At 42.7% G+C, this 144,179-nt stretch overlaps 2 protein-coding genes across 5 annotated transcripts in view; one reads left to right on the top strand and one right to left on the bottom strand.

Moving 5' to 3' along the window:
• The window catches only part of LOC140205275 (glutamine-dependent NAD(+) synthetase-like), a 79,380-nt gene extending 15,358 nt beyond the window's left edge, over nt 1–64,022 (bottom strand). The window contains exons 1-14 of one of the 2 annotated variants that reach the window (XM_072272765.1): nt 63,820–64,022; nt 57,284–57,344; nt 55,522–55,638; nt 53,062–53,115; nt 48,801–48,890; nt 44,539–44,590; nt 42,333–42,421; nt 18,886–19,003; nt 18,002–18,133; nt 17,542–17,619; nt 12,310–12,428; nt 9,979–10,027; nt 3,401–3,503; nt 359–527 (exon numbers count right to left, since the gene is read on the bottom strand). In XM_072272765.1, the coding sequence (XP_072128866.1) occupies nt 359–527; nt 3,401–3,503; nt 9,979–10,027; nt 12,310–12,428; nt 17,542–17,619; nt 18,002–18,133; nt 18,886–19,003; nt 42,333–42,421; nt 44,539–44,590; nt 48,801–48,890; nt 53,062–53,115; nt 55,522–55,638; nt 57,284–57,344; nt 63,820–63,907 (1,319 nt within the window). In that variant the 5' untranslated portion in view covers nt 63,908–64,022. The remainder of the gene's footprint in view (nt 1–358; nt 528–3,400; nt 3,504–9,978; nt 10,028–12,309; nt 12,429–17,541; nt 17,620–18,001; nt 18,134–18,885; nt 19,004–42,332; nt 42,422–44,538; nt 44,591–48,800; nt 48,891–53,061; nt 53,116–55,521; nt 55,639–57,283; nt 57,345–63,819) is intronic. The other variant, XM_072272766.1, reaches the window with a different exon arrangement.
• Nucleotides 64,023–72,724: 8,702 nt separating this feature from the next.
• Nucleotides 72,725–126,701, top strand: dhcr7 (7-dehydrocholesterol reductase). 3 transcript variants are annotated; one of them, XM_072272762.1, is made up of 8 exons: nt 72,725–72,813; nt 90,875–90,986; nt 104,210–104,432; nt 113,888–113,978; nt 119,972–120,185; nt 120,907–121,111; nt 121,214–121,345; nt 123,109–126,701. In XM_072272762.1, the coding sequence occupies exons 2-8, from the start codon at nt 90,880–90,882 to the stop codon at nt 123,571–123,573; spliced, it is 1,437 nt and encodes a 478-aa protein (XP_072128863.1). In that variant the 5' UTR covers nt 72,725–72,813; nt 90,875–90,879; the 3' UTR covers nt 123,574–126,701. The 3 variants fall into 3 exon arrangements, with proteins under 3 accessions (XP_072128863.1, XP_072128865.1, XP_072128864.1); XM_072272763.1 differs by having other exon boundaries at nt 72,796–72,862; XM_072272764.1 differs by lacking the exon at nt 90,875–90,986 and having other exon boundaries at nt 72,752–72,813.
• Nucleotides 126,702–144,179: the final 17,478 nt, after the last annotated feature.

The following is a 144,179-nucleotide window of genomic DNA, read 5'->3' as shown; positions in this document are numbered from 1 at the left end:
TATGTGTGGGTGGGTGTATGATAGGCTTAAGAAATGCAGATAAATGTTCCTACTATATCAAGTAGAACAGAATGTCAAGCTGAAAGACAGAACTTTGCTTTTGAAATGAAAATACTGAAAAATCACAGGTAAGAAAGTTCCTTGAAAGATAATGAAAAATGTTTATACAAATTAAAATTAATCAATGTTTTGTCTTCAAAACAGGTTCTGCACTGCAAGCACTATTGAGTGAACTCAACAAACCTTAAAAACACGAGCTCATTAGTTTCCAGTGTTATAAATCATTGTTCAAGGTTCAGAACATTGGACAAGTGAATGAACCAATTCTGCACAGTCAGTGTTTCCACTCATGCCTCACCTGCCTATTTGCTCAGCTACCTCTTTGGCCCGGTTACAGGTACCTTGAGACGAGTTCTCGCTGGCCATGTAGCAAGTGGTGAAGATGTGTCGACAGAATTCCCGCGGGTCTTTGGGTGTGTAATTAGGATCATTGACAATCCTCCGGGCATCTTCCAGCACCTGCTGATCTGAATGGACATTACAGTAATTTTCAGAGCTAATTCACAGGTTATGACTTCTATAGGTGTGTGGCAGAGAGTATATTGATTGACTGCATCACAGCCTGGTATGGAAACACCAACATCTTTGAATGGAAAATCCTACAAAGAGTAGTGTATTCAGCCCAGTACCACATGGGTAAAGCCCTCTCGACCATCGAGCCCCTCTACGTGAAACAATGTCGTAGGAAAGCAGCATCCATCATCAGAGATCCCCACCTCACAGGTCATAGTCCCTTCTCACTGCTGCCATCAGGTAGATAGTACAAGTTCCTCAGGACTCGCACCACCAGGTTATTACCCCTCAACCATCAGGCTCTTGAATAAAGTGGGATAACTACACAACTTCACTTACCCATCATTGAAATGTTCGCATAACCAATGATCTCGCTTTCAAGGACTCTTCATCTCATTATCTCATGTTGTCTATTTATTAATATTTGTATTTGCAGTTTGTCGTCTTCTGCACTCTACTGATCTTTCATTGATCTTGTTGTAGTTACTATTCTATAGATTTGCTGAGCATGTCCAAAGAAAATGAATCTCAGGGTTGTATATGGTGACATACGTACCTTGATAGTCCACAATAAGCAGTATTTTGATCTAAAACCTGGTGAAAGTTGTTAAATTGCTTACTCTAAATATTTCCACTTAAAAGCAAAATTGTTGTGTTGCTGATCGTTAATCATCTTGGACTAATAATCTAAACGTGACAGTTCAAAGCACACCATGTCAGAAGAGGAATTTACATTTAACAAATTAATTTAGAATATCCAGCGTGTACCCTGAGTAGTGGTACTAGTTTCAATTGGTATGGGTTTCAATGGGAACACTTAATGTCAGAGAAATGTATACAACATACATCCTGAAATTCTTTTTCTTCGCAAACATCCACAGAAACAGAGGAATGCCCCAAATAATGAATGACAGTTAAATGTTACAACCCCAAAGCCACCCCCAACTTCCCCTCCCATTCACAAGCAGTAGCAAAGTAATGACCCTCTCCCCCATCAGCAAAAAGCATCAGCACACTCCACCGAGCACTGAGCATGCAGCAAAGCATCATAGTGGCTATGAAGATAAGCATCTTCATAAAAATCCAAGTTGTTCTGCAAATCAAAATGGCTGACCGTGTTTCTATAATGTGGGTGATGTTGAAATGCTGAGAAGCCTTTCATTTCAAAGACATTAGCCTTTCCGGCAACATCCCACCATTTGTGATTGTTTTTTCCTTTTAATATTTTAAAATAAACTTTGAATACCACAGGAAGCCAGGCAGTAGAGACAAATAACTTATTGGTTACAACTCCAATGAGTTCACCTCACACATTAACCCCAGCAACAGGGCTCTATCACAGCCTGCCAGTACTAGTCAGCACATAGATGGTTTATTTATTTGTTTAAAGATACAGTGCAGAACAGGACCTTCAGCCTAACGAGCCACACTGCCTAGCAACCCAACTATTTAACACCAACCTAATCACAAGACAATTTACAATGACCAATTAACCTACTAACCAGTCTGTCTTTGGACTGTGGGAGGAAACCGGAGCACCTGGAGGAAACCTACGCAAGGGGAGAACATACAAACTCCTTACAGAGGGCACCGGAATTGAACTCTGAACTCCAGAACACCCCGGGCTGTAATAGCGTCATGCTAATGGCTACACTACCCACTGAGATTTGGGACACAAACACAAGAAAATCTGCAGATGCTGGAGGTCCAAAGCAACACACACAAAATACTGGAGGAACTCAGCAGGCCAGGCAGCATCTATGGAAAAGAGTAAATAGTCGGCTTTTCGGGCCTTGAGCCTTCCTCAGGACTGAAGAAGGGTCTTGGCCCAAAACGTCGAAAGTTTACTCTTTTCCTTTAACGCTGTCTGGCCTGCTGAGTTCCTCCAGCGTTTTGTGTATGTTGCTCTGAGATTTGGGGAATGGTTGGAACAACTCAATTCCTTTCCCTCTGTGAGGAGAATGAACTTGGCTACCCATCCAGAGTCCGGTGGGACCTAATGAAATACGTCAGGTTCGTGTCAACTTGGTGGATAAACTGATTAAACATTTTGCATTGGTTAGGGCCAGGTCACCCCAAATGATCAATGCATAGTGTTTTGATATCAAGCCAGCCAAATGCCTTTTGTAGATTAATTATTCATGACAGTGGCACATCAGATGTCGCCACAAACCTGAATCCTGGGGCTCAAGACTCAGGTCTATATTGATGGTGGTTGGGGTTTGGTTTTAATTCAACACCTGAGTAGATCTCTAAATATAGGGAACCATGAGAATTTACTCAGTATCACTACCAAGTTAGTTGCAATTTGGTATGAAATACAAGCTACCCCAATGCAAAACAGAAAAACATTCCATAATGTAACACGAGCTGGCCAGTGGCGTATGCACCACATTTCAAGGCGAGTGGTCCCGGGTTCAAATCCGGCCGGCTCCTTGCACGCTTTCCATCTGTGCTGTGTTGAGTGTCGAGCTAGCAACTCAGCCTCATAAAAAACAAACAAAATGCTAAAGAAACTGCAAGGTTGCGGGCCCGCTGTGCCACCAGGAACAACAGCAATAATGCAACGCTGCTGTTATCAACCACTGGTTGTTACTAAGTAAGGATCCAAGGGTCAAAGTCTTTGCACACTTGAACCCAAATAGACCACGTTTTGGGTAAGAAAATCAGATTGAATGGGAGAGTTGGGTTCACACACAGCATCAGCTGCAACATTACTGAATGACGGGGAAGATTTGACAACAGTATGGACAACCCCTACCTCTATCACAAAAGACAGGGGACTGGGAGTGTAAATGAGACAAAATGGATCCGCACAGTTACTTACTTCCATTTGACACAGCAGAGCACACTTGACAACACATGGAATAGACAATGCAGGCTGAGGCCGAACTATCAATGCCCCCACTGAGAGGGAGAAAAAAACCAGCCTGTGGACACAGAAAGAACAGGATGAAATGGCAGGAAATGACAAGCAAGGAGCCTGCTAAACCCAGAACATCTCCTACATAGATCCTTCCTGCCGGTTCACCAGTGCAGGGACAGGTACACAGTGGGGAGTATCCTGACTGGCTGTATCATGCCTGTTATGGAAACACCAGTGGCCAAAGGTCTACAAAAAGGGGTGGATTAAGTCCAGTTCATCACGGATAAAGCCCTCCCCACCATCGAGCACATCTACAAGGAGCACTGCCGCAAGAAAGCAGCATTCATCTTCAAGGACCATGCCATCCGGACCATCCTCGCTTCTCGCTGCTGCTATTGGGAAGGAGGTACCAGGGGCCCTAGGTCCCACTTCATCAGGTTCAGGAAGTTATAACCCCTCAACCATCAGGCTCCTGAACTGACACGGATAACTTCATTCAGCTATACACTGAACTTCCAATGACTTTACAACTTATGTTGTCTATTATTTATGTTTTTTTTTTGTATTTGCACAGTTTGTCTTCTTTTGCACATTGGAGGCCACGGACTGACATGTCGGAATGGGAATGGGAAGTCAAACTGAAATGGGTGGCCACCGGGAAACCTGGTCTTTCATGGGGGACCAAGCAAAGGTGCTCGCCAAAGCTATTCATTAACAAAAAAGTGTAAGGAAATGCACCCACAATCAATGTATCTGTGACAATCTAGGATCTTCCTCAGATGCTGCCCCACCACCACCACACCGCTTCTCATTTCTAGCACACCCTGTTTCTATTTCATATTTCCAGCATCTGCAGCTTTCAATGAGGAAATCTAAACGAAGTGGCCACTTTATTCGGTACACCTGCTCATTAATGCAATTATCTAATCAGCCAATCATGTGTCAACAATTCAATACATAAAAAAACATGCAGACATGGTCAAGAGATTCAGCTGTTGTCCAGACCAAACATCAGAATGGGGAAGAAATGTGATCTGAGTGACTTTGATTGTGGAATGATTGTTGGTGCCTGATGGGATGGTTTGAGAATCTCACAGACTGCTGGTCTCCTGGGATTTTCATGTACAACAATCTCTAGAGTTACAGAGAATGGTGCAAAAAAAACCAAAAAACATACAGTGAGTGGCAGTTCTGTGAGTGAAAACACCTTGTTGATTAGAGAGGTCAGAGGAGAATGGCCAGACTGGTTCAAGCCGACAGGAAGGCGAATGTAACTCAAGTAATCACTGGTTGAGAGTGCTGTCACAACAACATTGCACTCAACATCAGTACGACCAAAGAGTTGACTGTGGAAATGGAGGTCGAGGGAACACATGCCAGTCCTCATCAAAGGTTCAGCAGTGGAAAGGATAAGCAGTTTCAAGTTCCTGGGTGTCAACATCTCTGAAGATCTTTCCTGGGCCCAACACATCGATGCAATTACAAAGAAGGCACCACAGCGGGTATATTTCATTAGGAGTTTGGGGAGACTAAGCGTGTCATCAAAGTTTCTCACAAATTTCTACAAATGTACTATGGAGAGCATTCTAACTGGTTGTATCACCGTCTGGTATAGAGCGGCTTCTGCATAGAATCGGAAAAAGCTGCAGAAAGTTGTAACTCAGCCAGATCCATCATGGGTGCTCGCCTCCCCAGCATCCAGGACACCTCAAAAATGCAGCACCCATCATTAAGGACCCCCGTAATCTGGGACGTGCCCAAGGTGGTGGTACAGGGGCCTGAAGACACACACTCAGCAGATTCTTCCCCTCTGACTAGACCATGAACCCACATACATTACCTTACTATTTTTTGCTCTTTTTTGTACTACTTATCGAATTTACTGTTATATATATTTCTTATTGTAATTTATATTTTTAAGGTTATGCATTGCCATGCACTGCTGCAAAGCAACAAGTATGACGTTACATGCCAGTGATATTAAACCTGATTCTGAACCACACTTTACAACAGTGGTGTGCAGAAGAGCATGTCTGATCACACGTCGAACCTTGAAGTTGCAGCAGGAGACCACAAACATACACTCAGTGACCACTTTACTGTACCTAATAAAGTGGCCACTGAGCGTAGAGGGGTATTTTCCCACAAAGATCCTCTCAGAGAAGCTTCATAAAGTGTACGATACCCATAAACTAACATTTGAAAATCACAGGGTGCAATTAAACACACACAACACGTCCAAACACAGGGCACCAAGGAATGAAATCACATCAGCTCACACACCCAGTCCTTCTGTCCTGACGGAAAAAACAGGAACACACTCCCAGTGGAGGATCAAAATTCAAGATTCAAATTTATTTATCACATGTACAGTACTGTGCAAAAATCTTAGGCACATATATTATATATACAGTTTGTGTGTGTATATATAGTTAGGGTGCCTAAGACTTATGCATAGTTCTATACTGTATATTATGTCTTACCAGTTACCAAATAACACTTAATACTACTGAACTAATATAGAGCTCAGAGTTATAGAGAAGTCCAGCACAGAAACAGCCCCTTCAGCCCATTTAGTCTATGCTGAAACCATTTAAATTGCCTACTCCCATCGACCTGCACTGAGACCATACCCCTACCATCAATGTACCTATTGAAACTTCTCTTAAACATTGAAATCAAGCTCGCATGCACAACTTATGCTGAGAGCTCATTCTACACTCTCACAACCCTCTAAGTGAGGAAGTTTCCCCTCATGTTCCCCTTAAACTTTTCACCTTCCACCCTTAACCCATGACCTCTGGTTGAAGTCCCACCCTACCTCAATGGAAAAAGCCCACTTGCATTTACCCTATCTCTACCCCTCAGAATTTAGCAAACCTCTATCAAATCTCCCCTCAATCTTCTACATTCCAAGCAATAACGTCTTAACCTATTCAATCTTTCCTTATAACTCAGGCCCTCCAGACCCAGCAACATTCTTCTAAATGTTCTCTGTTCTCTGTCAACCTTGTTTACATCTTTCCTGTAGACTGGTGACCAAGACTGCACCCGGCTACTCCAATACTCCAAATTAGGCCTCACCATCATCTTATGCAACTTCAACAAAATATCCATCACCTGTACTCAATACTTTGATTTATGAAGGCCAATGTGGCAAAGGCTCTCTTTATGACCCTATCGACCTGTGATGCCACTTCCAACAAATTATGGACCCATATTTCCAGATACTACATTCCTCAGTGTCCTAGCATTAACTGTGTAAGACCTACCCAAATTGGTCCTACTGAAATGCAAAACCTCACACTTGTCTGCATTAAGTTTCAGATTCAAGATTCAAATTGACTTATCACGTGTACAGTACTGTGCAAAAGTCTTACGCACCCTAGCTACAGTATATAGATGTATCCAAGATATCTGCACAATACTGCATATCGAAACATCCAGTGAAATGTATCATTTGCGTATCAAGCAACCAGCAAATGTTGTCAATGGAGTATGCCCACAGAGGTTGGAAAGTGCTGATCCACTCCTGAAAACCTCTAACATATCAACCAAAACCTAAACACTTTCACAGATGCTCCATAATAAGAGGCAACATGTTCAACTGCACTCTTTGTGAACGGTCAGAGTGGAAAATATTGAAAGTGGTACTGGAATTGTCATCACAGCTCTGGACTCCACACTCTCAATTCTTCAGGACAGGGCTATCAATGGCTGTCACATTAGTATGCTCTGTCTAAAAAATATGGAAATGTTTGCACATTAACAGGGCATGTGGCGAGTAAGGGCGAAACAATTGCTTCTCACTATTCCCACAGTTATCAAACATGTTAGGAATATGCTTGTATGTTTAAATGTGTGCATTTGTTCCGCACCCTCTAAAAAGAGTTAAGTTAGTTAAAGTTAAAGTCTGTCTCGAGCATTATAGGCTCAACTGGCCGGTGCTTATGCCGGTTTCTGTGGTGTGGACCCCCCCCCCCAAGAATGGACACCAGTCTATCGCGAGGTCCTCGGCTAGGCTCGGACTCACAACCTTCAGATCACTAGTCCAACACCTTAACCACTTGGCCACGTGCCACCCTCTAAAAAGAGCCTAATGTAAATTTACGCTCTCCATTTCCGAAGCTGTTTTAATTGCAAACAGATTTTTATGCTAAAAACTTCCTAGCCTATAGTAAAGAATAAATGCATCCTGAACATCAGAAAACATAGAAAGCCTACAGCACAATACAGGCCCTTCAGCCCACAATGCTGTGCCAAACGTGTACTTACTTTAGAAATTACCTAGGGTTACCCATAGCCCTCTATTTTTCTAAGCTCCATGTACCTATCCAGGAGTCTCTTTAAAGACACTATCATATTCGCCTCCACCACCGTCACCGGCAGCCCATTCCACGCACTTACCACTCTCTGCATAAAAAAACTTACCCCTGACATCTTCCTCTGTACCTACGTCCAAGCACCTTAAAACTGTGCCCTCTCGTGTTAGCCATTTCAGCCCTAGGAAAAAACCTCTGACTATCCACATGATCGATGCCTCTCATCATCTTATACACCTCTATCAGGTCACCTCTCATCCTCTGCCACTCCAAAGAGAAAAGGCCGAGTTCACTCAACCTATTCTCATAAGGCATGCTCCCCAATCCAGGCAACATCCTTGTAAATCTCCTCTGCACTTCATCTTCATCTTTTCCCTCTAGATCATCCCTCGGGGTCAGAGATGACTTGCTTCTGCTCCAGTTCTGTGTGGAGGTAATGGACGACACTAACGTGGGAAAAGGAATGCTTCCACAAAAGGGGCAGGATATACATGAAGGGCCGAATGGCTAGATTATTTGGAAGGTGATCATCATCTCATGGTATTTTTTGTGGGCCAGTGTGTGATCCAAACATGTGGAACTATCAGGAAGTTATCACATTGCTCGATGTGGAAACTTGCTGTGCACAGATGCATCACTGGTTCGCATTACAACAGTAATCGGGCAGCATATCGGTGCAGCAGGGAGTGCCAGTAGCTCTCGGGTGGGTTTAATTGTGACTTCTGCTGCAGTCTATGTGGAGTCTGCACATTTTTCCTGTCACCACACAAGTCTTCCTTGAATGCTCTGTTTCCTCCCAAACCCCAAAGGCACGCTGGCTAGTCGGTCAACTGGTTACTCCTCATGCTCTTGGGTATGGAATTAGGGGTGGACAAGTGAGAGAGAATCGATCAGGATCAGAATCAGGTTTAATATCACCCACGTGTGTTGTGAAATTTGTTATGTGGCAGCAGTACATTACAATAATAACTGTAAATTATGCTGTGTGTATATATATTTCGGCACAGAGTAATTAGTGTAAAAAGAACAAAAAAAGTAGTGAGGTAATGTCCATGGGTTCAATGTCCATTCAGAAATCTGACGGCAGAGGAGAAGAAGCTACTTCTCAATTGCTGAGTGCACACCTTCAGGATCCTGTATCTTTCTCCTGATGGTAGCAATGAGAAGAGGTATGTCTGGGGTGATGGGCTGAATGGCCTAATTCAATGGGCTCATTCCGCTCCTACGTCTTTTGGTCTTGTAATGGAGGGTGCTAGGTCCTTGTTTAGTCAGGGCGTCAAAGGTTACAGGGGGAAGGTAGGAGTATGGGCCTGAGAGGGATAATAAATCAGACAAGATGCGATGGTGCAGCAGACTCGACGGGCCGAACGGCCTAATTCTGCTCCTGTGTCTTATCAGAACAAGTGAATGAGCAATGGGCTTGGTGGGATTAGAGCCAACATAAATTTGATGGGCCAGTAGCCTCATCAATACGAAAATATGAAAAATGATGGGAAACAAAACGATCAGTTGTCATTAAAGCGGACATGTAACTAAAGGATTTAAACTTCTTCAGGGTAGGCGTCCCTGGAAGAGATTTTGCAGTGTAGCAGCCCAATCACAAACAAGAGAAAACCTGAAGATGCTGGAAATCCAAGCAAGTGCAACACACTTGCTTGGATTTCCAGCATCTGCAGACTTTCTCTTGTTTGTGATGTAAGTAAAAGACCTCTTTAAGAGGTTGCATAGGAATATTTAAAAATCCAACTGGTAGCTAAATTTTAAAATTGCCATGCAAGAGAATTAAATCTAATTTCCGTGGTTCCATCTTTGGCAGCAATACCTCACACACACTTGAACCTAAACTCCTCTGAAACACACACACTGAAATAACCTCTCAAAGTAACTCAAAGAGTTAACTCTCCCTCTCCCTCACACAAGGAAGTGGCCAGAGTCAGCCGTACCAATGACCACCAGCACAGTACGGTCACTCAAATGGGGGATAAGTGCCAAATCACGGCATAATCCAATTTATCATGTTTTTGTTATAGGATGCTACAACGAATCCCAAGTTACCACTCTTCAATACATAATGTGACCCTTTCACCAAATCCCTCCTCAATTTACAGCGAGATTAAGTGAATTGTTCATTGCCAAGTCTCCTACAGTTAAACCAATTTGGCTGAAAATGCCTCCGTTCATACCTGACACCTTACCTTAGTTCTGACGTTGACTTACCTGTGAGCTACGTCGGAGATAATCCCACAGCCAACAGGCAGGTCCAAGGCTAAAGAGAACAGGAATAAATGTCAAAGAACAATAGATCACGTGTTTCTTCTTCACAAATAAAAGAATAGATGGACACAGGGGTGGGCCATTTATATCTTAAGCCCGCTCTGCTATTCAGCAAAATCTCTGCAGATGTTTTCAATCACTGCCACTTTTCAATACTAACCCCGTAATTATTGAATGATTATAGCGTGAATAAAGGTTATTTGGCTCATCATATGCGCATTGGCTCTATATGGGCACAATCAAGCTAGCTTCTCTCCTCTCAGCTCTTCAAGTTCTTTCCTTACAGGTATTCATCAACTCCCTCAGGAATGCTACTATTGAGCAGTGAACATGCCAGCACTCCCAACACTGACAAGGCATTCTACTTCCCAGGCACTGTGTAAAATGGAAAAGCACTTTCCTTCTATCGTCACACAGAGGAGATTCTGCAAATGCTGGATATTCAGAGTAGCACCCACAAAATGCTGTAGAAGCTCAGCAGGTCAGGCAGAGTCTATGGAAAGAAAGTCAATATTTCGGGCCAAGACCCTTCATCAGGACTTGTAGTACCAATCCTGTTGAGATCCTCCAGCACTGTGTGTGTGTGTGTTTCCTTATGTCAGGTTCGATTCTGAGTAAATAGAGATGCAAAAGATCCATTTAAGATCTCCCCCATCTCTTTTGGCTCCAGGTATAGATTTTCACTCTGATCTTCCAGAGGTCCAATTTTGTTGCTTGCTATCCTTTTGTTCTTAAAATACCTGTAGAAGCCCTTGTGATTCTCCTTCACCTTGTCTGCTAGAGCAACCTCATATTTTCTTCTGGCCCTCCTGATTTCCTTCCTCAGTGCTCTCTTCCATTTCTTACACTCCTCAAGTACCTCATTTGCTCCCTCCTGCCTATACCTACTATGTAACTCCTCCTTTTACTTAACCAGCGCCTCAATATCTCTCAAAAACCAAGGTTCCCTAAACCTGTTATCCTTCCCTTTTTTTTTTCCCTGCCAGGAACACAGAAACTTTGTACTCTCAAAATTTCACTTTTGAAGGCATCCCACTTACCAAGTACACCTTTGCCAAAAAGCAACCTGTCCCAATCCACACTTGCCAGATCCTTTCTGATACCATCAAAATTGGCCTTTCTTCAATTTAGGATCTCAACCCAAGGACTGGTTCAGTCTTTGGACCGTGGGAGGAAACTGGAGCACCCAGAGGAAACCCACACGGGGTGAACATACAAACTCTTACAGGCAGCATCAGGAAATTAACCCGGATCACCTGTATCGTAAAGTGTCATCCTTACCACTATGCTACCCTGCTGCCCTGGTTGGGAGGCAATAGGTTCATCTGCAATTTTGACAACTTGCCAATGTTTGTGAATTTTTAATCTCTTGAAGTCTGGTAAAGGCAGCAGTCAGAATGGAAATACAATATCTTTAATTATGCAAAAGAGTTTATTGAATAGTAGTTCTGCTTTGAAACTTTGAGCCTTTATGAATTGGGAGTGTAGAAGGGGATGTGGTAAATGGCAAGACAGGTTTGAGAGGCTTCCTCCTTTGCCCATGAATTCTGGACAATGTTCTGCATATTACAATTCAAGAAAAGAACTAAATCCTCTCTCATTTCATATCTTGGTTGGGCCCTGTGTTTATACAAAGCCTGTGCAAGATTAGTTATTGCATGCTCCAGAGTCTAAGATGTAGACATAAATTTTAAAAAAAATTATTGCCGCTTTCACAAATTCCACATCTCTTTATGGAATCAAAGAATCCAACAATCAGATTACTGCACTTACCGTATCTCAAAGATTCAAGATTCAAAGTATATTTACTGTCAAAGTATGCATGCAGTATACAACCCCGAGACTCATCCTCCCACAGACAGCTAAAGAACAAAGACAACTATCAAAAAATATCAACTCCCCCCTTCCCCATGTACAAAAATAAATCACACAAATGGCAAAAAAACCCACAAAAATGAAAGAGTCCAGGCATATTCATCATTGCTCAGCCCAATCCAATCTAGCGCAGCGTCACCCACTATCTGCGGGCTGCATGATCTCCAAGGTGTCCAACTACCACCCTACCCCAATGCTTTCTCTCCACAGTCCACAAGACATAAGAGAAGAATTCAGCCAAATGAGCCTGCTTCACCATTCCAGCATGGCTGATTTCTTATCCCTCTCAACCCACAGCTGTGACATGAGTGTTTCTTTTAAGGAAAATACTAGCTGTACAAGTTATCATAGTTTCAAATGTCACCTCTGTAAAGCCAAAATTGGAAAGCTGCCACACACCTGATTTCTTCCTCAGGAGTATGGTATCGGATCTGAATTGGCTGAACTGAGGGCAGGTAGACATCATCAGCCGAAGTCAGTGTGAAGCTGACATTCACTCGAGGATACACTTCATTTGCCTGTTTGGAATATAATTCGCGGGATTGGTAAATTCTGAGATTCAGAAAAATTTACAAATGAAGACACAAGCAGGGTGGCTACCAGTAAAATGAAACAAAACTCCCACAAGAAGAGCGAGTGATGAGAATTCCCCATTTAACACGCTCAAGAATCAAGCACATTAATTTCAACAAAACTGTGTACCAGTTGACAAATTCACATGGCTGACATCAACAGGGGAGACACCCGTCCTGGACCGAATGCTCCCCGATCCAAAGTTTTCAGTTTGCTTTTATTACTTATCTCGAGCAGCAGCTGCGAAAGGAGAGACTGAACAACCAAAAGACCCAACTTCTTAGCCTTGTCCACATTGCAGCAGAATATGTGGATCCCAGATCGGCCTCCGCAGCCACCTGAGGATCCATCAACAGACAACCCTTGGGAGAACATCGTACCTGACTCTAGTGATCGCACCATCTCTCCTATTTCTTACCTAATTTTACCTTCACTATCTTTACCCCACATGCACTGTGTATACATGAGTGAGGTAAGCCTTTTGTCGTGTCAAGCTTCAGAACGGCAGCACAGTACAGTTCCTGGGTTCAATTCCTGCCGCTGTCTGGAAGAAGTTTGACCATTCTCCCCGTGACCTCTGGGCACTCCGGTTTTCTTCCCCAGTCCAAAGACATACCAGTTGGTAGATTAACTGGTCATTGCGAATTGTCCTGTGATTAGGCTGGGGTTAAATCGGGGGTCGAGGGGCGGAGTGTCCCAAAAGGCCGGAAGGGCCTCCTCCGCGCTGTATCTAAATAAGTGAATAAGTAAACCTATGTTCTGCACCAGCTGTTTACAGTTCTGCTTTTACCATACATGTACAATGGCACACTTCTATCCTGGAGTCTTACGAAGCTGTTGCTAAGCCAGTCCTCCAGGCACGGGTTTACTAGAGCTCACCCAGACCTACAGTTTGTGGCTTGGGTGGCTGAGCCTCTTACAGACTTTCACTGCCTGGAACCAACCCTGTAGGAGTCCCCTTTATCACACATACACAGCCCTCACCCCATCTCTCTCTCTGCTGTGCTACAGAGCCAAGAATTCACTAGTCCTTTCTATCAATTTACTATTTCCTATTTCCCACTACAAGCCAACAATCAGCTGGCAAACCAATCCAGTCTGTTTTATATAGTTATCTTGATCCAACATCACCTACCATGGAGTCCTGTTAATCACATATATAATGTTAATTATAAAAAACAGCATTGAATACCAGGATGGAGGTCCATCCTCCGTTGCTTAAGCTAAATTCACAATTCAAACACAGATACTCATCCAAGGCCATTTCTGGAATTCAGTTTCATTATCCAATGAAATACAAGTGTCCCCCGCTTTTCGAACGCTCGCTTTACAAAACCTCACTGTTACGAAAGACCTACATTAGTACCCTGTTTTCGCTAACAGAAGGTGTTTTCACTGTTATGAAAAAAGCAGTGCGCAAAAAAAATCAGCGCGTGATAAAAGGCAGCACGTGCCCCGAGCAGCCGCTCTCCCCCGGATTCGGAACTGCATTCCAGCCAGCATTGCTTAAACACGTGTCTGTGAGCAGCCGTTAGCAAGATGAGTTCTATGGTATCGGAAAAGCCTGAAAGAGCTCGTAAGGGTGTTACACTTAGCGTAAAACTAGACATAATTAAGCATTTTGATCATGGTGAACGAAGTAAGGACTAAGTGAGTTTGGCTTGTGGAAGTTGATGAAGATGATGTTGAAGAGGTTTTGGCATCGCATGACCAAGAACTGATAGATGAAGAGCTGATGCAATTGGAAGAGGAAAGGATAACAATCGAAACCGAATGAGTAATGATAAAGTACGACTTTAATTTTGAAAGGGTACGCCGGTTTAGGGGATATTTGCAGGATGGTTTGAGTGCTTACAAAGAACTGTATGATAGAAAAATGTGTGAGGCTCAGCAGTCAAGCAAGCCTTCCACATCAGCCACAGCAGACGACCAACCTCGACCTTCGACATCGAGGCTGGCAGTCATAGGAGAAGATGAGCTGCCTGCTCTAATGGAAACAGACGACGAGATGACACCCCAGTGTCCCACCACCCCAACACCCAGGCCACGGACAGATACTGATTCGCCTTCCGGAGGGTGGGGGCCACTGTACCACCCAAACTCAGATGACTCAGTCTAAGACACCACCATGAGTGTGCTCTGCGCTTCCCCAATTCCGGTAAGTGATACTACACTGTACATACGTTATTTCTACTTTATATCGGCTGTGTATTTTTACGTGTTATTTGGTATGATTTGGCAGCTTCATAGCTTAAAGGTTACCGGAAAGCGCTTGCGCCATGTTTTTGCTGACGGCACTTGCGTGAGATTTTCGCTACGGAGAACAGTTCAGGCAATGATTGTGGAAAAGTATTTCTACTTTATATAGGCTGTGTATTTATCATATCATTCCTGCTTTTACTATATGTTACTATTATTTTAGGTTTTATGTGTTATTTGGCATGATTTGGTAGGTTGTTTTTGGGTCTGCGAACGCTCACGAAATTTTCCCATATAAATAAGTGGTAATTGCTTCTTCGCTTTACGACATTCCGGCTTACGAACCGTTTCATAGGAATGCTGTACCTTCGGATGGCGGGGGAAACCTGTATCAGAAATGGATCTCAGAATTCATACAAACACCTCTTTACATTTTCAGTTCAATATCCACCTTGTTTCACTCTTCCCAAAAAAATGTGTTTAGCAAGTTAAATGGTAAAGAGAGAAGATTAAAAAAAAGGCAAATTAGCAAGAAATATAAAGATAATCATAATAAATAATGGGCGTAAATGGAGAACTGGCTAACTGTCAGGAAGGACAGAAGTCATACTTAGGTATGATCAACACCGATAACGAGAACTGAGAATGACCGTCCTAATTCAAACTACTGGTAATTCAACGTCTTTAAGAGATCAGATCAGTTTGCCTTGATGATAAAGGCTGATAGAGAAATCAGCAGAAGAGAAGGAGGGTGGGAGGACAGGAGGGAGGGGGCGATGGGGAGAGGGGAGATGTGGGGGGAGGGGGGAGATGCAGAGGGGGCAAGGGGGAGCTGCGGAGGGAGGGGGCGAGCGGGAGCTGCGGAGGGAGGGGGCGAGCGGGAGCTGCGGAGGGAGGGGGCGAGGGGGAGATGCGGAGGGAGGGGGCGAGGGGAAATGCGGAGGGAGGGGGCGAGGAGTAGCTGTGGAGGGAGGGGGAGGGGTCGAGGGGGAGCTGCAGAGGGAGGGGACGAGGGGAGATGCGGAGGGAGGGGGCGAGGGGAGATGCGGAGGGAGGGGGCGAGGGGAGATGCGGAGGGAGGGGCGAGGGGAGATGCGGAGGGAGGGGGCGAGGGGAGATGCGGAGGGAGGGGGCGAGGGGAGATGCGGAGGGAGGGGGCGAGGGGGAGCTGCGGAGGGAGGGGGCGAGGGGGAGCTGCGGAGGGAGGGGGCGAGGGGGAGATGCAAAAGGAGGGGGTGAGGGGGAGGGATACAAGAACAGACCCTTCAGCCCACTGAGTCTGCACTTACCTATCTGTTTCTGCTAATCCTATGTTAATCCAATGATTTATATAATACCTTCATATTCTCATTTTTTTCTTGCATAATCTACCACCCACCTATACATGTGGTGCAACTTTCAATGGCAAATTAACCTAGCAAACTGCAGAACTTCGACATGTGGGAGAAAACTGGCAAACCCAGACAAACTCCATGTGGTCACATGGAAAACGAGCAAACTCAACAAACAGAGAGGATTGAACCCAGATATCTGGAACCATGAGGCAGTAGCTCTATTAACCTATCAACATCTCTTGTAAACTTTTATACTCTCCTCTCAGCCAGTTTTTACATCATCTTTTGTGGCGTTTGCAAATGTGGCTTCTTCTTTAGTTCATACCTCCAAGTCCACAAATGTTGTAATCATTTGTGATTCCAGCACTAATCCAGATGGTCACTGGCTGCTGAATGGAAATTGATTTCCTGGTCCCTACTCGATGCTTCCTGCCAGTCAGTTAGTCCCCTATTTTTGCCAATTATTTATTTATTATTTATTTTTCTATTACTTGCTAATTTGCCTTTGTATTTATTTTCTGTCTTTACCATTACTTCATTTTCCTTTGCTCGATTCTGAATTCACCTGCCTTCAACTAACCTTTGCTTTCTTTTCAGATTAAAAGCTGGTCTTCCAAGTCACAAAAAAAGGATTCTGAATTCAATTTCCAAGACCATGAGGTTCTTGAGAGTTTGTGAGGCACCTTGTCAAGTGCTTCTGGAAGTCCAAATATAATTAATTCCCTTATATCCACATTTGTTGAGACCTTAAAAGAACTCCAATAAATTTGTCTGAAATGGTTTTCCTCTTATGAAGTTAAAGACTTCACTTGATTATGACTTTGCAAGTGTTCTTACATTTTTTCCACATCAAATCTTACCTAATTGGGCTATAGTTGCCAGCCTTTTGTCGCCTTCCCTTTTAAAATAGGTATATCGCATTGGCACCTTCCCTATTTCTCATGTATTTGTCTAGAATTTAAGGATGTTTGTAAGATTGTTATTAATTCATCCACAAATAATCACTTTGCTTAGGCTCTGAGGACACCAGCTGTCCAGGCCAGGGAACTTATCATCCTTCAGCTGCATTATCTTGGCTAATCATATTTCTGAAGTGATACTTGTGCAATTTAATTTCTCCCCAGTGTTATTCAATAATAATGGGATTTTCATGCTATCTTCTACTGTAAAGACTGGAAAATATCTGTTGACTCCTCCACAATTTTCTTGTTCCCTGTAGCTCTTTCCCCAGCCTCATTCTCTCAGAGGCATTTGAAGGTCTTTGTTTTGTGGCTGCCTGTAAGGAGACAATTTTCAAGGATGTATATAGTAATCATAACTTTGATAATTAATGTACTTTGAACTTTTTAAACTTTGCTGTGTACAGGATCTTGTAGCAGCCAAAATGACCTCAGCATTTTATTCAATCCAAATGTAGCCACAGTCATTGACCCTAATGTGTATTGGGGCATCCTGAGACAAGGGAGCCTGCTAAAAGGAAACAGTTTTAAAACAATTCAACACAGAGGTAATCTCATTTACAAACCATTTTAAATTTTTGGCTGCTCTTGTCTATGCGGTAGGTTCTTACATCTTCCAAGTCCTGAGTGGTTGTTAGAACTTCCTAAAGAGAGAACAAAAACAAAATTCCGGAGAAAGATCCATAAGAAACAGGAGCAGAATTAGGTCATTTGACCCATTGAGTCTGCTCCACCATCACAGCATGGTTGATTTATTCTCCCCAACTCAATCCCATTCTCTTGCTTTCTCCCTGTAACCTTTTACTCCCTTAATAATCAAGAATCTATCAACCTCAGTACCTAATGACTTAGCCCCTACAGCCATTCTGCAGATTCACCACGCTCTGGCCAAAGAAATTCCTCCTCATCGAGATGGGTGGACTCCAACTGATGTCTAATTCTGCAGAAACTAACTTTGTACTTTTTGACCATTCAGAGAAGGTGGTAGAGTCAGCCCCAGAAGTCTCTACATTATTCATAGCTTACCACATCATCCAATGAAAACTGTGATCCTTGAGCCACTATATGCCCATTTACACCAATCATAGCACAGCCATCGTAATACAGGCGATCACCATCACAGCCCTTCTGGTTAGCCAGGAGATATATTCCACCATTCTGAAGGGATGGAAGAGGAAAATTAGTCAAACATGGCCTCCTCTACTGTCACTATGAGGACACCCTCAGACTGGAGAAGCAACACTTCATGTTCCACCTGGCTTGCATGAATATTAATTTCTCCAACTTCCAGCAATTTCTCTCCCCTCCTCCTTCTCTTCTTTTCCATTCTCATTCTGTCTCCTCTCCAACCCTGTCTCTCTTCCTCACCTGCCTATCATCTCCCTCTGGTGCCCCTCCTCCCACCCTTTCTACAATAGTCCACTCTCCTTCTTCATTCCACCAATCACCTCCCAGCTTCTCACTTCGTCCTCCCTCTCCCACCCACTTACCTTCCCCCCTCAGCTGGCAGCTTGTACTCCATCCCCTCCCCCCTCCCCATCTTCTTACTCTGACTTCTTCCCTCTTTCCTTTCCAGTCCTATTGAATGGTTTCAGCCCTGTCAACTCATTATCCCCTCCATAGATGCTGCCTGACCTGCAGAGCTCCTTCACCATTTTGTGTATGTTGCTCAAGCCATAAACTCATCTCCTCTGATATTAAGCCACTCACCAGATCATGATTCCTGTGACATTACTGTTAAACCATGAACTTTAAATTAAACTATGATGTGGTATGATACCTGGCTAGCAACATGATAAACAAAGAAATTTGCTCAGAGTAATTTATTTAAAATATTTCCTTCAGCAATTCTTATAGCACAGCTGAAAGCCCACTGACATTTGGAAATACCTCTTTACCCACAATTTTACCTTTGCAGTAGCTGACTTTACAAGATCGGTCCTCAAGTAACTTTTACGAAGAACATGGTGGCTTGCAGAAGAATTGGTAAATATCTCCACCCCATCCATCGCCATGGTAATGTGAGGACTGGGAAGGGAAAAGAACAAGGAAAGCTTCGTAAACTTCTGTTGCAACTGGCAAAGACGACTTTATTTTTGTTTAAATATACAACCATATTTTAGATCTCATCCTTTTTTTGCCCTTACAGGTAGAAATAGTTCATGGCAGTATAACAAAGGAGCAGGAAAGTTTTCCATAATGTCCAAGCAAGCAGTTACCCTTCATGTACACTAGTAGGGGTTATTGCACAAAACCATCTTAGTAACTGTGCAACCAATTTCAGAATCAGAACCAGGTTTAATATCGCCAGCATATATCAAGAAAATTGTCGTTACGCAGCAGCAGTACATTGCAACACATAATAAAAACTGTGAATTGCAGTAAGTTATTTAAATATATCAAAAAGTTAAAATAACTAAGTAGTGCAAAAGAAGTACTGAGGTAGTGTTCACACACAAAATGCTGGAGGAACTCAGCAGGCCAAGCAGCATCTAGGAAAAGAATACAGTCAATGTTTCAGGCCGAAATCCTTCGGCGGGATTGAAGGGTTTCGGCCCAAAACCTAGACTTTTCCAAAGACGCCTCCTGGCCTGCTGAGTTCCTCCAGTATTTTGTGTGTGTTGCTTGGGTTTCCACCTTCTTCAGATTTTCTCTTATTTGTGAGGTAGCGTTCATTGGGCTCAATATGCATTCAGAAGTCTGATGGCAGAGGGGAAGAAGCTGTTCCCAGTTAGGATATACTGTGAATAAGGTTTTCAAGTTATACCGAGGTTTGTGAGTTTTCTCTGTACAGACACAGCTTCACCTTGAAAAGAACAAGTCTTGTAATAATTTGAAGTATGAGTGAGAGACATCGTTCCAAGGCAGGAGCACAGGCAGATGTTCTAAGCAAGTTTTTAAAAGTATTTTTTCCTCTTTGTCTATATAGCTAGTGCGCTGAGAATGTGTCCAGAGTTAGTTGTATGTTCTTTGTGTGAGATGTGGGAACTCTGGGAGGCGTCCAGTCTCCCTGATAACTACATCTGCACCGAGTGCATCGAGCTCCAGCCCCACAGAGACCATGTTCAGGAACCAGATACAGCTCAATGATCTTCGGCTCATACGGAAGAATGAGGACATGATAGATAGGAACTACAGGGAGGTAGTCACCCCTGGGATGCAGGAGGCCGGTAACTGGGTGACTGTCAGGAGAAGGAAAGGAAACGCTAGTCAGTGCAGAACACCCCTGTGGCCATTCCCCTCAATAATGTATACAGCTTTGGACATTTTTGGGGAGGACAAACTACCAGGGAGAACCTGCAGCGAACAAGTCTCTGGCACCAAGTCTGGCTCCGTAGCTCAGAACAGAAGCGGGAGAAGAGGCATGCAGCAGTGATAATGAATACAGGACTGACTGTATTATTTTTGAAATACATGTAGTATTTGGAATAAGGTTGATGATCTTGTAGCACAGTTAGAGCTTGGCAGGTACTACGTTGTGGGCATCACAGAGTTGTGGCTGAAAGAAGATCATAGTTATGAGCTTAACGTCCAAAAATACACATTGTATTGAAAGGACAGGCAGGTAAGTGAAGGAGGTGGGGTGGCTCTGTTGATGAAAAATGAAATCAAATCTTTAGAAAGAGGTGACATTGGATCAGAAGTAGAACCCTTCTGGGTGGGGTTAAGAAACTGCAAGGGTAAAAATATCCTGATCTGAGTTACATATAGGCCTCTGACCAGTAGCCCGGATGTGGGATAAAAATTATGAGACAGGAAAGGTATGTAAAAAGGACAACGTTGTGATTGTCATGAGTGATTTCAATATGCAGGCAGACTGGAAAATCAGGTTGGTATTGGAAAACAAGAGAGAAAATTTGTAGAATACCCACAAGATGGTTTTTCAAAGGAGCTCGTGGTTGAATCCACAAGGGGAAAGGCAATTCTGAACTGGGTGTTGTGTAATGAAACAGATTTGATTTGGGAGCTTAAGGTAAAGCAACCCTTAGGATGTAGAGATCACAATATGATAGAATTCATTCTGCAGTTTCGGAGGGAGAAGATAAAATCAGATGTATCAGTATTACGATGGAGTAAAGGGAACTACAGAGGTACGAGAGAGGAACTGGCCAAAGTTCATTGGAAGGGGACACTAGCAGGGATGTTAGCAAAACAGCAATGGCTGAAGTTTCTGGAGAGCAATTCAGAGGGCGCAAGACAGATACATGCCAGAGATTAAAAAGTATTCTAAAGGGAGGATAAGGCAATCATGGCTGACAAGGAAAATCAAAGGCAGCATAAAAGCCAAAGAGAGGACATATAATCAAGCAAAAAAATTAATGGGAAGTAGAGGATCAGGAAGGTTTTAAAAAAAAATCGACAGAAGTTAACTAAAGAAGCATCAAAGAGAGAAGAGATGAAATAAGCTAACCAATAATATAAAAGAGGATACAAAAGATTTTTTAGATATATAGAATAAAAGAGAGGCAAATGGATGTCAGACTGCTAGAAAATGACACGAGAGGTGGTAATGGGGGACAAAGAAATGCAGACGAACTTACTAAGTATTCTGCGTCAGTCTTCACTGTGGAAGACATTAGCAGTGTGATGGGAATTTGAAAGTGTCCGAGAGCAGAAGTAAGTATAGTTGATTGGGAAGCTGAAAGGTCAGAAGGTAAATAAGTGACATGGACTAGACGGATTACACTCCAGAGTTCTGAAAGAAGTAGTTGAACATATTGTGGAGGCATTAGTAATGATCTTTCAAGAATCACATCTGCAGAATTCCTCGTGTTTACTAGATTCTGGAATGGTTTTGGAGAACTAGAAAATTGCAAATGTCACTCCACTCTTTAAGAAGGAAGAAAATTATAGGCCAGTTAGCCAGACTTTAGTAGTTAGGTCCATTATTAAGGATTTGGTTTCCTTAAGATACCAGCATGGATAGAAGATTGGCTGACTGGCAGGAGGCAAAAAGTGGGTATAAAGGGGGCCTCTTCTAGTTGGCTGCCGGTGACTAGAGGTGTTCCGCCGGAGTTGGTGTTGGGACTGCTCCTTTTCACGTGATATATCAAGGATTTGGATGACGGGATTGATGGCTTTGTGGCCGAGTTGTAGACAATACAAAGATGGGTGGAGGGGCAGGTAGTATTGAGGAAGCAGGGAAATCTACAGGACTTGGACAGCTTGGGAGAATGGGCAAAGCAGTGGCATATGTAATATAGTGTAGGGTAGTATATGGTCATACTCTTTGGGAGTAGAAGGAATAAAGGAGTAGACTACTCTCTAAACGGGAAGAAAATTCAAAAATCTGAGGTACAAAGGAACTTGGGAGTCCTTCTGCAGGATTTCTGAAAGGTTAACTTGCAGGATGAGTCAGTGGTAAGGGAGGCAAACACAATGTTAGCATTCATTTCCAGAGGACTAGAATATAAGAGCAAGATTGTGATGTTGAGGAGTCATAAGGCATTGGTCAGAGCACAAAATAGATGTGCTGGCATTGGAGAGGATCCAGAGGAGGTTCATGAGAATGATTCCGGTAAAGAAGTGTTAATATATGATGGCTCTGGGCTTACACTTGATTGAGTTAAGAAGGATGGTGGGGTGGTGGTGGGGAGCGAAAAATCTCATTGAAACCTATCAAATATTGAAGGCCTGGATAGAGTGGATGTAATGTTTCCTATAGTCGGCGAGTAGAGGACCAGAGGGCATAGCCTCCATATAGAGGGACATTTATTTAGAACAGAGATGAGGAGGAATTCCTTTACGCAGAGGGTAGTGAATGGAATTCATTGCTACAGCCAGCTGTGGAGGACAAGTGCAGAATATATTTACAGCAGTGGTTGATAGGTTCTTGATTAGTCAGGATTTCAAAGGCTACAGGAGAAGGCAGGAAAATGGGATTAAGAGAGAAATAAATCAGCCATAACGGAATTTTGAAGTGTAGATGACCTGAATGGCCTAATTCTGCTCCTATGTCTTATGGGTATCAAATGCTTGCCCCTTTACTATCCTTGAATGTCTTGCTTGGCCATTTGGAATGATATTTAAGGACAACAGTCAACCAAATTGCTATGGAAAACATAGTCACATGTAGCTTGTGCAGGTGACTAAATTTCTGTTCCTAAAGAACAGAACCATCTGAAAAATCATTTTAATCCAGTTATTTCATAATATTTATTACTGATTCTCTTAAAGCTGCATGCAGTGATAAGCAACAGCATTAAAAGGTGGACAGCTGGAACTTTCCCCTGTCAATTAGACTTGGTGATCACACTGCTCTGAGGCCACGTCCACACTAGACCGGATAATTTTGAAAATGCCGGTTTCGCGCAAAAACCATAGGCGTCCACACCAGGCGTTTTTGAAAATACCTCCGTCCACATTAAAACAGGTATTTGGACGAATCTCCTCCTACTGAGCATGCGCAGGACACAGCTACAGAATTCACCCACTTCGACGAGTACGCCCGACTCCGACAGTTTGGACCAAGCAACAGGTGATGGCTGCAACATGTTTGGTGGGGAAACTCGCCGTGAAAGACTTGGTGTGCGTTTGTCCAGTTACAGACTAGAAAAACTTGAAAGGAAATTGCCAAACGACGGGCAGCTGTTGGCTCTCACGCAGGACTTAAAACTAAAAAACAAATACTGGAGCGTATGGAGGCAACCAACAGGGAATTCACGTACAATATGACCCGGCTGACAACGAACATTGAAAAACCGACTAACTCTGTTGCAGAGGGATTTGCAATGATGGGGAATATAATGGCTCCCTGCCCGGCACATTTCACCACCACAATACCAGCCTCACATCCACTCAATAGCTACACATATGGACACACAGACCCCCAGGTGGCCCCACCAACATCTTCCCCACCCCCACAGAGGGGTCACCCTGGAAACATTTTCTACAGCCATAGTCTCTTCACCAATGAAAGGGACGACAGCTACAACTAAATGCAATAAGGCTTGTTACTGGGCAAAAGTGTGATTTGCTGTTACCTCATTTGTTTGCCTTTACTTTTGCTATGTCTTTCTGTATAATTTTGCTGTATCTAACATGTGCAATAAAACAAGTTACTGGGCAAAAGTGATTTTATTTTTACCTGAGTAGAAGTGAAACTTACAATTTTCCTTTTTCGGCCTTAACATTTTTATGTCTATGCCAAACATAAGCTACAACTTAAAAATGACATTTTGGAAGTAGTGACAATTGCATCTGTTGAATGTTTGCACAAGCAATACATTAATAAAGCACCTTGTTAAATGTATAAAACATGTCTGCATCAGTGTTATCTTGTATTTCCATACAATGTTACATTAGGCTGTTACACATCTATTGTCAGAGAAGTACTTGCATAAATAGGTAAACAACCTCCACACAAGCAAGGACAGAAAACAGGGCAAAGTGAGCATACTTATTTATTCAGTATTCAATAAGTTACGGGTCAAAGTATTTGGTGAGTACATTTCTAACTCTTCTGGCTTCAGTCTCGTTGCCGTCTGTTCTGAAATTGTTAGGTTGTGTGGGTGGGGGTTTGAAATTAACGTAGACAACAAAGTAAACAACACACGCATGAAGCCGTCTGCCATTGTTGTCGTGGTGTTGGAGGTTGCATTCAAGAAAACAATGAAATGCCGCGCTGCCACCACCATCTGTTCTGGCACGTCATGACAGCGTTTTTAAAAAGAGCTAGTTACCCCATACACACTACACCAGCCATTAGGCCTTTTCAGATTTATTCACTCTGGAGAGTGTTTCTGAAAAGCTCCATTTTCAGGGGAGGAAAACGCCGATTCGGTGTGGACGGAGGGTCAAAACGAAGAGAAAAGGCTTCGGTTACGGGTTTATCCGGTCTGGTGTTGACATAGCCTGAATGATTTAAACTGATTCAATATGCGTAATACAAAAGCAACCATCTTCCCCTTACTGTTTTCCTTCTGCTGCAGCAATAACCACTTTTAGTCGGAGAACTTGTTCTATTTCCTCACCTTGCGTAGATTGTGTTTAGCTGGATCATAAATAATGAGTCCACCTCATTGGCTGACAGCGTTAGAAATCTGGGAGAGATTTAGTGGTCAAGTTATTTTACTAATTAGCATCGGAACTCATCCCCACAGTGCATTAGATATAACATCTAGAGTGAAGGTCAAGTTATCCAATCATTATACCCCTGATTCATCAATGACCACACTGCAAAGGTATCTCATGGGATGTACTAAATTTCACTACGGGCATAGATGTTGAAGGCACAATGTGGCTCAACACATCTCTCTTTTTATTCCGTTTACAAGGGTTTACAACTTGAGTCAGACTGTAGAGGTTTCATTCTCACAGAAGAGCGCCGAAACAGGAAGCAAACTCCTTTTTCTCTTTTGAGAAATTCAAATATTCAAGTCAAGTTTAGGCAAAACAGCAGCAAATCAAAGTAGAAACTTGGGTGAAATATATTACTTTTATATCGAGTTGTTTCGTTGGTTCCAACTAGTCGCATCTTGTCTTGACACAAGCATCAGACCGTGAGACGAACAGATTGCTAATGTTAAGAAAGGGATCAAAGAGTTCACTTTGAACCTGAGGCAATTCTCCACCATATACACTGGGAAATCCATCCTAAACTAATCTGCATTACAATGATTGCAAGGGTAATCTTGGTTAATTTGCATTTACTTTAGGATAAATTGCATTTGTTTAGGTCCCCAAATTCGCATGGCGTTTTTTTTGACAAAATAAGTATTTTAGGCAACACACACAAAATACTGGAGGACCCCAGCAGGCCAGGCAGAATCCATGGAAATGAATAAACAGTCAATGTTTCAGGCCAAGACTCTTCTTCAGGTCTGAAGGACCTTTATTTATTTCCACAGGTGCTGCCTGAACTGCTGAGTCCCTCCAGCATCTTGCGTGTTAGTTTGGATTCCCAGCATCTGCAGAATTTTTCGTGTTTAAGTATTTTAAGTGTTTTTTTTGAAAAAGTAGATCTAATAACAACTGCCAAAGAAGAGGCTGGAGAGCAAAGTGTTGGCCCGCGGAGGTCGGGTGTCGTGGCTTTGCAGGCCAGTCGCTCTGCAAAGTATACACTGCAATTGGAATCATGGGAGAGAAGGAGGAGAGCCACTTCTACCACCACAGATGCAGCAGAGAAAGTGTCAAGATGGCTCTGGATATAGAGGGCAGATACGTGGGTTGCTGCTAGGACACAGGCCGGGGTCTGATCAACCCCGGTCGGGTCGTCTGGGCGAGGGTTATGATGTTGAAAGACCCGAAACACCTGACGACCCCAGGTAACATCACTGATGATGTGCCCTAACTTAGCATCATACAGATGTTCCTGTAAGAACTAATATTTAAGTACTTTTATAAGCTTTAATTGCCAGATACAAAAACATTTCCAATTCACTGGGCAGGGCTTGTTCCACCCTCCAGATGCTCATTATAAATGTCACAGAATGCCTTGTTGTCAGAGAGTTTTCACCACAGGTGTAGGGACAGGTTCAGCCAGATCATTGACACTGGCAGATCAGCAATTAAAGCTAATTCCCTCCAAGTGCATAAATCAGCAGTAAATAAAGATACCTTGGAGAAGCACTTAAGGCTGTGCTGATATTTTTTTTTAGAAAACAGGAGGCTAAAGGAGGACTTCAATAAAGTTTAAAGTTTTCCACTGAGGTTGGGTGATACCAGAACTAGAGGTCATGGGTTATGGTAAAAGGTAAAATGCTTAAGGGGGGGATCTTCTTCATTGAGAGTGTAGAAACAGATACTAGCAGAAATGGTGGATGCAGGTTTAATTTTAACATTTAAGAGAAATTTGGATAGACACATGGATGGGAGGAGTAGGGAGGGTTATGGTCCCAGTGCAGGTTGAGGGGACTAGGCAGAATAATATTTCGGCACAGACTAGGATGGCTGAAGGGCCTGTTTCTCTACTGTATTGTTCAATGTCTCTAAGGTTTATAAAGTTCAGGAGCTTAAGTAAACAGGAAGGACCTATCTCCTCAGCATAGAGTTAAAGGAAGTGACAGAGGAGAGCTGGAATAGCGTCACGCTAACCACTACATTAACGTGGCGCGTATCATTTTCTGTGATGCCTCATTGCATTTCCTCAGTTACATAACTTATCCTTGGGCAGATCATGTCAAAGCAGCAAACCTGATCTCCTGCTGTGCCCAGCACCAAGTCCTCAACAGTTCCTCATTTTATTCAGCTTTACAGCACGAAAACAGGCCCTTCACTCCATCTAGTCTGTACCAGACTGGTTTCCTGCCTAGCCCCACCTACTTGTACCCAGTGCTCCATACCCGTCTCATCCATGAGTCCATCCAAACGTCTTTTAAATGTTAGCGTAAGATACAGGAGGCTCCACCAGTTCATCATGGCTAATCCAGTTTTCCTCTCAGCCCAAAACTCCTGCCTCCCCATGTATCCCTTCATGCCCTGACCAATCGGGCCTTTAGTGTACAAAAATACTTGACCTCCACAGCTGCCTGTGGCAACGAATTCACAGTTACTGTTGAATCCATATCTACCACTTCCACTGGCAGCTCGTTCCCACACTAACACCACACCTTGAGTGAGGAAGTTTCCCCTTAAATATTTCACCTTTCACCCTTAACCTATGACCTCTAGTTATAGTCTGACACAACCCAAGGAGAAAAAGCCTGCTTTCATTTACCCTCTCTATATCCCTCAATTTTGTATACCTCTAAAATCTCCCCTCATTCTCCTCTCCTCTAGGAAACAAAGTCCTAACCAATTCAACCAACTCAGGTCCCCAAGTCCAGGCAACAACCCTGTAAGCCTTCTATTCACTCTTGTACCAACCATAGCAGGTTTATCTTTATTTGAATGGGGAGCTGTCAACCTCTATTAAAATGTTTAAGATATGTCACAAAAACAGAAAATATCAGAAGCACTCAGCAAGCCAAAACTCCACCGTGGACAGTCCCAAGACCAGCTGCAAAAGGAGAAAGTTTGGGGATGGGGCTATTATCCCCGTCCCAGAAAAACTCAGTGCTACAGAAACTCCAAAGACCCCATCCCTGAGAGAGGGAGAAGACACCAAAAGGATGGGCTATACCTGGAGATAATGTGAAAGACTGGTCTAGGACAGAAGAGTCTGGCAAGCTACTGTAAGCAGCCTATGCCCCAGCAGGGCACATGATAAAATAGCTAAAGTCAGCATGGCTTCCTTAAGGGGAAATCTTGCCCAACAAACCTGTTGGAATTTTTTTGAGGAAATAACAGGCAGGATAGACAATGCAGATTCAGGGATGTTGTTTATTTGGATTTTCAAAAGGCATTTGACAAAGTGCCACACATGAGGCTGCTTAACAAGATAAGAGCCAATGGTATTACAGGAAAGACACTAGCACGGATAGAAGATTGGCTGACTGGCAGGAGTCAAAGAGTGGCAATAAAGGGGGCCTTTCCTAATTGGTTGCCAGTGACTAGTAAGTTAGCAAGCCAAACAATACTCATCAAAGGAAAAGAAGGAAATATTGTTGATATTTCAGGTCAGTGACAACTTCATCAGATTTGAAGCTAAATGTCTCATCTTTTATTTTAATATTCTGATTAACTTGAGGATACACCCTTTGACAGAAGGGATGTTATGTTGAGGATGTTATGTTGAAGATGTACATGATGTTGCTGAAGCCAAATTTGGAGTATTGTGTGCAGTTCTGGTCACCTACCTACAGGAAACATATCAAAAAGATTGAAAGAGTGTAGAGAATATTTACAAGGATGTTGCTGGGACTTGAGGACCTGAGTTAAAAGGTTAAAAAGGTTAGGACCTTATTCCCTGGAGCTCAGGAGAATGAGAGATTTCATATAGGTATACAAAATTATGACGGGTACAGATAGGGTAAATTCAAGTGGGCTTTTTCCACCGAGATTGGGTGAAAGTGAAATATTTAAGGGGAACTTGAGGGGGAAACTTCTTCACTCAGAGGCTGGTGACAGCGTTGAACGAACTGCCAATGGAAACGGTGGGAGCAGGTTCATTTGCAACATTTAAGAGAAGTTTGGATAAGTACATGGATGGGAGGGGTAAGGAAGGCCATGATCCAGGTGCAGGTCAATGAGGCATCTCAGAATAATAGCTTGGCACAGACTGGAAAGAGCAAAGAGCCCGTTTCTGTGCTGTAGTGTCCGAGTCTACTCTGGAAGCAGGGGTCGAGGCAGCAGCAAGCGTTGGAAATCTCAATAAAAGGGGAAGAACACCACTGGGAGACATATACAAGCTTTGGGCTGGGGCAAGCACATTCTGCCCAAATCTAAACCAAACGCTCCCACAACCTACACAGACTCAACCAGTCAGGAGCCCACTTGGCAAAGATTTGTGCAATTTTACACCAAATCTTTGAAAACCCAGGTACACCATGTCCACTAGATCTGTTACTCACTGACTGAAAATCTGATTCATTTTGACCAACACACATCATGAAGTTTGTTGTTTTGCAGCAGCAGTACTGTGCAGTACATAAAATTAAGTTGAATAAATAAAAATAAATACTACAAAAAGAAAACAAACTAAATTAGGTAACACACACACAAAATGCTGGGGGAACTCAGCAGGTCAGGCAGCATCCATGGAAGTAAACAGTCGACATTTCAGGCCGAGATCCTTTCAAAGTTTAAGAGAAGTTTGGATAGTAACATGGATGGGAGGGGAATGGCAGGCTACGGTGCAGGGGCAGGTCGTAGCCACTAGGCAGATTAAATGGTTCAGCATGGACATGATGGGCCAAAGGGCCTGTTTCTGGGCAGTAGTTTTCCATGACTCTACATTCGCGTTACACACACCAACAGTACTGGATGAAGTGTGCCAACATGGATTGAAAGATGACCGGCTCATAGAATAAGAAAAAGCAGGAATCAGCCAATCAGCCTGCGAGCCTGTCTCAAGCACTTTTCTTGGGTCTGGTCTCTACATCAGTCTGCATGAGCATGCTATTTCCAATATCACTTAGTGACCGACTGAGGTCCCTTGCTTGGTAGGCTGCTCCAGCGGGTTATAGCACACCAGATCCAAGGTGAGCCGGCTCGTTGGATCCAACGTTTGTTTGGTGAAAAGAAGCAGAGGATTGTAGTAAGACAAAGGAGATGGTGATCAACTTTAGGAAAACTGCCTGCATTGCTCCCTGTTACTATTGATGGCAAGGATGTGCATGTGGTAAGGACCTACTAGTACCTGGGGGTGCACCTGGATGACAGACTTGAGTGGAGCACCAACACAAGAGGCCGTGTACAAGAAGGGCCAGAATCACCTCATCCTGAGGAGACTGAGGTCCTTTGCAGGATGTAGGCCTCTCCTTCACATGTTCTTCCAGTCTGTTGTTACCAGTACAATCTTCTATGTGGTGGTGTGCTGGGGCAATGGCATCAGCATGGGTGATGCCAACAGGTTCAATAAACTGATTAGAAAGGCCATTATAGGAGTCAAACTGGACACACCAGAGGCTGTAGTAAAATCCCTGCAATTGCATTTCTCATCCTCTGCATGCCACCTTGAATGAACAGAGGAGCACTTTTAGTAATAGACTAAGACAACTGTGCTGCTCCAAAGAGCGCGATAAGAGGTTATTTGGCTCTAAAGTGAGTTAACCTATAGTCGGGGAAATGATGACCTCCTCCTGTTAGACTGTTTGAGGTAGCTTTTTTTTCCCTTTTACTTCTCTCCTAATATTTGTATGTCTATGCACTTGTAATGCTACTGTGACACTGTAATTTCCTTTGGGATTAATAAAGTCTCCATCTATCTAGTAGAAGAATATTTTTCTGGTGGTAGTTTTTGACTGCTGATGTACCAGAGGAATCCATACTCAGATCATAGCTGTTTGTTATTTAATTTAACAACTGGGATATGAAGATCAAGTTTGCAGATAACACAAAAATTGATGGTGTGAGAGATTGTAAGGAAGGCTTCAAATGGAAATTTTGACAGACCATTGTCAAGAGTGTGGTAATGCATTTTGGAAAGTCAGATGAGTAAATGTAGGGGTCCTAAGAAATGTTAATTTTACAGAGAGCCTTAGGGATTTTGGTGTCTGTGGTGGCCAGTGCTATCATGTTTGCTGTTGTGTGCTGGGGCAGCAGGCTGAGGGTAACAGACACCAACAGAATCAACAAACTCATTCGTAAGGCCAGTGATGTTGTGGGGATGGAACTGGACTCTCTCACGGTGGTGTCTGAAAAGAGGATGCTGTCTAAGTTGCATGCCATCTTGGTCAATGTTTCCCATCCACTACATAATGTACTGGGTGGGCACAGGAGTACATTCAGCCAGAGATTCATTCCTCCGAGATGCAGCACAGAGCGTCATAGGAAGTCATTCCAGCCTGTGGCCATCAAACTTTACAACTCTTCCCTTGGAGGGTCAGACACCCTGAGCCAATAGGCTGGTCCTGGACTTATTTCATAATTTACTGGCATAATTTACATATTACTATTTAACTATTATGGTTCTGTTACTATTTATAATTTATGGTGCAACTATAACAAAAACCAATTTCCCCCGGGATCAATAAAGTATGACTATGACTATGACTATTTAAGTCCATAATTTTATAAAAGTCGCAACACGGGTCACTAGAGTTCAAGAAGGCACATGGCATGATTGCCTTTATGGGTCAGGACATTGAATATAAAAGTTGGGATGTTATGTTGCAATTTGGCAAGACAATGATCAGGCCACACCTAGAGTATTGTCTGCAGTTTTAAAGTGAGGACGTGTTGCACTAATCAAAATGCACAGGAGAGTCTCATCTGCAAGCGGGGCCTCTGTGAATGATGCTTGTTGCCTGATCCAACTTGAGGCAGCAGCAAGCGTTGGAGATCTCAATGAAAGGGGGAAGTATGCCTGTGGGAGACAAACACAAGGCTCTGAGCTGGGGCAGGTACATTCCACTCAAGTCTAGAACAAAACTTCCCACCAACCTACACACACTCAACCACTCAGTAGCCCACTTAGTAAAGATTTGGGCAATATTGTACCAAATCTTTGAAAACCCAGGTACACCATGTCCACTAGATCTGTTACTCACCAATTGAAAATCAGATCTATTTTGACTAATGTATGTCATGAAGTTTGTTGTTTTGCAGCAGCAGTATGGTGCAATAAATAAAAATATTATTAAGTTGAATTTAAAAAAATAAATACGACAAAAAAAGAACAAAATTATGAGGTCACACACACACACACAAACCCAGCAGGACTGGAAAGGAAGTGGGGAAAAGGTGAGGGGAGAGGAAGCAGCACAAGCTGGAAGGTGACAGGTGGTGACAGGTGGGTGGGGGAAATGGATACAAAATGAGAAGCTGGGAGGTGAGAGGTGGAAAAGGTAAAGGACCAAATAAGAATTCTTCCATTGCCCACTCTGGTGCCCCTCTCCCTCAGCTGCCTACCACTAAAGTAAGGACAGAACGTGAAGGAGATTCACAAGGACTTTGCCTGTATTGAAGGATTTTAGTTATGAGGAGCCTGGATAAGATGTTTTTTTTTAAACCCCTGGAGTGAAGAACACTGAGGGGCAACCTGACAGAGGTGGATAAAATGATAAGAGGCACAAATAAAGTAGATAATCAGAATCTTTTCCCACGATGGGGATTAAAGACAATAGGTTTAAGGCAAGAGGAAGGAGTTCTAAGGAGAAACTTGGAGGCAAGTCTTCCTTCTACACAGAGTGTGATGGTATGTAGAACATGCTGCCAGAGGCAGCACTGGAATCGGATATAGTCACTGAGTTAAAGAGGCGTTTAGACAGCCACTTAAATAGACAAGGCACAGAAGGAGACAGTCCTATTGTGGGCCAATGAGATTAGTGTAGGTGAATAGAAAGGGGTCAGCATGGATGTGGTGGGCTGAAGGGCCTATATCCTGTCTGTACAACTTTGACTCTATGGTCAAGTTATACCTGAAAACAGTTAATCTCCGACTCACCACACAGTACAGCAATACCAATTCAGTGCTCGAGCTGGTGAGTTGTTTTCCTGGCATGTTCTCCAATATCCAATGCTTCCAGGAGTCATTTCCAACAACTCTGCTCATTACAGCCCAATCCAATGGTCACTAGAAAATTAAAATTTCTCGTAACCATCTAAATGCTCCTCTACCTTTAGCTTGCAACAGAATCTCTCGTCCCAATAAGTACCTCAACCCAGAGGTGTGCAGCAGATATCAATGATCAATCTTTTGAAAAAGTTCAAAGTTTATGATCAAAGTATATGTTACCATATACCACCACGAGATCCATTTTCTAATGGGCATTCACAGTAATTATAAAGAAACACAACAGGATCAATGAAAAACTGCACACAAAGACAAACAACCAATGTACAAAAGGCAGTAAATATAAATAAATAATAACTATTGCGAACATGAGGTGCAGAGTCCTTGAAAGTGAGTCCATAAATTGTGGAATCAGTTTGGTGTCAGGGGTGAATGAAGTTATCCACACTGGTTCAAGAGCCTGATGGTTGAACCTGGTGGTGTGGGACCTAAGGTTCCTGTACCCTCTTCCTGATGGAGAAGAGAGCAACTGTTGTATTGGATTTACTTTAGCAATACCTCATAAATCACTGGTTTTTAAAATCTCAGAAGAACTTCAAAGTGCTCACTGACGGAATTACTCCAATTCCTTTATTCTGCCGATCTGGCCTGTCAGCCTGTTGATCCTCAAAATGAAATATTAACGATTTTTAAACCCAATTACATTCAATGAATAATAAATAAGGAAACGCTCCTGCAGTAGTTCAATTTCAAATCCGCTCAATCATAGCTCTTAGCACAGGAATTCTCCTGAACAAACTCCTTCTAAAGCCAAACACAAAAAATACTCTGCAGATATGGGGTCAAAGCAACACTCACAACACACTGGAGGAGCTCAGCAGGTTGGGCAACATCCGTGGAAACAATCAATCAATCAATCGTTTCAGGCCGGAACCCTTCGTGAGTCCTGACAAAGGGTTCCGGCCCGAAACGTTGACTGATCGTTTCCACGGATGCTGCCCGACCTGCTGAGTTCCTCCAGCGTGTTGTGAGTTTTGCTCCTTCTAAAGCCACTGGTATGTACAGTTTAAAAAAAAAGATACAAAATGGTTAATATAATTTAAAATCGTCAAGAATTAATTGGAGCTGTTTACAACACTTCATTTGTATACACCAATAACAAGGGCACACATCCCATGACAAAAAAAAGATTAAAATCAAAATGTTTGTCAGTACACAAAAGGATGTTCTTCATTGAAGGACGTTCACTCCAGAGCAATCAGCAATCCTGGGTGTAGTCTTTGAATTATTTAAACAGACACCGGCAGTTCATTTGGCACACAATGCAATCTGTCAAACCAATATTAATCATTGGAATTCAATGCAGTGAAGCCTGACATGACAGAAAAATCATACGCTTGTTAACCAGTGCTGATCCAACATTGTTTCTTAAGGTAGTCATAGCTGGGTGGGGCTTGGGGAGATGAGCCCCACTACACCCTATCCTCGTTATATGCGAGGGATACGTTCCTCGAAGTTGACACATAATGTGAAATCACATAAATGTGAATAATTATTTAAATGGAGAAAATAGGGATGCGTTCCAGAGGGCTTCCTAAATATGTCTTATCTGTAATTTATCCACATTTTATACCAATACGACACAAAAGCAGTACTACAAGACAACATTTATATTATATTTAATCCATTTAAGGTAATATTCAATGTAATAAATCATAGAAAGTTAACATCCTAGGGTGTACAGTACTCATCAGGTATGTTCGCTCTGGGAGATGTGTGGTTGTCGTGGTGTTGGGCAGCTTTACACGGATAAGGTGGGTGGTTGTGGTCGTCAGGATAATATCAAGCACAGCAAGGGGTGAAGGAAGACTCACAGACCTCTTAGAACTGCTGGCAGCAGAAGATTATAGTGATTTGCATAAAATGGTGAGGGTCGTTTGCTTGGCAGCATTTTGTTTTAAATTTGCTTGTAGGGAAGAAGGGTTGACGGCAGGTAACGACTGAAATGCTGACTCCTTTCTAAACTTGGGTCCATGTCCATTGCCATTTGTGCCAAGTGTTCCGACTTCCACCATTCCCTCACCGTTGGTAAACTCCCGGGATTTTCAAACTCGTCTGTTGCTTGCAGCATCTGAGAGATAGTTTGCCGTAAAAAAAAAATACGTACGCCTTGAATGTGGGTCACACCGGTCAAGTGGTTGAATCAGTGATGTTGTGTTAAGCGGCAGGAAATGCACTGTTATGCAAGAATGAACGCTGTCCAAATGTTTAAGATGGGCTGGCGCATTGTCAAGCAACAATAAAAAACTTTAAAGGCAAGGTTCTGTTCCTGGCAGTCGCGTCCCAGAGCTGTGTTACCTTCAGCTGATACCGCGCTGTTTATAATTTACAACTTTTTTTCAAGTGTTAAAGCGGTTCTCTGCCGCTCGGCTGACGGCCCAAGACATGACATCAGACGCTTAGGAGGCATAGTTAAATATTTCAAGCGCAAAATCACTGCACCGTAGGTAAAAGCAACAAAAGTTTACGATCGCGCATCCACACCTTGCCAAAACCAATGCAAGAGTGGCGGGAGAGAGATTGTGAGGCGCGCGCACCTGACTTGTATTGGCGGGAAGGCAGTGCTCCTCGCATAACTGTGAATTTTGGACGCATATAACAAGACATTGGTAGAAATAGGTTCCTCGCATAACTGTGAATCCGCATAGTCTGAAGACGCATATAACGAGGAGAGGGTGTACCTATTAAATGCTCCCAATGGCATGCATCTCAAATAACCTCTGACAAGTCCAGCTCATGTGTGGCTTAGCTACTAAGCCAAGCTGAACTGTACCTACTGACAGGAGAAGGGTTCAGAATCTGGTTACTGGGACCTTAAAACTAGTCGTTCCAGGGAGACTGTGGGGGGGGGGGGTCATCAGCTGTGGTTGGCAGCTCATCTAGAAGATAAACTCTGATCTCAAACCTCTACTGCCTTGTGGTTATACCCACTCATGGGGAAGGCTTTGGGAGTAAAAACCGAGGAAAAATCCAGAGTTGGCGTCCCTAAAGCAGTCCTACGTTGAATTCGATGTTGAATGACAACTCTTATGATGCCACTGGTAGCAAACTGTATTGATCTCTGCCATTCCTTTGGTTTCGTCAGCTGTGTGGAGAGGGGGAGCCTGCTGCATAGGCGACAGCTTGCTCTCCATATTATAGTGCCCTGGTTTGTGTACATAGACGGCTACAGAAGGATACAACATCTATGCTTCCGACCAACATATAGGTTAGAATTTCGTTTTGGAATGTCAAGCTCTTTTTTCTTGCAGTGGCATATCCCGGGTCCGTACTGGCTCGAGCATTCAGAATTAAAATTAATTGGATCGGAGGAGAGATAAAGTGATACAAACAGAGAATTGTTTGTCTACCAGGAGATAAAGAGCAGGAATACACGGATTCTTTTTCAAATGGCAGGCAGTGACTAATGTGATACAAAGATTAGTGCAGGGACACCAGCTTGTCAGTCAAAGCCTGGTTATCCAAGTTCCCATAACTCAGATACACTCAGCGACCACTTTATTAGGTACACCTGCTTGTTAACGGAAATATCTAATCAGCCAATCATGCAGCAGCAACTCAATATATAAAAACATGCAGACATGGTCAAGAGGTTCAATTGTTATTCAGATCCAGGATCAGAATGGGAAAGAAATGTGATCTAGATGACTTTGACCATGGAATGATGGTTGTTGCCAGATGGGGTGGTTTGAGTATCTCAGAAACTAGTGATCTCCTGGGATTTTCATGCATCACATTCTCGAGAGTTTACAGAGAACAGTCAAAAAAAAGCAAAAAATATAAATCAGTGACCAGCAGTTGTGGGGGTGAAAACTCCTTGTTAATGAGAGGTCAGAGAAGAATGGTCATACTGGTTCAAGCTAACGGGAAGGCGACCATAACTCAAATGACCACACATTACAATACTGGTGTGCAGAAGAGCATCTCTGAACACACAACACGTCAAACCTTGAAGTGGATGGCTACAACAGCAGAAGATCATGAACATACAATCAGTGGCCACTTTATTAGGTACAAGAGGTATGTACTAAAATGGCTACTGAGTGCAAACATACTTTGAAAACAAACTTCATTTGACTTTTTCTTCAGGCAGAATGATAAACTTTTGGAGAAAACACCAACATTGAGTGTTTAAGGTAAGTATACACAGAATCTCTACAAGCAATTGGATGCTTCATTGAGGGATCATCAAAATTTCTTAAGATCCAATAAAGATGGACTGAATAGTTTTAAACATCTATTATTAGCTTCTGAACACCTTGGAAGTGTAATTGAAGATATGCACTTAGTTTGTCATTATCCTTGACAAAATTATCTGTTTATTACCCAGTAAACACAGTCTACCTAAGGAGCTGTGAAAACAGAATCAAGCAACTATTTCTGCAGCAAAAAGCAATGGGTAATATCAGAATCAGAATCAGGTTCATTATCACCGGCATTTGATGTGAAATTTGTTAACTTAGCAGCAGCAGTTCAATGCAACACATAATAGAGAAGAAAAAAATAAAAATTTTAATAATAATAAAGTAAATCAATTACAGTAAACATATATTGATTAGTTTTAAAATTGTGCAAAAAAAACCCAGAAATACTGTATATTAAAAAAGTGAGGTAGTGTCCACGGGTTCAATGTCCATTTAGGAATCAGATGGCAGAGGGGAAGAAGCTGTTCCTGAATCACTGAGTGTGTGCCTTCAGACTTCTGTATCTCCTACCTGATGGTAACAGTGAGAAAAGGGCATGCCCTGGGTGCTGGAGGTCCTTAATAATGGACGCTGCCTTTTCTGAGACACGGCTCCTTAAAGATGTCCAGGGTACTTTGTGGCTAGTACCCCAGATGGAGCCTTCTGCAGCTTCTTTCAGTCTTGTGCAGTAGCCCCTCCATACTAGACAGTGATGCAGCCTGTCAGAATACTCTCCACAGCACATCTATAGAAGTTTTTGAGTGTATTTGTTGATATATCAAATCCCTTCAAACTCCTAATGAAGTATAGCAGCTGTCTTACCTCCTTTATAACTACATCAATATGTTGGGACCAGGTTAGATCCTCAAAGATCTTGACACCCAGAAACTTGAAACTGCTCGCTCTCTCCACTTCTGATCCCTCTGAGGATTGGTATGTGTTCCTTCACCCTACCCTTCCTGAAGTCCACAATCAACTCTTTCGTCTTACTGACACTGAGTGCCAGGTTAGTGCTGTGGCACCACTCCACTAGTTGGCATAGCGCACTCCTGTACGCCCTCTCGTCACAATAATAAACATGAGAAATTCCGCAGGTACTGGAAATCCAAAGCAACACACATAAAATGCTGGGGGAATTCAGTCAGCCCCGGCATTTTGTGTGCATTACTTTGATTTCCAGCATCTGCAGATTTTGTTTATACTCAGTGGCCACTTTATTAGGTACATCTGCTCATTAATGCAAACATCTAATCAGTTAATCATATTGTAGCAACTTAATGCAGAAAAGCATGCAGACATGGTCAAGAGGTTCAGTTGTTATTCAGACCAAACATCAGGATGAAGAAGAAACACTCACAACACACTGGAGGAACTCAGCAGGTCGGGCAGCATCCATGGAAAAGATCAGTCGACGTTTCAGGCCAGAAGCCTTCGTCAGGACTGTAGAGAGAAGGGGCAGAGGCCCTATAAAGAAGGTGGGGGGAGGGTGGGAAGGAGAAGGCTGTTAGGTTCCAGGCGAGAAACCAGTAAGGGGAAAGATGATTAGAATGAAATATCCAGTGCAGGTAGAAGGCCCAGGCAGGGTGTCCAGGAGGAGGAGGAGGAGGAGGAGGGTTGAAGAACCTACCAGCCTTCTCCTTCCCACCTTCTTTATAGGGGCTTTGCCCCTTTCCTCTACAGTCCTGACGAAGGGCTCCGGCCCAAAACGACGCCCGACCTGCTGAGTTCCTCCAGCGTGTTGTGAGTGTTGCTTTGACCCCAGCATCTGCAGATTATTTTGTGTTTAGGATGAAGAAGAAATCTGATCTAAGTGTTGGTGCCAGACAAGGGGGTTTGAGTACCTAATAAAATGCCCTCTGAGTGTATATTTCAGTCTGCTATAAAAGGTAGAATAGCAGAGAAGTTAGAGGATTGAGAAAAGCCAAAATGGACTCAAAGGAACTTATGCTTGACAAATCCACTGGAACTTTTCTCTTTTCAGGATGCAACAAGGAGAAAAGATTTGGGAGTACCCATGTAAATGGACTTTTGGCCAGGTTTTGTTTGGGTCCCACCGCTCTACGCTCTCTACACCCATGATAGTGTGGCATGGCACAGCTCAAATGCCATCAATAAATTTGCTGACGACACAACTATGGTTGGCTGAATTTCAGTTGGTAATGAACAGGCATACAGGAGTGAGATTTATCAGTTGTTAAGAGTGGTGTCACAACAACAACCTTGTACTCAACATCAGTAAGAGCAAGGAATTGATTGGGGACTTCAGTAAGGGGAAGTCAAGGGAGCACACACCAGTCCTTATCGAAGGATCAGCAGTGGACAGGGTGAGCAGTTTCAAGTTCCTGCAATTACAAAGGCGGCATGCCAGTAGCTATATGTCATTAGGAGTTTGAGGAGAATTGGTATGTCACCAAAGACACTCGCAAGTTTCTACAGATGTACCACAGAGAGCACTCTGAACTAGCTGCAACGTCGTCCAGTATGGGGGGGGGGGGGGCACTGCACAGGACTGGAAAAATTTGCAGAAAGTTGCAAACTCAGCCAGCTTCATTATGGGCACTCGCCTCCCCAGCACTGAGGACATCTTCAAAAGGCAGCATCCATCACGTTGGGCTTCATTAGCTGAGGGATTCAAGGGCCTGAGTTAATGTTGCAACTTGGTAAAACTGGCTGAATCACACTTGGAATGCCGTGTTCAGTTCTGTTTGTCTCATTATCGGAAGAATGTAGAAGATAGAATGCTGCCTGGACATGTCTTATGAAGATAGGTTGAGCGAGCTTTTGGGCGTTTCCTCGTTGGAGCAAAAGGCACACGACAGGTGACTTGACAGAGGTGTACAAGATGATAAGAAGCATACAGAGCGTGGATAACCAGAGACTTTTCTTCCCAAGGTGGATATGGCTGATACAAGCCAGAATAACTGTAAGATGATTGGAGGAAAGTATGGAAGAGGCTGTGTTGTCAGAGGCAAGTTCTTTACACAGGGAGTGTAAAGATGGTAGATTAGGGGTATTTAAGGAATTTTCAGATAGGCACATAGCTGATAGAAATATGGAGGGCTATGTGGAAAAGAAGGGTTAGATTGATCTTAGGGTAGGTCAAAAGATCGGCACAACATCATGGGCTGAATACCGCAACATCAAGTTTTATACCCTCAACATTTTCTGTACTTGAGTCATGTCATACATGTTACCTTCATGTTTGTGGGCACACAAAGCTGGGTAAGAGAGCAAACTTTAAGGAGATGCAGAAAAGTTGATTTGGACAAACTGACTGAGTGATGAGATGCAATATAGCAGGATAACTCTGAGATTGTCCTGTTTGGTGGCATAACAGGAAAGAAGATTAGCTCAACAGTGATAGATTGGGAAAAGTGGAAGTTCAACAAGACACTGAGGCGTCTTTGTGCAGGTGTGACAGATAATTAGGGAAGCAAATTACATGATGGCCTTCATATTGACAGGTCTCAATTGTCTTGTGTCATGTGGTCTATTTTATGAACAGATAAAGGCAAAGTTCCTTACGAGGTTTCTTCATTTTCAACACAAAGAGACATTTCATCAGCCCCAACTGTTTAAGAAAATTGATCACAGCCTCAGATAAGATATGAGCACACTCTCAGGTTTTCACTAAAAATTAAATTACGAAGTAATTAACCCCAGTGTTATCTCAGACTTCTATTTATTCAAACATCAAAAAAACAGTTTATATGATAATGATCAGAGTACTAGCTGTGAGGGGAGGTTGGAAGACCTTAGAATGTTTACTTTGGGGCCTCAGAGGCCAAGGGGAAACCTGACAGAAGTTTATAAGATTATTCAAAGATCCAAAGTATATTTATTATCAAAATATGTATGCAGTATACAACTCTGAGATTTGTCTTCTCAGATAGCCAGGAAACAAAGAAATAAAGGAACACCATGGAAACCGTTCAAAGAACATATCAAACACCCAATGCACAAAAGAAAGAGCAATCTGCGCACACAGCAAGAAAAAAAACACAAGCAGAACAACACAGAATACAAAACATCAAACCACGAAGTCATTGAACCAGTCTAGGAAAGTTCAGTTCAGTTACGAAATATGTCCATAAGGCAGGTAGTCAGAATCTTTTCCCAAGGATAGAAATGTTAAGTATTAGAAGGCATAATTTTAAGATGAAAAAGGAAATATTTGGAAGGGATGTGTGGGTCTATATTTCTTTCACCCCCAAAGAGAAGCAAGTGACTGTCACATATTACGAGGAGTGTTGGGGGAAGCAGAAATCAGAGTAGCTTTAAGAGGATTTTAGACAGACATGAATAAGCAGGATATGTAGGACTTCAGTGTGTGTCAGCAGGTGTGTCGTGGGAGACGGAAGATCGAAAGCAGCGAGCTGGCTACGAGCCCAGAGACTCGAGTTCTTTGGGCACAGAGTTTGGAAAAAGCGACACAACGGACTTTTAACGCCATAAATCAGCACGTTGTTTATGTCTCCCCTCTCGTTGTGAAACAGGGACACGTCTTTTTCCATTATTAGGGAGAGTGAGAGCCTGTTGTATGTCGAATGACCAGGTGAACGAGTAATCTTTGGGATACTGCAAATATGTGTCTTTGCTGATGCTTTGCTGCATGCTTGGCTGCTCGGTGGTGGGCGCCGATGCTTTTTTTTTGCTGGTGGGGGAGGGGGGATTGTTGCTTTGCTGCTGCTTACACGTGGGAGGGGAGAGCTGGGGGGGCTTTGGCGTTCTTACATTCAACTGTCATTCATTCTTTAGGGCACTCCTCTGTTTTCGTGGATGGTTGCGAAGAAAAAGAATTTCAGGATGTATTTTGTATACATTTCTCTGACATTAAATGTACCTTTGAAACCTTTGAAACTATGGAACATGTGCTGGCAGAAGGGTCAAGTATAATTTAGCATCATGTTCAGCACAGACATCGTCCCTGTGTTTTACTGTTCTCTGTTCTATATTCTGTGAATGCTGCCATTTAATGGGAGATTACTGTGCACCACTTAACTGTTGCATTTCCAAAAACTTTGACTTTGGTGACACTTCTAAAACGAAAGTCCGGCAGGCTGCAAAGCACATGCTGAGACCATGAAAGATACAGAACAAAAGGAAAGGTTTATACCTATTGGCAGCCCAAAGTTCCTCACATATTTCACTTCCAAGACAGGTGTCCTTTGTTGCCAACACAGCATCACCAAACGGGACCGTTTCCTTAAAGAAGAGCATGCATTTTGTTACTGTCTTCTACTTCCTTTTTTCTCTCCAATACACTTAATTCTCAAGAAGTCTATGCATTTCAGAACAAGATAGGCTCAGGAATTGCACCCATTTTGTTGCTGGACCTTCACAGAACTGGTTTCTTTCATTTGCTCAGATTCTGGGGGATGAGTGATGTTAGGAAGGCCAGCACCCAGTGCAGATCACCACTCCTCTGAAAAGTGGCGCTGATCCATCCTCTTAAACCACCGGCCATTCCTGTGAACTCCAAACAACTGACAGGATGCACAGCTGCCCCGAGAAATAGCAGATAGAGTCCGAGTGGGAAAAGTGTTAAGTAATTCACTTTGAAAGGTCAAATTTGAAGGCAGAATACACGGTTAATGGCAGGATTCATCGTAGCATGGAGAAACAGAGAGCTAGGAGTCCACGCCCATAGATCCCTCAAAGTTGATGGGGCTGTTAGGAAGGTATATATGGTGCATTGGCCTTCATTTGTCAGGGTTTAAGTTCAAGTGCACGAGGTAATGTTGCAGTTCTATAAAAGCATGGTTAGTGGACACTTGGAATATTGTGTTCAATTCTAGTCACTTTATTATAGGAAGGCAATCAAAAGAAGAACAACAGAAAAAAAGTAATTCAGGTATTACTTTGAAAAAAGAGCCAGATTGCAGGAAAAAGTGAATAATATTGCCAAAAGGCAGCTCAACAATTGATACAATTTCAAAATTCACTAAAGGAGGAAGAAAGCATTGATAATAGAAAGCAGAATACAGAACTGTGAAAGTCTTAAGCACATACATAGAGATAGGGTGCCTAAGACTTCCAGAACTGTAGTAATTTTATGTCTATGAGATCATATACAACACTGCAAAAGTCTTCAGCACATATACAGGTGTCCCCCGTTTTACAAACGTTCGCTTTACACCACTTCACTCTTCCGAAACACCTACACTAGTACCTGTTTTCGCTAACCGAAAGAGGGTTTTCACTAACCGAAAGAGGATTTTCGCTTTTGCGAAAAAGACGCCCCCTTTAAACTTGTGTTTACCCCGAGAAAGACCACCACGACCGTGAAGCCTTGCACAGGTGTGTGTGCATGTGGGTATGTGCTGATTTTTTTCTAGAAATCGGTTTTGGCTAAATCTTCGCCATTGTTAAGTGAAATTACACTGTACATACATCATTTCCATGTTATATAGGCTGTGTATTTATCATTATCATTCCTGTTTTTACTATATGTTAGTGTTATTTTAGGTTTTATGTGCTATTTGGTATGATTTGGTAGGTTATTTTTTGGGTCTGGGAACACTCAAAAATTTTTCCCATATAAATTAATGGTAATTGCTTCTTCGCTTTACGCCATTTCAGCTTATGACCAGTTTCACAGGAATGCTCTACCTTCGGATAGTGGGGGAAACCTGCATATAGTTAGGATGCCTGAGACTTTTGTATTTGTCAACGTGGAGTGGAGAGCGAGCTTGTAAATCTGGCAGGAGCAAAGGATGTCGGGAATGGCGAGGGTGGATGGGTGTGCGACAGGTGGCAGAGACGGAATGCCGGGGCAGGGGGTGGCACGGGTGCAGACTCACCCAGCCCTGAGACACCAGGCACAGTCATTTGATTCCAAACAATTGGTTTATTGATCATTACAGAATGTCTCTCTGATGCTTTCCACTCCTTCCCCTTTTCCCAACCGTGATTCCCCTCTCCCTGCTTCTTTCCCACTCTCAGTCCCCAATAGAGACCCATATCAGAATCAGGTTTATCATCACTCACACATCATGAAATTTGTTTTTTTGCTGCAGTAGCAGCACAGTACAATATATAAAATTACTACAGTACTGTGCAAAAGTCTTGGGCACCCCACCTATGTATTTGTGCTGAAGATTTTCACACAGGCTAGTGAGAAACAAACTGTAAATGCTTTCAATCCAAGAACCTCTGTAGAAGGTGCAAGCTTTTTCCAATTATGGGTTTGCACAAACACCCAGTGGAAGAGATTTTACAAAGTCAAAGGCCAGATATGAGAATAATGAGCAACTGGAATTCAAAACAAATTCCAGCCCATAACAATAAGCAAAACAGTAACCAACAGCTGTTCAGCTCACCTGTCCCGTCACAGACTGGATTATTTCTGGAAGATAATACTCTTCTACTACCCTAAGAATAGAAAGGAATAAACAACAAATTATTTAGATTCTTCCACATAGAAGATTTTAAACATTTTAAAGTCACTTCTGCAGTTTATCAATCAACATACTTTTTAAAACTGCGTTTCAGGTTTATGGATCATTGGGATCTCTTCTGGGGAAGGTACGACCCGAACCAAAGAGACGGGTTACATCTGAACCCGAAAGGGTCCAATGTCCTTGAAGGCAGGTTGGCTAGATTTGTTCGGGAGGATTTCAACCAATTTGGCAGGGGGATGGGAGCCAGAGTGGCAATGCTGAGAATGAGGTAGTTGTTTTTACAAACAGAGACAATGTGGAGTGACTCCTAGCAAGGAGAGGCTGATGACAGGGCAAAATTGCAGTCAACAGGATTAGTTGCAACGTAAAAGGCGGACAAAATCGAAAAGGGTGAATACAGGACAGAAAGTGTTATATTTGAATGCGCGCAGTATATGGAATAACGTAGGTGAACTTGTAGCATAGTTAAAATTGGCATGTACAATGTTGTAGGCATCACTGAATCATGGCTGAAAGAAGATTATAGTTGGGAGCTTAATATCCAGAGATAAACATTGTATCGAAAGGACAGGCAGGAAGGCAGAGGGGGTGGCATTGCTCTGTTGCTTAAAATATGAAATGAAATCATCAGGAAGAGGTGACATAGGGTCATATGATGCTGAATTATTGCAGACAGAGCTAAGGAACTGCAAGGGTAAAAAGATCCTGATGGGAGTTGTATACAGACCCTCAAACAGTAGCAAGGATGTGGTCTACAAATTACAACGGGAGATAGAAAATGCATGCCAAAAGGGCAATGTTACAAAAGACATGGGGGATTTCAATATGCAGGTAGATTGGGAAAATCAGCTTAGTGCTAGATTCCAAGAGGGGGAATTTCTGGAATTTCTGGACTTTTTAAGACCAGCTTATGGTGGAACCCACTAGGGGTTCAGCTTTTCTGGATTGGGTGGTGCGTAAAATTGATTAGAGACCTTAAGGTAAAAGAACTGTTAGGGGCAAGTGATCATAGTATGATCGAATTCACCCTGAAATTTGAGAAGGAGAAGCTAAAGTCAGATCTTTCAGGCAGTGGAGTGAAGGGAATTACAGAGGCATGAGAGAGGATTAGGCCAGAACTGATTGGAAAAGAACACTGGCAGGGATGATGGCAGAACAGCAATGGCTGGAATTTCTGGAAGCAATTGGGAAGGTGCAGATTACATACATCCCAAAGAGGAAGTAGTATTCTAAAGGCAAGATGACACAAATATCTATGACAAAGCCAAAGAAACAATACTGGGACTTGGAAAACTCCACTACAAATGTCTTCAAACTCTAAAACACGTGTGGACATCATACTTTGCGTCCACTTTGTCAATTCCCCTTAGGCTTTTTCCTCATAGCAAAGAGCCATGCAAAAATTCCAAAGAAGCTTCATCAAAATTGCAAATTCCATTGCCTTCTTGTCACTTCTTCTAAAAACATAGTCAAATTGGTTAGATACAACCCAGGCGGTTTCGATCTGATACAAACAACACATTTCACTGTATGTTTCAATGTACATGGGTAATTGAACATAGAACATACAAAAAGTTTAAAAAGTCCAGATGGAGTGGACGTGCAAAAAATATTTCCTGTAGTGGGCTGGGGGGTGGGGAGTCTAGGTCCAGAGGGTAAAACCTCAGAATACAAGGATGCCCATTTAGAACAGAGATGAGAAGGAATTTCTTTAGCCAAAGAGTATATTTAAAGCAGAGGTTGATTTGATTCTTGATTAGTAAGGGTGTCAAAGGTCACAGGAGAACGCAGGAGACTGGGGTTGAGTGAACCTGACTTGACTGGCAGAAGCCCAAGGCTGCTCCTGTCTTATGGACAAATAAAGCTAATCTCTAATATTAGCCAGCTTTTCATGACTAATTGCTGACTGGTTTCTAACTGATGATTAATTGTGTCCCTCAGAACCATTACAATAATTTTCTCAATAGTCTTCACTCTTTAGCAATAATATAACATTACCAGCTCACCAATCCTCATGTACTTTGCTTAAAACTATGGAGGATTTGGAAATCAATGGTTAGAGCCTTTGCTATTTCTTCTTCTCCAGAATAGAATTAAAGCAAAGTACTAAACCAGGCGTTTCCAACCTTTCTAAATGGTATTGATCCCTGGCATGAAGAAGGTTGGGAATCCCAGCACTAAACCACCTCATCATCTTAATCCTACTCATCATTTCTGATTTCCCTACATGATAAAGCCTGCATTATCCTCCTCAGAGGAGAATGGCAAGACTGGTTCATGTACTAAGAACCTTGACCACCCAACCATAAAGCGTTTGGTCTATATAGGCCCTTTCTTGATCTTAATCAAACATTTGTCCACATCTTTTTACTCTCATCCCTTTGTATACTCTATAGACTTCCATCTCTCACATATTTGGGAAGGTAGTTAAGCAACTATGGATTGCAAAATAAGTTTAATGTTTGACTTGTCATACCAAAGGTAATATCTTATTGTTAGTTGACTTATTCCTCCAAAGATAAAATGGTTGGGACAAGTTTATTAATGATTGGTATTTGTTCGAAGTTTGAACACAATGGCATTTTCCTATTGGAATAGTGAATAAATATGATTCAGAATACCTGTCACCCACCCACAGATCCTAACATGCACACAGTTACCACTTTATTAGTTGTCGTCTGCACCTAATGAAGTGGCCACTGAGTGTATGTTTGTGGTCTGCTGCTGTAGCCCACCCTTTTCAACATTCAACATATTATACATTCAGAAATGCTCTTTTGCAACCACCATTGTAACTCATGGTTACTTGAGTTACTGTTGCCTTCCTGTCAGCTTGAAGCAAGTCTTGCCATTCTCCTCTGACCTCTCATTAACAAGGCACTTTCGTCCACAGAACTATCGCTCACTGGATGTTTTTAGTCTTCCATCATTCTTTGTACTCTTGAGACTGTCGTGCATGAAAATCCCAGGAGCTCAGCAGTTCCTGAGATACTCAAACCACCCCATCTGGCACCAGCAATTGTTCCACAGTCAAAGTCACATAGATCACATTTCTTCCAAATTCTGACGACTGGTCTGAACAACAATTGAATCTCTTGAACATGTCTACATGTTTTTATGCATCGAGTTGCTGCCATATGATTGGCTGATTAGGTATTTGCATTAACGAACAGGTGTATTGCTATACCTAATAGCACTGAGTATATAATAGATTAAATGATTTGGTGGATTCTTCTCCAATGGCAAAATATTAAACTAGAGAAAATGACAGCATAAAAGGTTCAAGAAATAAAAAGTTACATGTTATGACTTTGTGGCTAATGGAAGAAAACTGCATGTGATCGCTTGGATAATGCACCAAAATACAGATCTCCAATATAGAAGACATTTAGGTAGAAGGATTAAAGTAACTGAACTTGCTTATCCAGACACTTTGTTTTGCACTGCTTTGAAAGTTCCATATTCATTACCTCAAAAACTGAGCAAAAGTGGCTATAAAGTGTTGGTCAAGATTGATGGCCACTCACATATTGCATGTCATCCATATAAACTGTTTAATCATTGATCAGAAAAACATCAGCTTTTCTTTTTTCAGTTATTCATTGATAGTAACATTGACATCACGGGCTAAGCTCACATACCCTGCTCAATCCCAGATGTCCTCAAACAAAAGTCTAATAGAATAGAATTTCAGTAAGGAAGCCAGTCATTGGTGCTTCTGGAATCTTAAACACCAGACCTAGTAAGGGGTGACACCAATTTCCTTCCTTGAAATACACGAATGAACCAAATGGTTTTTTTAACGACAATTGAGTGGGTTCATGGTAACATTACCAAGACATTATTCATTACAGATCCTTCCTCACCTTATTACAGATTTTCCCCAGCTCATGGATGCCTGATTTATAAATAGCCTGTACGTATGAAAAAGTATTTTAGAGACTGTTGATACGGATTTGCCAGTTACCGCTTAGTTACGGGCATCTACTGACAAACGGTGACATGGTTTGTAGCTGTCTTTCCGACTTGCAAACTATCCAGGTTATGAACAGATTACAAGAGTGGAACACTGACGTAGCCAGGTTGCCATGGAGAGATCTGAACTCACGTCTCCTGCAAAACACTCCAGGCCTCCGATTACTGGTCTCGGAACAAATCAGTGTATCAAATGTTTGCCTTACCTTGGTTTATTCCATGGCAAGAACCAGCGTAACTCTCTGTAGTTACCTCCATTTGCCATCAGCAACTTTGGTCTAATTAACAATATCTTTCTGTAATATCAAAGCACAAAAGTATTACCAATTTTCTTTACGATTAGGAATAAAAGCACATGAACACGCCAGTAAAAGCATTCCCAACAACAGATCTTGAATAATTCATTTATTATTATACCCAAGACACAAATGTTCTAAATATCATGCAAGTTCTCACAGAAAACAAGAATAATTAACCAGGAATTCAAGAGGCCATTTATTGTCTAAATGTAGGATGTCACATTTTCAGTCCTCCCTCCCAACTCCGATGCCATTTCATGATCGAGATACTGTGCAGAATAGGCCCTTCTGGCCCGTCAAGTCATGCCAGCTAGCAAACTCCTGATTTAATCCTAGCCTAATCACGGGACAATTTACAATGACCAATTAACTACCAACCAGTACGTCTTTGGACTGTGGGAGGAAACCAGAGCGCCCAGAGGAAACCCACACGGTCACAGGGAGAATGTATAAACTCCTTGCAAACAGCAACGGGAATAGAACCCGGGCCATCTGTACTGTAAGGCATCGTGCTAACCACTTCTCTATCACGTAGACAAGCCCACATCTGTACCACTGGCCTGATCCCAGAGAAAATTCATTCCAGATCTATTTGAATATAAAGATCAAAGAAACTTTGTCACCTGTACATCAAAACATAGTGTGAAATGCATAGTTTGCATCGAATCACCGAGGATTGTGCTGGGTAGCCGTTCTGGCACCAACATAGCAAGCACGCAGTAACCCAAACCATAAGTTTTTGGAATGAGGGAGGAAACCAGAGCATCTGGAGGAAATCCACGCAGCCACAAGGATAACGTACAAACTCGTTACAGACAGCAACAGGAATCGAACCCTGATCAGTGATCATTGGGTCTGTAAAGTAACTGCACTATCCACTATGCTAGAGTGCTGCCGTAACCAAAATGCAAAGCAACAACCAAAGTTTTCCTTATTAAATCATGAAACCGGGATATCATTAGCAAAGCTATATTGACCAACCATCCTGAATTATCTTGAAGTAACGATAGAGAAAGAGCAATATATTTCCAAGCTCAGTGCTGAGAGAGGTGACGAAGAACATTAAAGCAATAACATTCACGCACCCCTTGTACCCCTGATCTTCAAAATAGCTTTGATCACAGATTTGGGTATTGGGGCAAGTAAACAGTACTGTATCTGATTGATTCTGAGAGTGTGGCGAGTGCACATGTGGCTGATCGACAGCGCGGTGAATCAATTAGGTCTCCTACCCACAGGAGACACCCTCTTTTGGGCACGGGCTTTCAAGTGCGTATTTTTTTTTTTGTCTCAGCAGGCCCAGTTCGTCACTCCCACTACAAACAAGTGTCAGTAAAAACATTTAATCAAACAACTCCTGTCGTTTCTGCTCCATGCAAACATAATATTCTGGCAAAGAGAATCAAATCAAAGAATGGCCACTCTACTCCAAGCACCCAATTCGTTTTTGGGTGGCAGAAGCCAACTGCCAGAACCTGGCTGCAACAGAAGACAACAATGCACTCTTACGAACTTTAGCACCAGCAGCAAAGCTGGTGAAAGCAATTAAACTCAAGCTGCTCGGGAAGAAATACTTCAATGCTCTGCACCTTTCAACCAATTTGAACTGACAGACGTGTTTGAGGCTTTGGACAAAGTTTGAGGGACGCAGGACAATGTCTTTATGACATGCTTCAGGTTCTCACAGCTACAGCAGGACCCCGATGAGAATGTAGATGATTTTGTCACAAGACTGACCCTACCAGTGCTGGAATGCAAGTACAAAGATATTCCCCCGAGCAAATTTGAAGCAGCAATGCTTATCCACACTTTGACTGTTGGAGCCCAAGATCGGAGGACACAAGAGAGCCTCCTGTCTATAAAGCATAATTCGTCCTGGGACAAAACATGCTCCACAGATTGCCACCAGGAGGCAGTCAAGAGAGGCCTTACAATCCTCCTGAAAGGGTCAATACTTGTTAGTGGATACCAACCTGCAGCCTAAGGTCTCCACAGAGATTACATAAGCCTCCACAAAGATAGCACTGCTGCGGGGAAAATCATGACCAATGGTCCAATTGTAAGCATCAGAAGACAGTCTGCTGGTTCTGTCAGAAGGCAGGCTACCTTGAGAAGGTGCCCTTGCCAAACGACGCATCATGAGAATACGGAGGAATTCAACCATCAAATCCCCCATGTCAGAGCGAAAAAGGGGCCATTATTTTCCAAACTCATGATATGAGCCACCAATTCCAGCCTCCTTACTTGGTTACACTCACAGTAAATAACCAGCCCGTGAAATTTGAGCTGGACACGAGGTCATCCTTAGCACAGATTCCAAATTATGACCGCCAAATTCAGTGCTCTGCAACTACACTGCAGATAGTGAGGATAGCTTTTTTCCATTATTTCTGGTTTTTGCACTACTATTTTTAAATTTAACTATTTAATATGCATATACTTTCTGTAATTCATTTATTTTTCTACATGTATTGCATTATAGTGCTGCTGCTAAGTTAACAAATTTCACAACACATGTTGGTGATATTAAACCTGATTCTGATACTGACATGTGTGTTGTCTTTGTGGCAGAAGTGGTTCACCAGGGGTATCTGTTTCACTTAACTATGCACATGGTTACAGAAGACCAACTGCCTAATTTGCTGGGCAGAAATTGGATCACGATGACAACTTTGGTGATGTCCTGCATCAATGGTTTTGGGTGGAACCCTCATCTATTACAAAAGCGCCAGTGGCTTTTCTAAACTGAAAATTCCGGTCAAATACCATGGTCCAGTAGCCAAGTTCAAGTTTAAGGAGAACTGTCAGCTGATGTTTTACAAGGCCTGCCCAGTGTCATATGCATTGGGCCCAAAGGCAAAGAACTTGATTGCCTACAGAGAGCAAATCTCCTACAGCCAGCCGTTTGGGAGCTATGAAACAATATGATATGCACACCAGGCGTGCCAGGGACAAAGTCTACACATGCATCTCGCAGGAAGAAAACTGGCAACTGGCTGTTGGCAGAGATCATCACGGTCATATTACAGAGCTGAGCTCACAGACGGACAAATTGTTAGGTGACATTTAGAACATACAAGTCAGCGACCTTACGGGAGAAACACGGAAGCTACAGAAGCATCTTCTGCTGATGAGGCCAGTGTCCCAGCAGATGAACGAATGGACGTTTCATCAAGAGGAGAATCACAGCCTAATGCCCTCGATGTCAGTTGACCAGGAAGGCACAGAGAGAGAAGCTCCCTCCTCCAGAGGTCCACAAGGGTGCACCAACAAGTTGACCAGTACCAAGATAGATATTTCATCATTTTTCTTGGTTAACCTCACTTATCTGGGTCCTCTGCAGTTCCCATCGATAGGAGGGAAGAGATGTATTGTATAGCCAGTTGATCATATGGTGAATTGACTAGGCCTCCTGCTCTTTTGGGTACGGGCTTTTGAGTTCTCATGTTTTTGTGTCAGCGGGCCCGGTTTGTCACTCCTACACGGCAAGTTGCCCAGCATGTACTGTTACTTACATGACCCAGTAAAAACGTTTAATCAAACTGACTCCAATGTAGCTCTTGCTCTGCACATACATGGCTCGACTACTGAAATGACCTACAGAAGTTCAGTGTATAGATGTTTAGGGAACTAGGGGGTGAAAATCAAAAGGTATTCCAATGGGATTTGATAAAGGAAACCATGCATCTAACAGTACATTGACATCAATCAGGTTCCAGTATGATATTAAATAAGCTTCTCAAGTACTAGTAGTTTGGACCGTTTCATTCCTTTTCCAAGAGTTTTCCCACACGCTGCCAATTTGAAATGAATGTCATGCTCAGCAACACACCATGTCTGGGGAACTAAACGTCAACTCATTGCTTTATGTAAAGTGTCAACCTTTTAAAAGTGGTCATAACATAAAAGCTGATGGAATTGTCCCTTTTTATATGAACATATTTGGTTGAGTATGATAAACACAGCAGAGCTCCACATTGTAGTCAACTGAATTAAGACTTGTGAAAATATGCAATAGACAGACAGCATGCTTTGAGCAGAGTTGATGTTTTTGATGGTATTACAGGTTGAAATCGAGACATTTTGTACAATGCCTACAAGCTCACCAAAAGCATTAGAAGACCTAACTCAAACACCTAGCAGAGGGACTAGCAAAGATCAAACTCACCTGTTGAGAAAGATCACCCTGCAATTGAAGAGAGCATTTTTATGCATAACTGGCCTGAAATATAAGACAAATATGGAAAGATAAAGACAATTATGAAAGAATCTTGGCTTATTCAACAAATCTTTTAACTAATTATTGATTTTTAAATCACATAGAGGGAAGGCAGTAAGGTGCCCGAGTTTAGGATCTAGCACATGGAGGCAAAGCTTTGAAACCCACAATTCGGAGCTAGGATCAGTAACCCCAACCATGAAACAACTGAACTGTCTGAAAGTTAGAACAAAAGATTCTTGACCCAAAATATTAACTTTGTTTTTATAGATGCTGCCTATGGATATTTCCAGCATTTTTCCATTATCATTGGAAGTGTATTTTAATATTGATAGACAGATAATTCAATCCTTGACTTCCCAGTCCATGTGACAGAGTTATTACATTCATTATCCTTACAGAGTCTATCTGTTGCACTTACTATGGAAAAAAAAATGATACCATTGCTGTTACAGCAGAGAATTATCGCTTCTTTCCACAAAGACTACACATCTCCCTGTGCGAAAAAGCATCTCCAAGTTCATCTCACTGACTGGAGTCAACATAACCTCTCTTTTTCACATGACATTCCAAGATCACATGGTTCCTGCTCAAATGTCTGAACAACTCAATTTCCTTCTCTTTCTGCTCTTTCAGGCTAAATCCAAGCACCAGATCCTGTTCTGGAAACCAAATTACACTCCAAAACACCCATTGCCATCAAATCTGACATCTACATACTAAGTCTCATGTTCTACTTCAACTCTTTAATGATCCAATTGTTCCCTTCATTGCTGGTAGAACCCTCACCATTGCCCCTGTGAACTTCCGAAAGCTCTTCTCTATCTTTGCTATTCAGGTGTTTTTAAATTAAATTCTCGTAAAAATCTACCTCTTGGACTGAAGTATCAGTTGTAGCCCTAAATTCAACCCTCACAAGCTACTCTTCTCATTTTGAACAATATCTTCAGGAATTTCATAAATTTGAAGACCTTTTGGGTTTTCTTTTGGTTAAAAGAACTTTTACCTCCTGTATCTAATAAAGTGGTCACTGAGTATGTGCTCGTGGGCCTTCTGTTGCTGTAGCCCGTCCACTTCAAGGTTCAACATGTTGTGCATTCAGAGAAGCAAACCACTGTTGTAATGTGTGGCTATTTGAATTATTTTTGCCTTTCAGCTTAAATCAGTCTGGTCGTTCCTTTGACCACTCCCATTAACAAGGCATTTTCTCCCACAGAGCCACCTCTCACCTCCAACCTGATGGCATGAACATTGACTTCTCTAACTTCCGTTAATGCCCCTCCTCCCCCTCGTACCCCATCCGTTATTTATTTATTATATATATTCTTTTTCTCTCTCTCCTTTTTCTCCCTCTGTCCCTTTCACTATACCCCTTGCCCATCCTCTGGGTTTTTCACCCCCCTCCCCCTTTTCCTTCTCCCTGGGCCTCCTGTCCCATGATCCTCTCATATCCCTTTTGCCAATCAACTGTCCAGCTCTTGGCTCCATCCCTCCTCCTCCTGTCTTCTCCTATCATTTCAGATCTCCCCCTCCCCCTCTCAAATCTCTTATTAGCTCTTCTTTCAGTTAGTCCTGACGAAGGGTCTCGGCCCGAAACGTCGACTGTACCTCCTCCTAGAGATGCTGCCTGGCCTGCTGCATTCACCAGCAACTTTGACGTGTGTCACCTCTCACTGGATTTTTTTTTTTTCTGCACCATTCTCCTTAAATTCTAAAGACAGATGTGTGTGGAAATCCCAAAGGATCAGCAGTGTCTGAGATACACAAGCCACCCTGTCTGGCACCAACATTTATTCCACAGCTTAAAACACTTAGATCACATTTCTTCCCTATGCTGATGTTTGGTTTGAACAACAACGGAATCTCTTGACCATGTCTGCATGCTTTTATACATTGCGTTGCTGCCACACAATTGGCTGAGTAGATGTTTGCACTAATGAGCAGGTGTATAGGTGTACCTAATAAAGTGGCCACTGAGTGTCAGCTAATGTGCTGTATACAAAAGGCTTCAAATCAGCAAACCAAATAACATCAACATTACCTTTAAGTTTCTCCTGCTATCTGCACCTTGGAGTTGGACTTCCACCCTACCATCATAATGTTGGTGATTTTATCATGGAGGCTCAACAAGTCAAAGTCCACCAAGCTTTTCCCCCTTACACTGGTCATAGTTAGCCTTTTTATTAAAAAAAAGATCTTTTCGTGAAGACTACGTGTTTATTTATAAACTCTATTTTGTGTTGTTTCAGTATAGGCATTAACTTAATTGTGTTATAATGCCTGTGTAACAATAACCATAAATGTTAGGTACAGGTAACTATTTCAGTCATCTAAAGTATCAGTTGTAAAATAATATGATTAATTTAAATTAAAAATTCAAATTAAAATTTTGGCATTTCATCTACTTACATGCCTACATCACATATAATGTCTTCAGTAACTGGAGAAACCAAGAGTTCTGCCAGCATCTGGAAGGAATGCAGCACAGTATCAGACTCCAGATAGTGATCGCCACAGCCATATCCACTGAAGAGAAGACAACATAGAATGGCTCATTACAAAAATGATACAGACACGAGATCTATTGAATAGGAGCCATCAATCTATCTTTTAAAGCTGTTCTAAAGACATTGTTTTCACAGCTGCCATTTAACTCTAAGATTCAAAGTACATTTGTATGCAGTACAAAACCCTGAGATTCATCTTCCCCACAGACAGCCAGGAAACAAAGAAAACCTTGGAACCCGTTCAAAGAAAAACATCAAATCCCTTCCCACACGCAAAAAAACATGGCAAAAAAAGAAAAAAAAAATCAAGCAATGAACACAGAACATAAAACAAACAAAAAAAGTCAAAAGAGTCCAGGTACATTCAGTTCAATCTAGCGCTGCGTTGTTCATTACCTGCAGGCTGCACTGATCAAAATCGCCAAAATAGCAACAAAAAAATGTGACCAGAAGCGAGAAACTCTAAATTTTAGACACCACGAGATTCCCTCCCATATATTCACAATGCAAGAGACATGACCAAAGGGAAAATTGTAGAAATATTATCACAGTCAGGGTCATATCTTACAGTGGCCCCACACCCCTCTGAGTGCCAAGCATCAAGAACCCATTTATACTAATCCCATTTGGATTTACCAAACATACCCATCACACATATACTCAGTTATAGAAAAGTACAGCATAAAACAGCCCCTTCAGCCTAGTTAGTCAACACCAAACCATTTAAACTGCCTATTCACATCAGCCTGCACCCGGACCATATCCCTCCCATCCATGTACCTATCCAAATTTCTCTTAGATGTTGAAATCGAGCGTGCATGCATCATTCCTACTGGTAGCTCATTCTGCACTATCACAACCCATGAGTGAAGTTTCCCGTCATGTTCCCCTTAAACTTTTCACCTTTCACCCTTAACCTCTAGTTGTAGTCCCATTCAACCTGTGGAAAAACTCTGCTCGCATTCACCCCACCTATACCCCTCAATTTTGTATACCTCTATCAAATCTCCACTTAATCTTGTACACAGCTTGTACACAAGAGGGACAATTTGCCTGTAGTTGTTTAAACTTCCAACATGCACACCTTTGGGACATGGGGGAAACCAGGGCATCCGGGAGGAACTCACACGATCACAGGAAGACCATGTAAACACCACACAGGCAGCACCAACAGTCAGTTCTGAACCAATGTTTGCTGGAGTTGTGAGACAGCAGCTCTCCCAGCTGTGCCGCTGCATCCATTCCTCAACCAGATAGAGAAAAAAGCATGGTGACCATTCACTTATCTTGAATGTTCACAAAGATCTTCCAGCAATACCAATCAATCAGCTTTTATACACAGTTAATGTTCAGTCACTGTGCACAATGGTCTGAATATGGGATTCAAAACTAGCTTCAATGGACATTTTAGTCAGTATGAATGAGATGGACCAAATGGCCTATTTCCATGCTGTACTACCCAAACTATCGAAATCCAAGGTCAGTTACAAGGACACCAGCAGGCTCTTTTGTCCTTGCCAAGTAATCCACCAAGTGATTACTATAATCTTAATAATTGATTCTCTTCAGAAGACCTCCCTGTCAGAAAGCCTTTTGTATGGTCCCAACGTAATAAAAGGAGTCATATCACTCCCTCCTTTTAGTCTCTTTCTGACATCACCTACCAGATTTCCAGCTCTGGTCCAAGTCGATATCTTGCTCCTTTTGATTTTGCTATTTCAATACCTGTCAATATTTAAAATGAAGTATTAGAGAATAAGTATTACAGAATTTTAAATCTATAAGGTATCAAACACGCAAACCTGGGCAAGTTACGAGAAACAAGGATGGGGAATAATTGTGATGAGGACAATCAGACTCAAATGATTTGTCTACACAAGAAAACCAAGGAAAGTCTGGCTTTACACCCATACCATAAAATTTTAATTCACTTCTCCAAACTTGTAAAAAATCAAAACTTAGAGAAAATGAAAAAAAAATTCCAATGAGCACCTTGCCACAAAGGGGGGAAAATGAGAACAGAGAATCAGAATCAGAATCAGGTTTATTATCACCAGTGTGAGACGTGAAATTCGTTAACTTAGTAGCAGCAGTTCAATACAATACATAATATAGAAGAAAAGCAATAATAATAAATCTTATTCAGTATATTTTATACAGTATACTTATATCGAATTGATTAAAAATTGTGCAAAAAACAGAAATATTACATATCTTTTAAAAAGTGAGGTAGTGTCCAAGGGTTCAATGTCCATTTAGGAATCAGTTGGCAGAGGGGAAGAAGCTGTTCCTGAATCGCTGAGTGTGTTCCTTCAGGCTTCTGTACCTCTTACCTGATGGTAATAGTGAGAAAAGGGCATGCCCTGGGTGCTGGAGGTCCTTAATAATGGACACTGCCTTTCTGAGACACCGCTCCTTGAAGATGTCTTGGGTACTTTGTAGGCTAGTACCCAAGTTGGAGCTGACTAAATTTACAACCCTCTGCAGCTTCTTTCGGTCCTGTGCAGTTGCCCCCCACCCCCATACCAGACAGTGATGCAGCCAGTCAGAATGCTCTCCATGGCATTGAAGTACATTGAAGTTTTTGAATACATTTGTTGACATGCCAAATCTCTTCAAACTCCTAATAAAGTAGACCGCTGTCTTGCCTTCTTTATAACTGCATCAAAATGTTGGAACCAGGTTAGATCCTCAGAGACCTTGACACCCAGGAACTTAAGGCTGCTCACTCTCTCCACTTCTGATCCCTCTCTGAGGATTGGTATGCGTTCCTTCATCTTACCCTTCCTGAAGTCCACAATCAGCTCTTTCATCTTACTGATGTTACGTACCCCGTAAATGGGTTGCCAAACCAGCAGAAATGGACCACTTAGTTGGAGTCTGGATTATTGGAACTAAGAAAGTTTTATTAAAGAAATAAGTAACACAGTACTCTAATCGCAAGGATATAAATACAACAGGTTAGCAATGATAAAACACACATGTACACAGAACTAGGATAATAGGAATCAATCAAGCTCTATCGCAGTCTAGGGGTAAAATGATCAGTCTCAAGTGACGCAGAGTTCAGTTCAGCTGAGTACAGTTCGCAGTAATCGCTGTTGTGCCGTTGGGGGGGGGGAGAGAGAGGGAGAGAGGGAGAGAGAGAGAGAGAGAGAGATAATATGCAAATTCTGGTTCACAGAGACCTTCGTTCTTCGCAGTTAGCTTTCGGGCGAACCCTTTTCTGTCTTCCGTGGTCACCGATTGTGACCCCTCCATTCTGGATACGACCATTCCCACCGATCGTACCTTTTCACCCTGTGCGTCTATGGTCGGTTCCGCGATCAGACCTCCAAACTTCCACCAACTTGTGGGGGCACACCGCATTTCCAGGGTCTCGTTATCTCATGATCTCGTGGTGTCTCCGTGCCTTAGCGAACCTGTTCCTTTTATCCCCCTGCTGGGGTATCGTCTGTCCATCAAACTTCAAACAGTTCAGGTTCAAAGCAACCGGTTTGTCAATACTCGGAACTGTGTCTCTTTTCGTTAATCTCTCTCCTCTCTCATTAACATTTTGAACGCTTCTCCCTTTGTCTCTCTTACCTCTCTCATCAGCATCAATCTTCTGATAACTTGGTTTTTCGTTACACTGACATTGAGTGCCAGGTTGTTGCTGCGGCACCACTCCATTAGTTGGCATATCTCACTCCTGTACGCCCTCTCAACACCACCTGAGATTCTACCGACAATGGTCGTATCATCAGCAAATTTATAGATGGTATTTGAGCTGTGCCTAACCACACAATCATGAGTATACAGAGAGTAGAGCAGTGGGCTAAGCACACACCCCTGAAGAGCGCCAGTGTTGATCATCAGTGAGGAAATGTTATCACCAATCCGCACAGACTGTGCTCTTCCGGTTAGAAAGTTGAGGGTCCAATTGCAGAGGGAGGTACAGAGGCCCAGGTTCTGCAACTTCTCAATCAAGATTGTGGGAATGATGGTATTAAATGCTGAGTATAGTTGATGAATAGCATCCTGACATAGGTATTTGTTTTGTCCAGGTGGTCTAAAGCCACGTGGAAAGCCATTGAGATTGCATCTGCCATTGACCTATTGTGACGATAAGCAAATTGCAATGGGTCCAGGTCCTTGCAGAGGCAGGAGTTCAGTCTAGTCATGACCAACCTCTCAAAGCATTTCATCACTGTCAATGTGAGTGCTACTGGGCAAAAGTCACTAAGGCAGCTCACGTTATTCTTCTTAGGCACTGGTATAATTGTTGCCTTTTGAAGCAAGTGGGAACTTCTGCCCGTAGCAGTGAGAGGTTGAAAATGTCCCTGGAATACTTTCGCCAGTTGGTTGGCACAGGTTTTCAGAGCCCTGCCAGGTACTCCATCGGGATCTTCTGCCTTGCGAGGGTTCACTCTCTTTAAAGACAGTCTAACATTGATCCTGGAGACAGAGATTACAGGGTCATCAGGTGCAGCACTGATCTTCACAGCTGTAGTTGTATTCTCCCTTTCAAAGCTGGCAGAGAACAGGACGCAACTCTGCAAGCAAATGTTCTTAAAAAATATTTCTTTTTCTATTCCCTCAGAATTCTAAAACAATGGTTAGACATTGCTGGAATACGATTTGACTTTGCTGTTGACCAGTCTCTCCACCATAACAACCTGGTTGACAAAGTTACTTCAGCAGCCTTACCTCTCTCCTCCTCCCAGCTGAGAGGTACAGATAAGAGCACACCCTTCCCAGCCCCCCAGCCATGAAGTCCAAATTGCAACGCTTTAGTCATGCACAGTTTTCATTTGACATTTTTGATACATTAATTCAACACGTCATATTGAAGAAATTCAAGTTCAACTTGTTAACTAAAGGATCTGAAGGAACCTTCCAGTTGTCCTCGAATTCAAGGGAAATTAAAGGGAGATAAAAGGAACAGATCAGGTTTAGCCAGTGGAGCACGAGGAGCTTTGCATGTAACACAGACCATCTACGCTAAATTTGCCTCTTATCTAAGAAAAAATACGTTGGTAATGGAGAGTGTCCGGAGGAAGTTCACAAGAATGATCCTGGGAATGCAAGAGTTAATGTATGATGACTCTGGGCCTGTACTTGCTGGAGCTTAGAAGAATGGCGGGGGTGGGGGTGGAATCTCATTGAAACCTATCAAACATTGAAAGCCAAGATAACATGGAAGTTGAGAGGATGCTTCCAGTAGTGGGGGAGTCTCGGGCCAGAAGGCACACCCATGAATACAAGAATGTCTCTTTAGAACAGAGATAAGGAGGAATGGTGAATCTGAGGAATTCATTACCACTGACAGTTGTGGAGACAAAGTCGTTGGGTACATTTAAAGCAGAGGTTAATAGGTTCTTGATTGGTGAGAACATCAAACGAGAAGACAGGAGAATGAGTTCAGAGGGATAATAAATCAGCAATGATCACATAGCATAACAGACTATGGGCCAGAGAGCCTAATTCTACTTCATGTCTTATGATCTCATACAGCTTTATGCAAACTAAGTTCCAGAAAATATCTTTTAATTTAGAATTCAGATATTTCCAGAGTTGTTTCGTGACCCTCTCTGAAAAGAAAAATTATCAACTCTGCTCTAATCACAAGTTATGTTCAACCCTTGTTAATCAGAGATACCAAAGACAAATATCCAATCCAAATGCATTCAAAGTTAAGATGCTGGTGCATTCCACATTCCTGTTGAAGAAAGCGCTCTCTGTGCAACAGGATATCCTACTACCCCTCTGCTTCCATAAGGTCCTAAACCATTTTGAAAATGAGAAAATTGTGTTTGCGACACTTATTTCTACTGTCTGCCCTGAACGTCACATTGAGGTGATGTCAAGAGAAAGCATATCACACTAATAATTAGGCAGAAAAATGAAATTTTACATAAATTAAGAACATCCCCAGTATGTAGCTCAAGGAAATAATACTAGTAGCCACAAGATAAACCAGAATCAGGTTTATTATCACTAACACGTGTTGTGAAATTTACTGTTTTGCAACAGCAAAGATATAAAAATTAAGTTACATGTAAACAGCGCAGAAGAGAATTAACAAGGTAGTGTTCATGGCCGTTCAGAAACCTGATGGCAATTTGTAAAAGAAGTTGTTCCCAAAACACTGAATGTTGACTTGCCATCTATTTGCTGATGATACAACCACTGTTGGTAGAAACTCGGATGGTGACGAGAGAACGTACAGCAGCAAGATATACCAGCTAGTTGAGTGATGTCCTAGCAACAACCTTGCACTCAACGTTTGTAAGACCAAAAAGCGGATTGTGGACTTCAGAAAGAGTAGAACGAGGGAACACAAACCAATCCTCAGATAGATCATAAATGGAGAGAGTGAGCAATTTCAAGTTGCTGGGTGTTAATATCTGAGGACCTAATCTGGTCGCAACACATTGATGCAGCTATAGAGAAGGCAAGACAGTGGCTATATTTCATTAAGAGTTTGAGGAGATTTGGTTCAACACCCAAACTTCTACAGATGTACCGTGGAAAGCATTCTGACTGGCTGCATCGCCGTCCAGTATGGGGGCTACGACACAGAATCAAAGCAAGTTGCAGAAAGTTGTAAAATTAGTCAGCTCCATCATGGGTACTAGCCTCCATCGTATCTAAGGCATCTTCAAGGAGCAGTGCCTCAGGAAGGCCACATCTGTTACTGAGAACCTCCTTCACCGAGGACATGCCCTCTTCTCATTGTTACCATCGAGAAGAAGGTGTGGAAGCCTGAAGGCACACACTCAGCGATTCAGGAACAGCTTCTTCCCCTCTGCCATCCGATTTCTGAACGGATTTTACCCATGAATACCACATCACCAATTATTTATTTCTGTTTTTGCACTAGTTATTTTAACTTAACTATTTAATATGCATATATACTTACTGCAATTCAGTTTTTTTTCTATATTATCATCTATTGCATTGAACTGCTGCTGCCAAGTTAACAAATTTCATGACATTTCCTGGTGATATTAAACCTTTCCTCTTCCCAAACTATAACAACACAAAGAGGGTACATCCCTGGATAGTGGGGGTCTTTAATGATGGATTTACAAGCATATGAATGAGGAAGAGTAGATAATTTTGCCCTCAGCCACCAATCTCCACCATTTAATAAGATCGTAGTTGTGCCAATTCTAACCTCAACTCAGCATTCATAGTTACACACATCCACTGAATTACTTGAAAATTTATATCTATCTCTGCCTTAAAAATATTCAAAGGGGCTAGTTCAACCATCCTTAAGAGGAAAAGAGCTGCAAAGCCCTCAGAGATGAAATACCTCAATAAAGCCAAGGCCCATAGATGCAGATTCACCCACAAAAAGCAATGTATGCAAATTCAGATCCCCTTGAGATGTGCACACTTACCAATCAGGCCACCTTCATTATAATCCAAATACAGACAAAATTGCCAGGATTTGGACTGTTACAGATTTCTAGTCAGAAAAAGTAGCCACCCTTCATGACCTGCTGCCTCTTAGTACCAAGACAATTTTGGATCTTGCTTGCCAATATACCTCAGACCTCCTGTACCCTTCGGACCTACCTATACCTCAGACTTCCTGTACCCTTTGGACCTACCTATCTGCAAGACCTTGTTTAAATGTGTTCCAAGCAAAGAATAAACTGCTGGAGGAACTCAGACGGTCAGGCAACACCTACGGAGGGAAATACACCATCTTTATTTGGTAAATTGGTTTATTATCGTCACGTGTATGGAGGCACAGTGGGAAAGCTTGTTTTGCACACTGCCCAGTCAGATCCACTCACTGAGGTCGTTTTTACGCTAACTCCTGTCAAAGTAGGGGTGCTGCTGTGATTTCTTTGTAATTGCATTTACGTGCTGGGCCCAGAACAATGGAAGGAGAAGGACCAAGAGAAAGCCGTTGAAATACCGGAAATTGATTTTTTTTTTACGTATCGATATTCCTCCAATAAATGTTATTTCTACACAATAGAACTACCATAATTCAAAAAGATAAATTGTCAATTTGTGAATTCTGCGAGGGCGTGGTTGCTAATCTGCGAGTAGTAAAAATAAATTATAATCCTAAATAACATACTGAAAAAAACAGAAATGTTTTGAGTTTAGAGTGTAAAAGGTTTCCGATTGACACAACACGCAATTCCGAAGTATTCACTTACAATGTTATCGACATTCTTCCATTAAAACTTACTTTTCAAAATTCTTTGAAGATTTCCTTCAAAATCTAAAGCCCACTGGTTCAATGCGCAAGTCGCCAATGTCACTTTACGACCCAGCATTGTACAAATAGAGCACCTCCAGTAAATGTTGGTGATGTTATAATTGGGATGGATAACACCGAGTTAAGCCTGATTCCTATCTCAAACTCCACACTGCAAGATGCTGGTGTTGCTTCAGTTCCCTTCCGGGTCAGTTTCGCCTTGAGCAGCAGAGGGCAGTGCATTTCAATCGCAAACTGTCATTTCCAAACAGAACTGCTAGACAGTGACTCTTTGTATTAAATATGTTCCCTTGCCACGGGTTTGCATAGCCATCAGAGTGCAGATAGTATGGAATGGATGTTATTCTTTCAAAAGCCAACTGTACACCCAGCTGCTACTTTGCTGTTTGCCCCCATCTACCCCTACCCTCGGACGATGGTTGAGTCGATCAGGAATTATCCAAACTGAAGTCGCCTTTTCAGAAAATATCCCAGAAATAAAAGAAGCCCATTCATGTGCGAGGGAAGTATTAGAATATTTTTAATACACGAGTTTAATCGTTGCAAAGTTACCAGAGTTAGGAACTAACTAATAATTTCGATTGACTAGCATATCAGCCAATCGGATAGAAATAGATTTTCTTTGCTCTCCAATTGGTCTCAGAAGACACGGAGATATGTGATTGGCTATCTAAATTGTCCATTCACATATAGGGGAGGAACAGCAGTCATGTGACAAATCCGACGTTTAATCCATCCGCTATTGGCTACATCAATTGTAATCAAATAATCTGTAAGGACATTTTGTTAAAGTTCATATTCCTTTATAGCACATTTAATCTGTTTGGTTCGCAGTGAGAACTGTGATCAAAATGAACCACAACTAGAGACTGAAAATATCACCCAACAGCAGTCCTGGAGGAGGGCAGATATTGGGATGCTAGTGAATGAACTGGAATTTTCACCACACAGACTCCAATAGATTTTGGCTGGATTAAGATATATCTCTGTTTTCTTAGTTCGTTTCTCAATAATGTATTTTTTTTCTGAAACTCTTGCCATTTGATTTCCAAATGGACTTGTTTCCTGAGTAACAAACAGGAAATGCTGGAGAGACTCAGCATGTCAGGCAACATCTATGGAGAGGAATAAACAGACAATATTTTGGGTCAAACCTCTTCTGGTCAGAAAAAGGCAGACTAAGAACACTAGAACACCACAGCACAGTACAGGCCCTTTGGCCCTCGATGTTGTGCCGACCCATATATTCCTAAATAAAAAGTACTAAACCCACACTACCCCGTAACTCTCTATATTTCTTTCATCCATGTGCCTGTCCAAGAGGCTCTTAAATACCTCTAATATTTTAGCCTTCACCACCATCCCTGGCAAGTTATTCCAGGCACCCACAACCCTCTGTGTAAAAAAAACTTACCCCTGATGTCTCCCCTAAACTTCCCTCCCTTAACTTTGTACATATGCCCTCTGGTGTTTGCTGTTCGTGCCCTGGGAAACAGGTACTGGCTATCCACCCTATCTATGCCTCTCATAATCTTGTAGACCGCTGTCAAGTCCCCTCTCATCCTTCTATGCTCCAAAGAGAAAAGTCCCAGCTCTGCTAACTTTGCCTCATAAGACTTGTTTTCCAATCCAGGCAATATCCTGGTAAATCTCCTCTGCACCCTCTCCATAGCTTCCACATCCTTCCCATAATGAGGTGACCACAACTGAACACAATACTCTAAATGTGATCTCACCAGAGATTTGTAGAGTTGCAACATGACCTCCCTACTCTTGAACTCAGAGTGTGGGGGGGGGAGGGAGAAGGAGTACAAGCTGGCAAGTGGTAGGGGAAATCAGATGAGGGGGGAGGTAGGTGGGTGGCGGAGGGGTGGATGAAAGGGGAAGCTGAGAGGTAATTTACCCAATTTCCCTTGGGATTAATAAAGTATATCTATCTATCTATCTGTCTATCTATCTATCTAATAGATAGAAGAGGTAATGTCTGAAGAAGAAGGAACTTGATAGGAGAGGAATGTGTATCATGGGAAAAAGGGAAGGATGAGGAGGCACCAGAGGAGGTGATGGGCGGGTGAGGAGGGGAAGGGATGAGAGTGTAATCAGAATGGGAAATGAAAAAAAGAGAGAAGAGGGAGGAGAGAGAAATAACTGGAAGCTTGAGAAATAATGTTCATGCCATTAGGTTGAAAAGACTATCTCTAAACAGAATATAAGGTGTTGCTCCTCCAACCTGAGAGTGGCCCTGTTGTGGTAGTAGAAGAGGCCATGGATCGACAGGTAGAAATGGGAATGGTAAGTAGAATTAGAATTGGTGGCGTCCAGGAAGGCCTGCCTTTTGTGGCAGACAAGAGCAATGGACCTCTTTCCTGACCTTTTTTTGTTTTCTCTCATTCTTTCCCTCGTTTCGTGTTGATATTTACCTCCATGACAGGTTTTTGGGCAGAAATGCTCTCATTCTACTTTTATGCTTCTTCACATCTGACTCATTAATTTTTCTTTTTTTTTAATTTTATTTTTATTTGGATAAGGTATTCACAAGTAATACACAAACTTTTTTTTACATATATCACCTTTTCCATTTTTTATGTGAGTGTATCTATATTAATTTGTACATTCACAAGTGCACATTGAGATAATCTACAAATGTTTGTAGAAAATAATTAGGCACTCAAATAGATGTTTATGTGCAATTGTAATTCCACTCTATTAAACTAAATAATGATAATAGTTGTTATAAAAAATATTAATAATAGTGGTTGAATACTAATTTCCATGTATCTCTTCTGGTCCATTTCTTTCTGCTCCAAAATTTCCCCAGATTTTTTCTTTACTTGTGTTAATTCCACACTTTCCAAAAAAAAGAACAGTAAATATTCGAGCCAAGGGTGGTTACATTAACACTATTACTATGTTGGTGAGACAAACAGTATAAACTATTAGGGGAGTCATCTAAAGTCTGCTCACTCTGAGGTTATAAATTCAATCCAATTATTCCAAATTTGATAAAATTTTTCATTTTGAATTCTCAGAGAGTAGGTCATCTTTTCCATATTAAATAGTTCCAAAATGATTTCTTGCCAATCTTTTAATGTATTTAACCGCTTTCTGGTGATTGATTTCTTACTTGCCGCTAAAAGGGCCTGCAGCAGCTTTATATCTTTCTTCTGTTCCAAAAACAATACATGCCCCAAGTAAAGAGTCTCAAAGTTCAGAGGTATCTGAGTCTTAAATACCTTAACTAATGCTGACTCATTATTTTTTCAATAACTTTAATACAAAAAGATGAACGATATCATTATGCGTTAAAACAGGACGGACAGTAAAATAGCCTGCACAGTAAGATTAGCACAAATAACTTCAGCATGAACCTTACTGGGGACTCATATCTACCCAGTGTCATAAAGAGACATTGCCTCTAACTTAACAGGCAGTGCCCCGCCTCCAAATCCCCCTTCCCCTCCCTCTCCACTGCATTAACCATTTCACACTATGTTGTTAATTAGCTATATGTCTGACACCAGCTTCTCAGTACAAGCTCACCACGTGTTCCTACAGCTTGTTTTATTTACAAGATAAACTTTACTCATAATAAAAATTCATTTACAAGAACAAACTGTTCAATGCCTTTTCATTCCTTGCATACAAGGTCAATGCTTTCAGCCCTGTTCTATTACATTCATACAGATTAATAGTACTGCTGACACTCATGTGGCCCTCTGGGGTGATGTACTAACCACTACAATAAAAGAGGGGCTTCCTCCGACAACCTGCCCCTCCCTCTGCTGTAGAGGAATCCTACACGGTGGTCCGTCCCCACCGAGCACCTGCAGAGGCTGTGCCAAGCTTCAGTGCGTCAGTCAGCATGTACTCCTGCAGCCTCGATTCTGCTAGTCAGCAAGCAACATTCCTCCACTGACACCTCGATGAGCTGGTAGGCTAATAATTTTCAGGCAGAGTAAAGAGCGTCTTTCACCAGGTTGGTGATCTGTCAGCAATGCCCGGAGGTTCGTTTCCGTGTGTGTTTCTGGAAACAGCCCAAAGGTCAGAGAGTCCTCTGTCACACAGCTCAAAGGTTCATTTACTATCAAAGTATACAACCCTGAAATTCTTCAGTTCTCTGGGTAGCCATGAAACCAAGAAAGAAAAGAAAGACAACGCAATCATCAACCCCCAAATCTCACCTCCCTGCAAAAAAAACGGAGCAGGCACATCAACCCCCCAAATCACTCCTCCCGCACAAAAAAATAACCAAGCAAATCAGATCAGGCATGTCGACCCCAAATCCCTCCTACTGCACAAAAAAAACCCAAACAGAACAAATCAGGCACACGGACCCCCAGATTTCTCTTCCCACTCAAAAAGACAAACAAAATAGATCAGTCACATCAGCCCCAAACCCCCCTCCCATACAAAAAGAGTGAGAAGATTGAGTGAAAAAAACACAGAATATAAAAGCTATAAGATTGAAAAAAAAAGTCTATATTCTAAGTCCACATCCAAAATGCAGAAAACACCTGGGCAGCAGCAGGCTCTCTGGTACGGTGCAACTGATCAAAAGGCAAGCAGCTGGCACTCACCATCTGCACTCGCTTCGATGCCTCAGTCTCCCTCGTCGCTTTAATCGGTAAACTATGGAAGCTATAATCAGTGAAATGAAGCCAAACAGCAGCTTGCACCCTGTCCTACAGCCTGCCTGCTACGAGGTTTGTGCACACTCCCTCTGCCTCTCAGAACCTTCTCAAAGACTGCAGAGTGCTGGAACGGCCAGACGATCTCCAAACTTCACCACTCACTTTGATGTTTCATTCTCCCTCATAGCTTTAGTTGGTGAATAATGGAAGCTATGATCAGCGAAGTGGGATGAAATATTGGCTCCTGTGCCATCCTGCAGTCTTCTCGCTCCTTCGTGGAAAGATGGGGTGGGTCAGACAGGTCATGTCATGCTGACTCCCTCTCCAAACCCCTTTTTGGAGCGTATGTCCATCACATATGTGTGTGATATCCTGTCAATGGCTTTCTCCTGGTCCAAGCTGACCTGGCAGGCATCCAGCCCCTGTCCTGCACGTAGGCGATAGTATTCCTCAGTAGCACAAGGTTGTCAAAGATCTTCATGCCAGGTAAAACACAGTTTTGGTTCAGGTGGATCACCTATCCCAGAACAGACTTGGCCCTGTTGGTGTTGGCCTTGGATAAGATTTTATAGTTTACTTTCAACAGCGAAGTGGGTCTCCAATTCCCGATGTAATTCCTTACCTCCTTATATTTGTAAAGGAGCGTAATGGTGCCCTTCCTCATGGAGTCCAACATGCTGTCAGCTAGAAACATAGCACTGTACAGGTCTGGGCCCACCCAGTTTCACAGAGCCAAGTACGATTCAGCTGGTAAGCCGTCACTTCCGGGAGTTTTATTCGAGTCAAAGGAACAGATGGAGCCAGTCAACTCCTTCAGGATCGGTGGCTGGTCCGGACTCTCCTACTTGTTGTCTACCACCTCCGTGATAGACAACAGGAAGTTCTCGGAGGCGCTGGTGTCTGTCAACTTTCTGTTATATAGGCTGGCTTAGAAGTATCAGCAGATCCTCAAAATGTCCATCTGTGAGGTTGCCATTGAGCCGACGTCTTTAAGGTTGTGGATCACAGAGCTTGTGAGCCTTTTGGAAGAAGAAGTGTGAGTACGTCTCTTCCTGTTCCACAGTGCAGACCTTGGATCAGAAGGTGATTCAGTAGCGAAGTGTTGGGTTTGCCAGCCTTTCCCTCATGTAGCTCCTCCTTCACATCCGACCCCTTTGACTGCAGAAGAAGTTGGTGCAATCTTGTCCAGAGTTTACGCAGATCCCTCTGACCCTGCCTTGTTTTCTGAACCCCTCTGTGGGTGAAAAATCTCTCGATGCCTCTCCTGCTACCAATCTCACTTTTGCACACTCAAACATCCCCAGATGCACCACAGGTGTCTTTGAGTGGTAGCATCCTTCGACGATCATAAGACAAGAACACATTCTCTGAGAGACTTTAATGAATCATTTATTTTCAACCCCTCTTCTCTGAAGGATTCTTCAAAATTTGCAAGTTTGAAATATTAACAATATCATTTATCTAAAAGTTTACATTTGTAATGCGAATATATGGCTCTGACCTGGATCTTTGATTTTACCAGAAAAATGGGGGCAAGATAAACAGGATAAATAAATCATGCCAATTCAATCTGAGATGCCAACTGGGATGACAGAAGGTCTTTGCACATAAGCTTCAGCTTTGCTCTACTCAGCTCTCCTGAGCGTTTGTTCCAAAATTTGCTAATACAAATGCAATATTTTAAGGGGATTGCAGAAAAGAATGAGGGGAATGCCAGAGGAAAGTATCTTATACAGAGAGTGATGGGTGCATGGAATGCCCTGCCAGAGGTGGTTGAAGAGGAAGATACATTCAGGACATTTCAGAAACTCTTAGATAACACATGGATGATAGAGAAATATGTAGGAGGAAACATTTAGATTGATCTTCAGCAGATTAAAAGGTTGGCCCGACATCATGGACCGAAGGGCCTGTACAGTGCTGTAATATTTTAAATGTCTAAAAATATATCAATCTAATAAGTTATTATCAATTAGTCTTTCTTCAAAGGGTAGTAACAGTCTTCTCATTAGATCCCGCCATGTTCCTCTTCTAAGTTGTCCCCAGTTCCCAATTAAAAACATGAACTCACTCCTTTCCTTAATGCTCTTTTGCTCAGCCCCTGTTCCTAGCAAGTGTCATATTTCAGATAACCAGCCATTCCTGTTGGTATAATCAGATCCTCCTGATCATAACCATCATGTGCATACTAACTACTCTCATTCAAGTGAGCCATTGATGTTCATTCGCAGTGGGACAGTTTATGTGGTACTAGTCCATTCAAGTTATTCCATGATCACTTGGGAAAAGTTTCTGGATATTTATTTGATCCTTCCTCTCTGTTGTACACTAATGCTGACAGAATGGTCATCTGCAGTTAGTCTGGGGTTCCATCATACCTGTGATGTCCCACAGGCAGTATTGAGAAAAGTGCGGAGTCTACACTTCAATCCATGGAGTGGCTGTTAGAGATTCATGTGCAAAGGTGGTGATTGGATCCACCACAATATTATACATAGAATGTAGAACAGTACAGGCCTTTCAGCCAGGATGTAGTGCCAACCCTTTAACCTACTCTAAGATCAATCTAACCCTTCCCTCCCACATAGCCCTCCATTTTAATTTCATCCATGTGCTTATCTAAGGATCTCGTTCTTTTTAAGCCCATCACCTCTACTGAGACATAAGCCCCCAGCAGCAGCTGCCAAGAGTATTCTGACCTGGACCAATCTTTCAAGTTGTCCCCAGGTGTATCCCATCTTATGTTTTCTATGTAAAGATAATTTCTCTCCCAGGGATGAGGTCTTTGGAACTTCTGCTGGCATTTCTGTAGCCCTGGGTTTTCACAGGATGGGGTTACTAGCTCCATGCCCAACCCTCCTCCTTTTGCAGTAGGGATTGGGATCATCCATGGAAGAGTTAAGAGTCTCTTAAATGTCCCTAATTTTTCTGCCTCCACCACCACCCCTGGTAGCATGTTCTATGCACCCACCACTCTCTGTGTAAAAAAAACTTGCCTCTGATATCCCCCTCTATCTTTCTTCCAAACACCATAAAGATATGCCCCCTCATTTTAGCTAATTCTGCCCTGGGAAAATGTCTCTGGCTATCCACTCTATCTATGTCTCTTATTATTTTGTACACCTCTATCAAGCCACCTCTCTTCCTCCTTCTCTTCAAAGAGAAAAGCCCTAGCTCACTCAACCTATCCTCATAAGACATGCTCTCAGATCCAGGCAGCATCCTGGTAAATCTCCTCTGCACCCTCTCTAAAGCTTCCACATCCTTTCTATAATTAGATGTCCATATGCCAGCTGAGTGGGTTATAATCTAAGGCATGAATAAGGCAGAGACCTCAGCATTGTCAAGGACCCTTCTCATCTATCCCATAACCTCTTTGATCACCTGCCATCAGGCAGAAGGTAGGGCAGTATAAGTACAAGGATCCCAGGCTGTGAAACTTCTGAACACATGGTACACACTATTTATGACAGCACCGGTAGAATTGTACTATTGTATATTTGAGGTTAACAGGTCTCATTCGTTCATTAGCATAGCTAACGTTATTTAAACTAGCTGGCTAGCTGCTAAGGAGCTCTATTGCAGACATCCGACCTCTCCCGGAAGTTCCAGGAGTCTCCCGCAAATTGATGGTGCTACCTCCCTGAAATGAGTTTTTGCAGGGTGGGATGTCTGGCCTCGACATTCACTTGTGGACATCCTGAAGACCAGCAAGAATCGAGAAGCCAACTGAGGGTGAGCCACTAATTTTCAACAGCACTGCTAGCACTTTGTGTGCATTGCATTGGATTTCCAGCATCTGCAGATTTTCTCGTGTTTGTGTTTTGCATTTTATTTTTAAATGCGTTCACCGTTGCATCCCTGCAAAGCCCTTTACAAATGTTGATTATTTCGCATAATTAGTTTTGTCTGCTTTGCATCTAAAGGCTAGATCAGTGAATGTTCCAAAGGGGAATGATAAAATGTTTTCTTTCTGCTGGATTTCTAACGGTTTCAACACACGCCTGTTCTAACGACTATCTCCGCCTTTTTGCTATTACATAAACAGAGTGCCCAATTGTTACTGAGCGGGGACATCACCCAGATCGAACTATAAAATGGGTTCAGGCTCTTGACCAATCGCTGTCGAGGGACACGCTCCTCTCTTTGTGAGATCAGAGGAGTGGTGAAATCTAATTGGAGGATATGATTGTAAAGGCGTTCCATTCCAATTGGTGATTGACAAATTGAGCCTTTTACGGACTGGTGCTGAAAGCCGGGTATTACATGAGCATCGTCGTGAAAGCGCAGGGCAGAGTTACGTGATCACAGTTCTACGGAAACAAAGCGCACGGTAAGGATGCAACAAGTATAATCCAATGCTATATTGCAGCTACGCCCAGGTATGGTCATTTTTAACGGTTCTTCAGCATGCGCCTGTCGATAAAATCGAGGGATCGTGTTTGCAGATGGTCCGTCTTTCTGCCAGTGGAATTTAACGCCTTATTTGGACAATATGCACTGTTTGCAGCGGATTTTATATATATTCCCTTCATTTTGTAAACCATTGTGAGGTGGAGTTGGCTTTGACAGACCATATATGCCCCCCTCCCTTCGGGGCTGTACTGCTCCTGTGTCAGAAGCGTTTAATCAGTGATGCAAATGAGGTGAAGGGTTATAGTTATGTCACCAGGAGACTTGCTGCTGAAACCTTCCCTCTCCCCATCTCCAGCGGGAAATGGCGCTTTGCATTTCAGCCTTTGGTGAGAAGGTTCCCGTTTTAGCGTCGCGATGCAGACTGTAGTTCCAGAGGAGGATCTGCGGTAAATTAAACCGTCCATTTAAAAGCGTGGTTTAGAGCGGATCCTAACCAACAGTTTCATGAAGCCAATGGACATTTTGATTCTAGATTTTTAAAAAAAAGTTACTCCGAGGCAAGATAATGCATCTGTTTTTGGACTAGCAAATAGAAATCCTCAATAAAAATTCAGCCGAGGAAGCTATGGAATGTACAAACCCAGTTATAACTTTTAGTGTGATTGAACAATAACCCTTCATTTCCTCAGAATGTCGTCCTTACTTCAAAATACCAGCAGTCTGGTTGACTCTGAGAAGTCCTGTGAATAGCTGTGTGGGGGACTGGGATTGACTGGGTGGCTCTTTCATCCAGAGCAACCCACACAAAATGCTGGAGGAACTCAGCACGGGCAATTAACAGTCGACGTTTCATGCCGAGACTCTCTGCCGGGGTTTTTTCATCAAATCAGTGTGGACACAGTGGGCCAAATTGCCGCTTTCTGTGTTGTAATTCTGTGCTGGATTATGTCGAGTCTGTTAGTGAGTAGGACTAGATCTTGCATCAAGTCCGTATGGACTTGTTGAGCCAAATGGCCTCTCCTATGGCTGTGATATGTCGTTCAAACCTTTTGCAGCTGCCGCTTGTTCTCTGCGGTACAAGCCCCTTTTGAACGGAGTTCCTCCAGGTTATCTGTTGACTGCAGCGTTTAGATGGATTTGGTGCTCACAGTTGAAGTGGCCGCCAGCTTGCCTTGTAAGGTTTTACTGTGTGCTTTGAGATTTTATGGATCACTGTGTTTGGTTTGCTTTCACACTGATAATGATCTTGATTTGATTTTGTACTTGGTCTCAGCGTCTGATCATGTATTGATTGACATTGAAGGCCAGACCATCATCGCTCCAGTATTGGGAGAAACTTTTTCTGCCTGTTGTTACCTGAACAACACTCAGAGCAGAAGCTAGTCTGTGTTGGAGCCACACTGTGGTGAAACTAACTCGTACCTCCTGATAGAGGGTTTACTGCTTACGAAAGAACACCTTCTGGGCAATTTTTCCAAAACGCGGAGAGTGATAACCAAGCAGTTTTAACTGCGTTCAGAAACGAAAGATCTGCAGATGCTGGAAATCCGAGCAATCCGTCCTGCTGAATTCCTCCATCATTTTGTGTGTTTAACTGCGTTCAGAACTGCATAGTCAGACATGTAAATTCCTCAGGTATTCTGAAGGAATCCTTTGCATTTTTCAAACTAGTCAAAACTTACACCCTCACTGTCCCTGCCCAACATAAGTTAAATAGCCTTTTTTGTTCTGTTGATAGTTACTTATCTGTTCGTATGTTCACATGTATTTATTTGATTGTTGACGTTTGCGCATGTGACCATTGTAAATTGTTGGTTGCTACTGTGTTGTTGTATTGTCCCGTGTTTTATGCTTGGCACCGAACCACAATCAATTTTTTGTATGTTCCACATACTGGCAATGAAGTGAATCTGATTTCACTGCAGTGACATTCCCATTCCCATAGGCAGCGACAGCAGCCACTCATTAAGGTTCAGTCCCTGCCAGTCTGTCTGACCTATTCAGTAATTCCAGCTTTCCCTGTTTTTGTTTCACAGATAAGTGGCAAAGATTATTTTTACAAACTTTAAATGATTTTTGCTTTGATGAGGAAAATATTGAAAAGTGCTTTATTGTTGAAGTTTAGGTTTCTATGATTGTGGACTATTTGATTTTTGAATGAGACTGCAGAACCGGGAGCATAAATTACGACCAGGACTAATTCATAGAAATAAGTTTTGCAATGAGGGCTTGGAGGATTCTTTCTTCAAAGACCACTGGATACAAGAATGAACACCAAGATAGAGCAGCTGGATTCCCCTTTTTAAAAAAAAATTACTTTTTTTGCAGTGTACTACTGCCACAAAATAAATTTCACATATATGTCAGTGATATTGTCAGCATACCATGCATACCATACTGGCCCTTCCAGCCTAATAAACCCAGTTACACCCATGTGACCAATCAGCTGACTAGCCCATATGTCTTTGGAATGTGGGAGGAAACTGGAGCACCTGGAGGAAACCCACATGGTCACAGGGAGAACATACAAACTCCTTACAGACAGTGGTGGGAATTGATCCTGAGTCGCTGGCACTGTATTATGCTAACCACTACGCTACCATGCTGCCCGCCCCTGATTCTGATTAAATAATTTATTCTTATTCTGAAAGTGATCTCTTTGATCATCTCCATGAATTTCTTTAACTTTATTGCCAGAGAGTAGTGAATCTGTACGATCTTTCTGTCCAGTCCTGATGAAGGGCTTCTGCCTGAAATGTCAACTGTTTATTCATTTCCATTGAGGCTGCCTGGCCTGCAGAGTTCCTCCAGCATTTTGTGTGTATTGCTTTGGATTTCCCGCACTTGCAGGTTTTCTTGTTGGTGAGTCTGTGGAATTTATTGCCACAGGCAGTTGTGGAGGCCAGGTTTTTACATATATTTAAGGGAGAGATTGATAGATCCTTACTTAGTCAGGGCATGAAGGGATTTGGGGAGGAGGCAGGAGATTGGCGCTGAGAGGGAAATAGATCCGCCATGATAAAATGGTGGAGCAGACTCGATGGGCCACATGGCCTAATTCTACTCCTATATCTTATGGACTTGTAGTCTTATTGGTTAATTACTGAAGAACAGGTTCTACAGTATGGTCTCCAGGTATTCAAATAGACATACAACACCATTGAAAGGTTACTGCATGGTTGTTTACCTTTTGACTCATCAAGTCCATACAAGCTCAATGCAATTAATTCCAGGTCTCAATCTCCTTTTATAATCTGCTGTGTTTCTCTTCCAAGCATTTACTCAGCTACCATATGAACACAATTGAATTTGCTTCCATTGCCACCTCAGTCATATATTCTGGACCCAAATGGGTGAACGTGAAATGATATTGAGATACAGTGCAGAATAGGCCCTTTTGGCCCTTCGAGCTGCGACACCCAGCAATCCCCCTTTTTAACCCTAAAGATAAAGAAAATTTAGCTTCAGTTTTCACATGCACGTTGAAACATACAGCCCTGATGAAGGGTCTCGGCCCGAAGCATGTTCCTGCTGATGGGTGAGTCCAGAACCAGAGGCCACAGTTTAAGAATTAGGGGTAGGCCATTTAGAACAGAGTTGAGGAAAAACTTTTTCACCCAGAGAGTGGTGATATGTGGAATGCTCTGCCCCAGAAGGCTATGGAGGCCAAGTCTCTGGATGCTTTCAAGAAAGAGATGGATAGAGCTCTTAAAGATAGCGGAATCAAAGGTTATGGGGATAAGGCAGGAACTGGATACTGATTGTGGATGATCAGCCATGATCACAGTGAATGGTGGTGCTGGCTCAAAGGGCCGAATAGCCTGCTCCTGCACCTATTGTCTATTGAAACATCGACTGTTTATTCATCTCCATAGATGCTGCCTGCTGAATTCCCCAAGCATTTTGTGTTTATTGCTTGGATTTCCAGCAGCTGCAGACTTTGTCGTGTTTATGATAGAGTAAAATGTGTGATATATGTCAAATCAAATCAGCGAAGATTGTGCTGGTGAGTAAATGTCACCACTCGTCCAGCGCTAACATAGCATGTCCATTCTTGAGGGCAGGTTTACTAGAGTTGTTGGGAGTGGTTTAAGCTAATATGGCGGGGGATGGGAACCAGTATGATGGAGTTGAGGATGAGCCAGCAGGTTTACAAGTAGATGATGGGTGTAACATGAATGTAAGGGTGGTCAAGCCAATGATTGGATACATATGCAAACAGAGCAAAGAGTTCAATTGTACCACAGAGGCAAAATTCAAAAGGGTAAAGAATGCAGGACTGAAGGTGCTGTATTTAAAAGTGCGTAGCATTTTGGAATGAGGTGGATGAACTTGTGGTGAAATTAGAGATTGGTCAGTATGACATTGTGGGCATCACTGAGTCATGGCTGAAAGAAGGCCATAGTTTGGAGCTTGACATCAAAGGATATACTTTGTATTGAAAGGACGGGCAGGAAAGCAAAGATGGTGGTGTGTCTCTGTTGATAAGAGATGGAATTACATCTGAAGAAAGAGGTGACATCGGGTCAGAGAATGTTGAATCTTTGTGGGTAGAGTTAAGAAATTCATTATGGGAATCATATATCGGCTCCAAATTGTAGGATGTGGGGATTGAGGTTGCAAAGGGAGCTGGAAAAGACGTACTAAGGGTAATGACACAATTGTAATGGGGGACTTTAATATGAAAGGGGATTGGGAAAATCAGGTTGGTGTCGGATCATGAGAGGGAATTTGTTGAATGCCTACAAGATGGCTTTTTGGAACAGCTTGTGCTTAACTCCGGGAAAGGCTACCTTAGACTGGGTGTTGTGTAATAACCCAGATTATATTTGGGAGCTTAATGTAAATGAACCCTTAAGAAGCAGTGTTCATAATATGATTGAATTCATACTGAAATTTGAGAGGGAGAGACATAAGTCACATGTATCACTATTGCAGTGGAATAAAGGGAATTATAGAGGCATGAGAGAAAAGCTTCCCCAAGTGGATTGGAGGAGGATACTGGCAGAGATGACGGCAGAGCAGAGGTGACTGAAATTTCTGGGAATAGTTGATAAGGTGCAGGATAGATATGTTCCACAGAAGAAGTAGTTCTCAAATGCCAGGAGTAGGTGACTGCGGCTGATAAAGGAAGTTAAAGACTGAATAAAGGCCAAGGAAAGTGCATAGAAGGTAGTAAAAGTGATTGGGAAGCTTTTAAAATCCAACAAAAAGCAACTGAAAAAGCTATAAGAAGGGAAAAGATTAAATACAAGGACAGACGAGCCAATAATATAAAGCAGGATACCAAAAGTTTTTTTTGATTATATAAAGAGTAAAAGGGAAATGAGGGTTGATATTGGACCACTGAAAAATGATGCTGATGAGGTAGTAATGGGGACAAAGAAATGGCAGATGAACTTAATGGGTACTTTGCATCTGTCTTCACTGTGCAGTGTGTCAGAGGTCTGAGTGTCAGAGAGCAGGAGTAAGTGCTATTACGAACAAAAAGTGCTAGGTAAACTCAAAGGTCTTAAGGTGGATAAGTCACCTGGACCAGATGGATTACATCCCAGAGTCCTGAGAAAGGTTGCTGAAGAGATGATGCATTGGTCATGATCTTTCAAGAATCACTTGATCCTGGCATGGTCCCAGAGGACTGAAAGTTTGCAAATGCCACTCCACTCTTCAAGAAGGGAGGAAGGCAAAAGAAAAGAAATTATAGGCCAGTTAGCCTAACCTCAGTGGTTGGGAAAGTGCTGGAGTCTATTATTAAGGATGAGATTTGGGGGTACTTGGAGACTAATGATAAAATAAGTTAAAGTCAGCATAGTTTCTGTAAAGGGAAATTTTGTTTGACAAATTAGTTAGAGTTCTTCGAGGAAGTAACAAGCAGGGTGGACAAAGGAGAGGCAGTGGATATCATTTACTTGGATTTTCAGAAGGCATTTGATAAGGTGCCACACATGAGACTGCTTAGCAAGATAAAATCTTCTGGCCTTTCAGAAGAGATACTAGCATGGATAGAGGAAAGGTTGACAGGTAGGAGGCAGTGAGTAGGAATAAAATGGACCTTTTCTGGTTGGCTGCCAGTGACTAGTGGTGTTCCTCGGGTTAGTATTGGGACCGCTACTTTTCAAACTGTTTGCCAGTGATTGAGATAATGGAATTGATGGCTTTTTGGCAAAGTTTGCAGATGATATGAAGATAGCAGGAGGGGTCGGTAGTGCTGAGGAAGCAACGCGATTGCAGCAGGACTTGGACAAATTGGAAGAATGGACTAAAATGGTAGATGGAATGCAGTGTTGGGAAATGTATGATAATGCATTTTGGTAAAAAGAACAAATGTGCAGACTGTTACCTAAATGGGGAGAAAGATCAAACATCAGAGGTGCAGAGGGACTTGGGAATCCTCCTGCAAGACTCCCAAAAGGTTAATTTACAGATTGAGTCTGTGGTAAAGAAGGCAAATGCAATACAAGTGTCCCCCGCTTTTCGAACGTTCGCTTTACGAAACCTCACTGTTACGAAAGACCTACATTAGTTCCCCGTTTTTGCTAACAGAAGGTGTTTTCACTGTTACGAAGAAAGGCAGCGTGTGAAAAAAATCAGCGCGCGATAAAACAAGCAGTGCGCGCCCCGAGCAGCCGCTCTCCCCTGGATTCAGAACGGCATTCTCAGCGGCACTGCTTAAACACGTGCCTGTGAGCAGCCGTTAGCAAGATGATTTCTAAGGTATTGGAAAAGCCTAAAAGAGCTCGTAAGGGTGTTACACTTAGCGTAAAACTAGACATAATTAAGCGTTTCGATCGTGGTGAACGAAGTAAGGACAAAGTGAGTTTGGCTTGTGGAAGTTGACGAAGATGATGTTGAAGAGGTTTTGGCATCCTATGACCAAGAACTGATAGAAGAAGAGCTGATGCAATTGGAAGAAGAAAGGATAACAATCGAAACCAAATTCAGTAGCAAAAGTGAAGTCGTCCAGAAACTGAACATGAAGCAACTACGTGAGATTTTCGCTGCAATGATAAAGTATGACTTTAATTTTGAAAGGGTATGTCGGTTTAGGGCATATTTGCAAGATGGTTTGAGTGCTTACAAAGAACTGTATGATAGAAAAATGTGCGAGGCTCAGCAGTCAAGCAAGCCTTCCACAGCAGACGACCAACCTCAACCTTCGACATTGAGGCAGGCAGACATAGAAGAAGATGACCTGCCTGCCCTAATGGAAACAGACGACGATGAGATAACACTTCAGTGTCCCACCAACCCAACCCCCAGGCCGTGGACAGATATCAATTCGCGGAGAATGCAGTGGTAGCCAGGAGACACACAGCACATCTTTAAGAAAAAAGCCGAAATAAACATGCTAATTAATTAGGTGCCGCCCAGCACGTAAATGTCGGCCCGGATCAGAGGTGATTGCCGACAATTACGTGCTGGGCAGCACCTAATTAATTAGCATGTTTATTTTGGCTTTTTTCTTAAAGATGTGCTGTGTGCCTCCAGGCTACCGCTGTACCCCTGCATGCATCGCGGATCGGTATCGGTTGGCGGCCCGGAAGGTGGGGGCCACTGCACCACCCAAACTCCGACGACTTAGTCTAACACACCATCATCAGTGTGCTCGGCAAGCTGTCTTCCTGATTCCCGTAAGTGATACTACACTGTACATACATTATTTCTACTTTATATAAGCTGTGTATTTTTACGTGTTATTTGGTATGATTTGGCAGCTTCATAGCTTAAAGGTTGCTGGAGAGAGTGTTTTTGCCAACAGCGCTTGCGTGAGATTTTCTGCCGAGAGCGCTTGCATGAGATTTTCACTACAGAGAACAGTGCCGGCAATGATTGTGGAAAAGTATTTCTACTTTATGTAGGCTGTGTATTTATCATATTCCTGCTTTTACTATATGTTACTGTTATTTCAGGTTTTATGTGTTATTTGGCATGATTTGTTAGGTTATTTTTGGGTCTGTGAACGCTCACGAAATTTTCCCATATAAATAAATGATAATTGCTTCTTCGCTTTACGACATTCCAGCTTACGAGCCGTTCCATAGGAACGCTCTAACTTCGGATGGTGGGGGAAATCTGTATTGAAATTTATTTCAAGGGTGAATAGAACATAAAAACAAGGAGATAATGGTGAGGGTTAATAAGACACTAGTCAGGCCACACTTGGAGTATTGTCAACAGTTTTGGGCACCATATCTCAGAAAGGATGTGTTGTCATTGGAGAGAGATTGGAGGAGGTTCACGAGGATGATTCCCAGAATGAAGGGGTTAACATATGAGCATTTGGCAGCTTTGGGCCTGTACTAGTAGAGAGAGTTTTATTTGGGTTTTCTTTAGCGCTGGAAATGGTTACATCCCGACACACGGGACAGAAGCAAGGTCGCATTGTGTATTCCACGGACCAGCAAACACCGGCCGGCTTAGCGAACAGAGTGGTGGACACGCCTGCTGAAATCCCAAGGAAAACACAAAGAGGGGGATCACAAAGCCGAGGAAAGGGGACTGGGTCGAGACAACAGAGACTTTTGGAAAAGAGGAGTTTGGTGGGTAATACTGTTCTGGCTGACCGGAAGTGCACTGAGAGCGGTATGCATAAAGGAATTGGGTGCTTACTGTTCTGGCTAACAACGGATGGTGCAATCCAGGGCATATTACGATTGAGGAACGCGTTTGCAGACTGGATATTGAACTTTTTACTGTTGGACTTTGGCCACATTCCACCGTGATACAACACTTGGCGGCACAGGAGGTCGTTCCTGCCTGTGGCCATCGAACGTGCAGCTCCTCCCGTGGAGGGTCAGACACCCTGAGCCAATAGACTGGTCCTGGACTTATTTTCCATCTGGCACAGTTTGAATATTGTTGTTTGATTGTTTGTGGTTTTTGTATTGCTATATTTATGCTCTATTCTTGGTTGGTGCGGCTATAACGAAACCAAATTTCCCTCGGGATTAATAAAGTATATCTATCTATCTATCTCACTGGAATTTAGAATGCGTGGGGATCTCATTGAAATTTACTGAATATTGAAAGGATTAGATAAGGTGGATGTGGAGAGGATGTTTCCTGTGGTAGGGTATCCAGAACAAGAGGGCACACCCTCAAAGTTGAGGGGCGACGTTTAAGAACAGAGTTAAGGAAGAATTTTTTTTGGCCAGAGAAGAGTGAACCTGTAGAATACTCTGCCACAGACTGCAGTGGAGGCCAAGTCAGTGTATATATTTAAGGCGGAAGTTGATTGCTTCCTGATCGGTCAAGGCATCAAAGAATATGGCGAGAAGGCAGGTGTATGGGGTTGAGTGGGATCTGGGATCAGCCATGATGGAATGGCGGAGCAGACTTGATGACTAATTCTGCTCCTACGTCATGTGTCTTATTTAAAAGTCCATAAGATACAGAAGCAGAAAGGCCATTGGCCCATCAAGTCTGCTCCATCTATCTCTCTCTCTCAACCTCATTCTCCTGTCTTCTTGCCCTCTCCTTATAAACCTCTGACACCCTACTAATCACGTACACATCAACCTCCACTTCAGATGTCCCCAATGACTTGGTCTCTGCAGTCATCTTTTGATCCTATGTGATTTTCAGTTTTAATCTTTTTTTTTCACAACTTGCCCCATTATTTCAAATGATCCTTGCAGATGTACCCTGTGATCTGTCATCATCCCATTTAGAATTACGTTCTCATGTTTATATTGCTTTGCTTTTCCCTTCCTTTCAAAAAATACCACTTCTTATTTCTCTGCTTTAAATTACACCTGCCATCTATCTGACTATAGTAGTAGATTTCAGAATTTCTGAAGGCTGGCGGAATAGTCACGAGAGGTTAACCTGTTGTTCTAAGGTGAGTGTGAGGCCTCCGTCAGTCCAGGTTGACCATGGATAGTGCATCCGTGCTATCTAGGTCTGAAAGCCGGGGTAGTACAATATGGAGAGCCAGCTGTTGCCCACATAGCAAGCTCCCTCTCCACGCAGCTGATAAACCCAAAGCAACAGCAGAGACTGATACCGTTCGGCATTGAACTCCACAAAGGACTGCCTTAGGGGCTCCAGCTTCGGATTTTTTATTCCTCGGAGTTTACTCCCAAGACCTTCCCCGTGGGTGGGTATAGCTGCAAGACAGCAGAGGTTTGAAATCAGAGTTTTCCTTCTCCTAGATGAGTTGCCAACCACAGCTGATGAACCCCATCTGCCCGAAGTGATTGGTTTTAAGGTGCCAGTAACCCACCACTGCCCCCTTCTACTGTTAATAGAAAAGATTCTGCTGGGCTTAGTAGCTAAGCCACACCTGAAGGCCAGGAGCTGGACTTGGTTGTCAGAGGCTATTTGAGGTGCACACCATTGTGAGCATTTAATTGTTAGTGGGAACTTGTATCCCCACTATCACCACCTTCTATAATAACATTGAGGAACCATCCACTCTAAGGTATAAATGTTAGACTGGTAATAAATCATTCTTATTAGATTATGAAGACACACAGTCCTCTTTTATTGTCCTTTAGTAATGCTTGCATTAAGAAATGATACAATATTTCCTCCGCTGTGATATCACAAAACACAGGACAGACCAAGACTAAAAAAACTAACAAAACCACATAATTATAACAATACCATAACTTGATGAAGAAGTCTATGAGCACAGTTAAAAGCTCAAAGTCTCTCAAATGTCCCACATCTCATGCAGACAGGAGAAGGAAGAAAAACTCTCCCTGCCATGCCGACCACAGTCCGAGTCTGAGTCATCCGAAAACTTTGAGCCTCTGATCAGCTCTCCGACACCGGGTACTGAGCGCCATCTCTGTCCGACCAATTCGACCTCAATCTCGGTCGCCAACAGCAGGCAAAACCGGGGATTTTGAGGCCTTTTCTCCGGAAGATTCCCGACCGCGCAGTAACAACAGCAGCGAACTGGCGTTTCAGAAATTTCTCCAGATGTTCCTCTGTGCTTTCACATCTGTCTCCATCAAATCAGAATTGTCCACGGCCCCTATTTAACAGATACAATATCATTTTTCACCGGAGGGCTGCGCACGCACAGCGCGCTGCTCTCTCTCCTCCCACCTTAAAGTCTCTTGGTACCAACTAAATTGCAATTAAAGTCACTTGGTACCAGCTAAATCTATTGAGTTACCCGACTGGATGTTAACCGTGTACTTTGTGGCATGTATTGCCAAAAGTTATAATCTTGTTACATAGAACAATACAGCACTGTCACAGGCCCTCAGCCCACAGTGTCTGTGCTGAGCACAATGCAGAATTAAACTAAACCTCTTTAACCTGTATATGTCCTATATCCCTGTAAAGTCATGTCTTTATCTTACAGCCAATATCAGATGTGCTTTCACCACCATCCTGGCAATTTATTCTAGAAACCTACCACTCCCTATGTGTAAATAATACCAAATAAAAATAGTCCTGCATATACCCTTGAAACTTTTCCCCCCCATCTCACCCTCTAGTATTTGAGGTTCCTACTCTAGGAGGAAAAAAAAACCTCTGACTCTCTATCCTGTCTCTCAAAATCTTTGAAACTTCTTTCAGGTCTTTAATCCGGCAGCATCCTGGAAAACCTCTTTGGCACCTTCTCCAAAACCTCCACATCTTTCCAATAAGTGGCGGTGGGGGAAGCTGGGTGCAGAATTGCACACAGTATTTCAAGACTGGCCAAACCAAAGTTTTATATAGTTGTAACATGAATATTGAGTTTTGTTCTGTGTCCAAGAGAGTGGCTGCTTAGAGGTGTTGATATTTCCTGTAATGTTTGTAGTTGTTTTGTTGGAGGAGATGTATGCCACGTGCTGTGGCAGTGACTCACATCTTGCTTATTTTGTGCATTTGTTCCATTCATTAAGTACACTTGGAAAGATACAACCTAGATGATATTCCTGGCTAGAATTGTCAACTATCTGGATTGATACTGATCTAACATCTGGGTAGAAAAATCAAAAATGCTGGAAATATTTAGCATGTTGGGCAGCATATACGGGGGAGAGAAAATCAGTAAATGTTACAGGTCGGACTCTTCAAAATATGGCCCCGCCAACACTTTCTTAAACTTAACATTTACCTTTTTATAATCTCCATCCCAATTCTCATCAAGGCTCTCTGACTTGAAATGTTGATTCTGTTTCATGCTCCATAGATGCAGCCTGACTTACTAAACATTTTGTTTGTCGTTCAGGGTTCTAAAATGTACAGTTTTTTTGATAGCCAGATCTGTGTTGCATGATTCATCTTTTAGTCACAAGATTTGACAAAACACTTGGCAACGAGTTATCAGTTTTACTCTGATAATACGTGTAAAGGTATGGCATTGAAAACAGCTTTGATAAGTTGATCTAGCCCTACTGCTAATTTTATCTCTTGGTGTTGTTGAAGTTGGATACTCTTCTAAACTGCAGAACAAAACTTTTGTTCATGAAGATAGATATGTATTAGATAAATGCTCATGTTGGTTGAATTGTTGGAAGAAAATAGTGACAACATTATAATCTGAGCTACAAGTACAAACAGGTGCCATGTGTCAAGATTACAAGCTGATTTTGAGCCAATAGATAACCATGATAGCAACGGCACCAATGGACTGACTATTTTAATAATTTTATTGAGATACAGCACGAAATTGGCCTTAATGAGCCACGCTGCCCAGTAAACACACACGTGTGTAAGTGAAAAACAAGCCATCTTTCCCAGCTTCAGACCTTTCCAAAGTCCAGTGAAGTACTTTTAAAGTGTAGTCAGTGATGTAACATGTTATATTTTACACTTTATACATTCTGACCTTGTTCAGATTCAAGGGTGCTCCTAATACCCCGTAAGGCCTTTCAGGGTTTTAAAATGCAAAATTCCCCCTCCTCCACAATCCCTGGAAGTCCCTGTCCCATCACCCCCTCACTGTTCAAAGTGTGCAGGAAGCATTGCTTACCTCAAGTGCATGGAAACTCTGATAAACGGTAGCGAGGCTGTAACAGCTGACAGACCATCTGCCTGACTGCACAAGCACTTCCTGTCCATCTAGTAAAATCTGCAGGGCTGATGTTGGTTGTTTACCACAGGGCCAGAATGGGAGGAAATTACTCTTGATCCTGAACGGCAATCTTGAGAAAAGTTTATCAGTTCATTGTTAGTATAATCATGCTGCTTGACCTGCTGAGTTCCTCCAGCATTTTGTGTGTTGGTTTTGAGCATGTTATAAAGCTGATATAAATGCAAATCTGTTCTTTATCCTTCTGTTCAATAATTAATTTGTTCTCGCTTACCATCCTTTTACCATGGTTATTTTAAGCAATTCCTGATGAATGAAGACAGAATGCAAAGAGCCAAGCAAAGATTAAAGATGGGATGAAGATTAGCTTTATTTGTCACACGTACATCGAAACATACAGTGAAATGCATCATTTCATCTCAATAACCGACACAATCCGACTATTGTCCTGGGGACAGCCTACAAGTGCCACCACAATTACATTGCCAACACAGCATGCCCAGAACTTACCAACCCTAACCCATACGTCTTTTGGGAGGAGAGAAGGCAAGACGATGGGGTTGGGAGGGACACTAAATCAATCGTGATGGAATAGCAGAGCAGACTTGATGAGCTGAATGGCCTAATTCAGCTCCTGTGTGTTATGGTCTTAAACCTACAGTCACGTGGAGAAAGAACAAACTCCTTACAGACAGCAGCTGGAATCAAACTCCGATCTGTGATTGCTGGTGCTGTAAAGTGATTGTGCTAACGACAATGCTACTGGGCTTCCCAAACTAAAGTGGCAAAGTCCCACCTTCTCTCAGCTCATATCACACCACTTGTGTCACTCATTCTTTCCGGTTCACCAACCTATTCATGTCTTTAGCTTTTGTTTGTTCTTTGAAACAGAGTAATGAAAAGTTCGTTAGGAAGTATCCTGGAATTTTGTGATCATATCAGATATTTATCAGCATCATCAGGTGCCATGCCCAGTTTGAGCTTTGACTGCCATGGCCCACACACTCCTGTTTCGGGTCAAGTGGATCAATTCATTGGTGTTCATTTCCAGTTCTCTGGCTGCTGTCTCCATCATCATTTGTCTTTGCCTTCCTCTTGCTTTCTACCCTTCAATCTTTCCCATAATTACTGTGCATTCTAACTCCTCTTTCCTAATCACATGTCCAATGAAGTCACGTTGCCTTTTCATGATCTGATACACTATTTCTCTTGTGCTTGCTCTGTTCATGACATCCTCATTACATATTTGTTTTGTCCATAATATTCTTTGCATCCTCCTCAAAAACCACATCTCTGCTGCTTCAATTTGTTTCCTCATGTTACTAGACATTGTCCAACATTCTGAGCCATATAACATAACTGGATAAACGTAATATTTCAGTGCTCTGAGGCAGGTTGTCAGATATTATTTCAAGCAAAAGCCAGTTTTCAGTTCTTATTATAAACTGCAAGCAGTAAATTGAAATTAAACTGGCCCACACATTAAGAGATATGGTTTGCAAAAGCTTGCATATGCATCAGACAATGGGGTTGTGTTAATTGCCAGTTGCAATCCAGGCAACTATGGATTTGGGTAATTTGCATTGTTGCAAGTGACTTCAGGGAAGCTTGCAATTAGCAAAGGTACTTGAACTTTGAGGTTTCTCCCAGTGTAAATATGTAACTCAAAGGAAGCATTGTCAAGCAAAGTATTAAACAGCATTATTGTTTATTGAAACTGCATTGAGTCACCTTTGATATTAAGGGTATAAAAATGTGATGTATTTCTGGGTTTGTGAGCCTCCACCAACAATGTCTTCAGAATATCGTCTGCTTGTTGTGCTGAATCAAGACTTCTCCCTATAAATCACCAACTTGAGCGTCTCTCCAGTGACTTCAGTCACAGTCACAACAAGGCTATCTGTGTTGACTATTAACTCTCATTTCTTTCTTCATGTACCATGCTTCACTTGCTGAGCACACTTACCATTTTTTTTTCTGGCGCGTGCCTGCGTGCGTGCGTCCATGATGATGGCTTTTTCATGACTTTTACAAGGCACGGAGCGAGAGAGAGAGACTGTATAGTGCACCACTCCTCACACAGACATTTTCACAGTATTTTCCCTTTATTTTATGAGGTCGAGCTGCGTTCTCGACACTCAACCCGGCATGGATGGAAAGCGTACTCGGGGGTGGACCTGACTAGTTTCGAACCCGGGAACCTCCGCTCCCGGGTTCGGCGCTGATGTCGTTGTGTCACCAGCCCGCCCCACACTTAGCATTTCTATTGTTTTGTAGTTTTTTCAGATTCTTCAATAGTGTGCTCTTGTTGTACAATACTTTGCTATGACATCACTTGTTGAGCCCAAAAGCCACTGAAATAGGGTAAGGACTGGCTTTGGTATAAAAGTGTCCACCCTGACTGGGAGTTTGAAAGGATTTGATGTATCACTAGCGACTCTAGCAAATTTCTATTTGTGTACCATGATCTATGCACTTCGCGTCTGCGAGCTTTGTGGCGATTTGCCCACGATATGATAGGCTGAGGCTTCGGGCCCACTCTGGCTGCTTTGGGATTCGGATCTATGGACACAATTCGGTTCGGATTGCTGTTGTTTGCTTCTATTATTTGCATGGTTTGTGTTTTTTTTTCTCTTTCCCTATCGGGTGTCAGTCTTTTTTTTAAAATTGGGTTCATTCTGGTTTCTTGCTTTGTGGCTGCCAGTAAGCAGATGAATCTCAAGGTTGTATAATTTATACATACTTTGATAATATACTTTGAACCCTTTGAGAACGTTCCAACTGGTTGCATTACCATCTAATGTACAGGACTGGGAAAAGCTGCAGAGAGTTGTAAACTCAGGCAGGTCCATCATGGGCTCTAGCCTCCCCACCATTGAGGACATCTTCAAAAGGCAGTGCCACACCTCACAGGATATGCCTCCTCTCATTACTACCATCGAGGAAGGAATACAGAACCTTGAAGGCCCACACTCAGAGTTTTAAGAACAGCTTCTCCTCTACAATCAAATTTCTGAATGGTCCATGAACACTATCTCATAATTTTGCTCACTTTTGAACTGCTTATTTTTTTCAATATATTTCTTATTGTAAATTAAAGTATTTTATGTACTGCCACAAAAGAACAAATTTTATGACATGTTAGTGATAATAAACCTGATTTTTGATTCTGTTTGTTGTTGTTTTCTATTTACTTCAGGGATGTGGACAAATATAATTATTTATCCATCCTTAATTGCCCCTAAACTAGGGGGCTGTTATGAGTCGGGTATGTTGGGTCTGCAGTGGCATTATAGCCTGAAGGATGTTGGTGTACCAGACTTTTTTTTTATTATGGCAATCCAATCATTACCAAGAATAACCTTGTTTTAAATTCTGAAGTAACTTACTGACATGAATTAATTTAAATACTTTACTTGCCATGGTGGGATTTAAGCTTCTTTCAAGAAAAAAGTCCACATTTTTGGTTGCTTGGCCAGTAACTAATCCTCTGCCCAACCATGAAGATACAAGTGTCTACAGATGCAATAGTATGGAACAAAAAAAAACAAAATATTGGAGGAACTACAGTAAGTAGGTCAGGCAGCAACTGTGAAGGCAGAAGAACGGTTGACGAATTGGGTTGAGACTCTACACTGGGCCCTGAAACCATCCGTTGGTCTCCACAGATACGGTCTAACCCACTGGGTTCCTCTAGCAGTTTTACTTCCACTCTACTCAACCATACTGCTCAATATCTCCCATAATAGGTTGTCCACACCACTCTGTCTCCTTTTTCTCCCTCTGTCCCTCTGACTATACCCTTTGCCCATCCTCTGGGTCCCCCCCCTCCCCCTTTTCCTTCACCCTGGGCCTCCTGTCCCATGATCCTCTCATATCCCTTTTGCCAATCACCTGTCCAGCTCTTGGCTCCATCCCTCCCACTCCTGTCTTCTCCTATCATTTTTGGATCTCCCCCTCCCCCTCCCACTTTCAAATCTCTTACTAGCTCTTTCTTCAGTTAGTCCTGACGAAGGGTCTTGGCCCGAAACGTTGACTGTACCTCTTCCTAGAGATGCTGCCTGGCCTGCTGCGTTCACCAGCAACTTTGATGTTTGTTGCTTGTATCTCCCATAATAGGTTGTCCACACCACCCTACCTCCCTCTATCGATACTGCCAGCTAGTCATCAAGCTAATGACTGCAGTCCAGCTGCCTTTTCTACCATACCCCACCTGACAATTGTTCCCCCAAAGCGCCCCGTTCTACAATCTTCTCTTCGATCCCAGCCCAGTCAGTTCTCGAGCTGAACTTCCAGAGCCATCTGATCTTCTCCTCAGTTGTTGCTACTTTCTGCAACGGTGTGGAGCTGTGAAGGAAAGGCTCCATACTGCAGGGTGCTATGGATCTGGTATTTCTCAGATTATTTGTGGCTCCCCTTCGGGAGTACACTCAAGTGGATCAGGCAAGATTTGCAAACCTCAGTGTACTGTGTAATGAATTGATCTGTATGAACAGTATGCAAGGCAGGTTTTTCACTGCACATCGGACAGTAACTCAGATATTTGTCATATTTATAACATCTAGATTTTAGGATTTAAAGATTAGATTTATTTGCCACATATGGGTCCAAGCATACGGTGAAATGTGTGGTTTGCACCAGCGAGGATTGTGCTAGGCAGCCAGCAGGTATCATCACGCTTCCAGAACCAACATTGCATGCCCACAACTCACTAACTCCAGGTGGGAGGAAACCAGAGCACCCAGAGGAAACCCACACGGTCACGGGGAGAGCGTACAAGCTCCTTACAGACAGTGGCAGGAATTGAACCCTGATCTTACAGCTGGCGCTGTAATTGTCTTGCGCTAACCACTATGGTACCATGTCATCATTTACAGATTAAGTTCAACTGAGCATTATATTGTACACTTGATCTTCAGGTTGGTCTTCCACTGAGGTCCTCTCACGGATCAAATTAGCAATCACAGTGACTTGTTTATGCAACAAGCTTCTGAAGTTGTGAATAATAACTGTTTCCACACAAGCCAACCTTCAGCTCTCTTTCCTCCTTTAACAGGCACCATGATATCTACAGAGTCTTCAGGTGCCCTGAAAAGGCAAAGGAAGGATTCTGGAAATGGAGGCGATCCCGATGAGAAGAAACATCTGGGGCAATGGGGCAGGGCCTGGTAAGAAAATGTATATAATATTTAAACATGTGGGAAATTGGCAGCGGGAGACTTCATTAATGTCATTCTAGGCTGGTGTAAATGGTAATGTTAAATGGACTTCACTGTGAATTTTGCCTTAATTGAATTTGAAAGTATTTTGTACTTAAAGTAGTGGTTTGGTGTTTTAAGGGTTTTTATTTCCATTGGACCTTTCTTGTACGTCGCAGGAGGCCCAAGAGGCCAATCAGGAGGTGGCTAAATGGAGAGTTAGAGTTAATTGAGCTGTATGAAGTTATAAAAGGCCCGGTGAAAGTGAAAGGAGACCTGTTTCCGTTATCAGAAAGATCAGTAATTCAGGAAGGAGGGTTAAATTGGATTAGAGAGGAGCTGAAGACAAATCTTTCCACCTAGTGGAGAATAGGAGCACGAGAAATGGCTGAGGCAGAAACTGTTGCAACATTTGATGGGTACTCACCATTACGGATACAGGTCAAAACTGGAAAGGGGCCACCTTTTGAGATACAAATTTCAAAGATTCTGTAGACAGAGTGGTGGACTCATCAGAACTGATAATCGGGGATACTGGGTAAAGTCACAGATAGGAAGGAAAAGACCAATAAGGAAGGGTAAAAAAAAACAAAGAACGATGAGAAGTCTCTCTCTTTGCCACAAGCATGCTGAGGCAGCAGCTGCATGCTTCAAGTGAGGTGTGACCACAAAGACTGAGGTATTTTTAATTTAATGAAGGGTTATCTGAATTGAAGCCTCCTTAAGTCAAAGCACTAGTAGCTTTATACATAGGAGCAAAAGACATAGGAGCTGAATTAGTCCATTTTGGTTCATCAAGTCTGCTTTACCCATTCGATCACAGCTGATTTGTATTCCCTCTCCTGCCTTCTCCATGTAATCTTTGACACCCTGACTATTCAAGAACCTATCAGCCTCCGGTTTAAATGTACCCAGCAACTTGGCCTCCATATCTGTCTGTGGCAATGAATTCCACAGATTCATCACACTCTGGCTAAAGAAATTCCAACTCATCTCTGTTCTAAAGGGATGGCCTTCTATTCTGAGACAGTGCCCCCTGGTTATAGACTCTCTAACTATCAAATTCATTCTCTCCATGTCTTCTCCATCCAGGCCTTTTAACAGTTACCTCCAACCAGTGACACAATTGTCTCCAGTCTCCGGACCGGTGATACAGAGTGGATCCAGACCTTGGATTTCACCACCAGCGACTCCAGTTCCTATGACACTGGAGACATTCACACTACAAATTGTGTGGCCTCTAACTCCAGCTCTAGCCTGGACTTCATCCGGCAGCATGTCCGGGCTGAAACTTAACATGCTGTCATTGGGCCCCAGGTTCTTTACTGCCCCAACACCACTCTCCAACCCAGGTCTCTCAGGCTCCATTTGGGTTTTCAAAGCCTCCATCTTCCTCCCACCTGATCTCCCTGAAAAACCCAACCCTCCTCTCTCTTTAGGCGCTGTGAGCCTCCTTACCAGCCCATAAGCCTCCACACCCAACACATCATTCTCCACATCTCCAAGTGGATCCTACCGCCAAACACATCTTTACCTCCCACCCGCCCCCCCCCTTCCCACTTCACACAGGAATCGCTCCTCCTTTGATTCCCTTGTCCATTTGTCCTTCCCCACTAACCTCCCTCCCAGCACTTCCATGCAAGCGGCCAACGTGCTACATCTGCCCGTTCACCTCCTCCCTCACCTCCACTCAGGGCCCCAAACAGAACTGGGTGAGGCAGCACTTCACCTGTGAATCTCCTGGGGTCACCTGTTGTGCCTGCTCCTGATGTGGCCTCTTCTACACTGGTGAGATCCTTTGTAAATTGGGGGACCTCTTAGTCGAGCACCTCTGCCCCTTCGGCCAAAAGCAGAACTTCCCGGTGGCCAAACGATTTAATTCCGATTCCCATTCTGACATGTCGGTTCATGGCCTCCTCTTGTGCCACAATGAGACCTGCATCAGGGTGGAGGAGCAGCCTCTTGTATTCTGTTTGGGTAGCCTCCAACTTGATGGCATGAATAATAATTTCTCCTTCTGGTTTTAAAAAAAATCCCTCCTCATACCCTCTTGTTCTATTCCCCACTCTGTCCCTTATCTCTTTCTTCTCACCTGCCTATCACCTCTCCCTGGGTACCCTTTCTCCTATAGTCCACTCTCCTCTCCTATTAGATTCCTTCCTCTCCAGCCTTTTACCTTTCCTACCCACCTGGCTTCATCTATCATCTTCTAGCTATCCTCTTTCCCTTCCCCCACCTTTTTATTCTGTCATTTTCCCCCTTCCTTCTCTGTCCTGAAGAAAGGTTTCAGTCTGAAGTGTTGAGTCTTTGTTTTTTTTCCATAGATGCTGCCTGACCTAATGAGTTCCAGCATTTCGTGTGTGTTCCTTTCAATATTTGTTGACTCAGCAGGTTTTAAATTCCAGGAAGTACAGGCCCAGAGCTATCAAACACTCCTCAGATGTTAACCCTTTCATCTTTGGGATCATTCTTGTAAACTTCCCCAAACTCTGTCCAACCCAACTGTTTGCTAATACTCAGGTGTTTTTCGTAGGAACTAAGCACTTCAAATATAGCCTCAGGCCTTGTCCAGTGTTGTGTTTTTTTTTTGGTATCATTGCTGTCCAGACAAGCAAACTGTTGTTTGAAAGTTAACCTCACTAAGTGTAATGAGGAATGGAGTGTGAAATTGAGTTTGATATAGTCAGCAAACAGAAATGATCAATCTATTTCAGCTCGTCCATATTCCAATGGTAGTGTTTTTGAAAACCCTATAGGGAAAAAAAAGGATGTTGTTGGAACTGGAGGACCTGAGGAAAGATTGAAATTGTATAAGACGTTGGTTAGGCCGAATTTTGAGCATTGTGTCCAGTTTTGGTCACCTACCTACAGGAAAGATGTAAATAAGATTGAAAGACTGCAGAGAAAATTTGCAAGGGAGGTTGCCGGGACTTGAGTTATAGGGAAAGGCTGAACAAGTTAGGACTTAATTCCCTGGACCTTAGAAAGCTGAGGGTAGATTTGATGGAGGTGTACAAAATTGAAGGGAAGAGATAGGATAAATGCAAACAGGCTTTTTCCACTAAGGTTGGGTTTGACTAGAAACCAGAGGTCATGAGTTAAGGGTGAAAGGTGAAATGCTTAAGGGGAACACGAAGGGGAGCTTTGTTACTCAGAGATTAGTCAGAGTGTGGAACGAGCTGCCTGTGGAATTGGTGGATAAGGGGTCATATAAGAGAAATTTGGATAGGTACATGGATGGGACAGGTATTGAGGACAATGGTCTGGTGTAGGTTGGTGGGACTAGGCAGGTTAATGCATCGGCACAGATTAGAAGGGCCAAAGAGCCTGTTTCTGTGCTGTAGTGTTCTACGACTCTATAGTAACTCCTTCATCCCCTCAGTCCTACGAGGGGTGATGATAAGTTCGTGGCCTAAGGTAGAAGGAGATGAGTTATATAGCTCTCGTTACATGCACATGCAGTTCAACTCTTTGATTATGCAGGAAGTTTGAAGTTAGTAATTCATCTCCTACCTTAGGCCACAAACTTATCAATCACTCCTGATGAATTATTAACCTCAAACTTTCTGCATAATCACTCAGAGTTGAACTCCTCTCCTTCTATCTTAGGCCGCGAATTTAATAATCACCCCTGCTGTGGGCACTTTCTGGAGGTCCAAGATCCGTATGCTTCACACCGCTGGACTAAGTGTGTAAATGTAGGAGGGGACTATGTTGAAGAATAAATGTGCTAAAATTGACTCCTTCTACCTTAGGTCACGAACTTATCAATCACCCCTCGTATGCTAGAAACGTTCATGTCTGCTTGAGGGAACATAGTGGGACCTCGGTTTGCTGGAGGAACTCAACAAGTTAGGCAGCATTTATAGAGGGGGATAAACAGAATGTTTATTCTCCCCCACCCCCATCTAGATCCTGACTTACTGAGTTGCTCCAGCATTTTGTGTGTGTTCCTCAGGATTTCTTGCTGCAGAAGCGCATGCGTTTGGGACCTCAACTTAACGCCTTACCCAAACGCCTTTGTGTTGCAGCACTTCCTCAAAATTGTGCATGTTAGTTACTGCCCGTTACACTGCTGGGCAGAAATGAAGATCCTCCATCTCTCTGTCCTTGGCCACACAGATATAAAATTCTTCATTGCTGTTACAGAATTTATTTTTGACCATGCAGGGTTGTTAGCCCTGAGCTGAACCCCCGAACCCAGAGAATCTGTGGATCAGTGGACCACTCTTAGTCTGGCCTCTACCCTTTGACCTGTTTGGCATGGGTGACCCTACCAAGAGTCATAACACAAGGTCCTGACTCAAGCCAATGTAGCTCTCCGGGTCACTGAGGCACGCAAGCCTCTAAACCATGCACGAGTTCAGATACGATTTTTTTTCACGCACAAGTTCTATATTAACATTTTTACAAGAATTGTGGAGGTACAAGAGTTGTATGGCGCATCTGAATTCGTGTGTGAAAAAATTGATGCATGGAATGTAAAAGGTTGGTCACCCCTCCCCTAAACCCTACGAGGTTGTGGTCTTCTTGGAGGATTATACAGGAGGATTGGCCTAAATGTTTGTGCTCAAGCTGTTGGGATTGGGGCTTGAAAATGCACAAAAACTGAAAACTTGTATTGATTATGACTAAATCTACAAAAGAAGAGGATGTCACGAAGATAGATCTTATCATTGCAGTTACACAAGGTATAGGCACAAACTTCCCTGCACAGGATCTGTACAACGGCAACATGGTTCCTCTGAATAAAGGCAAATTGCACGTGATGTCTTTATGTCATTCGTCTGAGGTGCATAATGTTGTAATGTCGTGCTCAAGAGGGATAACCAAGAGAATCAACGAGGATGACGGCTAATGTACAAGTAGGAGCAGGAAGGAATGCCAAACAAAATACTGTTAAAACAACTTGTCACACCCGGGATCACACTTCATCAGCACGGCATCATAATCCCACAGCAATCTGAAATGCTGTGAACTATATAATTCAGATGAGGCCCCCAGGATGGTAATAGCTCTAATTTTGAGCCATCTTCTAATCATTCTTGCTCTGCACCCTACCTGCAATAAATTGGAGGGTGAGTGGAAGGCACTGACAAAGAGCTGGTAGGCAATATTTGACATAAGTGAGGTTACCCACGCCAGTCAGATTCAGATTTATATACCACATGTATAATTGACACATACAGTGAAATGTGTCATTTGTGATTGATTACCATTAATGTTTTGTTATAATTTCTGAACGTGACACTTCCCTGGTTTGAATGGCACTCCACAGTATCTCTCCACTGGCATCCTCCAATCACCCAGTTTCCTACAGCTGGTTGCCATTCAGGTGAAATCCAACTCTCTTGCTCAGCAGTCCCTTGAACCTGAGGGTGACTTGCTTCCACTCTAGTTGTAGTTTATTATCATGGGCATACAGTACATACCCAGGGTATAATTGCCACAGAAGTTTGTTTTTTTTTTACAGAAGCAATGCACATTACAAACATGACACCATACAGTATATAAACTGAAGTTAAAGATTCAAAGATTAGCTTTGTTTGTCACATGTACATCGAAACATAGAGTAAAATGAATCATTTTGTTTCAACTCAGTGCAAGGATTGTGCAGGGGGCAGCCTACAAGTGTTACGTAAACACGAAATAATCTGCAGATGCTGGGATCAAAGCAACACTCACAACACACTGGAGGAACTCAGCAGGTCGGGCAGCATCCGTGGAAACGATGACTGGACGTTTCGGGCCGGAACGCTTCGTCAGGACTGAAGAGGGAAGGGGCAGTGGCCCTATAAAGGTGGGGGAGGGTGGGAAGGAGAAGGCTGGTAGGTCCAGTTGAAAAACCAGTAATTTGAAAGACAAAGGGGTGGGGGAGGGGAAGCAGGGAGGTGATAGGCAGGAGAACAATGGGTAGTAGAAGGAGGCAGAATATTGTTTTCCTGCCTATCACCTCCCTGCTTCCCCTCCCCCACCCCTTTGTCTTTCAAATTACTGGTTTTTCAACTGGACCTACCAGCCTTCTCCTTCCCACCCTCCCCCACCTTCCTTATAGGGCCACTGCCCCTTCCCTCTTCAGTCCTGACGAAGGATTCTGGCCCGAAACGTCGACACATTGTTTCCACGGATGCTGCCCGACCTGCTGAGTTCCTCCAGCGTGATGTGAGCCCACAAGTGTTGCCCCACTTCCGGCACCAACATAACATTCTCACAACTAACCGTAACTGAGTGTTCTTAGAATGTGGAGCATCCGGAGGAAGCTCACACAGGTACAGTGAGAACATACAAACTCTTCCAGGCAGGGATGGGAATTTGAGCCTGGTTGGTGATTGCTGGTGCTGTAAGGCTTTGTGCTAAGCTCTGCACTACTGTGCTTAAATTCTATATCACTTACACAATAAACAAATATTACCAAATGACATTTAGTGCAAGTTTGCGAGTTGAGAGAAGTGTAGTTGGAGGTAGAATAGGGTTTTCAGATCAGTTTAAGAACATGGTGGCAGTAGGGAAGAGGAAGTTGTTGGGTCTTCAGGCTCCTATACCTCCTGCCTGGTGGCAGCAATGAGAAGGGGGTTTAGCCTGGGTGCTGGGGGATCCTTAATGATGGATGGCATCTTTTTGAGACATCTCCTTTTGAAGATGTCCACAATGCTGGGGAAGCTCGTGCAGGTGACGAGAGGTGGCCTTTTGTAGATGCCCTTGATCGTGTGGAGAGCTGAACCCAGGATGGAACTGGCTGTGTCCACCAATCCCTGCAGCCTTCTGTGTCCCTATGTGTTGAAATGCCCGTTCCGGCCCATGAGGCAACCAGCCAGATTGCTTTCCACTGTACAGCTGCAAAAGTTTGTCAGAGTCACATGCCAGATCTCCTTAAACTTTAAGAAAGTCGAGGCACTGGGTCCCCTCTTGTTGCTGGGCCCAGGACAGATCCTCTGAGATGTTGACACCCAGGAACATGAAGACACTCACACATTTCACTGCAGCTCCTTCTACTCAGAGGGTGGTATGGTAGTGTTGCGGTTAGTGTAACACGATTACTGTGCCAGCGATAGGATTGGGGCTCAAATGACCAACCACTCAAAGCGCTTCATCACTGTAGATGTGAGTGCTACCAAGCGACAGTCATTAAGGCAGCTCACATTATTCTTCTTAGGCACTGGTATAATTGTTGCAGTACTGTATAATTAGTACATTAGGCAGCACAAGCTCATTGGGCCAGAAAAACCTGGTGCTATGCTATAGTTTTCATGACTCTATGACTCTAAAATTTTGGTTATCACATAAAAATTTTTGAGAAAATGAAAAATAATCATTTCCAGTCACTGGACCGGAAGATATAGGAGCAGGGTTAGGCGTTTTGGCCCATCAAGTCTGCTCACCATTTCATCATGGCCAATCTATTTTCCTTCTCAGCCCCAACCTCCTGCCTTCTCCCCGTATCCATTCATGCCTTGACTAATCAAGAATCTATCAAACTCTTGTCTTAAATATGCCCAATGACTTGGCCTCCTCTGCCATCTGTGGCAACAAATTCCACAGGTTCACCACTCTTTGCCTCAAGAATTTCCTCCTCATCACCATTCTAAAATGATGTTCCTATATTCTGAGGCTATGTCCTCTGGTCTTAGATTCCCCCACTGCAGAAAGTATCCTTTCCACAACCACTCTGTCGAGGCCTTTCAAGATTTGATAGGTTTCAATTGGGTCTCCTCTCAATCTTCTGAACTCCAGTGAATAGAGGCCCAGAGCTATCAAACACTCTTCATATGATAAGCCTTTCAATCCTGGAATCATTTTCATGAGCTACCTTTGAACTCTCTCTGATGTCAGCACATCCTTTCTTTGATATAGGGTCCAAAACTGCTCACAATACTCCAAGTGAGGTCTCACCAGTGCTTTATAAACCCTCATCGTTACATCCTTGATTTTATATTCTAGTCATATTCATTGAGGAGTAATCTTTTGGCAGAAAACTAGCGAGAATTCTCTTTCCCTTCATTAGCCTCCATAAGCCTTCATAAGACCTGTTCTGCCCATTTTGATTTGTAGAATAAGTACAACTAAACACTTTCGTAACTGTGATTACACTGTGTAACTGATCAAGTAACTATGTCCAGGCTGGACAGACAGGACTTTAATTTTAATATCTCATCAAACAGTAATTGCCTCCGACAGCAAGGTAGCTCCTCATTACCTGATGGGAGTTGAGATCAATTGTGCATTGAAGTTCTGTTGTTGATCTTTAAAAAAACATTTTCAGGTTCAAGTGAGCCAAAAACTTCCTCAAACTATGAATAACAGTTAATTCATAAATATAAAGTTTTGTTTTAAAGCTGATATCTTCCAACAAATAAAATTACTTAATCCTGCTCAAATCGTCAATGTTACCAGTCTGCATCCTTAGCAGTATATTTAACTAGTATGTTCCTATTCTTTAAACCATACACTATCTTTTACTATCGTTTAAACAATGCAGCAGTCCTGATGAAGGGTCTCAACCCAAAATGTGGACTATCCATTTTTGTTACTCGCGAGATTATGCAAATGCAAAAAATCCAGAATAACACACAAAAGTGCTGGAGGAGCTTAGCAGGTCAGGCAACATCTGTGGAAAGGAATAAAGCTTTGGTGTTTTGGGGCAGGACCCTTCAGGGGTCTGTTGCCTGACCTGCTGAGTTCCTCTAGACATTTTTGTGTGTTGTTCTAGATTTCCACCACATCTTCTGTCACCATAATGTTAGCATTGATTTAACCGTTTCTTCTGTATGAGTGTCAAGAGCTAGATTTTTTAAAACTAAGATTTTCCAAACAAAGCAATAGCCAAAGAGTTTTATAGTTTTGTCCTGTGGTCACATAATTTCAGCCTGTGGGACTGGAATCTTCTTATCCAAACAAGTGTACACAGGTGTAAGAAAAATCATGAACATTTGTCAAAACAGCAATGTGAGAATACAAAATAAAACTCAAACTGGCTGAACGTTCAGTTTAATCTTTAGATATGTTTTTTTTAATCTTTTCTTTTCTGTAGCCGCTATCTGAGTTTGAAGTTTGCATTGTAAATACTTCAAGGCACTAAAAAAATGTCATGGTGCTTTGTAATGTACTTTGACTATCTTGCCAACCAGTGCTTCTTGTTTTCCCTACAGTCCATTCATGCTTCCTTTGGGATCTGTGTTTCATTGCTGCATGTTATGGGTCTGGAGCGCTTGAGTCACAAGGAGCTGAGGGGTGACCCTAGAGAGGCACCTAAAGATCATCACCTAGCATTGGAGAAGGTTGAGAGGAAGTTAGTGATAGAATAGAGCACTACAGTACAGAAATAGGCCCTTTGGACTATGTAGTCTGTGCCAAACTGCTGATCTGCATAGTCCAATCAACCTGCATGCTCTATACTCCTCCTACTCTTTTAATCTTACTGATTTCTTTCCAGTAGATAGGTGACCAGAACTGCACACACAAATTGGATCTCGCCACAATACTCCAAATTGGATTTCACCACCAACATCTTTTTAGCTCAGCATAATGTCCCAACTGGTGTCCTCAGGAGTTGATTTGATTTATGAGGGCCAGTGTGCCATAAGCTTTCTTTATGACCCCTCGTGTTCAGGAGGTATTGAATACCGAGCCCTTCCGTTTTTTTCTGAGACAGGTTTGTGATAAATACACAACTGTTGGGTAAACAATAGTTTGTGTTTTGTTGACAGCAGATCATGGTCTCTTTTTGGGGCTTTGCAGTTGCTTGGTGGGTGACAGGCGCTGACGCTTTTTTGCTGAAATGGGGAGGGAGGAGTGTGATGTCTTGCTGCTGTTTGCACGGGCGAGAGGAGGTTTTGGGTTTCTCTGGTGTTCATTCTTTGGGGTTCTGTTTCTCGTGGATGTCTCTGAAGACAAGTATTTCAGGTTGTATACTGTATACCAGCAGTCCCCAACCATGAGGAAACGGATATAATTTGGCGATATGAGTCAGCTGCACCTTTCCTCATTCCCTGTCACGCCCACTGTTGAACTTTAACGCACGCGTCATCCATGTCAGCGCGGGAAGAAGATCAACTCCTCAAGCTTGCAAATGACGGTGGGCTGAAAAGTATGTTTGACATAATATCTCTGCCGGCATTCTGGGTCAAAGTCAAGGCTAAATATCCTGAACTAGCCACGAAAGCACTGAAAACGTTACTTCCATTTCCAACATATCTCTGCAATGAATGCAACGAAAACTAAATTGCGGAATAGACTGGACATAAGGAACCTCCTTTGAGTATCGCTGTCTCCCATCACCCCTCGATGGCACCGTCTTGTTGCGGGGAAACAAGCCCAGGGCTCCCTCTGATTCAGTGATATTGGTGTGTTGCAATGATTTTATATGTTCATACGGGGAAAATGTGTGCTGTGTGTTTAATATCCAAACGTTACTTAAAATTTTATGATGCTATTGACTTATAAGTGACTTATAACTGACTTATTACTATATTCATGCGAGAAAAATATACGCTGTGTGTTTAATATTAAATTCGTTAGATAAACCCTTTTAGAAACGAAATTGAGTGTATTAGCCACTATCACCTATATTCCGGTCGCGATTAACACCCCCGCCCCCCCCCCCGTACAGAATTGCCAAAAACTATCTGTAGCAAAAAATCAGCACGTACACGCATGCGCACTGGTGCCCGCGCAAGGCTTCATGGTCATGGTAGGCTTTCTCGGGGTAAACCCAACGTATTTGACTGCTACTCTTGTCCGTTGGCAGCCCTCCCCCACCCTCCCGGTCGGCCGGTCCGCAAGAATATTGTCAATATTAAACTGATCCGCAGTGCAAAAAAGGTTGGGGACCCCCTGCCGTATACATTTTCTGATAATAAATGGAACCATTGAATGATTGGATGTACATAACGCGCTTTGTACACTGCCATTGCAAAGCAATCACAATTCAGTTATTTTGTATTTCAGTTTTCACTGACCCCAACGAAATCCATGTATTGACCCAGTCCATCTTCTCCATTTGCCTTGGCTATTTAGTCTTTAATTTAACATTGTGTTTTATTGGGAGCAGGAGTGCATCCTTGGTCCCAGGTGAGAGAGATTGCCTAGCCTCAAGCTGACTGGAATACTGAACAAACAGCCGGTGTACTGTTACCTATGAAATGGTACAAAACTGTAGCTTTGGAAGGACAATGGGAGGAAAAGAGGTCAAAATCACTCGTATCTTTGGAATTCCATTATTAAAGCGATGAATATTTTTATTTGCTGCACACACACCACAAGATGCTGGAGGAACTCAGCAGGTCAGGCAGCATCTATGGAGATGAATTAGCGGTTGACGTTTTGGGCCAAGACCCTTCTTCAAGACTGGAAAGGAAGGAGGAAGATGCCAGAATGAGAAGGTGGGGGCAGGGGGCTAGAAGGTGAAAGGGAAAGGTAAAGGGCCGGAGAGGAGAGGAAGGAATCTGATGCGGTGGGGGGGGGGGAGAGGGTGAACCATAGGACAAAGGGAAGGAGGAGGGGATCCAGGGGGAACTGATAGGCAGGTGAGGAGAGGTAAAAGACCAGAGTGGGGAAATAGAGGGGGGGGGGGATGGGTAAGGAAAAATCCTCTTACTGGAAGGAGAAATTAATGTTCATGCCATCAGGTTGGAGGCTACCCAGATGGAATATAAGGTGTTGCTTCTCCAACCTGAGGTTTGTTTCATCTTGGCACAAGAAGCTTTTTTTTTGCCGTGTAGCACACTACAAGCCCTTTAGCTCACAATGTTCTTTTAACCCACTGGAAGATCAATCTAACAGCCCTCCATTTTCCTTTCATCCACATGCCTATCTAAGAGTCTCTTAAATGCCCCTAATGTATCTGCCTCTACCACCACCCCTGGCAGTGTGTTCTATACACCCACCACCTTCTGTGTGAAACGTCTCATCTGAGAATCCCCTGTACTTCTCCCCCAATCACCCTAAAATTATGCCCTCTTGTATTAGCCGTTTCCGTCCTGGAAAAAGGCGTCTAGCTGTCCACTCTGTCTGTGCCTCTTATCCTCTTGTGCACCTCTGTCAAGTCACTTCTCATCTTCCTTCACTCCAAAGAGAAAAGCCCTAACTCACTCAACTTGTCCTCATAAGCAATGTTCCCTCTGATTTTTGTTCTAACAGCTGCGCAGACCAACTGTTGATCTGAGCAGGAAATTTTTACTGAAAAATGCACAGCACTTTAATAAAACATTATATAAAGGAAAATTCAAGCTGCAAGACCACAAAGGCTATGTATGTGGGGGCATTTCAGTTACTGTGCAGCCACGTACCTGTGCACTTTAGAGAGAACAGTGCTTGTAAGCTATGCCCTCTAATCCAGGTAGCATGCTGGTAAATCTCCTCTGCACTTCTCGAAAGCTTCCGCATCCTTCCGAAAATGAGTGACCAGAACGGAACACAATATTCCAAGAGTGGTCTAACCCTCTTTTATGGAGTTGCAACATTACATCGCGACTCTCAAACTCAGTATTGTGTGCTTAATATTGCAGTTATCTTTGAGCAACCTTGAGTGAGTTAGTGAGTGTGTGTGTGTGTGTGTGTGTGTGTGTGTGTGTATATAATATAGTTTGATTAAGCATTCTTGTTTGTTTAAATAAAAATAAATAAAGGCATCCGTTAGTCTTGCGAGACCATGGATCTGCGCCTGGAAAGTCTTCACTCTCCAGGGTGCAGGCCTGGGCAAGGTTGTACGGAAGACCAGCAGTTGCCCATGCTGCAAGTCTCCCCTCTCCACGACACCGATGTTGTCCAAGGGAAGGGCGTTAGAACCCATACAGCTTGGCACCAGTGCCGTCGCAGAGCAATGTGTGATTAAGTGCCTTGCTCAAGGACACAACACGTTGCCTCGGCTGGGACTTGAACTCACAACCTTCAGGTAGCTAGTCCAATGCCTTAACCACTTGGCCACGTGCCCACTTTATTTAAATAATTACAGATTATATGTATGAAAATATGAATTACATATATCATGACACTACCACGTGACACACGCACACATGGCTGAAAGATGAAGATACACCTGTATTTCTGATTCCGTTGTCTTCCTTTGGAATACTTTAATGTTTTGAAGTTACGAAACAAAACCAGTTTCCCAACTGATGAAAGCCTTCTTAATCTAAAGTACATTTGCAACTGAGAATCCACCTTGCTATCTCATATCTGTGCTTTTGTTTTTGTAGGGAGGTTGACTGGTTTTCCTTGGCATCTGTGGTCTTCCTGCTCCTGTGCGCCCCGTTAATTGTATTCTACTTTGTGATGTCTTGCGACCAGTTCCAGTGTGCCCTGTCCGGTCCTCTCCTTAGTGTGTACTCCGGCAAAACCAGCATCAGCGACATCTGGGATCGAGCGCCATCCTTCAGTTGGACGGCTGCTAAAATCTATACCCTCTGGGTGTGCTTCCAAGTAAGTATCTCGGTGTTGGGCCTGCAGGCTCTTAAGCTTTGTGAAAATATATCAGGTACAAATTCTGTACAGTACTGTGCAAAAGTCTTAGGCACATATAGCTAGCTAGAGTGCCTAAGATGTTAGCACATTACTGTAGTAATTTTTATGTATTGCGCTGTACTGCTGCTGCAAAGAAAACAATTTCATGACATGTGAGTGATGAAAAACCTGATTCTGATATGGGTCTCTATTGTGGACTGAGAGTGGGAAGGGGGTAGGGAGAGGGGCATCGTCATTGGGAAAAGGTGAAGGGAGATGGGAGGCAGTGGGAAACACCAGAGATGTTCTGACATTCTGTAATGAGCAATAAACCAGTTGTTTAAACGACCTTGCCTGGTGTCCCAGGGCTGGGTGTATGTGCACCTGCGCTATACCCTGCCCTCGGCACTCCTCTGTCACGTGTCTCATGCACCTCCCAAGGTGCTCCGCCCTCGCCGTTCCTGTCCTTTGCTCCCGGCAGATTTACAAGCTCCCCTACAATTGACAAATACGGTGCTGTGCAAAAGTCCAGGTACCCTAGCTACCTATGTGCCTAAGACCTCTGCACAATACGGTATATTGCTGCATTGACAGATGCTAAGGCAAAGTTTATGCTCCTATCAATTCTTTATCATCTTTATTTTATGCATCAGTGAGACTAGAACTAGAGGCCATGGGTTAACTTTTTTTATTTATTGAGACACAGTACAGAATAGGCTCTTCTGGCCTTTTGAGCCACGCCTCCCAGCAATCCCCTGATTTAATCCGAGCCTAATCACGGGACAATTTTACAATGACCAATTAACCTACCAACCAGTCTGTCGTTGGACTGGAAGGAAACCGGAGCACCCAGAGGAAACTGACGTAGTCACAGGGAGAACGTACAAACTCCTTACAGGCAGTGGCGGGAATTGAACCCAGGTCATCCGTACTATAAAGCATTGTGATAACCACTACTCTACCATACCGCTCCAGGGGTTAGGGGTGCAGAGCCAACAACCTGTCTCTGAATGTGAGCAAAACAAAAGAGATGGTGTTTGACTTCAGGAGGACATGGAGCGACCACACTCCGCTGAACATCGACGATTCCTCCGTTGAGATCGTTAAGAGCACAAAATTTCTTGGTGTTCATCTGGCAGAGAATCTCACCTGGTCCCTCAACACCAACTCCATAGCCAAGAAAGCCCAGCAACGTCTCTACTTCTGCGAAGGCTGAGAGAAGTCCGTCTCCCACCCCCCATCCTCACCACATTCTGCAGAGGTTGTATTGAGAGCATCCTGAGCAGCTGCATCACTGCCTGGTTCGGGTATTGCACCGTATCGGATCGCAAGACCCTGCAGTGGATAGTGAGGTCAGCTGAGAAGATCATCGGGGGTCCCTTTTCCCGCCATTACAGACATTTACACCACACGCTGCACCCGCAAAGCTAACAGTATTGTGAAGGAGCCTACGCACCCCTCATACAAACTCTTCTCCCTCCTGCCATCTGGCAAAAGGTACTGAAGCATTCGGGCTGTCACGACCAGACTGTGCAACAGTTTCTTCCCCCAAGCCGTCAGACTCCTCAATACTCAGAGTCTAGACTGACATCTACATCATTTATTATTATATTGTAATTTGTCCTCTACTGTGCCTGTTGTCTTGTTTATTATTTATTGTACTGTCCTGCACTGTTTTGTGCACTTTATGTAGTCCTGTGCAGGTCTGTAGTCTAGTGAAGTTTCTAGGTTTTACATAGTCTAGTGTAGCTTTGTGTTGTTTCATGTAGCACCATGGTCCTGGAGGAACGTTTTGTTTTTTCTGTGTACTGGACCAGCAGCTTATGGTCGAAATGACAATAAACCTGACTTGACTTGACTTGAAGGGTGAAAGGTGAAAAGTTTAAGGAGAACACGAGGGAGAACGTCTTCACTGGAGGGTGGTGAGAGTGTAACAAGCTGTCAGCAGAAGAGGTGGATGCTGGTTTGATTTTAACATTTAAGAGAAGTTTGGATAAGCACATGGATGGGGGGGTACGGAGGGTTATGGTCAGGGTGCTGGTCAATGGGACTGTGCAGATTAATAGTTCAGCACAGACTCGATGGGCTGAAGGACTTGTTTCACTGCTACAGTCTTGTAAAAGTTCTTTAAGGAGGAAAGCTTTAATTTATGTACTTATTTCCATGCCCTATCAGGAGGGTGAAGTGCTTTTGAAATTTAAGAAACACAGTGATTAACGTGGATGGTAAGATCCCGCAAACGGAGCTGTATTTGTCACATGTGCAACGTAGCATGTAGTGGAGGGCACCGTTTGTACCAATGACCAGCACATTGTGCTGGGGGCAGCCCACAAGTGTTGCCACGCTTCCAGCGCCAACACAACTTGCCCACAACTTACTAACGTTAACTTTGGAATGTGGGAGGAAACCAGAGCACCTGGAGGAAACCCACACAGTCACGGGGAGAACAGACAAACTCTTTCCAGACACTGGCAGGAATCGAACGTTGGTCACTGGCACTGTGAACTGTTACTCTAATTGCTGTCCCTAATAACAATGATAACAAAATGATAAGGATGAACAAAAATGCATTGTTTGTGTCAAAACAAACCAGTCAGGACAGTGCTGGGCAGCCCGCAAGTGCTTCCAATAATGATAACATTCTGATAACAGTGACAGAAGTAAGATGGTGTGCTGTTAATGAAAAGGTACAGATACAGAACTGTGCAAAGGTCTCAGGCACATATGTATAACGAGGGTACCTAAAACTTTTGCTCAGTACTGTATTTGTCGATGTGGAACAGAGAATGAGTTTCTAAATCTGGCGGGTGCAAAGCTTTAAGGTATATTTAATTACAGAGCAATGGCAGCAGAGTGCAACTTCAAAGGAAAGAAGCATGTGTTTGACAAAGCCCTAAATTATATGCAAACAATTTACAGCAAGGATTGCTTGCAGGATTTTGCATATCCATTGGAAGCAGTTTTTAAAGTCTTTTAAGTTCATGACCTTTATATAGGCATCCATTAGTCTCATGAGACCATGGATTTGCGCCTTGGAAAGTTTCCAGGGGGCAGGCCTGGGCAAGGTTGTATGGAAGACCAGCAGTTGCCCATGCTGCAAGTCTCCCCTCTCCACGCCACCAATGTTGTCCAAGGGAAGGGCATTAGGACCCATACAGCTTGGCACCGGTGTCGTCACAGAGCAATTTGTGGTTAAGTGCCTTGCTCAAGGACACAACATGCTGCCTCAGCCAAGGCTTGAACTAGCGACCTTCAGATCACTAGACGAACGCCTTAACCACTTGGCCATGCGCCAACACTCATGAGCTAATAAGTATGCTAAATGAGAAGAAATTTTATATTCTGACATTTTGTTATGGTATAGCAGTTAACACATTGCATTACAGTGTCACTGGTCACAGAGAGGGGTTCAATTCTGCTGCTGCCTGTACTTTTTCCCCGTGATCTCATGGATTTCCTCCACGTGCTCCAGTTTCCTTTCACGTTCCAAAGTTGGAGCAGTTAATGTTAGTGAACCTTGGGTATGCTGTGTTGGCGGCAGAGGCATGGTTAACAACAACTAAGTCATAAACACAAGAGGTTCTTCAGATGTTGAAATCCAGAGTAACACACACAAAATGCTGAAGGAACTCAGCAGGTCAGACAGCATCTGAGCAGAAGAATAAAGAGTCAACATTTCGGATGAAACCCTTCATCAGAACTTGAAATGGAGGGTTGTTTTAAGTATGAAGGGTTAGATTAATCTTGGAGTAGGTGAAAAGGTCAACACAACCATATATGGTGCTGTAGTGTTCTTTGTTCTATGAATTTCCAATGTCAATCAGCAAGCTAGAAGAATCTCTTGGAATCAGTATTACAGATGTTCCCAACCACTGGGGACCCAGGCAGGTCTGCTGAACGTTGGGAGACACATTCTTTTGGTTCAAGTTCCTGGATGTCATCGTCTCTGAAGATTTATCCTAGGTCCAACGTATTGATGGAATTGCAGAGAAGTCACATCAGTGGCTATATTTCATTAGGAGTTTGAGGAGATCTGGCATGTCACCAAACTCGCAAATTGTTAAAAATGTACAATGGAGGGCATTCTAACTGGTTGAATCACTGACTGGACAGGATCATAAAAAACTGCAGAGAGTTGCAAACTCAAAGTCAGCTCTATCACGGACACTAGCCTCCCCAGTGAGAAGGGCACCTTCAAAAGGCAATACCTCAAAAAGACAGCATTCATCATTAAGGGACAAGGGACATGCTGCCTTCTCAATGGATCTGGGGTTCAGAGGGTGAACAACTTTAAGTTCTTCGGCATACGCATCACTGAGGATCTCACGTGGTCTGTACATACCAGCTGTGTGGTGAAAAGGGCACAACAGAGCCTCTTTCGCCTCAGACGGTTGAAGAAGTTTGGTACGGGAACCCAAATCCTAAGATCTTCGTACAGGGGCACAATTGAGCATCCTGACTGAATCGCAGGACTGCAGAGAGTGGTGTGGACAGCCCAGCGCATCTGTAGATATGAACTTCCCACTATTCAGGACATTTACAAAGACAGGTGTGTAAAGAGGGCCTGAAGGATCATTGGGGACCCGAGTCACTCCAACCACAAACTGTTCCAGCTGCTATCATCCGGGAAAAAGTATCGCAGCACAGAAGCCAGGGCCAACAGGCTCCAGGACAGCTTCTTCCACCAGTCCATCAGACTGATTAATTCAAGCTGACACAACTGTATTTCTATGTTATATTGACTGTCCTGTTATACATACTATTTATATTAATTACTATAAATTGCACCTTTAGACAGAGACATAACCAAGATTTTTACTCATGTATATGAAGGATGTAAGTAATAAAGTCAATTCAATTCAGTTCATTGTTACCATCAAGGAGGAGGTACAAGAGCTTGCAGACACACACTTGGGAACAGCTTCTTCCTCATCTGCCATGAACACTACCTCACTATCTGTTTATTTATGACTCTTTTTACAATATTTATTTAATTAGTGTTTATGTTTATATGTGGGACACATTAGGGCTGGTACATTTTGGCCCAATTAAGCAGCTGCTCTACTTATTTCAAATTTCATGGAAATCGTTAAATGGTATAAAAATGACAAACTACAGTTTAAGTCACAATTTATGAATTTAAATGAAATACAGGACATACTAGAACACTTTTTTGTTCGTGTATAGAGGAGTGGAGTTAACGACAAATAGTAATTTTAGCCGATGTAATATGACAGCCCAATCTTTGTTTGTTTGTTTTTTAGTTTAGTTTTTTTAGTTTAGGGTTTTTTTTTTCTCTTTATAAAATATCTTTTTCATGGTTAGTTACTAAGAGATTGGGAAGCTAAACTATATTTGTTACTTGGAATCTGTGCTTGTACATGTTAACCGTTGTTAATGTAATCCCGATCTCTTTGTATCATTATTATTACTGTTATGTTTATTAATTTTGAAAGTTAATAAAAAGATTGAAAAAGAAAGAACACTACCAATACCTCTATAGTACAGGTGGCCCCTGTTTTCACTAACAGAAGGTGTTTTCACTGTTATGAAAAAAGGCAGCGCGTGCCCGGAACGCCAAGCTCCTCCCGCGGAACTGCATTCTAGCCGGCATTGCTTAAACACGTGCCTGTGAGCATCTGTGCTTTATCTCGATTTATTTTGTGCATCTGTAAGCAAGATGAGTTCTAAGGTATTGGAAAAGAACTCGTAAGGGTGTTACACTTAGCGTAAAACTAGCCATAATTAAGCGTTTCGATGGTGGTGAACGAAATAAGGAGATTGTCCGCACGTTGAACTGCCTGCGTCCACCATTCGCACTATCTATACGCAGAGAGAAAGAATTTTGAAAGCTGCCGATGTTACTGTTCTGCTCGTAGCGAAGTGGTCTCTCTTAGTCGGCATCCAATAATGGATAAAATGGAAAGTTTATCGCTTGAGTGGATTGATGGGTGTACAAAGCGTGGTGTTCTGTTAAGTTTTCTTATACTTACGGAGAAATCAGTCAGTCTTTTTAATAAGCTGAAACAGAAAGCACTGGACGATGGTGATGAAAGTGTTGCGAAAGTGGAATTTAAAGGTAGTCATGGGTGGTTTGATTGGTTTCTGAGGCAAGGGCAGCTTCATAGTTTAAGCAGTGGTGGTACCCAAACTCCGGGCCGCGGACTGATACATTGCCGTGAAGAATGCAGCGGTGCAGCGGTAGCCGGGACGCACCCAGCACATCTTTAAGAAAAGAGCCGAAATAAACAAGCTAATTAATTAGGTGCTGCCTAGCATGTAAATGTCAGCCCAGATCAGAGGCAATTGTCGATTGCGTCAGGTGGTTATTCGTATAAGCAAGTGTTTAACTGTGACGAAACTGCAATTTATTAGAGTCTTCCTGATTCAGGTAAGTGAAACTACACTGTACATATATTATTTCTACTTTATATAGGCTGTGTATTTTTATGTGTCATTTGGGATGATTTGGCAGCTTCATAGCTTAAAGGTTACTGGAGAGAGTGTTTCTGCCGAGAGCGCTTCCGTGAGATTTTTGCTGCGCTAGACAGAGCTGCAGAAAAGTATTTCTACTTTATATAGGCTGTGTCTTTATCACCAACCAATATCAAAGTTGCTGGTGAACGCAGCAGGCCAGGCAGCATCTCTAGGAAGAGGTACAGTCGACGTTTCAGGCTGAGACCGTTCGAAGGGTCTCGGCCTGAAATGTCGACTGTACCTCTTCCTAGAGATGCTGCCTGGCCTGCTGCGTTCACCGGCAACTTTGATGTGTGTTGCTTGAATTTCCAGCATCTGCAGAATTCCTGTCGTTTGTGTATTTATCATATCATTTCCTGCTTTTACTATATGTTACTGTTATTTTAGGTTTTATGTGTTATTTGGCATGATCTTGTAGGTTATTTTTTGGGTCTGGGAACGCTCAAAATTTTTTCCCATATTAATAAATGATAATTGCTTTTTCACTTTACGAATTCCAGCTTACGAACCGTTTCATAGGACCGCTCTACCCTCGGATAGCGGGGGAAACCTGTACTATAAAACTATGAGTTCCTACCAGCTATCAGTGGAGGAATTCTGCTGTGTTCTTATGACTAACTGTAAATGAAAAAATCAGTGCAGACACGTAGTGCAGATAGCAGACTGCCTTTGTACAAAATCATCTAAAGTATGATTGCATCCTCATTTTAACATTCAAAATGATTAATTTGTTGACGTAGTGAAATTGTTTAATTTTCTAGCATCTCCAAGCCTGGATTTTTGAAACTGCAGTGAGCAAAACGGTTCCGAATTGTCTTACTGCTCCTTTCTCACCAACTATAAGTGACAAAAATCACTGATTTTGAACACACACACAGCTGACACTATTTAAAAACTGACCACTCTAAGCATGGTGCAGTGTCTAATGCCATGCAAGTATATGCGACTGACACTAGGTAGAAACTGTTCGGCAACAGTCTCCTGCCCAAAATAAGCGCTATATTGTCTCAAATAAATGAAGGAATCCCGGATATTTTCTCAATTTAGCTTTTGTTCTTTAAGAGCTGTCCCAAATAAATGGCTCCCTAATTAACCAAAGTCCCAATTAACCGGAATCCACTGTATATATCTTATTGTAATTTATGTTTTTTATTATGTGTTGCAATGTACTGCTGCAGCTTAACAAGAGATTTTATGACATATGCCAGTGATATTAAGCTTGAACCTGATTCTGGTGTGTGGCTGTGGAGCTTGTTATAGTACTGCCTGAAGTGTTATCATATCCTTACTGCGTCATGGAAATTGGGATGGTATGCAGTACGTGAGCTGTGTTGTGACTACACTTTTGTCTGCAGTTTAAACATTTCTTTACCGTTCTGACATTCCGGTGCCTTGGGTACAAAGGGCAAGATGCCTGCAGTCTGCCTAACCCTTCTGTTTGTTTCAATGATCTGTTCCACACCTCTCGGTATTTTAAAATCTGAATACATTGCTCCATACTTTCATACCTTCCACATTACCCTGTTCAACTACTTGTATAGATAGATAGATACGTTATTGATCCCAAAGGAAATTACTGTGTCACGGTAGCATTACAAGTGCACAGATCTACAGATATTAGAAAAGAAATAAGAAGGAATTAAAAAAAATATGACCTCAAACAGTCTAACGGGGGGGGGGGGGGTGATCACTTTCACGGCTGGATTATAGAGTTTAATAGCCAAGGGTAAGAATTATCTCATATACTGCTCTTTGGAGCAGCACTGTTGTCTTGGTCTATTACTGAAAGTGCTCCTCTGTTCAGCCAAGGAGGCATGCAGAGGATGAGAAACATTGTCCAGAATTGCCAGGACTTTTCGTAGGCTCCTTTGTTCTACAACAAAATGACCAGTTTGACTCCTCCAACAGAGCCAGCCGTTCTAATCAGTTTATTGAGCCTGTTGGCATCACCCATGTAGATGCCACAGTACTAAAGATTGTACTGGCAACAACAGATATCATAAAATGATTACCACCTCATACAAAATCGAGCAAAGCTATCCCATCACCATGGTGTGGGCAGCATGGTATTGTAACAATTAGCGTAATGCTGTGACAGCGCCACTGTCTGCCTGGAGTTGGTATATTCTTCCCGTCACTGTGTAGGTGTCCTCCTGTTTTCCTCCACGTTCCAAAGACGTGCAGTTAGGGCTAGTGAGTGGTGGGCAAGTTACGTTGGCGCCAGAAGTATGGTGACACTTGCAGGCTGCTCAGCACAACTCCCACTGGTTTTATTTGATGCATTATACTGTCTGTTTTGATGTACTGCATATGTGACAAATAAAGCCAATGGAATCGAATCTAATCTAACCTCTGGATTTCTCCTCCCTGACTCTCTCATTTCTCTGCAACCAAGAATCTCTGCAAATCTGGAATTTGCAAATTTTCCTGTTTCAAAAAGCTTTCTGCAAATCTGGAACTGTTTTCCTGCTGTTTTTATTCAGATACAGCGCAAGATAGGCCCTTTGAGCCACCCTGCCCTGTAATCCCCCAATTTAATCTGTGCCTAATCACAGGACAATTTCCAATGACCAATCAGCCTGCCAACTGGTATGTCTTTGGAGGAAACAGGAGTACCCAGAGGAAACCCACCCAGTCACAGGGAGAATGTTAGACTCCTTGTAGGCAGCTGCCTCTTCACATGTACTGCTTCAGTGCTTCTAACATTTTAACTTTCTTCGCCTTCTGCGGTATTTTGCTTTTGGGCTAGAGAGAAACTAACGAGGCTCCAAACTGTAAGAGACCCCATCTGATGATTCCGATTACTTGTTTGTGAATGTCTGCACATCATTAAAACCTCCGCTTTTTTTCCCATGAGTGATTCTCAGAGAAACCAAGTGAAGTACAACCCTTAAAAATGTGTGCAAAATAGCTTATTGCTAATTACTAAAATGTTATTTTCTGTAAATGAATTCCAGGCGTTTTTGTACATTTGTGTGCCTGACGTTTGCCACAAGTTGATCCCTGGCTATATTGGCGGTATTCAAAATGGCGCATGCACTCCTGCAGGTAAGAACAACCTCTTTATTTTGGTCGACAATATATCTAAAAGAATTTTACCAATTCTGCTGTGATTGATTGGACGTACGGTAGCATCGACACATACAATAAAATGCGTTGTTTGCATCAATGACCAACGCAACCGGAGGATGTGCTGCGGGCCGCTGTCAAGTGTTGCCATGCTCCTGGCGCTGACATAATGTGCCCATGATTTATGTACCTAACCAATACGTGCATGGCCACAATCACCATGAGGAATCGTTGGAGGTGGATTGGGGGCACTTAATGAGAAGAGAGGCCCACTCCATCAAGTCAGCACTTCATTGGACCGTGGAATGGGAGAGGAAATAGGGGAGACCAAAGGCAACTTGGTGCTGTAACAAAGAGGCAGAAATGAGGGCCCTGAGTCTCACCTGGGGCACAATAGAGAAGATGCCAAGGACAGACAGAGACGGAGGACCTTCATTGCCACCCGGAGCGCCAGTGGCATGACAGGCAGGAAGTAGGTGACCTGAAACACAAACAAGAGAAAGTCTGCAGATGCTGGAAATCCAAGCAACATGCACGAGAATGCTGGAGGTACTCAGCAGGCCAGGCAGCATCTATGGGGGGGGGGGGGGGAAGTTCAGTCGATGTTTCGGGCCGAAACCTGCCGAAGCATTTTGTGCATGTCGCAAGTAAGTAACTTGTACATCTTTGGAATGTAGGAGGAAACTGGAGCTCCTGGAGGAAACCCAAGCAGTCACAGGGAGAAAGCACAGACTCCTTACCAACAGCAGTGGGGATGAATCCTAATCATTGGTGCTATAAAGCATTGAGTTAACTGCTGTGCTACAGTCCTGCCTCAGTATATTGTAATACCATACATTGCAACAAAGGCACAAGACATTCTGCCATCAGTGTGGAAAAGAAGACAGTTCACTCAGCTTTAGTTCTTCAGGATTTATTCAAAGTCAAAGTCTACAATTTGACTATATTAAATGTGCATCTCCACTTGGCCCATCACTCCTGTATTGTTTTTTATTCATAATTGTAAATCATTTGAACATGAAACTAAATATTTATTTTCTCAAGCAAACACTGAAGATAACTTTAGATTTTGAATTCATAAAGTACATTCATACTTTTACCTTTGCTTTGATTGCAAGAAGGGTGTGTTGATACTTCCAGATTTATATTTTTAAAACAGAACTTGAATTAATATGAATTCATATTGCATCATTCATATTTCTTTCATGGTGTCCCAAAGATCTGTGCAGACAATGAAGTGTGGTTATTATTCTCAACAACTTTGCTCACAACAGCCTCCCGCAGCATCTCAACCTCCATAACTTTCTCCTCATTAATCTTTCCCACTTGACCAAGCATTTGGTCAGCTACTCTTGTGGTTCAGTGTCAAATTCAGCTGATGGAGTGTTTTATTGTATTAAAAGCATTATACACATGTAAACACGACATTCTGTAGATGCTGGAAATCTTGGACAACACACACAAAGTGCTGGAGGAACTCTGAGGTTCTAACATTTTTCTATCATTCATTCTTCGGGTTTTCTCTGTTTTGTGGATGTCTGTGAAGAGTAAGTATTTCAGATTGTATACTGTATACATTCTCCGATATTAAATGGAGCCATTGAACTCAGAGAGTCAGATAGTGTCTATGGACAGGAATGCTACGATGAGACCAAACCCGGATTGGATGAGGAATATCTCATAGTCTGGGTGACCTCCAACCTGGGGCGTGAACATCAATTTCTCTAACTTCCAGTAATTACTACCCCCTCCCTTCTCTTTTTTTTCCCCATTCCTCTTTCTAGTTACTCTCTCACCCCTTCTCCTCACTTGCCTATCATCTCCCTCTGGTTCCCTTCCTCCCTTGCCTTTCTCCAAGGCCCCTCCCTGATATATTCCAATATTTTTCAGCTTTTTACCTCCTCCACCCAACACCTCCCAGCTTCTTTCTTCATTCCTCCTCTGCACCCACCCACCTTCCCCCTCACACTTTTTTCACCAATCACCTGCCAGCTTGTACTCCTTCCCATTCCCCATCATCTTATTCTGGTTTTTTTTCCCCCTTCCTTTCCATTCCTGGTGAACGGTCTCTGCCTGGAACACCGACTGTTTATTCCTGTCCATAGATGCTGCCTGACTTGTTGAGTTCCTCCACCATTTTGTGTGTGTGTGTGTGTGTGTGTGTTGCTCATTCAACACATGCAAGTTGTAAGAATCTATAGGGGATGGGAGTGAGGGTGAGATTATTGCAATGTTTTAGGACACAATTTATTGTTTTTTTTTTTAAAATTTAGAGATACAGCTTAATAGACATTGGCTTTGTGGAAGAAGCCAGAGAGCGGTAGTAGATGGTTGCCTCTCTGACTGGAGCCCTGTGATGGTGTGCTGCAGGGATCATTGCCAGGGCCATTGTTGTTTGTTATCTATATCAGTGTTCTGGATGATAATGTGGTTAACTGGATCAGCAATTTTGCAGATGTCACCAAGTTTGGGGGTGTAGTGGACAACGAGGAAGGCTATCATGGCTTGCAGTGGGATCTGGACCAGCTGGGAAAAATGGACTGTAAAATGGTGGAAGGAATTTGGTGCAGACAAGTGTGAGGTTTTGCACCGGTAGAACCAACAAGGGTAGGTCCCACACATTGAACGGTAGGGCACTGAGGAGTGCTGTAGAACAAAGCGATCTGGAAATACAGGTCCATAATTCATTGAAAGTGACGTCACAGGTAGATAGGGTTGTAAAGAAAGCTTTTGGCACATTGGCTTTCATAAATAAATGTATTGAGTACAGGATTGTTGAAGTTGTATAAGACGTTGGTGAGGCCTAATTTGGATTATTGTGTGCAGGTTTGGTCACTGAGAGATGCAAAGAGAGATGTAAATAAGGTTGAAAGAGTACTGAGAAAATGTACAAGGATGTTGCTGGGTCTGGTGGACCTGAGTTATTAGGAAAGATTGAATGGGTTAGGACTTTATTCCTTGGAATGTAGCAGATGGAGAGAAGATTTGATAAAGGTATGCAAAATTATGAGAGGTATGGATAGGGTAAATGCAAGCAGGCTTTTTCCACTGAGGTTGGATGGGACAATAACCAGAGGTCATGACCCGGATCTGGGCTGTACCCTCCAAATATCCGGACCTGCCTCTTGGTTTTTTTTGCACTACCTTACTTTCCCTTTTCTATTTTCTATTTATGATTTATAATTTAAATTTTTAATATTTACTATCGATTTGTAATCCAGGGAGCGCGAAGCGTAGAACCAAATATCACTGTGATGATTGTACGCTCTAGTATCAATTGTTTGGAAGCAATAAAGGGTTAAGGTGTGTAAGGGGAACATGAGGGGAAACTTCACTCAGAGGGTTGTGGGAGTGTGGATGCAAGCTCAGTTTCAACATCTAAGAGAAGTTTGGATACGTACATAGGTGATAGGCATACGGAAGGCTATGGTCCTGGTGCAGGTCAATGGAACTAGGCAGTTTAAATTGTTCTGTATGGACTAGATCAGCCACAGGGCCTGTTTCTGGGCTGTACTTTTCTATGACTGTATAATAACAGACCCTTTCGCCCCACTAAGCCCTCACTGCCTCAAAACTGAGCCATACAGAAGCTGTAAGTGGGAAGTGTGAAAGTCTTTATTCACACAGTGAAGCTGCCAGAGAGCGTCCAGGAGAATCGCACTCTCCTGACATGATGGTCTATACTTCCTCAACACAAAGATTACAATAAACGTTTATCTACATTCCAATTGCTATAGTCACCTACTTCACCATTATGAATATAACCATATAACAATTACAGCATGGAAACAGGCCACCTCGGCCCTTCTAGCCCGTGCCGAACTCTTACTCTCACCTAGTCCCACCGACCTGCACTCTGCCCATAACCCTCCATTCCTTTCCTGTCCATATATCTATCCAATTTAACTTTAAACGATAACATCAAATATAGTCAGGTAAATTTTAATATTCACTTTATTTTAACTTCTACAATTTGAAGATAGTCAGGTAAATTTACATAATTACATACTTAGAAACCCTTCCAGCCAATCCCCAATAACAGAACTCCTTTGAACATTCAATACCAGTGTCTGTTCCAAAATTCAGACACACAAAACATCTCTCTTCAATTACAGTGTCCATGGATGGACAATGAATGTACAACCCACCAAAAGGTTAAATGACAAAACAGATCTGTGCATTAATTGGCAGCAAACACCTTTAACATTGTGCTAATTATAGGAACATTCATCTTTTACCTTCCCCTACAGAGGAAGATGCCTTTTTTCCCCAATGGTAAGAGATGGCTTCAAGAATATGCAAATTACCAGAAGGTTAAGTGACAAAATAGACTTGTGAGTTTCCAGCATCTGCAGAATTCCTGTTGTGCAGTAATTGGCAGGAAAGCAGTTTTAATAATATGCTAATAGCAGGAACATTCTTCCAGCAGCTTGTGTGTGTGACTCAGTTCAAGTTCAATTATCATTTCACCACACATGAATACAGCCAAAACAGAAGAGTGTTTCTCTGGGGCCAAGGTACAAAATATACACAGCACAAGGCACATCTGGTACATCTAATAATAGATTAATAATAATAGGATATCTTTATTGTCATTGTTGTGGAGCAATAAAACACTGTTTAGCAGCTCAACGTTTTGCAGCATGACAAAGAATATATACATAAAAATAAACTCTAAAACCTCAAGTTAGTCCTGACGAAGGGTCTCGGCCTGAAACGTTGAGTGTACCTCTTCCTACAGATGCTGCCTGGCCTGCTGCGTTCACCAGCAACTTTGATGTGTGTTGCTCTAAAACCTCAGGAGTGCAGTCCAAAATTAATAATATATGGATAGTGGGGTAGGACTATTGCACACCTGCCATTCCTGGAAATGTTATGCATTTAGCTGCCGCCATCTTAGGAGGCGGGCAGGAGAAGGGAAGGGGGTGTTATACATATGATAGCAAGTAAACATATAATTACACAAAAAATATATACAGCATATATGTATTTACTGTATAGCCCAAGTTCCTGAGGGACATGCTTTGTAAATTGATGGTGGCATCGGCAAGAGAAAGCTGCTCTCAGCAGTCCAGAAAAACTAATGTGTACACACCCCTCAAAGTTGCTGGTGAACGCAGCAGGCCAGGCAGCATCTCTAGGAAGAGGTACAGTCGACGTTTCAGGCCGAGACCCTTCGTCAGGACTAACCCTTTGTCAGGGTTCTTGGCCTGAAACGTCAACTGTACCTCTTCCTAGAAATGCTGCCTGGCCTGCTGCGTTCACCAGCAACTTTGATGTGTATTGCTTGAATTTCCAGCATCTGCAGAATTCCTGTTGTTTACGTTGTAATGCGTACACATATATGCAATCCAGGTTGTCATTCCAGCAGTTGAACACTGGAGAGGAACGCTGAGCAGAGCCGCTGCACTACGCCGCCTCCTGCTTTTCCCGTCCTGGACTGCAGCAACAGCTTAGGGTCTAGTCCTTGCTACAGCAGGCCACACAGCTTCCTACTGTTGTCGTGACAATAAACAAGAGAAATGGACTTGCAGCATTTTACATTTATCAGTGTCCGACAGGGTCTTGCGCCTGCAAGAGAAACATCCAGTGTAATCACTCACTGTAGACTGCACACCGCCTTCGTGCACCAACTCTGATGCCTTCGATACCGTTCTGTAGCAGGCAGTAACACAGTCCGCACCAAGTCCAGCCCCTCTGCCAGCGAGCGGCTCGGTGATGGGGGGAGAAAAGGACAAAAACACCTTTGGTTGGCTCCCGAGAGGCTGCTGCAGCTGAACACACTGCCATCTAACTGGAAGTCAGGAAACATTGATCAGATGGCATCCCCTTTGTAGAATCAGAATGTCTCATTAAATTGTCAACAGGTTTTATTTCTTGGAGACTGATTCTTATTTTATTTAATCCTTAGTTATGCTACCCATAATGTCATAATCTGGAATGAACCCTAACGAGTGTCTTTACACCTGCAGGGCTGATCAGTAAATACGAGATCAATGGATTACAGGCCTGGATTATTACACATTGTCTCTGGTTTGCCAATGCCAGCTATCTGCACTGGTTCTCTCCCACCATCATATTTGATCACTGGATTCCTCTCCTGTGGTGTGCCAACATCCTGGGCTATGCAGTGGCAATTTTTGCAATGTTGAAGGCGTATTTCTTCCCCACCAATGCAAATGATTGGTAAGGATTTAATCTGCAGTCTGTTTTGAAGTTTCTTTCAGGTGATGACTTGTTACTATCGATGGTTGTCCTTCAAACAGTCTATAGTAAACACTCAGCATGCAGGCGTATTGAATCATTTCATGAAGTAAGAATGAACTTGCAGTTGGGGGAGGGGTGGGGATGGTTTAGACTATAAGACCATAAGACAAAGGAGCAGAAGTAGACCATTCAGCTCATCGAGTCTGCTCTGCCATTTTATCATGAGCTGATCCGTTCTCCTATTTAGTCCCACTCCCCCGCCTTCTCACCATAACCTTTGATGCCCTGGCTACTCAGATACCTATCAATCTCTGCCTTAAGTACACCCAATGACTTGGCCTCCACTGCTGCCCGTGGCAACAAATTCCATAGATTCACCACCCTTTGACTAAAAACATTTCTTCGCATTTCTGTTCTGAAAGGGCGCCCTTCAATCCTTAAATCATGCCCTTATTTTGAACATAGCCTGTCTAACCATAACCTGTGGCTACACTGGTTGATAGGTAACATCTGCATTATTTAATAATAAATTTACTTTGAAGTTTGAGTCGATGTATATGACTCCTGCATGTTTTGGGGCAGTAGGCTAGAACTACTGTGACCCAGCGCTTAACATAACAATGTTAACTACAGGTATGTTGCCTTTTAACCATCTGTTCAAATTAAAGACTTTTTAAACTTGTTTAATCCTCTTCCTCAGCAAATTCACTGGCAATTTTTTCTACGACTTCATGATGGGGATTGAATTTAATCCGCGCCTAGGAAAGTGGTTTGACTTCAAGCTTTTCTTCAACGGCCGTCCTGGCATTGAGGCATGGACTCTGATCAACCTCTCCTACGCTGCTAAACAGCAAGAGTTGTATGGCCAAGTGACCAATTCTATGATCTTAGTAAATGTGTTGCAGGTAGAGGATATTTCAGTTTTTTTAAAGAAATATTGCAGTTTTTTTAAATTTGGAAGATGCATTTATTCTCTGTAATTTAATTGACTTATACTGTACTCTTAGGCAGTTTATGTGCTGGATTTCTTCTGGAATGAAACTTGGTACCTAAAGACGATTGATATCTGCCATGATCATTTTGGCTGGTACTTGGGCTGGGGTGACTGTGTGTGGCTTCCGTACCTTTACACTCTGCAGGTAAGGCAATTTAAGGTATCTTTGCTTTCAGATTCCTTCACCTTGATGGAAAAGTGACAATAACGTGTTTTATCTTAAGGATAGGTGGTGAAGTGGAGATGTGTCTCTACCAGAGGAGGTGTAAGGCACTCCTTCCTTCCGCTAACCTGCAGGTTACCCTTGGGCGAAGTGTAGCACCTGCTTAGCCTCCCCCCAGTCAGGGTCATGTGAAGTCATGGGAGCAGGTGGTGGATGGTCGTCTGAGCAGCCGGTACATATCACAAGTCCTGGTGATGCGACCGCTGATGCCAGGCAAGCAATCTCTGAAGAGTATCGATAATGGCTGGGGTTACCTATCTTGCAAAGACACTGCCCAGAAGAAAGCAATGGCAAACCACTTCTGTAGCAAAATTTGCCAAGAACAATCATGGTCATGGAGGAGGCCATGATCGCCCACGTCAGTATCACACGGCACATAATGGTGACAATGACCTTGAGGAAAATAACAAAATGTGGGGGGAGGCGGCGGCAATAAAGTCCAACCTGCCAAATATCAATGATTAGTCTGGGACCAGCACATAAGTGTCATCTCAAAGGAAGTACAACAGTGCTTCTACCTTAGAGGTTTGTGTAGATTTGGCACGTCACTAGAAACTTTCACAAACTTCTATAGGTGCATGGTGGAGAGTATCCTAACTTGTTGCTTCAGAGCCCAGTATAGAAACACCAATGCCCAGAAACAGAAAAGGCCACTGCAAGTGCTGGATACATCCCAGACCAACACAGACAAAGCCCTCTCCACCACTCAGCACATTTACATGGAGCACTGCCACAAGAAAGCAGCATCCATCATCAACAACCACCACCATCCAGCCCAGGCACTTCTCACTAATACAGTCAGCCAGGAGATACAGAAGCCTTGGGTCCCACACCACCAGTTTCAGGGACAGTTATTACTACAGGCTCCTGAACTGGTGTGGATAACTTCAATCACCATTATGAACTGTTTCTAGAACCTATAGACGTTTTTTTTTTTTTTTTTTACTGCATATTGGGTGTTTGACAGCCTTTTTTTAATAGGTTCTGTTGGGTTTCTTTGTTTTGTGGCTGCCCGTAAGGAGATGAATCACAAGGTTGTATACAGTGTGCATACTTTGATAATAAATGTACTTTACATAGAACAGTACAGCACAGGAACAGGCCCCTCAGCCCACAATGTTGTGCCAAACCACCTAAAAAGCAAATCACAAGCACTAATCCCTCCATCTTCCTCACATCCATGTGAATATCTAAATATCCCTTAAAAACCTCTAATGTATTTGCCTCTGCCACCACACCAGGCAGTGCATTCCAGACATCTACCACTCTCTGAGTGAAAAAGCATCCCTCACATCCTCTTTAAGCCTACCCCTCTCAGCTTCAATACACGCCCTCATGTATTAGACATTTCAACCCTGGGAAACAGATAACACCCTGTCTACTCTATCTATGCCTCTCTCAATCTTGTAAACCTCTATCAGCTCTCCCCTCCGCCTTCACTGCTCCAGAGAAAACAACCCAGGTTTATCTAGCCTCTCATAACAACACATGCCCCCTAAACCAGGCAGCATCTTGGTAAAAACTCTCCTGGACCTTCTCCAAAGCCTGAACATCCTTCCTAGAGTGGGGTGACCGGAACTTAATACAATATTCCAGATGTGGCGTAACCAGAGTTTTATAAAGTACTTTGAATGTTGATGCCCTCATTTGTAAGTTTGGAGCTAATGATTAGTTCTTCATCACAGGGTCTGTATCTGGTCTACAACCCAGTCCAGCTACCAACTGGCTCTGCAGTTAGTGTTCTTCTCTTGGGATTGGTTGGCTACTACATCTTCAGAATGGCCAACCACCAGAAGGATCTCTTCCGGCGCACAGGGGGAAACTGTGAGATATGGGGCAAGAAGCCGAAGTACATTGAATGTACCTACTCGTCCATCGATGGCACGACGCACCACAACAAACTGCTGATCTCCGGATTCTGGGGGTTGGCACGCCATCTTAACTACACTGGTGATCTTATGGGCTCCCTTTCTTACTGCCTGGCCTGCGGATTTGGACACCTCCTGCCTTATTTCTACATTATTTACATGTCTATCTTGCTGGTCCATCGCTGTATCAGGGATGAACACCGATGCCTGAACAAATATGGCAGAGACTGGAGGCGTTATACAGATAAAGTGGCTTATCGTCTTTTACCTGGGGTATTTTAGGACTGTTTGCATCAACTCCATAGTTTTCAGAAAGACTTATTTTTCCTTAAGCAAAGTCAGTTCACCAGTAGAAGCCCTGATTTCCAAGTAAAACCATGCCTTAAAAGTTCAAAATAAGAAAGAAAATACTGTGCATTTTGAAGGTGGAAAAAAATGTTGAAGATATTTCACAAGAATTAACTGCCAGCTAAGGTCAATAAGCTTACATTCACATTGCATTTCCTTTAAGTACAGTTACATTTACAAAACTGTGGCATGTATCTTCAGTCAGAAGCATACTGTTTTGGTTTTATGGTATCTAGATGTCAGAGATTTTTACTGTTGTCATTAGTTAAATTAATTCAATTTCTTTAAGTTGATCAATGGAAGTCTCAAATGCTCTCAATCCTGCTGGGAATTGGAATTTGTGTGTTTGCTTACTGCTCGCTACACCGCTGGTGTTCAGGGCAGCAATGAAGGTCTTCCATCTCTTGCAATATTCAGGGCTTCCTTGGCATCACTTCCTCTGGATTTTCACTACTGTCAGTCATGTAAGTCCCTGGTGGAGACTCAGGAATACCGTCACACTCAAATATTGAAGGATTCTTCGTTGCTGTTTCTGTAACAATTTTGTTTTACCAGTCAGGGTTGTTAACCCTGAGCTGAACCCCCAAACCTGGAGGACCGGTGGACCACTGTCTGGCCTCTACCCTTTGACATGGATGACCCCACCAAGAGCCAAAACCCTGACTCCAGCCAACATGGCTCTCTGGGTCCTTAAGACACACAAGCCTCCAAACCCAACAACAAGGTTGTAGTGACATTTAATAAACAGTGAATGGCTAGACATTATGAGCTTAAATATGCATTATAATTAGGCTTGGCAGAATTTATTTAATAATTTTGACATAAACATTACTTTGACACATTTGTTTTGACTGTAAGTGATTTGAATTTTCATGATTGCATCAAATGCAAGCTGTGAGAAAAGACAATTTCAGCAGGTCCTTTTTTATTTGTTAAAATATAAAGAGCCTCAATATAAAGTAAATATCCACAGATTAGTCGTATGAATGTTACCTCCTTTAAGTCATTGTTTGTGTTAAAGTTACATTTGCAAACGAAATGGAGAGCACAAGCACCTTCCTCAGGTTGTCTGCTTAATTTTAAAAGATTTGTCTGATCATTAGTTTGCATTACTAATTTCTTACTATTAATGAAAGTTAATGATTTTCTCAGTGTGAGACGAAGTCGATAATTAGCATTAACAGATTAGGGAAAAAAAGCACATTCTGCCAGGACTGATTATAATTTAATTTATAAATGGGTATTTTGGGTATCTTTCCCCAGACAGGACATTGAAATTTTCTTCTTTTTCCAAACTGTTAAACTGTTTAAATGAGTTAATAGTTATGTTTGAGAGGAAAATGAGAAACCTTCATTTTTCTAGTGATAAGAAAACCAACAGATGCTAGAAAGCTAAAACAAACAGAAAACATGGAATTACTCAACAAGTCAGCTGCATTTGTGGGACAAGAAAGAGTCAATGTTTCCTATTGGTGACCCATCATCGGAATAGAACGGAAACACAAGAAGCTTGTGAAGAAGCAGTGGAGCGGGAAGTCTTTGATAGGGTAAAACCTGAGTGACTATGGGGATAAAATATAAAAGAATAGGAGCATTTAGAGAGTGAGAACATACAGAAGAGCCTAGACCAGGGAACCCCGACCTTTTTCGTGCCATGGGCCAATACCATTAGGCAAGGGTCCGTGAACCCCAGATTGGGAACCCCTGGCCTAGACAACAGAATATGGGAGTTGCAAAATGTAGAGCTGGGGGATGTGCCTGGCAGATCAGGCACAGCATGTCCTCCACTTTTACTCTGTGAGGTGGGAGAGTAAGAAACAAGGGATGGGGTACAAATTAGGCTTATCAGAGACATCCACCACAAGCTCCCCCCCCCCTTTCAGTTTTACAAACTTCCATCTACATTCAAGTTCTGACAAAGGGTCACTGATCTGAAACATGAACTGTTCCTGTTCGATCTGACTTGCTGAGTATTTCCAGCATTTCCTGTTCTCATTTTGCATTTGTAAATATCATACCTTTCACAGCCTCGGGAAATCTTGTTTACAGTTAATTCACTACTTGTTCAATGCACGTTCTCAGAAAAATATGGCAGCCTGTTTTCAATGTAGCCAGTAATTTGAAAATCAACAGATAATCTATCTTTAGTAAAATTGTTTGAGGAATGAAGGGCAGCAAGGATAACTTTTCTCCCTCTGAAGGATACTAAGCAACAAGGCAACAGTAGGGAGGAAGGTTTGCAATTATCTGATGTGACACATTCATTGAGACAGCTGTTTGAAAGTAGCTGTCTTGATTCTCATTCAGTCTCGCTTTATCAGTTTTTAAATTTAGATATTGTAGACCAAACCAGGAGGAATGATCTTCACATGTATTTATACTTGAGACCATGTGTAATAGATTGGGTCCCTCGCTGTTCATGATGCCTGACTAGAAGTGCACTTGCATATTGTTGCAGACATACTCAGCCACAAAAGGTGAAGTTACATTGGAGCAACACTGAAGCTGTGTGAATGCGTCTCAGTAATAGTTATAGTTGAATAATTTTTGACTTGATATATTGGTAGTGAAATTTTACAGCTGTTATCTATGTCAGTTGTACCAATTGTATTCCATTTTAGAGATTTCCTTAAAAAATCAGGTTTTGGACAATAATGACACCAAAAATGCTAAGACGTCCCAAGTTTCTTTCTAAATCTTCTGAAAATTCCATCTTTTCTTCTGTCCTGGAAACAGTGTGCATTAAATCTGTATTTTTGAAAATATATATGTTTCTTCATGGTACGTAGACATCACTGGCAACAACAGCATTTACGGTCCATCTCAAATTGCCCCGGAATTGAGGGGGCAAGTACAGAGCCAAATACACTGGTGGGTCTGGAGTTACACAGAGACACAACCAAGTAAAGAGAGACCTTTCATCAGGACTTGGCCCATATGTGTTGCTCTGAATTTCTAGCATCTGCGGAGAGTAGATGTCCCTCCTTTAAGGCTGTTGGAGAACCAGATGCGTAACAATTTACAATGGGAAATCCAATTTAGTAAAATGTTGAGAAATAAAGTGGAAAAAATAATTTCGAAAAGTGTTGTGTATTTTTGTTTTGACTTTATAAATTGAAAGATAGTTTGTGTGTCATTTTTAATTCCTGCAAAATGTGGGTCTTGATTTTAAACTCTTCCAATTTTGAATGCAAATAATTCAAGCTGACTCACTCAAAGGCTGAAAAGAGAAAGTCAAAGATAGATTTTTATGGACAGTACTAGAGCAAATTAATAAAGATGTAATAAACTGCATAAAGAACAGGCCCTTTGAGTCACACTGCTCAACAACCCCTCATTTAACCCTAGTCTAATCATAGGACAATTTTCAATGGCCAGATAACCTACTAAGCTGGCCGGTGGTGGTGTGGTGTCAGCCAGGTTCGAATCCAGCGGGCATCTTGCACGCTTATCATCCGTACTGGGTTGAGCATCAAGCTGGCATCTTGGCCTCATTAAAAACAGATAAAATGCTAAAGGATCGGCAAGGTTGCCACCTGATGAGCCACAAGGTTACTGAGAGGAACAGAAAAAAAATTAACCTATTAACTAGTATGTGAGAGGAAATTGGAGCACCTGGAGAATATCCACCACTCCATGGAGAGGATGTATAGACTCCTTACAGACGATGTTGGAATTGAACTCTGAACTCTCGCCCTGAGCTGTAGTAAGGTTGCACTAACCACTAAGATGTTGGGATTGTGCAAGTTAGCTATATGATTCATTTCTGGGTAATTGTAAACAGTATAAACAAGGAGCGCTTTGCTGATTTGAGTGAGGTGGATTTGGCTACTGTCTACACTATCTAAAAATAATGTTGAGACTATCACACACAAAATGCTGGAGGAACTCAGCAAGTCAGGCAGCATCTATGGAGGGGAATAAACAGCATTTTAGGCTGAGACTGCACATCCGGACTGGAAAGGAAGGGGGCAGAAGCCAAAATAAGAGGTGAGGGGAAGGAGTACAAGTTGTCACGTGGTAGTTGAAACCAATCGGGAACGGTGGGTGGGGTGGGGGGAGGAGGGGATGAAGTAAAAAGCTGGGAGGGGATAGGCAAAGAAAGTAAAAGGCTGAAGGAAGAATCTAAAAAGGATAGTGGACCATGGAAGAAAGGGAAGGACAGGGGAACCAGAAAGAGCTGATTGGGTAGGTGAGAAGAGAAATGGTGGGAAATTCAAGATTTAGTTTTATTTGTCATGCGTATATCGAAACATGGAGTGAAATGCATTGTTTACATTAGCAACCAACACACCTGAGGGTGTGCTGGGGGCAGCCTGCGAGTGTCACCACTCTTTACAGCACCAACATAACATGACCAGAATGTTTGGCAAGACAACACAGTATATAACAAGCAATTAAAACAAGCCCTGCCCATCCCTCCCAAAAGAATGGGGATCTCCCCACCTATCCCCTTCAAGCCTCTCAGTTCATCATCCACCTCTCCCACCCAGCTACCTTCCCCCTGGCCTGGTTTCACCCATCAGCTACCAGACTGCACACCTTCCTCTCCCCCCACCATCTTACATTACCTTCCTTTCTGGCCCTGATGAAGGCTCTCAACTCAGTATGCCGACTGTTTATGCATCCCCATAGACGCTGCTTGACTCGCTGAGTTCCTCCAACATTTTGTGTGTGTTGTTCAAGATTTCCAGCATCTGCAGAATCTCCTGTGTTTATGTCGACATATTTAAGTTTGATGGAATGTTTCTGTTTCCATATACAGGTATGCGTTGCTTAAAGTCCATGATATGTTCTGTGAAACCGGACGTTATGTGATTTGGATGTTGTGCGAACACCATATTACTGTATATACTTAGCAAACCTATATGGAGTACTGCAGTGTACCTGTATTGACTAAATCCATTGTCATTAGCAATTTCTCCATATCCGATATAGGTCCCTCTCGCATTTTCGTGAGCCTTGTAGTTTTCAGTGAAGCCCATCCTTTAACAGCTTCGAGAATTTCTTCTTTGTTTTTCAGGATCGAAGTGATTGTCGATTGTGACATGCCTAAATCCCAAGCAGTAGCATTCACTGGTTTTCCACCTTAATATTGTTTAATAACCTTTTGTTTCATTTCCAAAGCCATACTTTTCCTTTGCCCCTTGCTGCTGCTATCAGCAGGAGTGGTTTTGCTGCGTTTGGAAGCCATGATGCACTTTATGGTAATATTTTCAAAAGAAGATTAAACAGAGAGATAACGCTACTACACTCAAGAGGCGCGCGGTATACATTGGTTACGTCCGCTATGTCACGTTCTCTGGTCAGGATTATGGACGTATATGCGATCGGACGTTAAGCGGCGCACTTGGAATTGGAATTCAGAATCATGATGGACCACACATTGTTCCTTGCCATTGTACTTCTGGGTCTTCAAGATTTTTTAATGTCATTTAGAGTACACAACTGTAAAGAAGCACGAGAAGATAAAAAAAAACAAACAAATAAATATAAATACATAGGAAGCTTATATATATTGATTGTATGTCCATAAAGTGAAGCTGGGCACAAGAATGTCTGTACATAAGGTTAAAAAGGGTAAGGGTAAAAAGACCTTGGATAGTAAGGATGTGGCCTACAAATTACAACAGGAGATAGAAAATACATGCCAAAAGGGCAATGTTACAATAGTCATGGGGGAATTTCAATATACAGGTAGATTCGTAAAATCAGGTTGGTGCTGGATTACAAGAGGGGGAATTTCTAGAGTTCCTACAAGATGGTTTTTAGAGCAACTGGTGGTTGAGCCCAGCAGGGGATCAGTTATTCTGGATTGGGTGTTGTGCAATGAATCAGAATTGATCAGAGAATTTAAGCTAAAAGAACCCTTAGGGGCAGGTGATCATAATATGATCAAATTCACCCTGAATTTTGAGAAGGAGAAGCTAAAGTCAAATACATCATTATTATATTGGAGTAAAGGGAATTACAGAGGCATGAGAGAGGAATTGGCCAGAATTGATTGTAAAGGAACACTGGCAGGGATGATGGCAGAGCAGCAATGGCTGGAATTGCTAGCAGCAATGGCTGGAATTGCTGGAAGCAATTCAGAAGGCACAGGATATATACAACTCAAAGAGTAAGAAGTATTCTAAAGGAAAGATGACACAACTGTGGCTAACAAGAGAGGTCAAAGCCAACATAAAAGCCAGAAAGAGGATGTACAATAGAGCAAAAATTAATGGGAAGTTAAAGGATTAGGAAGATTTAAAAAACCAATGGAAGGCAACTTAAAAAGACATTAAGAAAGTAAAGATGGAATGCAAAACCAAGCTAGCTAATAATATTAAAGAAGATACCAAAAGTTTCTTCAGATACTTAAAGTGTAAAAGGGAGGTGAGAGTAGATAGCCAATGCTGGAGGGGGAGTAATGGAGGGCAAGGAAATGGCAAACGAACTGAATAAGTATTTTGCATCACTGTGGAAGACACTAGCAGTATGGTGGAAGTTCCAGGTATCAGGAGTCATGATGAGTGTGCAGTTCCCATAACAAGAGAAAAAGTTCTTAGGAAACGGAAAGATCTGAAGGTAGATAAATCATCTGGAACAGATTGTGTACACTCCAGAGTTCTGAAAGATGTGGCTGACATGTTTGTGGAGGCATTGGTAATGATCTTCCAAGAATCACTAAGTTCTGGAATGGTTCGGGAAGACAGGAAAATTGCAAATGTCACTCCACTCTTCCAGAAGAGAGAGAGGCAGAAAAAAGAAAACAATAGGCCAGTTAGTCTGATCTCAGTGGTTGGGAAGATGTTGGAGTTTCAGGGTACTACGAGGCACATGGTAAAATAGGCTGTAGTCAGCATGGTTTCCTCAAGGGAAAATCTTGCCTGACAAATCTGTTGAAATTCATTGAAGAAATAACAACAGGATAGACAAAGGAGAATCGGTTGATGTTGTGTACTTGGATTTTTAGAAGGCCTTTGACAAGGTGCCACACATGAGGCTGCTTAACAGGCTACGAGCCCATGGTATTACAGGACAGATTCTAACAAGGATAAACCAGTGGTTGATTGGCAGGAAGCAAGGAGTGAGAACAAAGGAAGCCCTTACTGGCTGGCTGACAGTGACTAGTGGTGTTCCACAAGGGTCTGTGTTGGGACTGATTTTTTTTTACATTATATGTCAATGATTTGGATGATAGAATTGATGGCTTTGTTGCAAAGTTTGCAGAATTACGAAAATAGGTGGAGAAGCATGTAGCTTTAAGGAAGTAGAGAGGCTACATAAGGACTTAGACAGATTAGGAGAATGGGCAAAGAGATGGCTGATGGAATACAGCGTCAGGAAATGTATGGTCATGCACTTTGGTAGAAGAAATGAAAGGGTTGACTATTTTCTAAATGGAGAGAAAATACAAAAAAAACTGAGGCACAAAGGGATTTGGGAGTCCTTGTGCAGGATTTCCTAAAAGTTAATTTGCAGGTTGAGTCTGTGGTGAGGAAGACAAATGCAGTGTTAGCATTTATTTCAAGAGGACTAGAATATAAAAGCAAGGATGTAATGTCGAGACTTTAGAAAACACTGGTGAGGCCTCACTTGGAGTATTGTGGGCAGGTCTGGGCCTTTATCTTAGAAAGGATGTGCTGAAACTGGAGAGGGTTCAAAGAAGGTTCACAAAAATGATTCCAGAATTGAATGCTTGTCATATGAAGAGTGTTTGATGGCTCTGGGCCTGTATTCACTAGAATTCAGAAGAATGAGAGGTGACCTCATTGAAACCTATCAAATAGTGAGATACCTTGATAGAGTGGATTTGGGAGGATGTTTCCAATGGTGGGAGAGTCTACAACTAGAGGACACAGCCTCAGAATAGAGGGGCATCCTTTTAGAACGGAGATGAGGAGTAATATCTTTAGCCAGAGAGTGGTGAATCTGAGGAATTATTTGCCACAGAGAGCTGTGGAGGCCAAGTCTTTATGTATATTTAATGCAGAGATTGATAGATTCTTGATCTGTCAGGGCATGAAGGGATATGGGCAGAAGGCAAGTGATTGGGGCTGAGAGGAAAATTGGATCACGTATGTTGAAATGGCAGAGCAGACTCAATGAGTCAAATGGTTTAATTCTGCTCTTACATCTTATGGTCTTATAAGGTGACTGGCAGGAGATGATAAAGTGGTGATGTTTGGGGCTGTGGTGGGATGGGTTAGTTGGTGGAGGTATTGATCAGCCTTATTGCTTGGGGGAAAGTAGCTGTTTTTGAGTCTGGTGGTCCTGCTGTGGATGCTATGTAACATCCACCCTCATGGGAGTGGGACCAACAGTCCATGAGCAGGGTGGGTGGGATGCCTCATGATGTTACTGGCACGTTTCCGGCACCTTTCTGTGTATGATGTCCTTTTTGGTGGGTACACTGGTGCGTTGAGCAGTTCTGACCACCCGTTTTAGAGCCTTCCTGTGCACTGCAGTGCAGTTTCCATACCATGCAGTGACACAGCATGCTAAGATGCTCTCTGCATGTCTGTAGAATGACGTCAGTATAGATCTGCATAGTCCAGCTCGCTTCAACCCCATCAGAAAACAGATGTGTTGCTGAGCTTTTCTGAATATGTAAAATGTGGTCTCGGACCATTAGAGGTTGTGCGAGATGTGCACTCCCAGGAATTTTGCAAGTGCTCACAGTTTACACAGCTGTGCCACTGATGTAAAGAGGAGTGTGAGTGGTGCGAGTTCTCCTGGAGTTAATAAGAATCTCCTTTGTCTTGGTGACATTGAGGAAAAGATTATTTTCCAGGCACCAGGCCTTGAGCTTTTCCACCTCCTCTCTGCAGGCCGGCTCATCGCTGGTGATAAGCCCCGTCACTGCTGTCTCATCTGCAAACTTGACAATGTGATTACTCAGGTGTTTGGCAGTGCAGTTATTGTGAGCAGAGCGTACAGCAACAGAAGTTAGCACACAGTCCTGGGAGGTGGGGGGCACTCGTGTTGAGGATGATGGGGAGGAGGAGTGGCTGTGCATCCTGACTACCTGAGGTCTGTTTGTTAGGAATCCGACAGCCAAATGCACAGTACTGTGTTTGCTAACATCGTCAGCCTCCTCTTGCACAGTGATTTCATCATAAGTCCCCAAGTTCAAAGTTCAAAGGAAATTTATTGCCAAATTACAAAAACGTCACCATCTGAGTTGGATGATCAGCCATGATCATAATAAATGGTGGTGCAGGCTCGAAGGGCCGAATGGCACCTATTTTCTATGTTTCTCTGTTTCTATATACAACCCTGAGATTCATTTTCTTGAGGGCATACTCAACAAATCCATAATAGAATAATAACCAAAATCAGAACCAATGAAAGACAGCACCAGCTTGGGCATTCAGTCAGTGTGCAAAAGACACCAATCTGTGCAAATACAAAAAGAGACAAATAATAATAATAAATAAATAAGCAATAGATACTGAGAACATGAGAAGAGCAGAATCAGAATCAGGTTTATTATCACCGGCATGTGATGTGAAATTTGTTAACTTAGCAGCAGTTCAATGCAATACATAATCTAGCAGAGAGAAAAAAAATAATAAATAAAAATGTAAATCAATTACATATATTGAATAGATTTAAAAAACATGCACAAAAGAAATACTGTATATTAAAAAAAAGTGATGCAGTGTCCAAAGATTCAATGTCCATTTAGGAATTGGATGGCAGAGGGGAAGAAGCTGTTCCTGAATCGCTGAGTGTGTGCCTTCAGGCTTCTGTATCTCCTACCTGATGGTAACAGTGAGAAAAGGCATGCCCTGGGTGCTGGAGGTCTTTAATAATGGACGCTGCCTTTCTGAGACACCGCTCCTTAAAGATGTCCTGGGTACTTTGTAGGCTGGTGCCCAAGATGGAGCTGGCTAGATTTACAACCTTCTGCAGCTTCTTTCAGTCCTGTGCAGTAGCCCCTCCATACCAGACAGTGATGCAGCCTATCAGAATGCTCTCCGTGGTACAACTATAGAAGTTTTTGAGTGTATTTGTTGACATGCCAAATATCTTCAAACTCCTAATAAAGTATAGTCATTGTCTTGCCTTCTTTATAACTACATCAATATGTTGGGACCAGGTTAAATCCTCAGAGATCTTGACACCCAGGAACTTGAAGCTGCTCACTCTCTCCACTTTTGATCCCTTTATCAGAGTCAAGTGTTTCCATTGGTTACTTCCTGCCCAATCCAAGATAAAGACCAGGATCACTGAAGATCAGCCCAGAGATAGTGGTGAAAGGGCCTGTTCTTCTTTACTGTTCTATGTTTTAAGATTGTTACCCCTTCACCAGCAAATAGCAAGTGGTTTGCAATGCTTGCTATCAAAGAATGATAGATTTAATATAAATTTGCTGTTTGACTATTCCTGTCCAAGGCAGCTGGAAAAGAGCTGTTGAGAACTTTTTGGCTCTCAGTACAGTGCCTTGTAAGTTACAGCAGTTTATCGAGGTACTGTTCAAGAATGATCTGTGTTCCCGCCTCAGCTGTACAAGATTTAGATTTAGATTAGATTTTAGATTATGAGGACGCGCAGTCCTCTTTTATTGTCATTTAGTAATGCATGAATTAAGAAATGATACAATGTTTCTCCAGAATGATATCACAGAAACAAGACAAACCAACTGAAAAACTGACAAAAACCACATAATTATAACATATAGTTACAACAGTGCAAAGCAATACCGTAATTTGATGAAGAACAGGCATGGTAAAAAAAAGTCTCAAAGTCTCTCGAAAGTCCCATCATCTCACGCAGGTGGTAGGAGGAAGAAAAAAACTCTTCCTGCCATGAGCTTTCAGCGCCGCAAACTTGCCGATGCAGCATCCTGGAAGCACCCGAACACAGCCGATTCTTGAGTCCGTCCGAAAACTTGGAGCCTCCGACCAGCCCTCCGACACTGAGCACCGAGCACCACTTCTGCCGAGCGCTTCGACCCCCGCCCTGGCAACTGGCAACAGGCAATAGGCAAAGCCCAGGATTTAGGGGTCTTCCCCTCCGGAGAATCTCGATCGCACAGTAGAAGCGGCAGCAAAGCAGGCATTTCAGAAGTTTCTCCAGGTCTTCCTCCATGCTTCTCACATCCACCTCCATCAAATCAGGATTGTACATGGCCCCTAGTTAACACATATGATATCATTTCGGAGCAGCCGCGTGCGTTGCATCGCGCCGCGATCTTCTCCTCCCCCTCTTTGCACAAAATGAAAGAGAACAGATATAATATTCTTTCTGACAACAGGAGGAAATATTGAAACATGATCCAGGGAACTTAAAAGTCTTGGCCTGAAATGTCAACTGTTTATTCCTCGCCATAGATGCAGTCAGACCTGCTGAGTTCCTCCAGCACTTTGTGTGTGTTGTTCTGGATTTACAGCATCTGAAGAAACTTTTGTGTTTATGATATAAAATTCCATATTTCATATAAGGTTCCAAGGTTGTCAAGTCAAGGAGTGGTAGTGGGGACAAGCTCCCACTACCTAAAAGTTCTCACGGCATGCGCCTCAAATAGCTTTCACAATTGAAATCTCTGGATAACAACTCAAACAAAATTTTGTGTTACATTTTGTGACATAGATTAACAAGTTACTTCTCAGGTGTACTTCATTGCTGATAATATCCATGGAGACCAGAAGTACAACCAGTAATTTAGATAGAACCTGATGACTACCTCTAAAGTAACATTGCCTTTAGATTCAATCTTCAAGCACTCTGAAGTTGCAACACAGTGCAGTGTTTGTATTTTCATTACAGTGGAGTTATTGAACTTTGTGGTAGCTGTATCAATTTATCTACTCTAGCTTTTTTTCTGAGTAATTGTTCGTGAGTGCCCTCGGTGGATTTTTATTTACACTTAATCTAATTTTAACTACATTCAGCTACAAACACATGAATAAGCAAGGCATAAATTTCTCCATTTCCCATTCCGGCTTCCCTCTTACCCCTTTTCCTCAACTGTCCATTACTTCACTCAGGTGCCTCTCCTCCTTCCCTTTCTCCCATGGTCCACTCTCCTCTCCTCTCAGATTCCTTTCTTCTTCAGCCCTTTACCTCTTCAACCTATCACATCTCAGCTTCTCACTTCAACACCACCCCCTCCTCCCACTCACATATCTTCCCCCTCACCTGATTTCACCCTGCCAGCTTGTACTCTTTCACTTCCCTCCCCCCACCCCAACTTCTTATTGTCTTCCTTCCCCCTTCCTTTCCTGTCCTGCTGAAGAGTCTTGGTCCGAAACGTTTCTCTCCACAGATGCTGCTTGACCTGCTGTGCTTCTCCATCATTTTGTGTTTGTTCCTTTGGATTTTGGCCATCTGTGAAATCTTTTATGCATACAATAGAGAAGGAGCAGCTGATATCCTGGCAAATATTGATTCCTCAATCAATAATACCAACAGATTATCTGGCCAATACTATGTTGCTTTTGAGAGCTTCCTGTGTACCAACTGGCTGCTTTGTTCCCTATATTTCGATCGGAACCACTTAAGTGATTTATCCCCTTCCTTTCCAGCCCTGAAGAAGGGTCACGGCCTGAAACATCGACTGTTCACTCTTTCCTATAGATGCTGCCTGACTTGCTGAGCTCCTCCAGCACTTAGTATGTGTTGCACCTGAGTACTTAATGAAATGCAAGTCTTTCTTAATGAGTTTTAATAGGTTCTGTGTACAATACACACAGTGAGTTTACTTTGGCGAGAGAACAGAGCATGTCCATACATTCAGATAGGATTATGTCATTGAGTAAACAAGAGCCCGCCAATGTGATGTACCTAACCTTGTTACGAAGCAATTAACGTTTCCAAAAATTAAAGCTAACATTGTTTAGTCAATTGGAATCTCAGTGATAAAAGTTGCAAATTGGATCATTGCTTGTACTAATTTTCACTCTTCTCATCAGAATGCTTGGAATGTCCTGCCAGGGGTGGTGGAGAGGCAGATACATTAGAGACATTTTAGAAGCTCTTAGATGGGCACGTGGATGATAGAACAATGAAGGACTATGAAGGCAGGAATGGTTAGATTGAATTTAAAGTAGATTAAAATGTGAGCACAACATTGTGGGCTGAAGAGCCTGTACTGTGCTGTAATGTTCTATGTTCTAGAACATTGCCACACTATGTTCCCAACCTGGAGTCCACGGACCCATTGCTTAATGATATTGGTCCATTGCATTAAAAGGATTGGGAACCCCTGTTCTAGAGGCTATAGCTAATGACCAGTTCAATAATTAATGATGATTTTTGTGACCCTTCCTGTGATCTTCAGCCACCTTACTGATGTGCCTTGGACAATGTTCACAAGGAAGCTCTTGTTATCCAGAGGCCAAAACTGTCAGACATATCCATTTCCCTTTGCTTGGCAATAGCTCCCAAACAAGAAAGAGATTTGTAAAGGTGTTGAGCAGCACCCAGAGGTGGATCAACGTTCACAGTTTCTGAGTACCAGATTAGACTGAAAAAGGCCGAAAGACTATGAGATGGAATTTGAGGACAAGATCACTTAGGGCTGGCATGAGAGAGTAGGACACGAGGAGAATGGGAGTATTTGAGGCGTGTGTGTGAATTGGTCTGAATGGTTGGGGTATGGAGAAGTGAACTCATGTAGAATTGCAGTAGTTGAAAGAATGGCTACCATGTAGGTCACTTGCACTGTTCAGCTATAGTGGAGTTGCTACAGCTGAGAAAGAGGTTGTCTTTGCTGTTCCAGATCCTGGAGGAGTAACCACTTTAGGGGTTCATTGCCTCTGTTCACAATTCATCAATGACCAATGTTTTTGCTCTTGCACTTCAACAAACCATACAGCCATGCACCTTATTATCATGGCACAGAAAGTAACTCTTCACCTGCCAAGGCCATAAGATGTAGGAGCAGAATTAGGCCATTCAGCCCATTGAGTTTGTTCTGCCATTCCATCATATCTGATTTATTATCCCCCTCAACCCCATTCTTCTGCCTTCTCCCATAACCTTTCACGCCCTTTCTAATCAAGAACCTATCAATCTCCACTTTAAATACAACTGCCTGTGGCAATGAATTCTACAGATTCACCACCCTCCGGCTAAAGAAATCTCTCCTCATCTCTGCTCCAAAGGGACGACCTGAGGCTGTGTCCTCTGGTACCAACCCTCAAGGACCCATCTGTACCAGATCCATTTACCAGCACCTGCTCCATAGACTTCTATGCCTTCTTGATTCGAGTGTGTGTTTGTTTAATACTTCAGTTAATGTTTTCCAAATGCCCCTTTGCAAAGCCACTCATTGAATTTTGCACACTGGATACATGAACAAGTTATAGGGCCAGCTGCCATTTGTGGCTTTGGTGAGCCACTTTTTTCCAAATACGAAAAGCTGAGGGGCATGATTTTATGGTGTTTGGAGGAATGTATAGGAACTTCTGTTGAGGTTTTTTAAAATAACTAGAATGAAAGTGATTATCTACTCAGCAAGGAGGTGACAAATCTGCATATAGGAGGGAGTTTCAAAATCTGTCTGAATGGTGCCACAACAACCAGCTCTCACTCGACATCTGCAAAACTAAGGAGCTAATTATTGACTGCAGGAGGAAGAAACCAGAGGTCCATGAGCTAGTCCTCATCATGGGACCAGTAATGGAGAGGGTCAGTAACTTTAAACATCTCGGCATTATCATTTCAGAGGGTTTGTCCTGGATCCAGCATGTAAGAGCCATCACAAATAAGGCATGACAGCACCCCTACTTTTTTAGATCTTTGCCATGATTTGGCATGTTATCTAAAACTTTGACAAACTTCTATTACTGCACAGTGGAAAGTATACTGACTAGTTGCACCACAACCTGGTATGGAAACACCAATGCCCTTGAATGGAAAAGCGTACAAGAAGTAGTGGATACAGCCCAGTCCATCACAGGTAAAATCCTCCCCACCAGATGTAGGTGCATCTACAAGGAATGCTGTTGCAGAGAAGCAACATCCATCATCAAGGACTCCCCCCACCACCACCTCCACCTCCACCACCATCCAGGAAATGCTGTCTTCTCACTGCTGCCATCAGAAAAGAGTTACAGGAGAGTTAGGTCCCACACCACCAGGATCAACCATTAGGGTCCTGAACCAAAGTGGGTAACTTCTCTTACCCCAATGCTGAACTGATTCTGCAACCTTTCAAGGACTCTGCAATTAATCTTCTCAATATTTATTACTTACTTATTATTAATATTATTTTGTTTTCCCTTTTTGTATTTGGTCAGTTTGCTGTCTTTTGCACATTGGTTGTTTATCCGTCTTTGTGCAGTGTTTCTGTTGTGTTTCTTTGTACTTACTGTGAATGTCCAGAAGAAAACAAATCTCAGGGTAGTATACAGTGACATACATGCACTTTATTAATAAATTTACTTTGAACATTGAGCTGGACTGAGATACCTCATGTGCGCGACTTCATTTTGTCAGAAAATATGCAGGATATCCAAAACACACAGTATTGGTGCACTGAGGCCAGGTCCCTCACTTATCATGTTTTCTCTCCCAAGTATAAGTTGTGCTATTGTAAATTCAATCTTAGAGTGTTGAGTGGCAATTAGTAAAACTACCAAGATAGGTTTGGAAATGTATTTATCTCATTAAAATTAAATGTGAATTCCTGTGCTGAATTCTTCTGTGTTACTAACTATCAGCCAGACCTATCTATGGATTTCTGTGGAGATTGTTGGCCATTTAATGACTGTTTTGTCTCCTTACTCAAATCCAGTCAATAGTTTTGACTAGAATATGGGAGGGTGTGATCTTGTAAAACCTCAGCTTCAGAACGAAGGAGGAGCTCTACTTGCTGTTACTTTAGTTGGTGGTGCACAATTTTTGGATAATTTTCTCTCTCTCCCTCTGTCTCTCAAGGTAGACAAATTTCAAAGTCGAAAGTGGAAAGCTGAAAGTAAAGAGTACATACATGTCACCATGTACAACCCTGAGATTCTTTTTCCTGTGGGAATACTTTAAAAAAAAGGGCAGTAACTGTAAATGGGATCAATGAACAACAAACTGTGCAATTGCTGTCTTTTTCCAAAGCAACTGATTGCTGTCTTTTTCCAAAGGGCAAGGTGTAAGAGGTAAATTGAATAAGACCATAAGATATAGGAGCAGAATTAGGCCATTTGGCCCATCATGTCCACACCGCCATTTCATCATGGCTGATCCAACTTTCCTCTTAGGCTCGATCTCCTGCCTTGTCCCCATATCCTTTCATGCCCTAGCCAATCAAGAATCTATCGACCTCTGTCTTAAATATACATTTAGGCTTGTGACAAAGAATTCCATAGATTCACCACTTGTTAGCTAAAGAAATTCTTCCTCATCTCCATTCCAAACGGTTGCCCCTCCATTCTGAGAGGGTGTCCTCTGATCTAGTACTATATATACTCATTAATAGTAATAAAAAACTACTGAAATACATTTCAACAGTCACAACAATCACATGTGACTCCAGTGTGACTGTTTTAAAAATGTCGTAATTATATTGTAAAAGCTTATTAAATGCACAGTCATGCAGGAGTGAAACAGTTTTCCAGTGAGTACTGAGGCTTTTATATTTTATTTTTTACTGCCCGTTATGGCACTGGCATTAGGGCAGCATTGAAGGTGCTCCATCTCTGGCAGTGTTCAGGGCTTCCTTCATCATCTCAATACCTTCCTCTCACTTTTCACTGTTGTCAGTCCTGCAAGTTCCAGTTGGAAATTCAGGAATACCATCACACTCAGATGTAAAAAGGATTTTTCGTTGTTGTTTCTGTAACAATTTTGCTTTGCCAGTCAGGATTGTTAGCCCTGAGCAGAACCCCAAAACCTGGAGGACCAGTGGGTGGACCATTCTCAGTCTGCCCTCTACCCTTTGACCTGTTTGGCATGGGTGACCCTACCAAGAGCCAAAGCATAAAGCCCTGACTCCAGCCAACATGGCTCTCTGGGTCATTGAGGCACACAAGCCTCCAAACCCTATGACAAAGTCGTGGTCCTCTTGGAGGGAGGCTTTTGTAGTAAACATCTTATTACAGTACCCATCTGAAGACACACTGTTCCTGAACCTGGTGGTGTGAGCCAGGAAGAATGCACAGGAACCTCAGGACTCACACCACCAGGTTCAGGAATCGTTATTACCCTTCAGCCATCAGGCTCTTGAGCCAAAGGGGATAACTTCATTTGCCCATCACTGAAATGTTCCCACAACCTATGGACTCACTTTCAAGGACTCTTCATCTCATGTTCTTGATATTTATTGCTTATTTATTTATTATTAATATTTCTTTCTTCTTGTATTTGCACAGTTTATTGACTTCTGCATACTTGGTTGAACATCCAAGTTGGTGCAGTCTTTCATTAATTCTATTATGGTTATTATTCTATTATGAATTTATTAAGCCCACAATAAAATGAATCTCAGGATTGTATATGGTGGTATGTTTGTACTTTGATAGAAAATTTATTTTAACTTCCATCACCTACAGGGATATCAGACCTCAATGTGCATCACTGTACAGTATATACCTGAATATCTAGAACTCTGTAGCTTTTACAACATATCCAATTCCCATTCCAGCATCGCTGCCCATCGCCATCTTTATTGCCAATGATAAGGCCATTCTCAGATTGTTGGGAGTATCACCTCAAAGTCCATCTTGCTAACCTCCAAACTGACGGTATGAACATTGATTTCTCTACCTTCCAGCATTTTCCCCTCCCCTTTCTCTCTCCCTCTTTTCATTCCCCATTCTGCCTATCCACTTACCTCTTCTCTTCTGCTCACCTACCTGTCACTTTCCTCTGGTGCCCCTCCTCCTTCCCGATCAGAATCAGAATCAGGTTTAATATCGCTGGCCTATGTTGTGAAATTTGTCACTTTGCAGCAGCAGTACATTGCAATAGATAATAATAAAACAACTTAAAGTTACAATAAGTATGTCTATTAAAACAATGTAAATTAAGTTGTGCAAAAAGAGAAGAAAAATGAAGTAGTGTTTGTGGATTCATCGTCCATTCAGAAATCTGATGGTGAAGGGGAAGATGCTGTTTCTAAAACATTGAGTGTGTGTCTTCAGGCTCCCGTATGTACCTCCCCCTTGATGGCAGCGATGAGAGGAGAGCATGTCAGGGTGACAGGGTCCTTAATGATGGCTGTCACCTGTTTGAGGCATCACCTTTTGAAGGTGCCCACGATGGGGCCGGCTGGGATTACAACTTTCTGCAGCTTTTTCTAATCCTGTGCAAGGCCCCCTCCATATCTTACTGTGATGCAAGCAGTGAGAATGCTCTCCACGGTACATGCAGAAATTTGCGAGTGTCTTTCGTGACATATCGTGTCTTTTTAAACTGCTAATGAAACATAGCTGCTCAAATATTCTCCCAGGTCCTCTCCCCTCTCCTGTCAAACTCCTCCTTCTTCAGGCCTTTACCTTTTCCACATATCACCTCTCAGCTTCTCCGTTGCTCCCCCTCACCTGATTTCACCCATCACCTGCCAATGGTACTCCTCCCCCTCCCTCCTTCTCCTTATTCTGTCTCCTTCCTCCTTTCCTTTAGAGTCCCGGTGAAGGGCACCGACCCAAATCACCAAGTTTATTCCTCTCCATAGGTGCTGCCTGACCTGCTGAGTTCCTCCAGCACCTGCAGAATTTCTACGTGTTTGTTTTACAGCAAGCATTTTGTTGCACTCTGTCACCTATTGGGGGGAAAATGTGTGTAAGCTGTGACTATAATTTTGTGGGTTCTTCAAAGGCAGAGACGTCTACCTCCAAATAGGGATGATCATGGAAAGCACTGTAGAAAACAAAGGAAGTTGCAATGCCATGCAGTTTGTTGTTTGTGCAGATAAATTCTGAAACTATTCTGATGTTTCTTTGAACTCTTCCTTGAGACACCATTTAGGTTTGATTGAATTTTTCCACATTTAGATTCTGAAAGAGTGAAAATGTTGAATGTTATATTGATGATCAAGATGTAATGAACTGGTTACTGTGGCGGTTGTATCAAAGGATTTTAAGGAGAGAATTCATCATGTCATAACTCCGCCATGGATGGTCCCAAGCCTAGCTGTGAAAGGAGGGTTGGACATTGGGCCATTAATCCCATCCTGTAAAAACTCAGCCTTACAGAAACAGCAACAGAATCGTCAAAGATCTCATCCATGGGAGAGGAGGGATATTTGTCCAGGTGGGAGACATCTGGGGACAACTTGAAAGACTGTCACAGGTCAGAGACTCTGGTGAGCTGCTGTTGGTGGTCTATGTCCCAATAGGGGTGGTGGGCTAACTAAGTATTCCTCGCGTCATGGCTTTAACTTTTCTATCACCTTATATATGAAGTTTAAAAACATGGTTTGCTCTTGAATTGATAAACCTTCAGATAAAAGACCATAAGACGAAAGAATAAGTGCAACATTGTGTAACGTAATTGGAGGGATGGGCAAGCTCAATTTAAATACAATTATTTGCAGATATCTTATCCCCACAAGGGGTCAAAGTGCTACACCTGCCCATTCACCTCCTCATCCCATACAGTCACTCCAGGTGAGGTAACATTTCACCTGCGATTCTGCTGGGGCCTTCTATTGTGTCCAGTGCTCCTGATGTGGCCTCCTCCATATTGGTGAGGCTCATCATAAATTGGGGGACCACTTCATTGATCACCTCTGCTCCATCCACCAAAAGCAGAACCTCCCAGTGGCTGAACATTGTAATTCTGATTCCCATCTGACATACTGGTCCATTGCCTCCTCTTGTGCCACGATGAGGATACCCTCTGATGGAAGAGCAACACATTCCATTCCATTTTGGAAACCTCCAACCTGATGGCATGAATATTGATTTCTCCTTCCAGTAAAAATATTTTTCTCGCCCCCCCCCTTCCCTTCTTTTTCTATTCCCCACTCTGGCTTCATACCTCTTCTCACCTGCCTATCACCTCCCCTGGGTTGCCTCCTCCTTCCCTTTCTCCAATGGTCCATTTTCCTCCATCACATTCCTCCCTCTCCAGCCCTTTACCTTTGCTACCCACCGAGCTTCACCCATCACCTTCCAGCTATACTACTTCCCCTCCCCCCTACTTTTTTCTTCTGTCATCTTCCCTCTTCAGTTCCAGTACTTAAGGAGTGTCTTGGCCCAAAGGATTAATTACTTATTAATTTCCGTAGATGCTGCTCGTCCCGCTGCGTTCTTCCAGCATTTTGTGTGTGTTGCTTTGGATTTTCGGCATCTGCAGAATTTCTTGTGTTTATAACTTGCATACATATGTTTGGCAGCTCTCTTTAAACTTATTACAATAAATGTAAAATATTTGATACAAGTATAATTTTGATGAACATTCTTTAGCCCAGATTTATATTGTCAATCTAAAGCCAAAAATGCCCATTTAATAAAGAATAATGCTCAGGACATCAGTCAATAATCCAGTTTATCACAGATTCAAAGAAACAAGCCCATTCAGCTTATCTCATCCATGCCAACCATGATGTATAGCTCTGCTAAACCCATTTGCCTGCATTAGGCCCATATCCCTCTAACTCTTTCCTA

This window comes from Mobula birostris, chromosome 11 (genome assembly GCF_030028105.1).
Source record: "Mobula birostris isolate sMobBir1 chromosome 11, sMobBir1.hap1, whole genome shotgun sequence".
Taxonomy (NCBI): Eukaryota; Metazoa; Chordata; class Chondrichthyes; order Myliobatiformes; family Myliobatidae; genus Mobula; species Mobula birostris.
Note: the sequence above shows the minus strand (reverse complement) of the source record. Positions and strands in the feature narration are given on the sequence as shown.

Bases quoted from the DNA above. Each gene is read 5' to 3' on its own strand.
- dhcr7 (XM_072272762.1), top strand. From the start codon at position 90,880: ATGATATCTACAGAGTCTTCAGGTGCCCTGAAAAGGCAAAGGAAGGAT. The intron at 113,979-119,971 runs GTAAGAACAACC...TTACACCTGCAG, and splicing joins TGGCGCATGCACTCCTGCAG to GGCTGATCAGTAAATACGAG. The intron at 121,112-121,213 runs GTAGAGGATATT...CTGTACTCTTAG, and splicing joins TCTTAGTAAATGTGTTGCAG to GCAGTTTATGTGCTGGATTT.